The sequence below is a fragment of the Haematobia irritans genome, chromosome 1, assembly GCF_050003625.1.
Source record: "Haematobia irritans isolate KBUSLIRL chromosome 1, ASM5000362v1, whole genome shotgun sequence".
Lineage (NCBI taxonomy): Eukaryota > Metazoa > Arthropoda > Insecta > Diptera > Muscidae > Haematobia > Haematobia irritans.
Genome location: NC_134397.1, coordinates 147,101,112 through 147,245,290, shown reverse-complemented (window position 1 = coordinate 147,245,290; position 144,179 = coordinate 147,101,112). Strand labels below are relative to the sequence as shown.

Here is a 144,179-nt window from a genome sequence, read left to right as displayed (position 1 = left end):
ATTTCTCTAATAATTGTTCCGAATATTGAGCTGAAACTTTATGAACAGTTAACATTTTCTCTATGTAGGAAAAAACACTGCATTACTGGCAAATACTAACAAACGTTCTCTGTCAGCCTAACCTTCTATAAACACGAAGGTTAGGCTGACAGAGAAATGTCCATTAATGTCCGTTTCCTTTAGGTTTGAGAATTCAATTACAATGTGCATTTGTCCACTTATTGTAAAGTTGAATTGAAACTGGGAATGTCCTTAAATTACAAATGATTTTTACGAACAGTTTACATTTTCTCTGGGTACGAAAAACAAACACTGCCTTATCTAAAGGCCGGTATGCACCTCTAGCCGAAATTTCCGCAACCCATAAGAAATGCATTGTTATATATTTGCTAACGAAAATTCCGTGAGGTGTGCAGAACTGTCTTATTGGCACTCAAATGAAATTTCCGCAAGAGGTGCATACTGGACTTACTGCCTTTTCGTGGAATTTTCGTTTGCCTCGAGACGAACGAATCGTCAAAAATCCCATATTGATATCCCGAAAATCAGAGTCTGTACAATCCCAATTGTTTCATTGTTCGATAGTAAAACATATATAATGAGTTCATGACAAATTTAAGGATTTTCTAGCAAATATATCAAAAGTTATTTTAGTTTCAATCTAGACGAACGATTCGTGTCGAGTCGATTTTGTGTTTCATGAACAGGCAGTTAAGCTTTGAGAAATTTGGTTTGTGTGCAAACTATACAGACTCACCATGTATTTTTATGGGTAAAATGCAAAACAATAAAATTCAAAATATTTTCACTATCCAAAGTAGTCCTGGATTTTTTTTACTAAAATGTGGCCCCTAATCAAGCAATATACTCGTATGTACATTCCTTAAAAGATGAAAAATGAAAGAAAACTTCCGTTACCGTTTTTTAAAATTAATCAAATTTAAATATTCCCAACAGATATGAACATAAAGTAATTTTATTTAAATGTTAGATTGTAGAGTTTATTGCAAAATTAATCTCATAATGGTGCAGAATACATTTAAATTTTCATTAAAACAGCCGTAAAGCTTAATGGTGTTTATTTTGAAATTCCCAGTATAAAAGGTTGATGGCTATGATAATAACCGCATATTGGAAAAAATGAAAGCTGTATGAATAAATATTGAAGGTAATGCAGTACAGATTTCTGGTTTTTATGAAATGAACATTTGAAAATAGACTATGGAGTAAATCATGCTGTATTTCAACCATAGACTAGGGCTATATATTTCAAAAGAAAATTTTGCACAATTTTATTTCTGTAGAAAATTTTGTCATAATTTTATTTCTGTAGAAAAATTTGTCATAATTTTATTTCTGTAGAAAATTTTGTCAAAAATTTTATTTCTATAGAAAGTTTTGTCAAAATTTTATATTTCTATAGAAAATTTCGTAAATATTTTATTTCTATAAAAAATTTTTGTCAAAGTTTTATTTCTATCGAAAATTTTGTCAAAATTTTATTTCTGTTGAAAATTTTGTCAAAATATGATTTCTGTAGAAAATTTTGTCAAAAATTGTATATTTCTATAGAAAATTTCGTAAATATTTTATTTCTATAGTAAATTTTTTCAAAGCTTTATTTCTATCGAAAATTTTGTCAAAATTTTATATTTCTATAGAAAATTTCGAAAATATTTTATTGCTATAGAAAATTTTGTCAAAGTTGTATTTCTATCGAAAATTTTTTCAAAATTTTATTTCTGTAGAAAATTTTATCAAAATATGATTTCTGTAGAAAATTTTGTCAAAATTTTATTTTTCTATTGAAAATTTCGTAAATATTTTATTTCTATAGAAAATTTTGTCAAAATTTCATTTCTATCGAAAATTTTGTCAATTTTTTTTTTATCAAAAAATTTGTTAACACTTTATTTCTATAGAAAATTTCCTTAAAATGTTACTTCTATAGAAATTTTTGTCAAAATTTTATTTCTATAAAAAATTTTGACTAAATATTATTTCTATAGAAAATTTTGTCAAAATTGTATATTTCCATGGAAAATTTTGTTAATATTTTATTTCTATTAAAAATTTTGTCAAAATTTTATTTTTATTGAAAATGTTATTTAAATTTTATTTCTATAGAAAATTTTGTCAAAATTTTATTTCTATGGAAAATTTTGTCAAAATTTTATTTCTATAGAAAATTTTGTAAAAATTTTATTTCTATATAAAATGTTATCAAAATTTCATATATCTATACAATGTTTTGTTAAATGTTTCAAACTTGTTTTTTAATAATTCATTAATTTGAAAAATATTTTGTTAAAATTTTACTTCTATGGACAATTCTGTCTAAACATTATTTCTATAGAAAATTTTGTCTAACTTTTATTTCTGTAGACAAATTTGGCAAAATCTTATTTCTATAGAAAGTTTTGTCAAAATTTTCGTCTAGAAAATTTTGTCAATTTTATTTCTATAGAAAATGTTGTCAAAATTTTATTTCTGTAGAAAATTTTGTAAAAAATTTGATTTCTATAGAAAATTTTGTCAATATTTTATATTTCTATAGAAAATTTCGTAAATATTTTATGCCTATAGAAAATTTTGTCGAAATTTTATTTCTATCGAAAATTTTGTCAAAATATGATTTCTGTAGAAAATTTTGCCAAAATTTTATATTTGTATAGAAAAATTGTCAAAATTTTATTTTTATTGAAAATGTTATTAAAATTTTATTTCTATTTTCTATATTGTCAAAATTTTATTTCTATGGAAAATTTTGTCAAAATTTTATTTCTATATAAAATTTTACCAAAATTATCAAAATTTCATATTTCTATACAATGTTTTGTTAAATGTTTCAAACTTGTTTTTTTAATAATTCATTAATTTGAAAAATATTTTGTTAAAATTTTACTTCTATGGACTATTCTGTCTAAACATTATTTCTATAGAAAATTTTGTCAAAATTTTATTTCTATAAGAAATCTTGTCAAAATTGTTTTTTTTTATCAAAAATTTTGTTAACAATTTCTATAGAAATTTTTTTTCTAAATACTATTTCTATAGCAAATTTTGTCAAAATTTCATATTTCCATGGCAAATTTCGTCAATATTTTATTTCTATAGAAAATTTTGTCGAAACGTTAGTTTTATTGAAAATGTTGTTAAAATTTTATTTTGTATAGAAAATTTTGTCAAAATTTTATTTCTATAGAAAAATTTGTCAAAATTTTATTTCTATATAAAATGTTGTCAAAATTGCATACTTCTATAAAATATTTTGTTAAATGTTACAAAGTGTTTTTTTAATAGTCATTAATTGGAAAAATATTTTGATAAAATTTTACTTCTATGGACAATTCTGTCTAAACATTATTTCTATAGAAAATTTTGTCTAACTTTTATTTCTATAGACAAATTTCTTAAAATTTTATTTCTATAGAATGTTTTGTCAAAATTTTATATTTCCGTGAACAATTTCGTTAATAGTTTATTTCTATCGAAATTTTTTTCAAAATATTATTTTTATTGAAAATGTTATTAAAATTTTATTTCTATGGAAAATTTTGTAAAAAAATTTTCTATAGAAAATTTTGTCAAAATTTTATTTCTATGGAAAATTTTGTCAAAATTTTATTTCTATGGAAAATTTTGTCAAAATTTTATTTCTATATAAAATGTTATCAAAATTTCATATTTCTATACAATGTTTTGTTAAATGTTACAAACTTGTTTTTTTAATAATTCAGTAATTTGAAAAATATTTTGTTAAAATTTTACTTCTATGGACAATTCTGTCTAAACATTATTTCTATAGAAAATTGTGTCTAACTTTTATTTCTATAGCAAATTTCTTAAAATTTTATTTATATAGAAAGTTTTGTCAATTTTTTTTTCTAAAAAATTTTGTCAGTTATAGAAAATTTTGTAAAAATTTTATTTCGATAGAAAATGTTGTCAATATTTAATTTCTATAGAAAATTTTGTCTAACTTTTATTTCTATAGACAAATTTCTTAAAATTTTCTTAAAATTTGATTTCTAAAGAAAATTTTGTCAATATTTTATATTTCTATAGAAAATTTCGTAAATATTTTATGCCTATAGAAAATTTTGTCGAAATTTTATTTCTATCGAAAATTTTGTCAAAATATGATTTCTGTAGAAAATGTTGCCAAAATTTTATATTTGTATAGAAAAATTGGTCAATATTTTATTTCTATAGAAAATTTTGTCAAAATTTTATGTCTATAAGAAATCTTGTCAAAATTGTTTTTTTTTATCAAAAATTTTGTTAACACCTTATTTCTATAGATTTTTTTTCTAAATACTATTTCTATACAAAATTTTGTCAAAATTTTATATTTCCATGGCAAATTTCGTCAATATTTTATTTCTATAGAAAGTTTTGTCGAAACGTTAGTTTTATTGAAAATGTTGTTAAAAATTTTATTTGTATAGAAAATTTTGTGAAAATTTTGTTTCTATAGAAACATTTGTCAAAATTTTATTTCTATATAAAATGTTGTCAAAATTGCATACTTCTATAAAATATTTTGTTAAATGTTACAAAGTGTTTTTTTAATAGTCATTAATTGGAAAAATATTTTGATAAAATTTTACTTCTATGGACAATTCTGTCTAAACATTATTTCTATAGAAAATTTTGTCTAACTTTTATTTCTATAGACAAATTTCTTAAAATTTTATTTCTATAGAATGTTTTGTCAAAATTTTATATTTCCGTGAACAATTTCGTTAATAGTTTATTTTTATAGAATTTTTTTCAAAATATTATTTTTATTGAAAATGTTGTTAAAATTTTATTTCTATCGAAAATTTTGTCAAAATTTTATTTCTATGGAAAATTTTGTCAAAATTTTATTTCTATATAAAATGTTATCAAAATTTCATATTTCTATACAATGTTTTGTTAAATGTTACAAAGTTTTTTTTTAATAATTCATTAATTTGAAAAATATTTTGTTAAAATTTTAATTCTATGGACAATTCTGTCTAAACATTATTTCTATAGAAAATTTTGTTTTTATTTCTATAGACAAATATGGCAAAATCTTATTTCTATAGAAAATTTTGTCAATTTTATTTCTATAGAAAATGTTGTCAAAATTTTATTTCTATAGAAAATTTTGTCAAAAATTTGATTTCTATAGAAAATGTTGTCAAAATTTTATTTATTTATTTATTTATGGTTTAAAAGGGCCCAACACAAATAGGTTATATAGACCCGCAACTATATATAAAGTTCTTAAAATAGTTCAGATATCCAGATAATTATATACATTTCAAAATTATTTTGAATTTACTTTCAAATCGATTTATACACATCAATATCCACCAAAAATTGTTTTATATTCTTATAGTTATTTTCATTTGCGAGTACCGAAATATCATTGATTTTATAACGATTCCTTTTGTCTTCATAGTTCAAATATTGATTAAATATATGAAATATTGTTAAAGTTTGCCCACATACACATTGAGGAGGTGGTAATTTCTCAATAATATATCTATGTGTTAATAAACAATGTCCAATTCTTAATCTATTAAATTTGATTAAGTCATTTCTTGGTAAACTGGCTTGTTTGTAACCTTGAGAGATGTGGTTTTGGATTTTAAATAGTTTTGTTTGATTATCATTTGTCCATATATCATTCCACTGGTCAATAATGTATTTCTTGATATATCTTTTGAAATCGTTATGTTGAAAGTGAAAGGTAGGATCCACAGCATCCATTAGTGCCTCTTTTTCTAGCCGATCAGCCAGTTCATTTCCTATCAAATTTACGTGGCTTGGGATCCACATAAAGTTTATTTCATTATGTGTATATTTAGATATGAGATTGCGTAGCTGGTTTATTATATTGTTCCTACTAAAAGGGTTGCTTATGTCTTCCAGTGCACTCCTACTGTCCGACATTATAACTATTTTTCGTCCCGTATACTTGTGACTAATTGACTCTATGCAAGCCCTAATTGCAAGAAGCTCACACGTATAGATGGATGAGAAATTAAATAAGCGCCTTTTGGTAGATAGATTCTCTCCTACAAATGCAAATCCAGACTTTTCATTCATAACTGATCCATCTGTGTAAAAGATCAGGTAGCCCTTGTATTTGTCATTAATTATCTCTCTGAAACGTTGTTGAATTTCAACAGGGAGCATTTCGTTCTTTTTGCAAAAAGCTAGTTCGAAATTCACAGATGGATTCGAAAGTAACCACACGCAGAGAAGAAACATGATTGTCACAATCATATTCGAAGAGCAAAATAATATGATAGGAGCTATTTTTGCGGCGACCATGTAACATTTTAACCTGCAACCATGTTGGCTCAGTGAACATGGTTCTAAGAAAAATATAATTGTCCTCATCTAAAATGTTATTATATTGATAAAAAGAATTTTGTTTGAATGAAAAGACAATGGTCACAATTTAAAATGTTATGGTATTCATTAAAAATGTTTTTCTCCTAGTTAAAAGAACATGGTCACAACCTAAAATGTTTTGATCTTTATGAAAAAAACTTTTTTCATCGTCGAAAAAAGGACGCCACTTGAGAAAAGAAACACACAAAATTAATTTTATTTATTGGTTTTTATTTATTTATAAACTAATTCATTGTTTATTTGTATTTATAATGCCGTTCAAGCAAACATCATATATTTTTACACACTCTATTTTATTTCAATCTCAACAATAAGTAATTATTCCATATTTACATCGTGCTCATCAAATGTACAAACGCAGACATCATATAACTGCAAATAAAAATAAATGATACCATATAGCAAAATGCAGTACAAAAAAACAGGTACATTTTTTCAATTACACTTTCCTTTTTTTTGTGGTCACATAAAACCACGTGCCACTTAAATAAATTAACACAAAACACAAAAAATCCGTATTCTTCGTCCATTCCAAGAAACAATCAATACACGACTGACGCGAAAAATGAAAATCGTGTGTACCTGGTCAATGTTTTTATAAAATTCTTTTCGCTGCAAAAAAGTTAAAAAATTAAATGTTCACGAAAAAAATGTAAATGGTCTTTATGGCCATGTAATGGTTCTAGACATGTCTATACTCAACCTATAAAAATACTTTTTTCCCTGTAAAAAAGTAAAAAAATGGAATGGTCTGGAACATGATTTTCCCGACCATTTAATGGTTTCAAATTCTATTATTTAAATGATAAAACATGTTTGCGGTATTTGAGAACCATTCAAATGCTTATTGCCACCATACATTTTTCTCCGCTCGAAAACTATTTTTACAAAGACAATTACATGCTCTAGATAAGCATTAAATGGATGCGGCAACCATGTCCAAACATGGTTTTTCTGTGCGTGCATGGAGCCGTATCAGATACTTTTGTAATTTCTATTTTAGATTTGTCAATGTAATATTTTTGTAAAATTTTAGAGAATTCATTATGAGCATTCATATACAGGGGTCGATATCTTTTTGGTTTGGATGTCAGTTTTTCGATTTTGTGTTCATTTGCCATCATTTTATTAAATGGGTGGTCTTTCAGAGATAGTATTTTAAGAGTATATAACAGCAATTGTTTTAGTCTCCGTAGATCTAATGGAGGGCAGAACGCCAGTACTTGTAGGCTTACTGCTGGACTAGTTCTAAAAGCTCCTGTGGCTAAACGTATTCCTGTATTCAGTATGGGGTTAAGATCTTTTAAATGATAATCCGAGGCGGATGAATATATTATGGAAGCATAGTCTATAGTTGGCAATACTACGCATGTTAATATCCTAAGAAGTGACTGCTGATCGGATCCAAATTTGGAGCATCTTAGCATTTTTATTATGTTAAGTTTTGCGTTTGCCTTAGCTTTTATATTTCGGATGTGATGTTGGAATGTGAGTTTTTCATCAAAAGTTACGCCTAAAAATTTGTGCCTATCGACAAATGTAATTTCTTCCCCATAAAGGGTTAATCGTATATCGTCTGGAAATCCACTCTTTCTACGCCTGGAAAACTTTATGCCTACGGTCTTTTCCTGGTGGAACTGAAACCCAGTAATGTCACTCCAAGACTCAAGTTTCTTGATGGTATTTTGAATTCTTTTAAATATAGTGGATATCTTTCTACCCGAAGAATAGATGACCAGATCATCGGCATAAAGTAGGGCTTTAACCCCCTTAGTTATATTCATGAAGACTGAATTAATAGCAAGAAGAAAAAGGGTCACACTCAGGACGGATCCTTGTGGCACACCATTTTCTAAGTTGAAATAATTGGAGTAAGTGTTTCCTATTAAACAACAAAATGTTCGATCCTTTAAAAAGTTTGAAATGAATGCCGCCATGTTACCCTTAATTTCTGAGACATTTAGTTTCTCAAATACAAGTTTTCTCCACATTGAGTCGTAAGCTCGTCAAATGTCAAAAAATATAGCTATAACATCTTTTCCATATGAAAAGTTCTCCATTATATCGGAGTGTAGAATGGCCAGATTATCAACAGTACATCTATTTTGCCTAAACCCAGATTGGTTAACATCTAATATATTGTTTTTTCCAGGTACCAAACTAATCTTTTGTTGACCATTCTTTCTAATAGTTTGCAAAGACAGTTTGTGAGAGAAATCGGTCTATAACTATTCTTATCTGTACTATCCTTTCCAGGTTTAAGGATTGGTATAACTAATGATTTTCCCCAATTTCTTGGAAATACCTGATGTGTCCAGATGAGGTTATAAAAATTTAATAAGTATTGCAGTGATGCCTCCTCTAAGTTCTTTATCATCTCATAGCGAATATTATCCGGTCCTGGGGATGACCCTTTACAACTTCGCAAGGCTGATTTTAATTCGATCAGAGAGAATTTCTCATTATATGCCTCTGAATTATTGACCGTGTTAACTTTAAAATCCTTTCTCGCAATGTATCTCCTAAATTTCAACGAGAAATTCCTCGATGAGGAGTTATTCTCAAAGTTACTAGCCATTACATCTGCTATTTGGTTTCTATCCGTTATTAGAATATCCTGATCATATATAGCGTTAATTTGGTTGTAATTCGAAGAACCATTTAATGCCTTAATTTTTCTGAATACATCCGTAGATGATGTTCGAAGATTTATACTTTCAACGAATTGCAACCACGATTCCCTGCGACTTCTTCTTATTTCCTTACGTAGTTCATATTTTATCTGTTTGTACCTTTCTAGGTTCTCCTGTGTTACATTTCTTTTAAATTGTTTCAAAAGCCTCCTTCTCTCCTTTACTAATATCTTTATGGTATTATTCCACCATGGGACTTCCTTCCTACTACGTTCTGGTTTTCTAAGAGGTATAGCTCGTTCTGCTGATTGAATAATGGTGGTAGCAATATAATTTTCCATATCATCTATGTCAGAAAAGGTTTCTAAATGCACTGGGAATAGACATTTAAATTCGTCCCATCTAGCTTTCCTAACATTCCATGTGGGTCTTCTTTGAAATGAAGGGGAAACCCCATTGTATTTGATTAATATCGGATAATGGTCGCTTCCGTGGATATCATTACAGATATTCCATTCAAAATATTGAGATATTTCTGGTGAGATAATGCTTAAATCTATATGGCTAAATGATCCATAAGCGTGGCTAAAATGAGTTGAACAATTTATATTGTCTAGGATAATTAGGTCGTTTTCATTGACAAACTGGCCAATAATTTTTCCCCTGGAGTCTGTTCTTTCTGAACCCCATATTGTGTTATGTCCATTGAAGTCTCCTAGCAATATATAAGGCAAATCAAATTGCCTTGTCAAATTGTTCAGTTCATTTTTGGAAATACTTTCTGACCCGGGAAGATATATAGAGCATAAGATGCAATTTATAGGGAATTTAATCTTAATTGCTACTACCTGTAGTTTTGTATTCAAAAGAATCTCCTCGCCTTCGATACTACTGTTGAGATAAATACATACACCTCCGTGGGCATTTGATGTTGAAATAAAGTTATTCTTGAAACAATTAAAGTTTTTTAGTGATGTGTAATAATTCGCGTTGAATCTAGATTCTTGAATGCATATTGCAATACAATTTGGTATATTATTTAATAGAAGTTTTAATTCATCTATGTGGCTTAACAAGCCATTGCAATTCCATTGTATTATTTGGTATTCGTTACTCATAAGTTGAAGAGCTACATGACGATACGTCACCTACTAAATCAATGTTAATATCATCAAATTCTTTTCCAGAGCTCTTTTTCTTCTTTTTTTCGGCTTTTGCTATTTCACGTTTCTTCCGTTTGGATATACTCTTTGGGATTAGGTTGATTTTCGAACCATCTGTTCGCGTTATCTCACGAATAGAAGAGACAGTTGATAATGTTTCTTTAAGAGATTTTACTGGAGTACTGATTTCATTAGTGGTGAGTTTAGGCTGTTCACCACTTGTTTTGCAATTACAAGAGCAGTTGCATGTTTTTGTTGTTGCTGATGGTGTTGTTGGTTTTAAAGAAGATGCATTGGCGAATGAAACTGGGAGAGGATTCCTTATTGCGTATTGTTTACGTGCTCCATATATGGTAATTTTTTCCGTTATGCGAATAGTTTGGATTTCATATTCCTTCTTGTACAATGGACATTCTTTAGAAAAACTATTGTGGTCGCTTAAGCAGTTTGCACATTTAGGTTTGTTATTACATTTCTCCCTTTTTCCCGATTCGTCAACATTCGTATGTTCATTTTGGTTGCAGTGTGGGCATACCTTAGATGGGGTCGAACATTTGTCTGAGACATGACCGAATTTGAAGCAATTATAGCAACGAAGTGGATTTGGTATATATGGTTTCACTTTAGAATAAAAGTACACGACATAAACTGATTCTGGGGGATCTCTCACGTTGAATGTGACTATGTATAGTCCCGAGTCCACTGTTGTAAGTTGTTTTGTTTCCGGGTCACGTTTCTTAAGTCGTTTTATATCAGTTATGCTTTTATTAAGGGTTACAATTTCTTTTTTGATTTCTTCGTCATCTAGACAACGGAGTTCGTTAGTGTAGAAAATACCTTTGGAAACGTTCAATGATTTGTGCTCTTCGACGTTTACAAAAATGTCTATAGATAGCGACATCATTTTGATTATTTTGTTCGCTTGCTTTCCATTAGTGCATTCAATAAGTAGTTGACCATTTCGGAGTTTTTTACAATTCATAACTTGTCCACCAACAGTATCTATAGCTTTTTTAATGAGGAAAGGTGAGACATTAGTAAATCCCTTGTCGGCATGGATTCCAGCCCTTGCCATTAAAAGAAACACTGGCTGCAGCGAGTCTGGGTTGAGGACTCTTTTGTCCCTGTCGAACAGCAGGCCCCCCATGGTTGGGAGTTAATCGCCTATTCCAGCTCCAGTCGATTTGATTGATCACAAAGTGGTTTATACACGTTACAGAAAAGAAAGATTGTTTTTGTTTTTATTTGTTTGGTAAGTATTTGGGTACGAGTAGCTTGAGAGCTAAAACGATGTGCACGCAGTGAGAGACAAACACTCACTGTGTCAAAATTTTATATTTCTATAGAAAATTTCGTAAATATTTTATGCCTATAGAAAATTTTGTCAAAATTTTATTTCTATCGAAAATTTTGTCAAAATATGATTTCTGTAGAAAATTTTGCCAAAATCTTATATTTGTATAGAAAAATTGGTCAATATTTTATTTCGATAGAAAATTTTGACAAACTTTTATTTCTATAGGAAATTTTGTCAATATTGTGTTTTTTTATCAAAAATTTTGTTAACAATTTCTATAGAAATTTTTTTCTAAATACTATTTCTATACAAAATTTTGTCAAAATTTTATATTTCCATGGCAAATTTCGTCAATATTTTATTTCTATAGAAAGTTTTGTCGAAACGTTAGATTTATTGAAAATGTTGTTAAGATTTTATTTATATAGAAAATTTTTTCAAAATTTTATTTCTATAGAAAAATTTGTCAAAATTTTATTTCTATATAAAATGTTGTCAAAATTGCATACTTCTATAAAATATTTTGTTAAATGTTACAAAGTGTTTTTTTAATAGTCATTAATTGGAAAAATATTTTGATAAAATTTTACTTCTATGGACAATTCTGTCTAAACATTATTTCTATAGAAAATTTTGTCTAACTTTTATTTCTATAGACAAATTTCTTAAAATTTTATTTTTATAGAATGTTTTGTCAAAATTTTATATTTCCGTGAACAATTTCGTTAATAGTTTATTTCTATCGAAATTTTTTTCAAAATATTATTTTTATTGAAAATGTTATTAAAATTTTATTTCTATGGAAAATTTTGTAAAAAAATTTTCTATAGAAAATTTTGTCAAAATTTTATTTCTATGGAAAATTTTGTCAAAATTTTATTTCTATATAAAATGTTATCAAAATTTCATATTTCTATACAATGTTTTGTTAAATGTTACAAACTTGTTTTTTTAATAATTCAGTAATTTGAAAAATATTTTGTTAAAATTTTACTTCTATGGACAATTCTGTCTAAACATTATTTCTATAGAAAATTGTATCTAACTTTTATTTCTATAGCAAATTTCTTAAAATTTTATTTATATAGAAAGTTTTGTCAAATTTTTTTTCTAAAAAATTTTGTCAGTTATATTTCTATAGAAAATTTTGTAAAAATTTTATTTCGATAGAAAATTTTGTCAATATTTAATTTCTATAGAAAATTTTGTCTAACTTTTATTTCTATAGACAAATTTCTTAAAATTTTATTTCTAAAGAAAATTTTGTCAATATTTAATTTCTATAGAAAATTTTGTAAAAATTTTATTTCTATAGAAAATTTTGTGAAAATTTGGTTTCTGTAGAAAAGTTTGTGAAAATTTGGTTTCTGTAGAAAAGTTTGTGAAAATTTGGTTTCTGTAGAAAAGTTTGTTAACATTTTATTTCGTTTGTGATTTTGATTTCACCTTGATGCATTGATTTCAGCGACTTTGTTTAGGCAAAGCCGACTATCAAAAGTCTTTTTTCGGGAGGTTCAAGTGTAGTTCACTTTGGGTTGAGTGAATTACCCGAATTTATTCTTATAATTGGTTGATAGTTTTGCTGCAAGTAGATTATGCTTATGAGGAATGTGGTAATTCCGAAACAGCTGTCCATCGAACCATTTTGCAGTCTATAGGGATTTGCCCAAATAAATTTGACAAGCTACTTTTCCTCTGTTGGTTAAACTACACTTATAGTTTAGTCAATGCATGGTTTTATGCTGAAATCAAAAATAACAATAATCATTGAAGAATAAACCAACAATAACAAAAAAAAACGAATGAAAGTTTTATTTCTATAGAAAAATTAGAATTGTATAGAATATTTTGAATTCTATAGACAATTTTGTCACAATTTCCGATACAATCCAGTATATATATATATATATATATATATATATATATATATATATATATATATATATATATATATATATATATATATATATATATATATATATATATATATATATTTGATATATATATATATATATATATATATATATATATATATATATATATATATATATATATATATATATATATATATATATATATATATATATATATATATATATATGTATGTCAATCGCATTGTTTGGGGACACAAAAAAGTTTTAACTTTTTTTACATACATAGCTTCGTACCATTCCCCCTACCCTATATATCCCGATTTTTTACCCATATGACCACGTAATACTAAGGTATATCCATTTAACTATATATCGTTTTATTTGGGGTCCCTCCTCTACGTACCGTTTACTTCTGGGACATGTCCTCAAACAGAACGGTTTGTATACATAAATTAAAGGTTGCCAGATCTTAACGGAATTTGAACGCGTCGTCCATTCGGCTTTGGCTTCCGTTTGTGTTTTCTTTGTCATAAAAACCAATATTTGGCTGAAATGTGGCAGTGTTTAAACATTTCTAATAACAAATTGTGCATCAACGATACATGAAAATGTGGTTCATTTTTATTTTGTTGGGATATTAATGACTGAAAAAATGTGTCTGACAGATTAAAGTAAAACTTTGAACACGCAACTTACACAATATAAAGAATATATAATTCAGGACAAATAAAGAAATTTTAATTGAAAAAAGCATGTATTGCGTCCAAATTTGAACAATCATTAAATAAGATTGTTTTTTCGAAAATACAATAATTTTCCGTCGGCACCATACTTTGGTGGCCAACCCAAACCTAGTACCAAGACTAAAAAAAGAAACAAAACAGTAAAAAGGAATAAGTCATGCTTTATTCCTAAAGATTCGAGTTTTGCCGCTAAAAGCAAAAATAATTCTGTAAAAACAGAATAACATTATAAGATTTTAGCTAATTTTATTATAGCATGGTGGGGAGTGACCCAAAGAAAGAATTGAAGATGTTTACTTTCATTAAATTAAATTATTAAAGAAAAGTAACACTGAAAACATTGCTATTTTAGCGCGATAATGCCAACTTAACAATACAATACCACCATTCGTCACCATCGCGTCATCATCCATTAAACCTCTGCGCGAAATAATTAAAACCGAAAATATTGTTCAAATTTATTTGCCCTCTTGATCGAAGCTTAACTCACGGCTTTTTATTGTTCAGTTTTTGTTTGTTATTCTGGGCACTAAAAATGTGCACATTTGGTCTTAACTTTTGTAAAAAATGAAGCCACTTTTCGAAACAATGGTAAAATATTTGAATTTTCAACAATCGATATCTCGAAAACTAAGCACTTTTAGCAAAATTTTTACTTAATATTTTCTCGTTAGAAAACACCATTTATTCCCAATATGCATTTGTGGTCTTAAATTTGGAAAAAAGCAGCCATTTTTCGAAAAAGTGGTCAAATATTTAAATTTTTAATAATCGATATCTCGAAAACTAATCATTTTTAGCAAAATTTTTACTGAATATTTTCTTTTTAAAATACACCATTTACTCCCAATATGCATGTTTAGTCTTAAAATTTGTAAAAATGCAACCATTTTCCACAAAATGGTAAAATGTTTGAATTTTCAACGATCGAAATCTCGAAAACTAAGCATTTTGGGCCAATTTTATACTTCACATTTTCACTTTAGAAAACACCATATATACCCAATATGCATGTTCTGACTCAATTTTTGTAAAAAAATGCAGCCATTCTTCGAAAGTGTTAAAATATTTGAATTTTCAACGATCGATATCTCGAAAACTAAGCAGTTTTAGCAAAATTTTTACTTATTATTTTCTCTTTAGAATACACCAGTTATTCCCAATATGCATGTTTTGTCTTAAATTTTGTAAAAAATGCAATCATTTTTCGAAAAAGCGGTAAAATATTAGAATTTTCAACGATCGATATCTCGTAAACTAAGCATTTTGTGCAAAATGCGTACTTAACATTTTCTCTTTAAAATATACCATTTATTCCTAATATGCATGTTTAGTATATTTTTTTTTAAAAATGCAGCTATTTCAGCTATAGAAAATGAAACCACTTTTCGAAACAATGCTAAAATATTTAAATTTTCAACGATCGATATCTCAAAAACTAAGCATTTTTAACAAAATTTTTACTTAATATTATCTGTTTAGAATGCAACAGTTATTCTCTATATGAATATTTCGTCTTAAATTTTGTAACAAATGCAACCATTTTTCGAAAAAGCGGTAAAATATTTGAATTTTCAACAATCGATATTTCGAAAACTAAGCATTTTTAGCACAATTTTTACTTAACATTTTCACTTTAAAAAACACTATATATACCCAATATGCATGTTATGTCTTAAGTTTTGTTTCAAGTTTTGGAAAAAATGTAGCAATTTTTCTTAAGTGCTAAAATATTTAAACTTTCAACAATCGATATCTCGAAAACTAAGCATTTTAGCAAAATTTTTGCTTAATATTTTCTCTTTAGAATGCACCAATTATTCCCAATATGCATGTTTTGTCTTCAATTTTGTCAAAAATGCAACCATTTTTCGAAAAAGTGCTAAAATATTTAAATATTCAGCGATCAATATCTCGAAAACTAAGCATTTTTAGCAAAATTTTTACATAATATTTTCTCTTTAGAATGCACCAGTTATTGTCAATATGCATGTTTCGTCTAAAATTTTGTAAAAAATGCAACCATTTTGCGAAAAAGAGGTAAAATATTTGAATTTTCAACGATCGATATCTCAAAAACTAAGCATTTTTGGCAAAATTTTTACTTAATATTTTTTTTTTAGAATACACCAGTTATTCCAAATATTCATGTTTCGTCTTAAATTCTGTAAAAATTGCAACCATTTTTCGAAAAGGTGGTAAAATGTTTGAATTTTCAACAATCGATATCTCGAGAATTAAGAATTTTTGCAAAATGTTTACTTAATATTTTCTCTTTAGAATGCACCAGTTATTCCCAATATGCATGTGTTGTCTTAAATTTTGTAAAAAATGCAACCATTTTTCGAAAAAGTGGTAAAATATTTGAATTTTCAACGACCGATATCTCGAAAACTAAACATTTTTAGCAAAATTTTTACTTAATATTTTCTCTTTGAATGCACCATATATACCCAATATGCATGTTTAGTCAAAAATTTTGAAAAAATGTAGCCATTTTTCGAAACAACGGTAAAATATTTGAATTCTCAACGATCGATATCTCGAAAACTAAGCAGTTTTAGCAAAATTTTTACTTAATATTTTCTCCTTAGAATTCACCAGTTATTCCCAATATGCATGTTTTGTCTTAAATTTTGTAAAAAATGCAACCATTTTTCGAAAAAGTGGTAAAATATTTGAATTTTCAACGATCGATATCTCGAAGACTAAACATTTTTAGCAAAATTTTTACATAATATTTTCTCTTTAGAATGCACCAGTTATTCCCAATATGCATGTTTCGTCTAAAATTTTGTAAAAAATGCAACCATTTTTCGAAAAATTGGTAAAATATTTGAATTTTCAACGATCGATATCTCGAAAACTAAGCATTCTTAGCAAAATTTTTACTTAATATTTTCTCTTTAGAATGCACCAGTTATACCCAATGTGCATGTTTTTTCTCAAGTTTTGGAAAAAATGCAGCCATTTTTCTGAAGTGCTAAAATATTTAAATTTTCAGCGATCGATATCTCAAAAACTAAGCATTTTTAGCAAAATTTTTACTTAATATTTTCTCTTTAGAATGCACCAGTTATTCCCAATATGCATGTTTTGTCTTAAATTTTGTAAAAAAAAATGCAACCATTTTTAGAAAAAGTGGTAAAATATTTGAATTTTCAACGATCGATATCTCGAAAACTAAGCATTTGTAGCAAAATTTTTACTTAATATTTTCTCTTTAGGATGCACCATATATACCCAATATGCATGTTTAGTCAAAAATTTTATAAAAAATGCAGCCATTTTTCGAAACAACGGTAAAATATTTGAATTTTCAACGATCGATATCTCGAAAACTAAGCATTTTTAGCAAAATTTTTACTTAATATTTTCTCCTTAGAATGCACCAGTTATTCCCAATATGCATGTTTTGTCTTAAATTTTGTAAAAATGCAACCATTTTTCGAAAAAGTGGTAAAATATTTGAATTTTCAACGATCGATATCTCGAAAACTAAGCATTTTGAGCAAAATTTTTACTTAATATTTTCTACTTAGAATTCACCAGTTATTCCCAATATGCATGTTTTGTCTTAAATTTTGTAAAAAATGCAACCGTTTTTCGAAAAGTGGTAAAATATTTGAATTTTCAACGATCGATATTTCGAAAACTAAACATTTTTAGCAAAATTTTTACTTAATATTTTCTCTTTAGAATGCACCATATATACCCAATATGCACGTTTAGTCAAAAATTTTGTAAAAAATGCAGCCATTTTTCGAAACAACGGTAAAATATTTGAATTTTCAACGATCGATATCTCGAAAACTAAACATTTTTAGCAAAATTTTTACTTAATATTTTCTCCTTAAAATTCACCAGTTATTCCCAATATGCATGTTTTGTCTTAAATTTTGTAAAAACTGCAACCATTTTTCGAAAAAGTGGTAAAATATTTGAATTTTCAACGATCGATATCTCGAAAACTAAGCATTCTTAGCAAAATTTTTACTTAATATTTTCTCCTTAGAATTCACCAGTTATTCCCAATATGCACGTTTTGTCTTAAATTTTGTAAAAAATGCAACCATTTTTCGAAAAAGTGGTACAATATTTGAATTTTCAACGATCGATATTTCGAAAACTAAACATTTTTATCAAAATTTTTACTTAATATTTTCTCTTTAGAATGCACCATATATACCCAATATGCATGTTTAGTCTAATATTTTGTAAAAAATGCAGCAATTTTTCGAAACAACGGTAAAATATTTGAATTTTCAACGATCGATATCTCGAAAACTAAGCATTTTTAGCAAAATTTTTACTTAATATTTTCTCTTTAGAATGCACCATATATACCCAGTATGCATGTTTAGTCTAATATTTTGTAAAAAATGCAGCCATTTTTCGAAACCGGTAAAATATTTGAATTTTTAACGATCGATATCTCAAAAACTAAGCATTTTTAGCAAAATTTTTACTTAATATTTTCTCTTTAGAATGCACTAGTTATTCCCAAGATGCATGTTTTGTCTTAAATTTTGTAAAAACTGCAACCATTTTTCGAAAAAGTGGTAAAATATTTGAATTTTCAACGATCGATATCTCGAAAACTAAGCATTCTTAGCAAAATTTTTACTTAATATTTTCTCTTTAGAATGCACCAGTTATACCCAATGTGCATGTTTTTTCTCAAGTTTTGGAAAAAATGCAGCCATTTTTCTTAAGTGCTAAAATATTTAAATTTTCAGCGATCGATATCTCAAAAACTAAGCATTTTTAGCAAAATTTTTACTTAATATTTTCTCTTTAGAATGCACCATTTATTCCCAATATGCATGTTTTGTCTTCAATTTTGAAAAAATGCAACCATTTTTAGAAAAAGTGGTAAAATATTTGAATTTTCAACGATCGATATCTCGAAAACTAAGCATTTGTAGCAAAATTTTTACTTAATATTTTCTCTTTAGGATGCACCATATATACCCAATATGCATGTTAAGTCAAAAATTTTGTAAAAAATGCAGCCATTTTTCGAAACAACGGTAAAATATTTCAATTTTCAACGATCGATATCTCGAAAACTAAGCATTTTTAGCAAAATTTTTACTTAATATTTTCTCTTTAGGATGCACCATATATACCCAATATGCATGTTAAGTCAAAAATTTTATAAAAAATGCAGCCATTTTTCGAAACAACGGTAAAATATTTCAATTTTCAACGATCGATATCTCGAAAACTAAGCATTTTTAGCAAAAATTTTACTTAATATTTTCTCTTTAGAATGCACCAGTTATTCCCAATATGCATGTTTTGTCTTAAATTTTGTAAAAAATGCAGCCATTTTTCGAAAAAGTGGTAAAATATTTGAATTTTCAACGATCGATATCTCGAAAACTAAACATTTTTAGCAAGATTTTTACATAATATTTTCTCTTTAGAATGCACCAGTTATTCCCAATATGCATGTTTTGTCTTAAATTTTGTAAAAAATGCAGCCATTTTTCGAAAAAGTGGTAAAATATTTGAATTTTCAACGATCGATATTTCGAAAACTAAACATTTTTAGCAAAATTTTTACTTAATATTTTCTCTTTAGAATGCACCATATATACCCAATATGCACGTTTAGTCAAAAATTTTGTAAAAAATGCAGCCATTTTTCGAAACAACGGTAAAATATTTGAATTTTCAACGATCGATATCTCGAAAACTAAACATTTTTAGCAAAATTTTTACTTAATATTTTCTCCTTAAAATTCACCAGTTATTCCCAATATGCATGTTTTGTCTTAAATTTTGTAAAAACTGCAACCATTTTTCGAAAAAGTGGTAAAATATTTGAATTTTCAACGATCGATATCTCGAAAACTAAGCATTCTTAGCAAAATTTTTACTTAATATTTTCTCCTTAGAATTCACCAGTTATTCCCAATATGCACGTTTTGTCTTAAATTTTGTAAAAAATGCAACCATTTTTCGAAAAAGTGGTAAAATATTTGAATTTTCAACGATCGATATTTCGAAAACTAAACATTTTTAGCAAAATTTTTACTTAATATTTTCTCTTTAGAATGCACCATATATACCCAATATGCATGTTTAGTCAAAAATTTTGTAAAAAATGCAGCAATTTTTCGAAACAACGGTAAAATATTTGAATTTTCAACGATCGATATCTCGAAAACTAAGCATTTTTAGCAAAATTTTTACTTAATATTTTCTCTTTAGAATGCACCATATATACCCAGTATGCATGTTTAGTCTAATATTTTGTAAAAAATGCAGCCATTTTTCGAAACCGGTAAAATATTTGAATTTTTAACGATCGATATCTCAAAAACTAAGCATTTTTAGCAAAATTTTTACTTAATATTTTCTCTTTAGAATGCACTAGTTATTCCCAAGATGCATGTTTTGTCTTAAATTTTGTAAAAACTGCAACCATTTTTCGAAAAAGTGGTAAAATATTTGAATTTTCAACGATCGATATCTCGAAAACTAAGCATTCTTAGCAAAATTTTTACTTAATATTTTCTCTTTAGAATGCACCAGTTATACCCAATGTGCATGTTTTTTCTCAAGTTTTGGAAAAAATGCAGCCATTTTTCTTAAGTGCTAAAATATTTAAATTTTCAGCGATCGATATCTCAAAAACTAAGCATTTTTAGCAAAATTTTTACTTAATATTTTCTCTTTAGAATGCACCATTTATTCCCAATATGCATGTTTTGTCTTCAATTTTGAAAAAATGCAACCATTTTTAGAAAAAGTGGTAAAATATTTGAATTTTCAACGATCGATATCTCGAAAACTAAGCATTTGTAGCAAAATTTTTACTTAATATTTTCTCTTTAGGATGCACCATATATACCCAATATGCATGTTTAGTCAAAAATTTTGTAAAAAATGCAGCCATTTTTCGAAACAACGGTAAAATATTTCAATTTTCAACGATCGATATCTCGAAAACTAAGCATTTTTAGCAAAATTTTTACTTAATATTTTCTCTTTAGGATGCACCATATATACCCAATATGCATGTTAAGTCAAAAATTTTATAAAAAATGCAGCCATTTTTCGAAACAACGGTAAAATATTTCAATTTTCAACGATCGATATCTCGAAAACTAAGCATTTTTAGCAAAAATTTTACTTAATATTTTCTCTTTAGAATGCACCAGTTATTCCCAATATGCATGTTTTGTCTTAAATTTTGTAAAAAATGCAGCCATTTTTCGAAAAAGTGGTAAAATATTTGAATTTTCAACGATCGATATCTCGAAAACTAAACATTTTTAGCAAGATTTTTACATAATATTTTCTCTTTAGAATGCACCAGTTATTCCCAATATGCATGTTTCGTCTAAAATTTTGTAAAAAATGCAACCATTTTTCGAAAAATTGGTAAAATATTTGAATTTTCAACGATCGATATCTCGAAAACTAAGCATTCTTAGCAAAATTTTTACTTAATATTTTCTCTTTAGAATGCACCATTTATTCCCAATATGCATGTTTTGTCTTCAATTTTGAAAAAATGCAACCATTTTTAGAAAAAGTGGTAAAATATTTGAATTTTCAACGATCGATATCTCGAAAACTAAGCATTTGTAGCAAAATTTTTACTTAATATTTTCTCTTTAGGATGCACCATATATACCCAATATGCATGTTAAGTCAAAAATTTTGTAAAAAATGCAGCCATTTTTCGAAACAACGGTAAAATATTTCAATTTTCAACGATCGATATCTCGAAAACTAAGCATTTTTAGCAAAATTTTTACTTAATATTTTCTCTTTAGGATGCACCATATATACCCAATATGCATGTTAAGTCAAAAATTTTATAAAAAATGCAGCCATTTTTCGAAACAACGGTAAAATATTTCAATTTTCAACGATCGATATCTCGAAAACTAAGCATTTTTAGCAAAAATTTTACTTAATATTTTCTCTTTAGAATGCACCAGTTATTCCCAATATGCATGTTTTGTCTTAAATTTTGTAAAAAATGCAGCCATTTTTCGAAAAAGTGGTAAAATATTTGAATTTTCAACGATCGATATCTCGAAAACTAAACATTTTTAGCAAGATTTTTACATAATATTTTCTCTTTAGAATGCACCAGTTATTCCCAATATGCATGTTTCGTCTAAAATTTTGTAAAAAATGCAACCATTTTTCGAAAAATTGGTAAAATATTTGAATTTTCAACGATCGATATCTCGAAAACTAAGCATTCTTAGCAAAATTTTTACTTAATATTTTCTCTTTAGAATGCACCAGTTATTCCCAATATGCATGTTTTGTCTTAAATTTTGTAAAAAAAAAATGCAACCATTTTTCGAAAAAGTGGTAAAAGATTTGAATTTTCAACGATCGATATCTCGAAAACTAAACATTTTTAGCAAAATTTTTACTTAATATTTGTTCCTTAGAATGCACCAGTTATACCCAATGTGCATGTTTTTTCTCAAGTTTTGGAAAAAATGCAGCCATTTTTCTGAAGTTCTAAAATATTTAAATTTTCAGCGATCGATATCTCAAAAACTAAGCATTTTTAGCAAAATTTTTACTTAATATTTTCTCTTTAGAATGCACCAGTTATTCCCAATATGCATGTTTTGTCTTCAATTTTGTAAAAAATGCAACCATTTTTCGAAAAAGTGGTAAAATATTTGAATTTTCAACGATCGATATCTCGAAAATTAACATTTGTAGCAAAATTTTTACTTAATAATTTCTCTTTAGGATGCACCATATATACCCAATATGCATGTTTAGTCAAAAATTTTGTAAAAAATGCAGCCATTTTTCGAAACAACGGTAAAATATTTGAATTTTCAACGATCGATATCTCGAAAACTAAACATTTTTAGCAAAATTTTTACTTAATATTTTCTCCTTAGAATGCACCTGTTATTCTCAATATGCATGTTTTGTCTTAAATTTTGTAAAAATGCAACCATTTTTCGAAAAAGTGGTAAAATATTTGAATTTTCAACGATCGCTATCTCGAAAACTAAGCATTTGTAGCAAAATTTTTACTTAATATTTTCTCTTTAGAATGCACCATATATACCCAATATGCATGTTTAGTCAAAAATTTTGTAAAAAATGCAGCCATTTTTCGAAACAACGGTAAAATATTTGAATTTTCAATGATCGATATCTCAAAAACTAAGCATTTTTAGCAAAATTTTTACTTCATATTTTCTCTTTAGAATGCACCAGTTATTCCCAATATGCATGTTTTGTCTTAAATTAAAAAAAAAATGCAACCATTTTTCGAAAAAGTGGTAAAAGATTTGAATTTTCAACGATCGATATCTCGAAAACTAAACATTTTTAGCAAAATTTTTACTTAATATTTTTTCCTTAGAATGCACCTGTTATTCCCAGCATGCATGTTTTGTCTTAAATTTTGTAAAAAATGCAACCATTTTTCGAAAAATTGGTAAAATATTTGAATTTTCAACGATCGATATCTCGAAAACTAAGCATTCTTAGCAAAATTTTTACTTAATATTTTCTCTTTAGAATGCACCAGTTATTCCCAATATGCATGTTTTGTCTTAAATTTTGTAAAAAAAAATGCAACCATTTTTCGAAAAAGTGGTAAAAGATTTGAATTTTCAACGATCGATATCTCGAAAACTAAACATTTTTAGCAAAATTTTTACTTAATATTTGTTCCTTAGAATGCACCAGTTATACCCAATGTGCATGTTTTTTCTCAAGTTTTGGAAAAAATGCAGCCATTTTTCGAAAAAGTGGTAAAATATTTGAATTTTCAACGTTCGATATTTCGAAAACTAAGCATTTGTAGCAAAATTTTTACTTAATATTTTCTCTTTAGAATGCACCATGCATACCCAATATGCATGTTTAGTCTAAAATTTTGTAAAATATGCAGTCATTTTTCGAAACCGGTAAAATATATGAATTTTCAACGATCGATATCTCAAAAACTAAGCATTTGTAGCAAAATTTTTACTTAATATTTTCTCTTTAGAATGCACCAGTTTTTCCCAATATGCATGTTTTGTCTTAAATTGTGTAAAAAATGCAACCATTTTTCGAAAAAGTGGTAAAATATTTGAATTTTCAACAATCGATATCTCGAGAATAAAGAACTTTTACCAAAATTTTTACTTAATATTTTCTCTTTAGAATGCACCAGTTATTCCCACTATGCATGTTTCGTCTTACATTTTGTAAAAAATGCAACCATTTTTCGAAAAAGTGGTAAAATATTTGAATTTTCAACGATCGATATCTCGAAAACTAAGCATTTTTAGCAACATTTTTACTTAATATTTTCTCTTTAGAATGCACCATATATACCCAATATACATGTTTTGTCTCAAGTTTTATTTCAAGTTTGGGAAAAAATGCAGCCATTTTTCTTAAGAGCTAAAATATTTAAATTTTCGAAGATCGATGTTTCGAAAACTAAGCATTTTTAGCAAAATTTTTACTTAATATTTTCTCTTTAGAATGCACCAGTTATTCCCAATATGCATGTTTCGTCTTAAATTGTGTAAAAAATGCAACCATTTTTCGAAAAATGGTAAAATATTTGAATTTTCAACGATCGATATTTCGAAAGCTAAACACTTTTAGCAACATTTTTACTTAATATTTTCTCTTTATAATACACCAGTTATTCCCAATATGCATGTTTCGTCTTAAATTTTGTAAAAAATGCAACCATTTTTCGAATAAGTGGCAAAATAGTTGAATTTTCAACGATCGATATCTCGAAAACTAAGCATTTTTAACAAAATTTTTACTTAATATTTTCATTTTAGAATGCACCATATATAGCCCATATGCATTTTTTGTCTCAAGTTTTGGAAAAAGTGCAGCCATTTTTCGAAAAAGTGCTAAAATATTAAAATTTTCAACGATTGATATCTCGAAAAGTAAGCATTTTTAGCAAAATTTTTACTAAATATTTTCTCTTTAGATTGCACCAGTTATTCCCAATATGCATGTTTCGTCTCAAATTTTTTAAAAATGCAACCATTTCTCGAAAAAGTGGTAAAATATTTGAATTTTCAACGATCGATATGTCGAAAACTAAGCATTTTTAGCAAAATTTTTACTTAATATTTTCTATTTAGAATACACCATATGTACCCAATATGCATGTCTTGTCTCAAGTTTTGGAAAAAAAGCAGCCATTTTTCTTAAGTGCTGAAATATTTAAATCTTCGAAGATCGATGTTTCGAAAACTAAACATTTTTAGCAAAATTTTTACTTAATATTTACTCTTTAGAATGCACCAGTTATTCCCAATATGCATGTTACGTTTTAAATTTGAATTTTCAACGATCGATATCTCGAAAACAAAACATTTTGGGCATACTTTTTATTTAACATTTTCTCTTTAGAATACACTTTATATACACAATATGCACGTTGTATCTTAACTTTTATGAAAAATACATTCATTTTTCGAAAAAAAAACAAAAATGATAAAATACTTGAATTCTCAACGATCGATATCTCGTAAACTAAGCTTTTTGTACAAAATTTGTACTTAACAATTTCTCTTTAAAATACTCCGTTTATTCCCAATATGCGTGTTTTGTTTTAAATTTTGTAAAAGACGTGGCCATTTTTCGAAAAATTTGCTTACTTTGGCACAACAAAATGGAGGAAAACAGCCCACATCGCGGTCTGGTGATTATTTTCGGCTAATGGGTCCACTAAATTGAATTAATGAATAGATGTTCAAAACCATCCTCGTAGGTTGGGAAATGTCGTCACGTTGGAGTTTTGGAGAGGATAACGACCCAAAACTCACATCAGAAGCTTGCAAAACGTGGTTTGTGCATTACAATACTAATGGTATGTAGTGGCTTCTTCAATCACCTGATCTTAATCCGATCGAAATCCTTTGGCCAATTGTGTATAAAAAATTGATATAAATAAATTAAAAAATAATGACTATTTTTCATGCGGCTGTAGAGTGCATGGAATAATAATATATTACAGGATGCAATTGCACATTTGACTTTTTATATATTTAGTTTCATAAAATGGTAAATATTAATGAAATCGATTAAATTTTTAGTTTGATATTTTACAAAAACGGAATCTTGTAACACTCCTTTTTTATGACATTATATTGCGATGTTTATGGTAGTTGCAAATGTTTCGATACAGTATAATGTTTGGGTACTGTATAATATGCTGGTACTGTATAATATATAATCAGGTACTGTATAAACAACGGCGTTAGAACTTGAGGAAAAGTGGCAACGCTCGCACGCGGAAAGGATTATTAAAATTGAATTATTGTATTGAATTCAAATGATATTTTGGAAAAGAGTCCATACAACCACAAATACATATCGGAATTGTAAAAGGGTAATAGAATTACAGATTTTGCAAAAATGACCCTGAACTATCACTGTCCCGAAACAATGCGGTGGGTATGTAGATAGTTTGGGGACTGTCCCTGAACAATGCAAATGTCCCCATATGATGCGATACATGAAAAAAATGTCCTCAGACAATGCGATTGACATATATATATATATATATATATATATATATATATATATATATATATATATATATATATATATATATTTGATATATATATATATATATATATATATATATATATATATATATATATATATATATATATATATATATATATATATATATATATATATATATATATATATATATATATATATATATATATATATATATATAGCCCCCTATATAAAGTGATCACCAGATTTGAATTCTGGAGCCTCCTGGCAAATCAGTTAAGTAATTTTTTGTAGCATGCACCAGAAATGTAGAAAATCCGTTATATTTTACATTTTTTCATTAAGCTCAGTACTAAGATCACGTTTTCACCTTAGCGCGGAATAAATACGAAATCATTGTTTTGAGCATTTTAAAGCACATATTTATACAAACCTGGATTTTTCACACGAAAAAATAGGCAGGCATATTATTTCGCATAAATAAGGTAACATTCCTGGGTTTGAGACCCTAACTATATACGGAGATAAATGAAGATATTCGTTTTTCGCAGAAACGAATTTAGTACTAAGCATTAAGGGGGAAAATGCAAACCATGTGGCTGACAATGCGAATAGCGTTTATGGTACTGCGTCTCACCTGCAATTTTGGTTGTAGTCCATTTTTGTCCGCCATTCATACAAGGTGTAAAGGGTTCAGTCCCATATTGGTCAAAAGAACAGAAAATTCAGCGTTGGTTTACCACCTGTCAACACTGTTGGTGACCTAGGCCAGCGTAGTTGTTGGCTTGTGTAGGCAGATTCCTATACAAATTCCTACTAGGATCCCACCGAATACATAAAACATGATTCTACGGCAACACGTGAGATTTTTTTTTAGTTTTACATTTTACCTTTCCTTCTATTATGTGTTCATTGGGAAACCCAAGAAATGCATTCATTATATCGGCAGTCTAGTTCGCGTCTTACAACACCGAATGTAATGTTAAAATTGTTTTGTATATAAAAAGGAAAGTTTGTTTGATTTTTTAATGTGACACAAATGACTCTTCTAAAATAACTTCCGATCAACTTTATATGCCGAAAAAGTTTAATTCTACACTAAAAATAATTGCTAGAATTTTTAATGTTTTTGTAGAAACATTCCTCTCCAACTAAAAGGTACTTAACTTCTCTATAGGAAAAAAATTGTGGAAAAAATGTCTATAGATATAAAAAAAATTGGGAAAATTTCTAAAAAAAATAATATTTGGATAAATTTTCTATATAAAAAATTTTGGGAAAAATTTCTATAGAAATAAAATTTTGGAAAAAATTTTCGTTAAAAATAAAATTTGGACAAAATTTTCTGAAAAAGTTAAATTTTGACAAAATTTTCTATAGTAATAAAATATTGAAAAAAAACTTTCTATAGAAATAAAATATTGAAAAAATTTTCTATAGAAATAAAATGTTGAAAAATTAAAAAAAAATTGGGAAAAATTTCTAAAACAAATTATATTTGGATACATTTTCTATATAAAAAAAAAATTTGGGAAAAATTTCTATAGAAATAAAATTTTGGAAAAATTTTCCTTAGAAATAACATTTGGACAAAATTTTCTGAAAAAATAAAATTTTTACAAAATGTTCTATAGAAATAGAATATTGAAAAAACTTTCTATAGAAATAAAATATTGAAAAACTTTTCTATAGAAATAAAATGTTGACAAATTTTTCTATAGAAATATAATTTTGACAAAATTTTCTATAGAAATAAAATTTTGACAAAATTTACTATAAAAACAAAGTTTTGACATAAGATTTTGACAAAATTTTTTATAGAAATAAAATTTTGACAAAACTTTCTACAAAATTTCCCTTAGAAATAAAATTTTTTATAGAAATAAAATTTTGACAAAAATATAATTTTACAAAAATTTCTATGAAAATAAAATTATGACAACATTTTCTATAGATATAAAATTTTCATTGGTTTTGTTTTGTTATTGTTGGTTTCTTTCTTTAATCACTGTTGTTGTTGTTGTTTTTTTTTCTATTTCAGCTTAAAACCATGCATTGACTAAACTACAAGTGTAGCTTAACCAACAGAGGAAAAGAATCTTTGTGAAATTTATTTGGGCAAAGCCCTATAGACTGCGAAATGGTTGGATGGACGCACGTTTCGGAATTACCACATTCCTCATAAGCATCCTCTACTTGCAGTAAAACTATCAATATGGTTGACTGGTCACAGGAACATACCAGGGGGCTGGCAGATCTGGCAAATTTCAACTTAAACAGTCTGCTGATTTTTTTAGAGCAATCTGGTTGGTTCAACAGGAGAAAAAATTATGTGGGTTCAGCGGTAAAAACAAGAAGTGTCTATATGTAATAGGTATTTTTAGTTAATGTGGTATCACAATGGACTGAATAGTTAAAGCGATCCTAAAATAAATCGGGCAGCCATTTTAACCTAACCTAACCTAACCTTTGTAAAATTTACGACAACAAATCTTTCGGTGTAGCGCTCGCCATTCATAATTACGTTACTATTCGCATCATCTTTAAAAAAGTACGGTCAAAAATGATTGCCAAAAAGATAATAGCTAAAAAATCACCCTTTAGAAATTCGCTATAGCAAAGTTTAACCCTAGCTCTGTAACTATATACACCCAGAGAAGGAATATGATAACCTCAAACATGTTTCACGAGCACAATATTATTTTTGGACGTGAATAGGTTTTTTTTTTCCCCGGAAACGGGATCCGGGGAATTTGCTATTTTTCCGTTCCCGCTTTCCCGGGAAATAAGTGCGGGAATTTCCGGGAATTTTTTTACAATATTTTATATATAATAGAGGGGTTTTTTATGGCAAATGACAGTTAAAATGTAGTTAAAGTGGATTTTGGAAGTGTTATGTGAATGAGGTAATAGGCGATAGTGTTTCGCATTTGGGAATATTGACCGAATATGTGCACGTAGTGACCCCGTTTTATGTTAGGATGGTGAAATCGAAATAAGTTTCTTTCATTTCCGAACAGTTCTTTAATGTTCAAAAAATCCCTCTATACTAATAGTGTGCTTCCGAAAACTATACCCAAGGATACTGTCTTAACCGTTGTAAAAATTTTTTGTATTTCAAAATATTTCGTATGTTATGTTAGTACGATTTATGGCTGATGTAAGAGATCAACAGAATGGATATTGTTAGTTTTCCAGGTAGCGCCTTATAACCATAGCTTTGGGCAATTTCTAATTTATTCAAATGTCTAAATGTATGCCACATCAAAGGGGGTTTTCCTTTGACCGGGATCCGGGGGATTTCGAAAAAAATTCCCGCTTACCCGGGAATGGAAAAAGTCCGGGAAAAAGAAAACTCTAACGATGAACATGGGACATTGTTCTTATGTGCCTTGCGTAAAAACTTCTACTACAGACTGTCACCCACAATCGAATTACTTGGGTTGTGGTAATACTTGCCGATGACAAGGTATTTTAAACCTCCTTAACATCGTCTTCAAAATTGGAAGTTAGTTCATACGGGATATATATTCGGCAAAAAAGGCTTATATTCGGACCTTTATGGATAAATTTTTGCATGGTTGTTAGTGGCCTTATACTCACACAACATAGAAAATTTCAACCGAATCTGGGGACCGGTTTATATGGGGCTATATATAATTATGGACAGATATGCATTAATTTTTGCATGGTTGTTAGAGATCATATACTAATATAACGTACAATGTTTTAACCGAATCGGACGTAATTTGCTCCTCCAAGATCCTCCGGAGATCAAATTTTAAGTAATTTTAGCAAATTTTAACCGGATGGGATGAAATTTGCTCCTCCTAGAGCCTCCGCAAGCCAAATCTGTGGGTCGGTTTATATGGGGGCTATACGTAAACATGGTCCGATATGGTCCATTTGCAACACCATCCGACCTACATAAATAACACCTTCTTGTGCCAAGTTTCAAGTCAATAGATTGTTTCGTTCGGAAGGTAGTGTGATTTCCAAAGACGGACGGACATAGCTAGATCGATTTAGAATTTCACCACAACCCAGTGTATACATATACTTTACAAACGGAATGACAAAGTTAATATACCCCCCATCCTATGGTGGAGGGTATAACAAGTAAAGAAAGTCTAAAGTCGGGTGGGACCGACTATATTATCCACATTTTCGATACCAGATAAAATCCCCCATATACATACAATTAAATCTGACTCGATCTAGACAAAATTAGTTAGACATCTAGAGAATCTATAGACTTTAAATATAAGTCGGCTAATATCCTCGGTGGAATACCATGTTAGTAAAAAATATGGAAAACATTATATCCGAAGCAATTTTTAGACAACTTCGCAAAAGTGTATTTATGATTTATCGGTCGATTGATATGTATTAGAAGTATAGACAAATTGGAGTCCTTTTAACCAATTTTCGAGTTAGCAGTGGCGATTTTACAATGAAAATGTTGGTATTTTGCCCAATTTTGCCGAAAACATATATATATATATATATATATATATATATATATATATATATATATATATATATATATATATATATATATATATATATATATATATATATATATATATATATATATATATATATATATATATATATATATATATATATATATATATATATATATATATATATATATATATATATATATATATATATATATATATATATATATATATATATATATATATATCAGGTTGAAATTGTGCCTTCTGGCCATATTAGTAGATATCGGGCGAAGGTAAAGTTAGGTTAGGTGGCAGCCCGATGTTTAGGCCCATTTAGACTATTCAGTCCATTGTGATACCACATTGGCGAACTTCTCTCTTATCACTGAGTGCTGCCCTATTCCATGTTAAGCTCAATGACAAGGGACATCCTTTTTATAGCCGAGTCCGAACGGCGTTCCACATTGCAGTGGAACCACTTAGAGAAGCTTTGAAACCCTCAGAAATGTCACCAGCATTACTGTGGTGGGATAATCCACCGCTGAAAATTTTTTTGGTGTTCGGTCGAAGCAGGTATCGAACCCACGACCGAGTGTATGCAAGGCGGGCATGCTAAGGATTGCACCACGGTGGCAATGGTTAACCGGGCGAAAGATTTATATAAAACTGAACCGATTTCTTTCAAAATCAATAGGGTTCTATTGTGACCAAAAACACATACTTGTGCCAAATTTTAAGTCGCTTTGACTAAAATTGCGACCCAGACTTTGATTACGAAAATGTGTTCACAGACAGACGGATGGACTAGATGGCTAGATCGACTCAGGTGCACGATTGCCACAGTTAGTAAAATTCTACCCGAAAGGTAGGTTTTTACTGTTTGGTACATTGGTAGAATTCTTGATGTTTTGGTAGATTTTGCAAAATATTCCTCGCCAATTAAAGTTAAAAAAATTTTCTATAGATATAAAATTTAGACAAAATTTTCCTTAGAAATAAAATTCTGACAAGGGTAGCTTAACCTACAGAGAGAAAATGTTGAAAATTTATTTTATTTCTATAGAAACTTTTGTCAAGATTTAATTTTTACAGAAAAATTTATCAAAATTTTATTTCTACAAAAAAATTTGTCAAATTTTTAATTGTTTGTTATAGAAAATTTTGTCAAAATTTTATTTCTATAGAAAATATTTCCAAATTGTATTTCAATAGAAAAATTTTCCAAAATTTTATTTTTATAGAACATTGTTCCAAAATTTTATTTCAATATAAAATTGTGTCAAGGGTAGTTTAATCTACTAAGAGAAAATGTCGGAATTCAATTTCTTAAAAATATTTTTGAGTGTTGTTGACCTATTTTATGTTTATTCTGATTATTAATTTTGTTCGGCTTGAGGTCATAGAAAATTTCTATAGAAAATTTTGTCAAGATTTTATTTCTATAGAAAATATTGTTACAATTTTATTTCCTTTAGAAAACTTTGTCAAAATTTTATTTCTATAGAAAATTTTGTCAAATTTTTATTTCTATAGAAAGTTTTCTAAAGAAAATAAATATTGACAAAATTTTCTATAGAAATTATTTTTTTTTTTAAATACAATATTGGTAAATTTGCTATAAAAATAAAATGTTAACAAAACTTTCACAAAAATAAAATTTTGACAACATTTTCTATAGAAATAAAAATTTGACAAAACTAACAACCACAAAATATTGAACAACTACTGCACCCAGAAAAGGAATATGATCACCTCAAAACTTGTTTTGAGAGCAAAATGTTATTTTTGGGTGGTGACCACGTAACATGGATTTCGCAACCATGTTATTTTCTCGGAAATCATGTATCTGATTTCGGCAAGCAGGTTATATTTGATGAGAAAATAACATTTTAGTGACAAACATGTTACGTGGTCACCATACAAAAATAACATTTTGCTCTTGAAACATGTTTGAGGTGATCATATTCCTTCTCTGCGTAATAAATTTTTTCTATTTGGTAGTTTATGGTACAATTTTCTTAAAAATTTAGTAGATTATTTTTGGCTCGAGTAGCAGCCGTGCACAGGGGCCGGCCCTGAGTAATATTGCCAAAGACACCATAAGTCTATCTCGTCTCTTTCTGGGTGTTGCAAACATATGTACTAACTTATAATACTCTGTTCCACAGTGTGGTGCAGGGTATAATAATACAAATAAAAGAAGTGTAAATTAAAACTCAAAATATTTATCTTAAATGACAACTGTAGCATTTGGGTTGAGCGAATATCTAAAGGCATATCAAAAAAACAGCGGTTACAAAGATAAAAATAACAAAGGAATCAAAATATTTTCATATGTAAATAGTGACAGGTAATGTAGAAAAATTTGGTGCCTGAACTAGGGTTAACTGTATACTGCTGCTCAGTAGTGGAGCAGTGTAGTCCTTGGTGATTTTATGCCAAAGAAGGATTTCCAAAATTACTCTCTGCAAAAGTTTACTCAATATTATAGAATTCCAATAATCGACTCAAAAAATGCAATTATTTGTATGCTTAAATATTTTGTTAAGTAATAGACCATGTTTGTGCAATGTGATCTAGCAGCTAAAGGGATTTTAGCATGTAATTTGTATATTTATACAGAAAACACTTGCACTTTCTATTATTGTAGAATATTAGCACGAATTCATGTTGACTAAGGCATTTCCTCAAACGTGATGAATTACCCAATTGGATAGTTCTAAGGTTTCCAACACACCTTCAATCACAATCGTGACTGTTACGAAATTCTTGTGATGAGACCAATGACCGTTCACATGGCTAACACAATATTGAGAAAAGTGGAAATGCACGTGTTGCACTATTCAAAGCTGTTTAAGATTTCGCTCTTTCTCTTTTAAATTGAGGACACACATCAAAAAATGAACGAGATTATCTAAATGGCCGGCCGATGGAAGGTAAAAACTAAGCCAAAGACTATTGAACACTGAAAACCTCCATGGTGACCGACATTAAACTTTGACTTATTTTCATATTTGTCCATTAACTTTTGCTTCTACAGAACATACCAAGACTGACTGTCTCAATTTATCGCATTTTTTCTACACCTTCTGACAAATTTCCAATGACCGACTTGTTTGCGAATGGCTAATGTAATTAACGCCATATACCACAACGGTTCAACATAATTCAAACAGTTCTTTGCGAACTCTTCAAGAGTAACAGTCGCCGAAATTTTTATGCGAGTCGTGAACATAATACATCAAATAAATATCTAATAAAAAAGGATTCTAATCTACACCATGAAATCAAGGACTAATAAATTTAGTTTGTAATCAGCCTTATTAGGATCTATCTAGGATCCCTGACATCAAGGTGATAATATTATTGGGATTACAACGGATAACAACTGAACAAAAATGTAAATTTTCCATGGCTAATCTAAGAAATGTGATTGTGTAATGAAACCCAACAAGTGAAGTGAATAAAATTGGATTTTTGTTTTTTTTTTCAATTCTGAAACTTAAGAATAAGGACAAAGGGCTTTTGGTGCAAGTGATCAAGGACTAAAAAGTTTGGTGTATGATCCAGGATCTAACCCTAATATAGGTTAATTTGGAGAATTCTGATTATCCAAAGAAACCCATCAAGTTTTAAATATTGAAATTTTAATAAGGATATAGGACATTTGGTGCAAGATAATGAAAGAACTTTTGGCGTGTAATAAAATGTGTGATTTATGAAGGATCTAATACTAACACTGGCTAATTTGGGAAACTTGATTATCTAAGGAAACACCTGCAGTGATGATAAAAATTTTAAATATTAAAGATAAAGGACATTTGTAGCAAGTTAATGAAAATAATATCCGAAATAAGGACGAATATCCTTAAATTGCAGTAACAAAAAAACTATATCCAAATTTATATTTTCAAATATTTTCATTTCTATTTTTTTGTTTTGGATTTTCAATATTAATTGCATATTTTTATTAGGCAAGACTTGTTTTCCTGCAATGTGACTTTAAACAGAAGCCATTATTCCCCTATTATTTATGGGATAGTGGAACAAATATGGTGAAATATTTACCGGAAACCCAGTGCTTGATATAACTCATGGACTCAATCCCAGTTTCGGGCTCATAGGAAAACATTTTTCTGTGGTGGTTTATATTTGCCCAGTAAGTGGGTTCACACACCCCGGCCGACTTGGCTTAAAAAACGTATGACCCTCAAAATTGAGCTAAGCATAGAATCGGACAACAACCGCTCATAAGAGCGAAGTTCACCACCTTTGTTAACCTGAATTGTCTAGGTCTGAGTCTGAAATAACGAGCTAATACCACAATCTAGCATAACTTAACTTTGGGAGCCACCGTGGTGCAATGGTTAGCATGCCCGTCCAGCATACACAAGGTCGTGGGTTCGATTCCTGCTTCGACCGAACACCAAAAAGTTTTTCAGCTGTTTATTATCCCACCTCAGTAATGCTGGTGACATTTCTGAGGGTTTCAAAGCTTCTCTAAGTGGTTTCACTGCAATGTGGAACGCCGTTCGGAGGTTCCTTATCACTGAGCTTAACATGGAATCGGGCAGCACTCAGTGATAAGAGAGAAGTTCACCACTGTGGTATCACAATGCATTGAATAGTCTAAGTGAACCTGATACATCGGGCTGCCAACTAAGCTAACCTAGCATAACTTAACCTAAGGGCATACGACCGAATGTTACGTTGACCTGAATTCTAATATCGTGATCGTATGATTCGATTCGAGCTGAATTCTAATATCGTGATCGTATGAATTGATTTTAATGAGAAATAAAATTGAACAAAATTTTCTATAGAAATTAATTTTTTACAAAATTTCTATAGAAATAAAATTTTGAAAACTTTTCTATTTGGCAAAATTTTCTATAGAAACAATATGTTGACAACATTTGCTAAAAAATAAAATGTTAACAAAATTTTCTATAAAAATAAAGTTTTGGTAGAATTTTTTATACAAATTGATAACATTTTCTATAGACATAAAATGTGGACCAAATTATCTATCAAACTAAAATTTTGACAAAATTTTTATAGAAATAAAATGTTAACAAAATTCTCTGTAGAAATAAAATTTTTACAAAATGTTCTATAAAAATAAAATTTTGACAATATGTTCTATAGAAATACCATTTTGACAAAATTTTATATAGAAATAAAATTTTGACACATTTTCTATAGAAATAAAATGTGGACCAAGTTATCTATCGGAATAAAATTTTGACAAAATTTCCTATTGAAATAAAATTTTAACAAAATTTTCTATAGAAATAAAATTTTAACAAAATTTTCTATAGAAATAAAATTTTAACAAAATTTTCTATAGAAATAAAATTTTAACAAAAATTTCTGTGACAATAAAATTTTGACAAAATGTTCTGTAGAAATACAATTTTGAAAAAATTTTCTATATATTTAAAATTTTACCAAAATGTTCTATAGAAACAAAATTTTGACAAAATTTTATATAGAAATAAAATTATGACAAAATTCTCTATAGGACTAAAATTTTGACAAAATCTTCTATAAAAATAATTTTTTTTATAAAATTTTCTATAGAAATAAAATTTTAACAAAATTTTCTATAGAAATAAAATTTTGCACAATTTTCTATAGAAACAAAATTTTGACACAGTTTTCTATAGAAATAAAATTTTGACAAAATTTTCCATAGAAATAAAATCTTGACAATATTTTCTATAGAAATAAAATTTTGAAAAAATTCTATAGAAATAAAATTTTGACAAAATTTTCTATAGAAATAAAATGTTGACGAAATGTTCTATAGAAATAAAATTTTGTCAAAATTGTATTTCTATACAATTTTGACAAAATTTTCTATAGAAATTAATTGAACAACATTTTCTATAGAAATAAAATTTTGAAAAAATTTTCGATAGAAATAAAATTATGACAAAATTCTCTATAGGACTGAAATTTTGACAAAATTTTCTATAGAAATAACATTTTTATAAAATTTTCTATAAAAATAAAATTTTGACAAAATTTTCTATAGATATAAAAGTTGGAAAAAATTTTCTATAGAAATAAAATTTTGACAAAATTTCTATAGAAAAAAAAAATACAAAATTGTCTATAGAAATAAAATTTTGGCAAAATTTTCTATAGAAATACATTTTTGGCAAACTTTTCTATAGAAATAAAATTTTACCCAATAAATTTTTTTGTTTGGTAGTTTTTTGGTAAAATTTTCTCCAAATTTTGGTAGATTATTTTTAGCCCGTGCGTCATGAATCGATCTAGTCATGCCCGTCTGTCTGTGAACACATTTCTGTACTTAAAATCTACGTCTCAGGTTTAGTCCAATCGAGTTCAAATTTAGCACATATATGTATGTTGCGTCAGAACCCTATAGATTTTGGAAGATCGGTTCAGATTTAGATATACCTTCCATATATATCTTTCGCCCCATATGCACTTTTATGGCACAAAAAATCACAAATTTATCCGAATTCGCTCCAAATTTTGCTGAACGAATACAATTTATAGTATTTTCATGTGTGGTAAATTTCATTGAAATCGGTTCAGATTTAAATATGTCCCCATATACAGTGGGGAACAAAACCGAATTCATGGAGAACTGTAAGGGGTGCAACGACACCAAGCAAATATCACTCCTGTATCTGCAACAGCGAATTGGCCTAAAATATAATTACTACTTGATGAGCGGTGAAAAAGGAATTAAACACCTCTTGCGTACATAAGCGTAGTAAGGCCTCTGGGGGGAGGGCTTAGCCCCTCCAGAAAAAAATTAGCCCCCCCTAGACTGTGAAATCCTATATATGATTTTCCATTATATATTGTTACTGTCGTATAGATAGGGGAGCTATAGCCCCCCTGGTTAAAAATGTATAGATACGGCAATGCTTGTCCTGCGTAAGCGAATTTGAGGGACATATAGCTTTAAATTAAATTTAAAATCCATTTTATTTCGCTTATAACGATCCAAACAAGCTTGAGAAATGTTCATTTTTATGCATTTTTGATCGACTGTTAACAAATGCGGCATCCATCTTGCAGAAAGCTTTTTCATCTGTAGTTCCCCATGCAAAATTAAATGGACTCGATCATTTGAGATGCCCATGATATTAGCAATTTCACACACTTTTATTCGTCGATCATTTAATACCATATCATGCACTTTGGCTACAATTTCTGTTATTGTTGCTGTTTTTGGACGTCCACTACGTGGTTCATCTTCAATGCTTGTACGACCGTTTAAATGCTTGTACGACCGTTTAAATTCAGCAACCCTATTTGTTACTATTGCATATGAAGGAACACTGTCACCTAACACATTCACCATATCATTATGAATTTCTTGTCCCGATAAACCTTTTTTATGTAAATATTTAATGACAGCACGCATTTCAAATTTGTCCATTGTAAAAAAATTGCGGATGCGTCTTTTTTGAACACCTGTTTCTATATGAAGAAGTTGCCAGATCGAAACAAAATTTAACATGTGTTCATAACAGAAAGTTTCCGAACTGCCCTCGTATTTTTGAAACAATCAATTTTGTTTACCAGAAGTAAATAATCGGATGGGTTAAACGGTAAAAAACTAGAAGTGCTTATATGTAATAAGCATTTTTTAAACCAATGTGGTATCACAATGGGCTGTGAAGTCAAAGTGAGCCTTAAAGAAATCGGGTTGCCACTTTAACCTAAAGTAGTGTGATTTCTATGGACGGACATCGCTAGATCAAATCAAAATTTCATCACGACCCAGTATATACTACATGGAATCTGAGAGCAATATTTCCATGTGTTGCCAACGGAATGACAAAGTATACCCCCTATGGTCTTATGGTCGAGGGTATAAGCGTGGTTTGTTTGTAAGACTAAGATTCATAGTTAAATTATAGACCAAACTGAAGATATTTGAAAGTGAAACTAAATACGAAACGTACGTCCCTGTTTTAAAATAGTGTTGCCAAAAAGATAATAGCTAAAAATCACCTTTTACTAGCTAATATAAATTGCCATAAATATGCAATTAATATAAAAATATATATATTGCTGTAGATAATTTATCAATCACTCAAATAAATAGAGTGTCATAATAGAAACCCCAATATAAAGAAATAAAACAAAAAAAGGAAGAAATAGAAATAAAGAAATACATATTAAAAAAATAAAACAAAAAAAAAGGAAAAACAAAATATTATCAAAAAAAATATAAACTGTAAAACAAATATAAATCCATAATGGCTGATGATGCTGAAAAAGGAGATCCACAATATGACATTCAGTTCGCTGAAGAGTATATACTTACCGAAATCGAGAAGTCCTTCATATTGGCAGCAGAACGTGGTGATCTTCAAGGTGTTAAAGCGTAAGTTAAAATAAAACTATAATATACAAATAAAAAACAAGTCCCTTGTTAAACTAATGCTAAAATTAACTTATATTTATTTAAAAAAAAATATTTTGTTTTGGGTTTATTTTTAACATTTTCCCCCATCCCAATAATAAAAATTCCTTTTATGAACTAAACTTGGCCATCGGCTTGAAACTTGGCACAAACAACAAAAAGACAGTAAAGTTAAGGCACAATTTTAGAAAATTTTTAACTAAATTGCACTACAAACGCCGATACAACAAATATACACTATCTCAAACAATTGTCCGTACACCAAACTGTTGAAAATATATTTCATCGTATCTCAGAAACTAGATAATTTGATTTTACTTCATATTTTTATACCCTTCACCACTACTGTGGTACAGGGTATAATAAGTTTGTGCATTTGTATGTAACGCCAAGAAGGAAAAATCTGAGACCCATCGTTTAGTATACCGATCGTCTTAGAATTAAATTCTGAGTCGATTTAGCGATGTCCCTCTGTCTGTATGTCTGTCTGTCCATCTGTTTGTCTGTTCATGTATTTTTGTGCGCAAAGTAAAGGTCGCAGTTTAAGTCCGATCGTCCTCAAATTTGGCATAAGGTCGTTTTTTGGAACAAAGACAATCGCTATTGATTTTGGAAAAAATCGGATCAGATTTAGATATAGCAGCTATATATATATTTATCCCCGATCTGGTCATAATTGGCGTGTTTATCAACCGATGTTCTTCAAAATCAGTACATCCGAATATATATGGATATATATGGGAGCTATATCTAAATCTGAACCGATTTAGCTGATATTTTGCACAGGGAGTAGAATTAGCATTGTAGCTATGCGTGCCAAATTTGGTTGAAATCGGTTCAGATTTAGATATAGCTCCCATATATAGCTTTCGCCCGATTTACACTCATATGACCACAGAGGCCAATCTTTTACTCCGATTTAATTGAAATTTTGCACAGGGAGTAGAATTAGCATTGTAGCTATGCGTGCCAAATTTGGTTGATATCGGTTCAGATTTAGATATAGCTCCCATATATATATGTTTTCTGATTTCGACAAAAATGGACAAAATACCAATATTTTCCTTGTAAAATCGCCACTGCTTAGTCGAAAAGTTGTAAAAATGACTCTAATTTTCCTAAACTTCTAATACATATATATCGAGCGATAAATCATAAATTAACTTTTGTGAAGTTTCCTTAAAATTGCTTCAGATTTAAATGTTTCCCATATTTTTATACCCTTCACCACTACTGTGGTACAGGGTATAATAAGTTTGTGCATTTGTATGTAGCGCCAAGAAGGAAAAGTCCGAAACCCATCGTTTATTATACCGATCGTCTTAGAATTAAATTCTGAGTCGATTTAGCGATGTCCGTCTGTCTGTCTGTCTGTCTGTCTGTCTGTCCGTCTGTCTGTCTGTCTGTTGATGTATTTTTGTGTGCAAAGTACAGCTCGCAGTTTTAGTCCGATTGTCCTAAAATTTTGTATAGGGTCCTGTTTCGGCTCAAAGACGATCCCTATTGATTTTGGAAAAAATCGGTTCAGAGTTAGATATAGCTGCCATATATATTTTTCACCGATCTGGTCATAATTGGCATGTATATCAACCGATCTTCCTCAAATTCCGTACATCCGAATATTTTATGAGTCTCGAAAAACTTGAAAAATATCATCCAAATCGGTTCAGATTTAGATATAGCTTCCATATATAGCTTTCGCCCGATTTACACTCATATGACCACAGAGGCCAATTTTTTGCTTCGATTTAGTTGAAATTTTGCACAGGGAGTAGAATTAGCATTGTAGCTATGTGTGCCAAATTTGGTTGAAATCGGTTAATATTTAGATATAGCTCCCATATATAGCTTTCTCCCGATTTACACTCAAATGACCACAGAGGCCAATTTTTTGCTCCGATTTAGTTGAAATTTTGCACAGGAAGTAGAATTAGCATTGTAGCTATGTGTGCCAAATTTGGTGGAAATCGGTTCAGATTTAGATATAGCTCCCATATATAGCTTTCGCCCGATTTACACTCATTTGCCCACAGAGGCCAATTTTTTGCTTCGATTTAGTTGAAATTTTGCACAGGGAGTAGAATTAGCATTGTAGCTATGTGTGCCAAATTTGGTTGAAATCGGTTCATATTTAGATATAGCTCCCATATATAGCTTTCGCCCGATTTACACTCAAATGACCACAGAAGCCAATCTTTTACTCCGATTTAGTTGAAATTTTGCACAGGGAGTAGAATTAGCATTGTAGCTATGCGTGCCAAATTTGGTTGAAATCGGTTCAGATTTAGATATAGCTCCCATATATATGATTTTCTGATTTCGACAAAATACCAACATTTTCCTTGTAAAATCGCCACTGTTTAGTCGAAAAGTTGTAAAAATTGCTATAATTTTCCTAAACTTCTAATACATATATATCGAGCGATAAATCATAAGTAAACTTTTGAGAAGTTTCCTTAAAATTGCTTCAGATTTCAATGTTTCCCATATTTTTTTTACTAACATTGTGTTCCACCCTAGTCCATTAGCCGACTTAAATTTTGAGTCTATAGATTTTGTAGAAGTCTATCAAATTCCGTCCAGATCGAGTGATATTTAAATGTATGTATTTGGGACAAACCTTTATATATAGCCCCCAACACATTTGACGGATGTGATATGGTATCGAAAATTTAGATCTACAAAGTGGTGCAGGGTATAATATAGTCGGCCCCGCCCGACTTCAGACTTTCCTTACTTGTTTTACTAATCTTGCGTTCCACCCTAGTGCATTAGCCGACTTAAATTTTGGGTCTATCAAATTCTGTCCAGATCGAGTGATGTTTAAATTTATGTATAGTGTATTGTGTATGTATTGTGGTGCGTTATAAAACCTTTTTTCCATAATACCCTCTGTTAATTTGATTCCCAATATTTTTCATCTCCCTGTTTCGAAGCTGTGCCAGGTCCCAAATCAACTTTTCGCCTATACCAGATACCATCATCCGCTACTGGGTACCCGGTCACAGTTTTTCAGAATCAATGTGCTGTCTTTTTCACAATTTGAAAAATTTGACTTTCCAATATTAAGGTTGCGCAAAAGTTTTTCAATTTGTAAAAATTAGATAATAAGAAAATACAAGTGTAACAAAAAATACTGATAAAAATAAAAAGTGAAATTGGAAAAACAAATTTTGTTTTATAGTTTTTTTTTAATTTGTTCATCCTAATGAACTTTCAAGGCACAGCTTTTAAAACAATTCAAAGGTTCCATAATAAAGTACTTCCATCTTATGTCAAGCCCATGTAAAATTCATTGGAGATGATTCAAGTTGGCACTACTACAAATTGGGGATGCTAACCACTTTTTTGGAAGCTCTTTTTTTTTGCTGCATAGGAGTTGTTTTTCAACACTTTATTTAAAAAAAAAATTACTTGAAACATTGTATAATTTCTACTTGAAGTCGAGTCTGAATTTGAAAATTTAAGTTGTCGGTAACATGTTTTTAAAGGACTTTAATTGCGCATGAAGAAAAAAACGAATAAATTAATTTGCTATATAGAATCAAGTACGCAAAACTTAGATTTAAAAGACAATTATGTCTTAGAAGTATCATTACTTCAATTCTCCGCTTCTTTGGTTCGCAATCAATACCGGACATGCTTTTTTTCAGTAGACTGTCTTTCATAAGTTCCTTAGTTTTTTTATTTTTCTTGTTTTATGTACATTCCCTACCCATTCCTCCTACACAGGCCTCTAGGGGTTTTGCGTTCTCTAAGTTCATTTATCTCTGTGTCTTAGCTACTATCACCACGTCACACAGAAAAAAGTCTGTTGTAAAACTGATGCTTAAAAGAACTAATATTTATTACAAAAATTTTATTTTGTTTTAGTTTATTTTTAAAATTTTGTAAGAAATTTTCCCCAGTCCAACGATTTGTTCTTTATTCAAAGTATATCTCAAAAATTTTATGAACTAAATGACAGTAAAATTTCAATTGCATATAAATTAGTTCAATTCTAACTAAAACAGAAGAAGTTTTTCGTACACTTCTCAAAAATAGTAAGAATGAACTACAGCGTTGTTAAAATGGGAATGAACTGGCGCTTAAGATTTTTTCTTCATTTTTAGTTCATATTTTTATTTTCGAGAAAGCATTTCACGATTGAGCCTTTTGTGATTGGCATTAGAGAGAGATAAAAGGTGCGACGTAAAAAGCAAATTCGTTGAACAAACAAACACTTGCTTTAAACCGGTAAAAAACATGGTCGCATGGGTTCGGACTCGGCTATAAGAAGGAGGTTCCTTGTCAATGAGGTTAACATAGAATCGGCAGCTCTCATTTATAAGAGAGAAATTCACCACCTGTGGTACCACATTCGACTCATGAGACTAAGGCTATGGTCACACTGGGAAAATATTTGACAGAATTCGAAAAAGAATCCGTCGCCACAGCCAAACCAGCAAACATTTTGAGCTCATATTGGATATGTAGTATCATGGTACGGGTATTTTCCAAAACCGGTATCCAGGTATTTGGAAAACGGTTCTGGAAAAATGTTTGACAGTCATTTTGGTCAAATATTTGCCTAGTGTGACCATAGCCTAAGTGTATCTAACATAACGGGCTGTCACTATACCTTACCCAGCAATTGCTCAAACGAAAATTAACAATTTAAGTTAGGTTAGATTAAAACGACCATTCTGGTCCCTGTCCCATGTCGGTTGGCATACACATAAGCCAGTATTCGGCTTGTTGTCAAGGTTCCCACTCTTGCCAAAAAAAATCTACCAACGAAGAAAATTTAAAAAATCCCACTTTAAAAAATCTTATTTTGAAGTTTTGGTTTTTTTGTGGTTAATATGAATAAACTATTTTTCTTCGAATATTTTTTGGGTGTAAAATATCCCTTGAATTATAAATGTGTCAAATTTTTTGGTGTTTTAATGATTTAAGATGGCACGAATAAGGGAAAATTTCTAAGATGAAGTTTATAGAAAATTGTGTCAAAATTTTATTTCTTTAGAAAATTTTTTTGTGTAGAATTTTTTTTTCAAATTTCTATAGAATTTTTTTTATTTCTATAGATAATTTTCTCAAAATTTTATTTCCATTAAAAACTTTGCAAATTTTATTTCTGTAAAAATTTTGTCAAAATTTTATTTCTATAAAATATTTTATTAAATTTTATTTTTATAGAAAATTTTGTCAAAATTAAATTTCTAAAGAAAATTTTGTCAAAATTTTATTTCTATAGAAAATTCTGTTAAATTTTTACTTCTATAGACAATTTTGTCACAATTTTATTCCTATAGAAAATTTTGTCACAATTTTATTTCTATAGAAAATTTGTCAACATTTTATTTCTATAGAAAATTTTTCCAAAATTGTATTTCTATAGAAAATTTTGTCAAAATTGTAGTTCTTTAGAATTTGTTGTCAAAATTTTATTTCTATAGACAATTTTGTCACAATTTTATTTCTATAGAAATTTTTTGTTTTTAATTTTATTTCTATAGAAAATTTTGACACAATTTCTTCCAAATTTTGTCACAATTTTATTTCTATAGATTTTTTTTTAATTTTATTTCTATAGAAAATTTTGTCAAAATTTTGTTTCTATAGAAAATTTTGTCAAAATTTTATTTCTTTAGAAAATTCTGTCAAAATTTTATTTCTATAGAAAATATTGATAAAATTTTATTACTATAGAAAATTTTGTCAAAATTTTATTTCTATAGAAAAATTTGCAAATTTTATTTCTGTAAATATTTTGTCAAAATTTTATGATTGAAGTACAAACCAACAATAACAAAACAAAAAAAAAAATAATAATTCTATAGAAAATTTTGTCAAAATTTTATTTCTATAGAACATTTTATGAAATTATGTTTCTATAGAACATTTTATGAAATTATGCTTCTATAGAACATTTTATGAAATTATGCTTCTATAGAAAATTTTGTCAAAATTTTATTTCCTTAGAAAATTTGTCAACATTTTTTTATTCTAAACAAGTAAGGAAAGTCAAAAGTCGGGCGGGGCCGACTATATTATACCCTGCACCACTTTGTAGATATAAATTTTCGATACCATATCACATCCGTCAAATGTATTGGGGGATATATATAAAAGTTTGTCCCTAATACATAAATTTAAATATCACTCGATCTGGATAGAATTTGATAGACCCAAAATTTAAGTCGGCAAATGCACTAGGGTTGAACGCAATGTTAGAAAAAAATATGGGAAACATTTAAATCTGAAGCAATTTTAAGGAAACTTCGCAAAAGTTAATTTATAATTTATCGCTCGATATATATATATATATATATATATATATATATATATATATATATATATATATATATATATATATATATATATATATATATATATATATATATATATATATATATATATATATATATATATATATATGTATTAGCAGTTTAGGAAAATTAGAGACATTTTTACAACTTTTCGACTAAGCAGTGGCGATTTTACAAGGAAAATATTGGTATTTTGACTATTTTTGTCGAAATCAGAAAACATATATATGGGAGATATATCTAAATCTGAATCGATTTCAACCAAATTTGGCACGCATAGCCAGAATGCTAATTCTACTCCCTGTGCAAAATTTCAACTAAATCGGAGTTAAAAATTGGCCTCTGTTGTCATATGAGTATAAATCGGACAAAAGATATATATGTGAGCTATATCTAAATCTGGACCGATTTAACTGATATTTTGCAAGTTTTTCGAGACTCATAAAATATTCGGATGTACTGATTTTGAAGAACATCGGTTGATAAACACGCCAATTATGACCAGATCGGGGATAAATATATATAGCTGCTATATCTAAATCTGAACCGATTTTTTCCAAAATCAATAGCGATTGTCTTTGTTCCAGAAAACGACCTTATGCCAAATTTGAGGACGATCGGACTTAAACTGCGACCTGTACTTTGCGCACAAAAATACATGAAGAGGCAGACAGACAGACAGACGGACGGACAGACAGACGGACATCGCTAAATCGACTCAGAATTTAATTCTAAGACGATCGGTATACTAAACGATGGGTCTCAGACTTTTCCTTCTTGGCGTTGCATACAAATGCACAAACTTATTATACCCTTTACCACAGTAGTGGTGAAGGGTATAAAAATGTTGTCAAATGTTTATTTCTATAGAAAATTTTGTCAAAATTTGATTTCTATAGACAAATTTATCGAAATTGTATCTCTATAGACAATTTCTCAAAATTTTATTTCTATAGAAAATTTTGTCAAAATTTTATTTCTATAGTAAATTTGTCAACATTTTATTTCTATAGAAAATTTTTTCAAAATATTATTTCTATAGAAAATTTTTTCAAATATTATTTCTATAGAAAATTTTGTCAAAATTTTAGTTCTTTAGAATTTGTTGTCAAAATTTTATTTCTATAGACAATTTTGTCACAATTTTATTTCTATAGAAATTTTTTGTTTTTAATTTTATTTCTATAGAAAATTTTGACACAATTTCTTCCAAATTTTGTCACAATTTTATTTCTATAGATTTTTTTTTAATTTTATTTCTATAGAAAATTTTGTCAAAATTTTGTTTCTATAGAAAATTTTGTCAAAATTTTATTTCTTTAGAAAATTCTGTCAAAATTTTATTTCTATAGAAAATATTGATAAAATTTTATTACTATAGAAAATTTTGTCAAAATTTTATTTCTATAGAAAAATTTGCAAATTTTATTTCTGTAAATATTTTGTCAAAATTTTATGATTGAAGTACAAACCAACAATAACAAAACAAAAAAAAAATAATTATTCTATAGAAAATTTTGTCAAAAATTTTATTTCTATAGAACATTTTATGAAATTATGTTTCTATAGAACATTTTATGAAATTATGCTTCTATAGAACATTTTATGAAATTATGCTTCTATAGAAAATTTTGTCAAAATTTTATTTCCTTAGAAAATTTGTCAACATTTTTTTATTCTAAACAAGTAAGGAAAGTCAAAAGTCGGGCGGGGCCGACTATATTATACCCTGCACCACTTTGTAGATATAAATTTTCGACACCATATCACATCCGTCAAATGTATTGGGGGATATATATAAAAGTTTGTCCCTAATACATAAATTTAAATATCACTCGATCTGGATAGAATTTGATAGACCCAAAATTTAAGTCGGCAAATGCACTAGGGTTGAACGCAATGTTAGAAAAAAATATGGGAAACATTTAAATCTGAAGCAATTTTAAGGAAACTTCGCAAAAGTTAATTTATAATTTATCGCTCGATATATATATATATATATATCTATATATATATATATATATATATATATATATATATATATATATATATATATATATATATATATATATATATATATATATATATATATATATATATATATATATATATATATATATATATATATATATATATATATATATATATATATGTATTAGCAGTTTAGGAAAATTAGAGACATTTTTACAACTTTTCGACTAAGCAGTGGCGATTTTACAAGGAAAATATTGGTATTTTGACTATTTTTGTCGAAATCAGAAAACATATATATGGGAGATATATCTAAATCTGAATCGATTTCAACCAAATTTGGCACGCATAGCTACAATGCTAATTCTACTCCCTGTGCAAAATTTCAACTAAATCGGAGCAAAAAATTGGCCTCTGGGGTCACATGAGTGTAAATCGGGCGAAAGCTATATATGGAAGCTATATCTAAATCTGAACCGATTTCAATAAAATTTGGCACGCATAGCCAGAATGCTAATTCTACTCCCTGTGCAAAATTTCAACTAAATCGGAGTTAAAAATTGGCCTCTGTTGTCATATGAGTATAAATCGGACAAAAGATATATATGTGAGCTATATCTAAATCTGGACCGATTTAACTGATATTTTGCAAGTTTTTCGAGACTCATAAAATATTCGGATGTACTGATTTTGAAGAACATCGGTTGATAAACACGCCAATTATGACCAGATCGGGGATAAATATATATAGCTGCTATATCTAAATCTGAACCGATTTTTTCCAAAATCAATAGCGATTGTCTTTGTTCCAGAAAACGACCTTATGCCAAATTTGAGGACGATCGGACTTAAACTGCGACCTGTACTTTGCGCACAAAAATACATGAAGAGGCAGACAGACAGACAGACGGACGGACAGACAGACGGACATCGCTAAATCGACTCAGAATTTAATTCTAAGACGATCGGTATACTAAACGATGGGTCTCAGACTTTTCCTTCTTGGCGTTACATACAAATGCACAAACTTATTATACCCTTTACCACAGTAGTGGTGAAGGGTATAAAAATGTTGTCAAATGTTTATTTCTATAGAAAATTTTGTCAAAATTTGATTTCTATAGATAAATTTATCGAAATTGTATCTCTATAGACAATTTCTCAAAATTTTATTTCTATAGAAAATTTTGTCAAAATTTTATTTCTATAGTAAATTTGTCAACATTTTATTTCTATAGAAAATTTTTTCAAAATATTATTTCTATAGAAAATTTTTTCAAATATTATTTCTATAGAAAATTTTGTCAAAATTTTAGTTCTTTAGAATTTGTTGTCAAAATTTTATTTCTATAGAAAATTCTATCAAAATTTTATTTCTATGAAAAATTTTGTCAAGATTTTTTTCTATAGAAAATTTTGTCAAAATTCGATTTCTATAGACAAATTTCTCAAAATTGTATCTCTATAGACAATTTCTCAAAATTTTATTTCTATAGAAAATTTTGTCAAAATTTTATTTCTATATAAAATTTTTCAACATTTTATTTCTATAGAAAATTTTGTCAAAATTTTAGTTCTTTAGAATTTGTTTTCAAAGTTTTATTTCTATAGAAAATTCTGTCAAAATATTATTTCTATAGAAAATTTTGTCAAAATTTTATTTCTAGAAAAGTTTGTCAAAATTTTATTTCTATAGAAAATTTTGTTTCTATTGAAATTTTTCTCAAAATTTTATTTCTATAGAAAATTTTGTCAACATTTTATTTGTATAGAACATTTTCTTAAAATGTTATTACAGTTCTACTTCTAGATTTAGCAATTTCCCCATAGTTTTGATTTTCTTTGATTAATCCTATACATTTTTTATTTTTTCATACGCTTCATATGCTAATATAAAATCTTTAACATACCTAAAACTAACTTTCATTAACCTTCTATTGTATTGCAGAATAATCAGTGAGAACAAAGATCAACCAGATAAATTCAACATAAATTGTGTCGATCCCATGAATCGTTCGGCACTTATATCGGCCATTGAAAATGAAAATTACGATTTAATTCTAGTGCTATTGGAGGAAGGCATTCAGGTGGGCGATGCTCTTTTGCATGCCATTTCGGAAGAATATGTGGAGGCAGTTGAGGAACTACTACAATGGGAGGAACAAAATCACAAGGAGGGTACACCATATGTGAGTATTGTGATGCATGTATGGATGCACCATCAACCATCAAATGCCTGATGAATGGCGTTGTACATAAATGAATGAATGAATGAATGGTTCCATTCACATATCTTTGTATTTTTCTGCTTTGTTTTTTTGTAGAGTTGGGAAGCTGTAGACCGTGCCAAATCAACATTCACAGCGGATATCACCCCCCTTATATTGGCAGCCCATCGAAATAATTATGAAATTTTGAAAATTTTGCTGGATCGTGGTGCCACATTACCAATGCCCCATGATGTCAAGTAAGTGCATTGGGCCATACTTGGTCACTGATACTTACGTTTTTAGTCCTAGTCCTAGTCTTTAGCTTTTCATTTGTATAAATGACACGTTTCGAGGGGGATATTTTTAGTAATGTCGAATACACATGTACGTGTATGCTTGTGTGTGTGTGTGTAATCATGGATATTTCGCTACATTCAAAGGTAATTTTAACAGAAGGTATTTTTGAGATGAATTATAAATCGAATATGTGTGAAATAGGATACAACTTTCAGTTTCACCTAAGGAGGATAATGATTTTTATACCCACACACAATGCACATACAGGATGGGTGTTATGTAATGCAACAAATTAATGAGCTATATTTTTAAATTTTATGCTTTTTTCTGTTTTTTTTTTTCAAGAGCAAGAAATATCCCAAATAACATCAAACGAACGGCAGACAAAGTCATCACAAAGTCATCACATACTCCACGAAAGTGCCTCTGCGATATATTGGCCTATTTTGGTCTCAGGACGGCGCTAAGTCGAGAAATCTCAAAAGTGGAGTACTACACGCAAAAAAATAATTCTTTCCTCCCAAACGAAATTTTAGACAAACAAAGTTCGTTTCTCATTTGCTTTTCGCTGTAAGGAAGTGTATTTGGAAGAAAAGTATATACTTTTTGTGATAAACGTTTATTCTTTTCCAGGATGTAAAAACAATTTCATAAAGACAAACTAAAAAAAAATACATTGTTTTCTTGCTAATTGCATTTTCCCTCACATCTTTCTCACATCCACGAGGTTTTTTAGTTCTTAATACCAACAATGTAGAAGAAATTATACGATTTTATAAATTTTTAAAATTTTTTTACCTTACGCCTGGACGGAGAATCGAACCGCGGACCATGCACATTGTAAGCCAACACACTAACCACTGAGCTATGTACCTGTTATGGTCATCAATAGATAAATATCCATATAAGTTATATTTATATAGCATAGCTTGCGGCGCCCACGAACCGAATAAACAAAGTTTATTTAACAGAAACAAACATTTAGTTTGGCACCGTGGAGCAGTGGTTGCTACGTCCGACTTGCATGCCAAGGGTCGTGGGTTCGATCCCTGCTTCGACCAAAGTTTTTTTTTTGTTTTTTTTTTTTTTACATATATTCCTGATTCCTGAAGATTCCGAAAAAATGTTCCACATTACATTGTAGTATATTAAATTTTGAACTGTAAAATGTGTCTTGTTAAAGACCTAAAGTCAGAAAAGAACAATGTTTGATATAAACGAAATGGACTGTGCTGTTGTTTCAAAAATAACTTTTTTTATTGAAAAAATAAAAATTTTGTAATAAACGAATTTTTTTGGTGATAAAAGTTTAACATTTTCGAAGCAATTCAAAAAACTCTAACAAAAGAAAAACGTTTTCGGTACACGTTTTCCAAACGTTTTTTTCTTTGCGTGTATTTATTTAAATTTTCGCACCCTTCATTTTTTTATGCACGCTCCACGAAAGTAGCCTTACAGTATTTTTTCCCATTACTATACCCTCCACCATAGGATGGGGGTATATTAAGTTTGTCATTCCGTTTGTAACACATCGAAATATTGTTCTAAAACCCCATAAAGTATATATAGACTAGGTCGTGGTGAAATTCTGAGTCGATCTAAACATGTCCGTCCGTCCGTCTGTTGAAATCACGCTAACTTCCGAACGAAACTAGTTATCGACTTGAAACTTGGCATAAGTAGTTGTTATTGATGTAGGCCAGATTGTATTGCCAATGGGCCTTATTGAAGCACTTTTACGTATTGCCCCCATATAAACCGATCTCCAAATTTGGCTTGCGGAGCCTCTTAGAGAAGCAAATTTCATCCGATCCGGTTTAAATTTGGTGCGTGGTGTTAGTATATGGCCGCTAACAACCATACCAAAATTGGTCCATATCGGTCTATAGTTGTACATAGCCAATCCCCAATCACACAAAAATTGTGTGATATATATTATATTTTGTTTCTATAGAAAATTTTGTCAAAGTTTTATAAAATTCTATAGAAAATTTTGTCAAACTGAATTACAAACCTATTTAATCGGCTGTTTTTTTTTTTAATAATATACCTTTATATAACTTTTTTGTCTAATATATTCCACGTATGGACTAATTTACAATTTAGAAGACGGCGTTAAGAAGTGTTACCGCAACCCAAGTAGTTCGATGGTGGATGACAGTTTTTCGTAGAAGTTTCTACGCAATCCATGGTGGAGGGTACATAAGATTCGGCCTGGCCGAACTTACGGCCGTATATACTCGTTATACCCTCCACCATAGGATGGGGGTATATTAACTTTGTCATTCCGTTTGTAACACATCGAAATATTGCTCTAAGACCCCATAAAGTATATATTCTGGGTCGTGGTGAAACATGTCCGTCCGTCCGTCCGTCTGTTGAAATCACGCTAACTTCCGAACGAAACAATCTATCGATCTGAAACTTGGCACAAGTAGCAATCCCCCTCCTTCGCTCCACCCGACCACATATCGTAAATTCACGTACACTATATTCATTTCACAAACTACCCAACTTCACTATTCCCCATCTCCAACCAGACATCCAACCCAATATCAAAAATGATATAGCGTATATTGTGTGGACGTCCCAGAAAATCTCAAGCAAATTATTAGCCAAATTTTTAAACAGCAGGGCAAGAGGAGGCCCCTTTTGCCTTCCGAATATCACAAAATCAAATAGCCATAATAATAATATAACCTACCCCACATCCCCTGTAAATTACAAGTAAATTGGAAAAGTTTAATTGTTTCACGGTATGTACATATAACTTTCATAATCTTCCCCAAAAATTCCCTGTAAAATATCAGTAAAACACCAAATTTTACTTCTTTCACTGTACTTTAAAAAAAAGTCGGGTAAAGAGGAGGCCCCTCCTCGACCAAATATCAAAAAATAAAGTAGCTGTTCTTTGCCTAGACGCCCTCTTCAACCTTCCCTGAAAATTTCAAGTAAATTGGATAATTTTGTTCCAATTTTCAAAAAGTCGGACAATGGGAGGTCCCCTTTCCCGTCCAAATATTAAAAAAAAATCAGGTACCCCATAATAAATCCATAACCCCACAGCGTCTTCTCTGTTCGTCTCAAGTAAATCTGAGAATTTTTGTTTTTTTACTCTACACTGAAAAAAACATTGTCATGTTTCATGTCCTTAAAATACGAATGCCAATTTTGCTTAGCGTAGAAGACGATTTTTCTAATACAAAGTTTTGTTCTTTTCCAAAAGTCGACAAAATTTTCAATGAAGTCGTGTTGTCAATATAATTAAGTGATTTGGCCGAATAATGGGTATCATAACATGAAAGAAAAATTTTTTGGGCTGAGGTCAGCTTGACTTAAATAATTCAGAAAAATTCTTTAAACTTAATGAAATTGTCTTTAAATTTGTGGTCTTTTTGCATCTTGACTAGAAAGCATAAAATCGTTCAAAAATAGGACATGTTTTTCAACACTTTCTTTTAAAGACGTTTTTTACTCGAAACATAGCATAATCCTACTGGAAGTCGTGTATGAATTTGGAAAATAAAGTTGTCATTAACTTGTTTTTAAAGGACTTTGATAGCATATGAAGAAACAAGTATATACGGCCGAAGCTTATGTACCCTCCACCATGGATTGCGTAGAAACTTCTACTGAAGCCGATGGCAAGGTACACGCAAAGAAAAAAAAACGTTTGGAAAACGTGTACCGAAAACGTTTTTCTTTTGTTAGAGTTTTTTGAATTGCTTCGAAAATTTTAAACTTTTATCACCAAAAAAATTCGTTTGTTACAAAATTTTTATTTTTTCAATAAAAAAAGTTATTTTTGAAACAACAACACAGTCCATTTCGTTTATGTCAAACACTGTTCTTTTCCGACTTTAGGTCTTTAATAAGACAGAGTTTACAGTTCAAAATTTAATATACTACAATGTAATGTTGAACATTTTTTCGGAATCTTCCGAACATATCTGGAATATATGAAAAAATAAAAAACAAAAAAAAAACTTTGGTCGAAGCGGGGATCGAACCCACGACCCTTGGCATGCAAGTCGGACGTAGCAACCACTGCTCCACGGTGCCAAACTAAATGTTTGTTTCTGTCAAATAAACTTTGTTTATTCGGTTCGTGGGCGCCGCAAGCTATGCTATATAAATATAACTTATATGGATATTTATCTATTGATGACCATAACAGGTACATAGCTCAGTGGTTAGTGTGTTGGCTTACAAAGTGCATGGTCCGCGGTTCGATTCTCCGTAAAAAAATTTTAAAAATTTATAAACTCGTACAATTTCTTCTACATTGTTGGTATTACAGAAAAAGGTGCTAAGAACTAAAAAACTTCGTGGAAGTGAGAAAGATGTGAGGGAAAATGCAATTAGCCAGAAAAAAATTTTTTTGAGTTAGTCTTTATGAAATTGTTTTTACATCCTGGAAAAGAATAAACGTTTATCACAAAAAGTATATACTTTTCTTCCAAATGTACTTCCTTTCAATGAAAAGCAAATGAGAAACGAACTTTGTTTGTCTAAAATTTCGTTTGGGAGGAAAGAATTATTTTTTTGCGTGTATCTTAAAACTTCCTAACACCCTAACACCACATAGTCCATACGTGGTATATATTAAACTAAAAAAGGCCGATTAAATACGTATATAATTAAGTTTAAAGTTTCTATAGAAATAAAATTTTGACGACATTTTCTTGAGAAGTAAAATTTTGACAAAATTTTATATAGAAATAAAATTTGGAAAAAATTTCTATAGAAATAAAATTTTGACAAACTTTTCTATAGAACTAAAATGTTGACAAAATTTTCTATAGAAATAAAATTTTGACAAAATTTTCTATAGAAATAACATTTTGACAATATTTTCTATAAAAATCAAATTTTGGTAGATTATTTTTGGCTCGAGTGGCAACCATGATTATGAACCGATATGGACCAATTTTTGTGTGATTGGGGATCGGCTATATATAACTATAGACCAATATGGACCAATTTTGGCATGGATATTAGCGGCCTTATACTAACACCACGTTGCAAATTTCAACCGGATAGGATGACTTTTGCTCCTTCAAGAGGGTCCGGAGATCAAATCTGGGGAACGGTTTATATGGGGGCTATATATAATTATGGACCCCTATGGACCAATTCTTGCGTGTTTGTTAGAGACCACATTCTAACACCATGTTAAAAATTGCAACCGGATCGGATGAATTTTGCTCCTCCAAGAGGCTCCGGAGGACAAATCTGGGGATCGATTTATATGGAGACTATATATAATTATGGACCGCTATGGACCAATTCTTGCGTGTTTGTTAGAAACCACATTCTAACACCATGTTCCAAATTTCAACCGGATCGGATGAATTTTGCTCCTCCAAGAGGCTCCGGAGGACAAATCGGGGAATCGATTTATATGGGGGCTATATATAATTATGGACCGATATGGACCAATTCTTGCATGGTTGTTAGAGACCATATACTAGCACCACGTACCAAATTTCAACCGGATCGGATGAATTTTGCTCCTCTAGGAGGCTCCGGAGGTCAAATCTGGGGATCGGCTTATATGGGGGCTATATATAATTATGGGTCGATGTGGACCAATTTTTGCATGGTCATTAGTGAACATATTCCAACACCATGTACCAAATTTCAGCCGGATCGGATGAAATTTGCTTCTCTTAGAGGCTCCGCAAGCCAATCGGGGGATTGGTTTTTATGGGGACTATATATAATTATGGACCGATGTGGACCAATTTTTGCATGGTTATGAGAGACCATATACCAACAACATGTACCAAATTTCAGCCTGATCGGATGAAATTTGCTTCTTTTAGAGCAATCGCAAGCCAAATTTGGGGGTCCGTTTATATGGGGGCTATACGTAAAAGTGGACCGAAATTTTGCATGGTTGTTAGAGACCATATACTAACACGATGTACCAAATTTCAACCGGATCGGATGAAATTTGCTTCTCTTAGAGCAATAGCAAACCAAATTTGGGGGTCCGTTTGTATGGGGGCTATACGTAAAAGTGGACCGATATGGCCCTAGTTTCGTTCGGAAACAAGGGCCATTGTTTCGTTCGGAAGTTAGCGTGATTTCAACAGACGGACGGACGGACGGACGGACATGCTTAGATCGACTCAGAATTTCACCACGACCCAAAATATATATACTTTATGGTTGCGGAGGAAAAAGCGAAAAATTAAAAATTGCTTCCTATAATCAAGTACACAAAATCCAAATTTAAAAGAGAATTGTATCTTAAAAGTATCCTTACTTCAATTTTCCGCTTTTTGGCTCGGATTCAATACAAAAATTGTTAAAGTAAAGACAAAATCTTTGGAACCGGGCATGCTTTTTTTTCAGTGTACTTTAAACAAAAATCGTATAAAGTAGTGGTCCACCTCCGCAACCAAATATGGAAAAATAAAGTAGCTTGTCTTTGTCTAGACATCACCCCTAACCTTCCTTGGAAATTTCACCCAAAAAATAAAGTAGCTGTTCTTTGCCTAGACGCCCCCTTCAACCTTCCCTGAAAATTTCCAAGCAAATCGGATAATTTTTTCCAATTTTCAAAAAGTTGGGCAAGGGGGAGGTCCCCCTTCCCGTCCAAATGTTAAAAAATCAGGTACCGCATAATAAATTCATAACCTCACGGCGTGTTCTGTACTGTACTGTACTGTCTTTGTCTAGACATTACGCCTAACCTTCCTTGGAAATTTCACCCAAATCGGAGAACTTTGGCCCAATTTTGGAAAAGTCGGACAAGTGGGTATTCCCCTTTCCCAGCAGATATCAAAAAATGAGATACCCTATTTTCACCTCGTGATTACCCTCTACGTTCTCCGAACATTTTTCATATGAAAAAATAAAATTATTTTATAACAAAAGCAACTGCGATGAATTCAAATTATAAATTTTTGTAATGTGCACTGTATGTATTTTTTCTTGAATTTTCTTTGCTATAAACCTCGAGACCTTTCCAACGAATGCAAAATCGTGGATTCGTGCGTTCTGCAGTTATTGCGTCTGGAAGGAAAATCTGACTTATTTTTATACAGTAAATTTTACTTGAAACAAAGCATAATTTCGATCTGAATGTGACCTTAGGTTAGGTTAGGTTAGGTGGCAGCCCGATGTATCAGGCTCACTTAGACTATTCAGTCCATTGTGATACCACATTGCTGAACTTCTCTCTTATCACTGAGTGCTGCCCGATTCCATGTTAAGCTCAATGACAAGGGACCACCTTTTTATAGCCGAGTCCGAACGGCGTTCCACATTGCAGTGAAACCACTTAGAGAAGCTTTCAAACCCTCAGAAATGTAGCCAGCATTACTGAGGTGAGATAATCCACCGCTGAAAAACTTTTTGGTGTTCGGTCGAAGTAGGAATCGAACCCACGACTTTGTGTATGCACGGCGGGCATGATAACCATTGCACCACGGTGGCTCCTCTCTTTAAGGATTTTGGTATTGATTCCGAGCCAAAGACGCAGATTCTTTAAACTAAAGACATTTTTTACGACCTATCTGTCTTTAGATCTTGGATCTATAAAATTAAAATTAGGATGCAGATCTCATTTCTCGAACTTTAATTTTCTTTTTGCAGAATATTAATAAAACTATTCACGTACAAACAAATGCCGGTTTAAAATCCAAATTATAACGGATACTTCAAAGTAAAAGATGTTTTCTTAAGTCAAAAAAAAAAAAAATAACTTTAAACCAATCATGAAATATCCTCAAAATAAGCGCTTTTATCGTAAATCTAAAGATTCAATATTTCAGTTAATTTAAGGACAATTTCATTAAATCAAAAATGTGTTTCTTTACTTTAAGGAAAATTGACATTAGTTTAAAATATACGACTTTAACAGAAAATCCAAAATTTGTGTCCTAAATTTAATATAATTTTTATACCCACCACCATCAGGGTTGGCCTGTCACAAACTGTGACTTTTGCGACATACATTTGCGATGGTATAATACGTATGTCGCAAAAGTCGTAAACCTACTGTAGAAAACCTAATTTTGAATAGAAGAAATCCTGAACATTTTTTAATTTAGCATGACAGCATTCGCTTTGAGTTTCTGCAGAAATTTGTGAAAGTTTTTCCACCGTCAAGCCTATTTTCTTACGTGGTATCGAAATTCCCGTGGTGAGTGTGCAAAATACCTTGGGGTTATATTGGACAGGAGACTGAACTTAAAGCTAAAAAAGGACGAGAAAATCCACGGTTACCCTGTACTCGTGCAAAAGGCAATAGGGAAAATGTGGGGACTAAAACCTTCTCTTCGCACATACCATCGTCTTGGATATCATCGAATTTACTGCCTAGCTGACGCGACTGAAGTATTTTGAGTTTGCGACTTTTGTTACTTTTCCTACATTTACGACACGTATGTGACGTTTACGACGTTTACAACTTTGCGACAGTCGCAAACCTAAAAAAGTTTGATACAGACCATCTCTGACCACCATAGAATGGTGACGGGGTTATAATAAGTTTGTCATTCCGTTTGTAACACATCGAAATATCGATTTCCGACTAAATAAAGTATATATATTCTTGATCAGGGAGAAATTCTAAGACGATATAGCCATGTCCGTCTGTCTGTTGTAATCACGCTACAGTCTTCAATAATAAAGTAATCGTGCTGAAATTTCGCAAAAACTCGTCTTTTGTCTGCAGGCAGGTCAAGTTCGAAGATGGGCTATATCGGTCCAAGTTTTGATATAGTCCCCATATAAACCGACCTCCCGATTTGGGGTCTTGGGCTTATAAAAACCTTAGTTTCTATCCAATTTGCCTGAAATTGGAAATCTAGAGGTATTTTATGACCACAAAGAGGTGTGCCAAAAATGGTGAGTATCGGTCCATGTTTTGGTATAGCCCCCATATAGACCGATCTTTAGTTTTTATCCAATTTGCCTGAAATTGGAAATCTAGAGGTATTTTATGACCACAAAGAGGTGTGCCAAAAATGGTGAGTACCGGTCCAGGTTTTGGTATATCCCCCATATAGACCGATCTACCGATATGGGGTCTTGGACTTATAGAATCCGTAGTTTTTATCCAATTTGCCTGAAATTGGAAATCTAGAGGTATTTTAGAACAATAAAGAGGTGTGCTAAAAATGTTGAGTATCGGACCATGTTTTTATATAGCCCCCATATAGACCGATCTCCAGATTTTATTCTTGGGCTTATAGAAACCGTAGTTTTTATCCAACTTGCCTCAAATTGGAAATCTAGAGGTATTTTAGGACCATAAAAAGGTATGCCCAAAAATGGTGAGTATAGGTCCATGTTTTGATATAGCCATCAGATAGACCGATCTCCCGATATTACTTTTTGGGCTTCTAGAAACCGTAATTGTAGTCCACTTTGACTGAAATCGAAAGTCTGTAGGTTTTTAGGAATATAAATAGGTGTCCAAGAAATGATTTTATTTTTTAGGCTTCTAGAATCTGTAGTTTTTATCTAATTTGCCTGAAATAAGAAATCTAGAGGTATTTTAGGACCTTAAATATGAGAGCCGAAAATGGCGTGTATTGGTCCATGTTTTAGTTTATCTCCCAAATAGACCGAACTTCTTGGGCTTTTGGAAACCATAGTTTTTATCAAATTTTAAATCTAGAAGTATTTTAGGAACATAAAGAGGTGTGCCGAAAATGGTGAGTATCGGTCCATGTGCACTGATAAGGAAAATTGCTTGAAACTGAATTATAGTTGCCAGATTTTACTTTTGGTAATCATTTAAATAATGGGGGTAAAAATCTACAGATGTTAGATTTTAAATCAAGGCGTTATTTCGTCGTTTTCTTGTACACTTTCACACGATGTTTATGATTCCTTTAAAACTCAAACAAATATGGTTCTTATAAATCCAGAATCTGATCTAGTCTTCATAGGTAAAATCTTTGAATTTATCTTCGGGAAGTGTACTGGTTGAACTGATTTGCTTGTCACCAAATCCCCCTGAAATTTTCACATGAAACTATAACATTTGATTCATGGTGGTGGGTATTTAAGATTCGGCCCGGCCGAACTTACTACTTTATATAATTGTTTTTGATACAATGATTATAAAATTTCTTTTAATTAAAATTTCATTATTTTAAAGAAATTAGTCCTTAATATTGTGTACATTTCGCATCCTAAAATTTAGGTTTCGTAATCTTTAGTACCACGTAAATATTTTTTTAGAATATGATTGCCTCAAATATGTTTCAAGAGCAAAATGTTATTTGCACCACGTGCACACCTCTACTTTTCAGTGTATCTAAGCTTTTAAGTCTCACCTCTGCTGTTTTCTTTATGTGCGAATGGAGTTTTCGACATTTAATTGTGCAAAATTCAAATTTTCGCTTCTAACGGCGAAACAAGGCATTTTCAAATATTTTTACATAAGAACTAAATAGGCAAATAAATGAAAGCTAGAAATAAAAATTTCGTGGACCTAAAACATATTGTGGTTGAATTAAAATTCTTCTTTTTTGCCTACATAAGAGAAATATTGGCATATGTTGTTATGTGGTTTTACACCCTATTTCTTTGGAAGTAGAGAAGAGAAGACTCATCCTCATCAAGCATAACACAATTTTTGGTATGGTGAGGGTAATGCCACATCACTGCTAAAAAAAGGAAACTAAATCATGGGTACCATAATTTCAAAGCAATACGAATGCATTTACATGACCACAAAATGTAATGGTCATATAAGACAAGCTATAATTAAATTTATTAACCGAAAACAGCATAAAAAATAAACACTCTAGCATATCAAAGCCGTGCATAAGAAATATAAAAAAAGATTTTGGGGAGTGGGCATTAAGATAAACTAATTGAAAAACAAAACAAAAAACAATAAGACTCGTTCCATTACTTGGGGTGGGAATATGATGGTATGCCACCTATGGCGAATAGCAATGGTCTCTCAGAATGCATTTTTTTATTGTGTTTTTAGAGAGGAATATGCTCATATGATTCAAGAGCAAAATATTATTTTAACAACGACATGTTTGTCGCAACCCTGTTATTTTCCCCAAATGGTGTATTTTTTTGTGAGAAAACCACCAAACATATTTTTCTCTTGAAACATATTTTGGCTGATCATATTCCTTCACTAAGTGTATCTAGTAAAAAAATCATTTTTTATCATATTCTTATGAAGAGCCACCCTAAGGTAACATATAAAAAAATATAATTTAATTTCTTCTATTTATTTCCAGATGTGGTTGTGATGAATGCGTCACTTCACAAGAAAGTGATTCTTTGCGTCACTCTCAGGCTCGTATTAATGCCTATCGTGCCCTCTCCGCCAGTTCCCTTATTGCTCTTAGTTCACGTGACCCGGTTTTGACAGCATTCGAATTGGCATGGGAATTGAAACGTCTACAAACTATGGAATCAGAATTTCGAGCAGAATATTCGGTAATTATTAGAGGAAAACATTGGTAATGGTGCTTAGAGGCTTCGATGTTGGAATTTCTTTGAATCATATGTCCAATGAGGAAGATAGCTAAGACTCAACTTCGAACAGATAATATATAAAAATTTTATTTTTATAGAATTTTTTTTCAAAATGTTACTTCCATCGAAAACTTTTTCAAAATTATATTTCTATAGAAAGTTTTGTTAACGTTAAAGTTTTGTCAACATTATGCCAATACAAAATTTTGTCAAAATTTTATTTCTATAGAAAATTTGTGAATTAATTCTCCATTAGAGAGGAATAATTTGCAAAATTTACAAAAACATCAAAGACTCAACCTATCTACCAAACAGTAAAAAAAAACAAGTAAGGAAAGTCTAAAGTCGAGCGGGGTCGACTATATTATACCCTGCACCACTTTGTAGATCTAAATTTTCGATACCATATTACATCCGTCAAATGTGTTGGGGTCTATATATAAAGGTTTGTCCCAAATACATACATATTTAAATATCACTCGATATGGACAGAATTTGATAGACTTCCACAAAATCTATAGACTCAAAATTTAAGTCGGCTAATGCACTAGGGTGGAACACAATGTTAGTAAAAAAATATGGGAAACGTTTAAATCTGAAGCAATTTTAAGGAAACTTCGCAAAAGTTTATTTATGATTTATCGCTCGATATATATGTATTAGAAGTTTAGGAAAGTTATAGTCATTTTTACAACTTTTCGACTAAGCAGTGGCGATTTTAAAAGGGAAATGTTCGAATTTTTAGCATTTTTGTCGAAATCAGAAAAACATATATATGGGAGCTATACCTAAATCTGAACCGATTTCAACCAAATTTAGCACGCATAGCAACAAAGCTAATTCTACTCCCTGTGCAAAATTTCAACTAAATCGCAGTAAAAAATTGGCCTCTGTGGTCATATGAGTGTAAATCGGGCGAAAGCTATATATGGAAGCTATATCTAAATCTGAACCGATTTCAATCAAATTTGGCACACTTGACTACACTACTAGTTGTACTCCTAGTGCAAAATTTCAATCAAATTGGGCCAAACCTCTGGCTTCTAAGAGCATATTAGTCCATATCGGGCGAAAGATATATATGGGAGCTATATCTAAATCTGAACCGATTTCAACCAAATTTGGCACACATGACTACACTACTAATTGTACTCCATGCCCAAAATTTCAACCAAATTGGGCCACAACTCTGGCTTCTGGGGTCCATATAGGACAAAAGATATATATGGGAGCTATATCTAAATCTGAACCGATTTCAATCAAATTTTGCACACTCGACTATACTACCAATTGTACTCCTCGTGCAAAATTTCAAGCAAATCGGGATAAAGCTCTGGCTTCTGGATCCATATAAGTGCATATCGGGCGAAAGATATATATTGGGGCTATATCTAAATCTGAACCGATTTCTTCCAAAATCAATAGGGTTCTATTCTGACCAAAATTAGGAACATGTGCCAAATTTGAAGTCGATTGGACTTAAACTGCGACCTAGACTTTGATCACAAAAATGTGTTCACAGACAGACAGACGGACGGACGGACGGACGGACAGACAGACAAAATTTTCTATAGAAATGAAATTTTGACAAAATTTTCTATAGAAATAAAATTTTGACAAACTTATCTATAGAAATAAAATTTTCACAAAATGTTCTACAGAAATAAAATTTTGTCAAAATATTCTATAGAAATAAAATTTTGACAAAATTTACTATAGGAATAAAATTTTGGAAAAATTTTCTAAGAAATAAAATTTTGACAAAATTTTCTATAGAAATTAAATTTTGACTAAATTTCCTATAGAACTAAAATTTTGCCAAAATTTTCTATAGAAACAAAAATTAAAAAAAAATCCATAGAAATAAAATGTTCACAAAATTTTCTATATAAATAAAATTTTGACAAAATTTTCTATATAAATAAAATTTTAACAAAATTTTCTATAGAAATGAAATATTGACAAAATTTTCTATAGAAAAAAAATTTTACAAATTTTCTGTAGAAATAAAATTTTGACAAAAATTTTTTATAGAAATAAAATTTTGACAAAATTTTCTATAGAAATAAAATTTTGACAAAATTTTCTATAGAAATAAAATTTTGACAAAATTTTCTATAGACATGAAATTTTGGCAAAATTTCCTATAGAAATGAAATTTTGGCAAAATTTCCTATAGAAATGAAAGTTTGACAACATTTTCTATGGAAATGAAATTATGGCAAAATTTCCTATAGAAATGATATTTTGCAAAACTTTGCTGTAGAATTAAAATTTTAACAAAATCTTCTATAGAACTGGAATTTTGGAACAATTTCCTATAGAACTGGAATTTTGGCAAAATTTCCTATAGAAGTGAAATTTTGGAAAAATTTGCTATAGGAATAAAATTTTCCAAAATTTTGTATAGAAACAAAAATTTGAAAAAAAATCCATAGAAATAAAATGTTCACAAAATTTTCTATATAAATAAAATTTTGACAAAATTTTCTATAGAAATAAAATTTTGACCAAATATCCTAAAGAAATACCATTTTGGCAAAATTTCTGTAGAAATAAAATTTTGACAATTTTTTTTAGAAATAAAATTTGGAAGAAATTTTATATAGAAATAAACATTTGACAAAATTTTCTATAGAAATAAAATTTTGACAAAATTTCCTATAGAAATAAAATTTTGACTAAATTTCCTATAGAAATAAAATTTTTACAAAATTTCCTATAGAAATAAAATTTTGGCAAAATTTTCTATAGAAAAAAAATTTGAAAAAAAAATTTCTATAGAAATAAAATGTTCACAAAAATTTCTATAGTAGTAAAATTTTGACAAAATTTATTATAGAAATAAAATTTTGGCAAAATTTTCTATAGAAACAAAAATTTGAAAAAAAAAATTCCATAGAAAGAAAATGTTCACAAAAATTTCTATATAAATAAAATTTTGCTAAAATTTTAACAAAATTTTCTATAGAAATAAAATATTGACAAAATTTTCTATAGAAATAAAATTTTGACACAATTTTCTATAGATATAAAATTATGATAAAATTTTCTATAGAAATAAAATTTTGACAAAATTTTCTATAGAAATAAAATTTTGACAAAATTTTCTATAGAAATGAAATTTTGACAAAATTTTCTATAGAAATAAAATTTGGACAAACTTTCCTATAGAAATAAAATTTTCACAAAATTTTCTATAGAAATAAAATTTTGTCAAAATATTCTACAGAAATAAAATTTCTACAGAAATAAAAGTTTCACAAAATTTTCTATAGAAATGAAAGTTTGACAAAATTTCCTATGGAAATGAAATTTTTAAAAAATTTGATGTAGAACTCAAATTTTAACAAAATTTTCTATAGAAATGAAATTTTGGCAAAATTTACTATTGAAATGTAATTTTGGAAAAATTTGCTGTAGAAATAAAATTTTAACAAAATTTTCTTTAGAAATAAAATTTAAACAAAATTTTCTATAGAAATAAAATTTTGATAAAATTTTCCATAGAAATGAAATTTTAACAAAATTTTCTATAGAAATAAAATTTTGACAAAATTTTCTATAGAAAAGAAATTTTCACAAAATTTTCTATGGAAATGAAATTTTGACAACATTTTCTATAGAAATAACATTTTGACAAAAAATTCTATAGAAATAAAAGTTTCAGAAAATTTTCTATAGAAATAACATGTTGACAAAATTTTCTGTAGAAATTAAATGTTGAAAAATTTTTCTACAGGAAAAAAATTTTGATCAAATTTTCAATAGAAATAAAATTTTGACAACATTTTCTATAGAAATAAAATTTTCACAACATTTACTGTAGAAATAAAATTTTGATAAAATTTTCCATAGAAATAAAATTTTGACAACATTTTCTATAGAAATAAAATTTTGACATTTTCTATAGAAATGAAATTTTGGAAAATTTTGCTGTATAAATAAAATTTTAACAAAATTTTCTATAGCAATGAAATTTTGACTACATTCCATAGAAATGAAATTTAAACAAAATTTTCTATAGAAATAAAATTTTGACAAAATTTTCTATAGAAAAGCAATTTTCACAAAATTTTCTATAGAAGTGAAATTTTGACAACATTTTCTATAGAAATAACATTTTGACAAAAATTTCTATAGAAATAAAAGTTTCACAAAATTTTCTATAGAAATAACATTTTGAAAAAATTTTCTGTAGAAATTAAATGTTGAAAAATTTTTCTACAGAAATAAAATTTTGACATTTTCTATAGAAATAAAATTTTGACAACATTTACTATAGAAAGTAAAATTTTCATAAAATTTTCCATAGAAATAAAGTTTTGACAACATTTTCTATAGAAATCAAATTTTGAAAAAATTTTCTATAGAAATTAAATTTTATATTTCATGTTAGCCTGATAATGAAACAGGCAATTGACGTCCAAATGCATTATATCTAATTATACAATTATTTTTCGAGCTTTATGGACAGATATAGATTAAGGAACATGGTTAATAGAGCCATTGAAAAGAAAACGCCAGATACCAATCTATACACGCCTGGACTGTACATGTTTCGGTTCGGGCGAATGAACCTTTCCACAGCCTTTAGTATAGATCTGGCTGGGGGAGATAACTCAATTTTGGGCCCTTTATGCTAACTCCTTATGGAGAAAACATTTGGGAAATTTCCTCTTACAAATTGAATCATCTTTTCTCCCACTGTACATCATCTTTTCATATAACTTACAAGTCCCTTAATCTTATTTTTATTTCGTTTTGTTACATAGTAATGCAACAACACGAAATTTATTTTTAGAAAGCTCATTTTTTAGAATTCACCTAAGTGGTGAACAGTCGAACAATGCTTATTGTTTCTACAGTCAACTACAACATATGACAATTAACAGAAACTGGTTTCCAGGATACAACAACAATTCTAACGCGTACATTAGTCGTGTTTTTCCTAGTTTTACGACGGGCTCATCGTTGCTTGATGTACAGTGGTAGAAAGATGATGATGATGATATAGATTGGTATCTGGCGTTTTCTTTACAATAGCTCTATTAACCATGTTCCTTAATCTATATCTGTCCATAAAGCTCGAAAAATAATTGTATAATTAGAAATTAAATTTTGACAAAAGTTTCTGTAGAAATAAAATTTTGACAAAATTTTCTATAGAAAAAAAATGTTGACAAAATTTCCTATAGAAATGAAAGTTTAAAAAACTTTCCTATAGAAATGAAATTTTGGAAAAATTTGCTTTAGAACTAAAATTTTACCAAAATTGTCTATAGAAATAAAATTTTTACAAAATGTTCTATAGAAATAAAATTTTGACAACATTTTCTATAGAAATAAAATTTTCACAAAATTTTCTATAAAAATAAAATTTTGACAAAATTTTCTATAGAAATAAAATGTTGACAAAATTTTTTATAGAAATAAAATTTTGAAAGATTTTTTGATTTGGTGGTATTTTTTATAAACTTTTCGCCAAATTTTGGTAGATTATTTATGGCTCGAGTTTTTTCCATCCCATTCAATTTTCTAGGAAATGCGAAGCGGTGTTCAAGAATTTGTAACATCATTATTGGATCATGTTAGAACATCGACAGAATTGGAAGTTATGCTAAATTTCAATCATGAACCATCAAACGAAATTTGGACACCAGGAAAAAGGCAAACATTAGAGAGACTAAAATTGGCAATTCGTTTCAAACAGAAAACTGTAAGTTAAATTTCATTTAAAATTTGTAATGTTTAAATAATGTGTCGTATTTCTTAATTTCTTACAGTTTGTGTCCCATCCTAATGTGCAACAATTATTAGCTGCCATTTGGTATGAGGGTTTACCTGGTTTTCGCCGTAAAACACAATCTCAACAAATCATTGAAGTTATGAAACTTGGCTGCATGTTTCCCATTAACAGCATGAATTATTTAATGTGTCCCGATTCTGATGCTGGAAAATTCATGAAGAAACCTTTTGTAAAATTCATATCGCATTCTTGTTCATATATGGTGTTCTTAAGTAAGTTAATCATAGAAAAAACTTTGTTGCATTACATATGAACTACTCTGTACAACCAGAGAAGGAATATGATCACCTCAAACATACTTTAAGAGCAAAATGTTACTTTTGGGTGGTGACCATGTAACATGGTTTTCGCAACCATGTTATTTTCTCGAAAATCATGTATCTGATTTCGGCAAGCAGGTTATATTTGACGAGAAAATAACATTTTAGTGACAAACATGTTACATGGTCACCATACAAAAATAACATTTTACTCTTGAAACATGTTTGAGGTGATCATATTCCTTCTCTGCGTGTATATACCATATATACAATTTGATTTTTAAAATTATTTGATCTTCTTTTAGTGCTTTTGGGTGCCGCTTCTTTACGTATCGTCCAAATTACATTTGAACTATTGGCTTTCCCCTGGATGTTGGAAATGTTAGAGGATTGGAGAAAACATGAAAGAGGATCACTACCAGGACCTATCGAATTGGGTGTAATTATGTACATTGGAAGTAAGTGGCCTTGACTGAAACACCAAGTAGTTTTGGAAAAATCAAAACTCCAATTTTCTTGTCCCAGGTTTAATATTTGGTGAATTAAAATCTCTATACTCAGATGGTATCTTTGAGTATATAGCGGATCTTTGGAATATAGTTGATTTTATTTCGAATATGTTTTATGTTACCTGGATTCTTTGTAGAGCCACAGCCTGGATAGTAGTTCATGTGAGTATGAAAATGAAGGAATATCTCACATCAATAACTAAAAGGCATCCCTCTCGGTGATTATAGCGTGATCTTTGGTATCGTAATATAGATCCATATTTTCCAAGAGAACATTGGCATCCTTTCGATCCCATGCTGTTGTCAGAGGGTGCTTTTGCAGCGGGTATGGTATTTTCGTATCTGAAACTCGTACACATATTCTCCATAAATCCTCATTTGGGACCGCTGCAAGTATCACTGGGCCGTATGATTATCGATATCATTAAATTCTTCTTCATCTACACCTTGGTCTTATTTGCCTTTGGTTGTGGTCTCAATCAATTGCTATGGTACTATGCTGAATTGGAACAACGTAAATGCTATCACTTACATCCCGATGTGGCCGATTTTGATGATCAGGAAAAGGCTTGTACGATATGGAGAAGATTTTCAAAGTAAGCGCAATTCATGATATCCAAAGTTGTTATTATTTAATTTTATTTCATTTCGATTTTCTAAAGCCTTTTTGAAACCTCACAATCACTGTTTTGGGCTTCCTTCGGTTTGGTCGATTTAGTCTCTTTCGATTTGGCTGGCATTAAAAGTTTCACTCGTTTCTGGGCTCTTCTAATGTTCGGTTCTTATTCGGTAATCAATATTATCGTATTACTCAACATGCTTATTGCCATGATGTCCAATTCCTATCAAATTATTTCGGAACGTGCTGATGTTGAATGGAAATTTGCCCGTTCCCAATTATGGATAAGCTATTTCGAGGATGGCGGCACTGTACCTCCACCATTCAATATGATGCCATCTGTGAAATTGCTGAAGAAGGCTTTTGGAAAAGTTTCACGCAAACGAACGAAAAGCTTTTTGGTAAGTTCCAAAATTTATATTGTCAAATTCTGTGAAGTCATTTATTGCATATCAACGCCTTAATTCCGAGAGAAGAGAGTACGGTCAGTCGAAGATTTAATTTTCTGAGATATCTTGAATAAGAAACTATATCACAATGGCATGAAGCTTAAAGCATCGAAGCCTTAATTCCAAGAAGAGAAAATTCCATAATGTATGGTGGAGTATGTTCAGTCAAAAATGTAGTCTATTATTATGGGTCGGTTTAGACTTCTAAGCGGGATTCAATAAGATCGATTGTCTTTCAAAATGATTTCCATTATGTTTAGGTTAGGTTAGGTAGCAGCCCGATGTATCAAGCTCATATAGACTATTCAGACCATTGTGATACCACATTGGTGAACTTCTCTCTTATCACTGAGTGCTACCCGATTCCATGTTAAGCTCAATGCCAAGGGACCTCCTTTTTATAGCCGAGTCCGAACAGCGTTCCACATTGCAGTGAAACCACTTAGGGAATCTTTGAAACCCTCAGAAATGTCACCAGCATTACTGAGGTGGGATAATCCACCGCTGAAAAACTTTTTGATGTTCGGTCGAGGCAGGAATCGAACCCACGACCTTGTGTATGCAAGGCGGGCATGCTAACCACTGCACCACGGTGATTGTTTCATCGTGTAAACCAGAGTATGTTCAGTCGAAAATTTAGTTAGCTTTTTTGGCCGATTTAGGCTTCCTAGATATCCTATATGAGAAGTTATATCTCAATAGAATGAAACTTGCAACACCGAAGCCTTCATTCCAAGAAGAGAGAATTTCATTATGTATGGTAGTGTATGTTCAGTCAAAATTTTATTCTACTATTATGGGTCGATTTAACCTTCTGAGCGAGGTTCAATAAGATTGACTATGTCCCACAAAGTGATTTCCATCATGTAAGATAGAGTACGTTAAGTCGTTAAGATTTAATTTGCTTTTATTGACCGATTTCGGCACCTGAGATATCCCAAATGAGAAGTTATATCAAAATGAAATGAAGCCGAAGATTTAGTTTTCTTTTATCAATCGATGTAGGCTTCTGAGATATCCTAAATGAGAAGTTATATAACAATGGCATGAAGTCTAAAGCATCGATGTCTTAATTCCAAGAAGAAAAAGTTCCATAATGTATATTGGAGTATGTTCAGTCAAACATGTATGGTTCGTTATCACAATGAACTGAATAGTCAATGTGACCCTGAAATAATTCGGGCTGCCATTTTCACCTATTACGGATTTAGACTTCTGAGCACGGTTCAATAAGATTGATTATTATGGGTTGATTTAACTTTCTGAGCAAAGTTCAATTAGACTGATTATGTCCAACAAATTCATTTTCATCGTGAAGGACGGTGTACGTTCCGTCGGAAATTTAGTTTGGTTTTATTGACAGATTTAAGCTTCAGATATATCATAAAAGCGAGTTGTATTACAATGGAATTAAGTTTGCAGCATCGACTTCTTAATTCCACAGAGTATATTCAGTCAAAGTTGTAGTTTACTATTATCGGTCGAGTAAGACTTCTTAGCACTGTCACCGTTGTGTGGCAAAATTTACACTTTTTTCAAGCGGTGATACTTTTGTGGCAATAAATGTGATACTTTTTAAACTTTTTTGCCCCCTTTCATCATACTCGTACTATGCTACTTTCTAATTAGATTCATTTCTACTATAAGATTTTTTAGGCATTTTGATCATAAATACCCTTAAGATTACGGATATGATTGTTGCCTTGTGAAGAATTTCCCTTTCTGATGCCATAACGTTCTCAGTGGACAAGTGTTTCACCCAAAAGTATGAAACGAAAATTTTCCATTACAGATAAAGCAGGTTAATCTTCCTAATATTAAATTGTGATTTATTGTTACTTTTTCTTTGTGAAAAAGCGTGTCACTTTTTTAAAATTAGGTGCCACATGTTATAGCAAATATCAATTTTTGGGCCATTTTTCAGAGATTCTCATGAAATAAGATTAATTATGTAAGGCTTGCAAAGTGATTTCTACTTGCTACCATCATTAATGGTATTATTGACGACCTTGGGCCGCGGGTTCGAACCCAGTTTCGGCCAAACACAAAAAAGTTTTTCAGCGGTAAATTATCTCACCTCACAGTAGTCACAGTAGCTGGTGACATTTCTCTAAGTGGTTTCAATGCAATGTGGAACGCCGTTCGGACTCGGCAATAAAAAAGAGGACCCTTGCCATTGAGCTTAACATAGAATCAGTCAGCACTCAGTGATAAGAGAGAAGTTCACCACTGTGGTATCATATACTGGATCGATCATCCAATTTTACTGTCTTGAGAATTTAGAAGTAAATTTTGGTTCATAAATACATGCTGATTGAACTCACATGTTTATATCTCCAGCATTTAAAAACCAATTTATATAAGATAAACATTTGATGAACCTTTAAGCACATAAATTGATACCCATAATTAATTCTAATGACGGATTGTATCGGATGATATTTTGATCACCCCGTTTAGAAATTTTATAATTTTTCCATTAATATAAATATTTACGGATTTTCTATACCCTTCGCCACACTGTGGAATATGGTATTATAAGTTAGTGCATATCTTTGCAACACCCAGAAGGAGATGAGATGGACATAAAGTGTCTGTGGCCATATTGCTCATGGTGGTCTCCTGAGTCGATATAACCATATCCGTCCGTCCGTCTGTGAACACATTTTTGTGATGTTTGTTTTTTACTCCGATTTACTTGAAATTTTGCACAGGAAGTAGAATTAACTTTCTAACTGTCCGTACCAAATTTTGTTGAAATCGGTTCAGATTGAGATATAGCTTCCATATATAGCTTTCACCCGATTTACACTCATATGACCACAGAGGTCAATTTTTAACTCCGATTTAGTTGAAATTTTGCACAGGGAGTAGAAGTAACATTGTAACTATGCGTGCCAAATTTGGTTGAAATCGGTTCAGATTTAGATATAGCTCACATATATATGTTTTTCTGATTTCGACAAAAATTGTCAAAATACCAACATTTTCCTTCTAAGATCGCCCCTGCTTAGTCGAAAGCTTGTTCAAATGAATCCAAATTTCCAATATTTCTAATACATATCAACCGACCGATAAATCATAAATACACATTTTGGAAGTTGCCTAAAAATTGCTTCACATTTACATGTTTCTCATATTTTTATACCCACCACCATAGAATGGTGACGGAGGTATAATACGTTTGTCATTCCGTTTGTAACACATCGAAATATCGATTTCCGACTATATAAAGTATATATTCGTGATCAAGGAGAAATTCTAAGACGATATAACGATGTCCGTCTGTCTGTCTGTTGTAATCACGCTACAGCCTTCAATAATGGCGCTATCGTCCTGAAGTTTGGCACAGATTTGTCTTTTGTTTGCAGGCAAGTCAAGTTCGAAGATGGGCTATATCGGTCCAAGTTTTGATATAGTCCCCATATAAACCGACCTCCCGATTTGGGGTCTTGGGCTTATAAAAACTGTATTTTGTATCCAATTTGCCTGAAATGGGAAATCTAGAGGTATTTTAGGACCATCAAAAAGTGTACCGAGAATGGTGGCTATCGGTCCATGTTTTGGTATAGCCCCCATATAGACCGATCTCCCGAATTTACTTATTGGGCTTCTAGAATCCGTAGTTTTAATCCAATTTACCTGAAATTTGAAGTCTAGAGGTACTCTGTCGAAAATGGTGAGTACCGGTCCATGTTTTAATATAGCCCCCATATAGACCAATCTCCCTATTTCACTTTTTGGGCTTCTAGAATCCGTAGTTCTATATAATCTAGAGGTATTCTAGAATCATAAAGGGGTGTGCCGAATATATTGAGTATCGGTGCAGTTTTTGATATAGCCCCCTTATAAACCGGCCCTCCGATTTGGGGTCTAGATTCTAGAACTACACTTAAATGTGCTGAATACTGTGTGTATCTTTCCATGTTTTGGTATAGGCCCCCATTACAGCGAACTCCCGATTTAACCCCTAGGGTTTCTAGAAATTGTAGTTTTTATCCTATTTGCCACAAATTGAAAATATACTGGCATTTTAGACCCATAACAAAGTGTATATGGTTTAGTTTTATCGGTCCATTTGGTAAGGCCTTCATATAGACCGATTTCAGGTATAGAAGGGGTATAGAAGGCGCACTGATCATGAAAATTGCTTGAGACTGAATGCAAAATTTCCAGATTTTACTCCTCGTAATAATTTAAATAATGGATGATAAACAACTACAGATTTTAGATATCAAATCAAGGCGATATTTAATAATTTTCTTGCACACTTACAAGGGATGTTTACGATTCCTCTAAAACTCAAACAAAAAATGGTTCTTATAAATTCAGAATCTGATCAAGTCTTCATAGGTAAAATCTTTACATTTCTCTGTGGGAAGCGTACTGGTTGAACTGATCTGCTTGGGAAAATATCTGCCATCAAACCTCCCTGAAATTTTCAATGGAAACTATTATATTTGATTCATGGTGGTGGGTATTTAAGCCCGGCCCGGCCGAACTTATTACAGTATATACTTGTTATACCCTCCACCATAGGATGGGGGTATATTAACTTTGTCATTCCGTTTGTAACACATCGAAATATTGCTCTAAGACCCCATAAAGTATATATATTCTGGGTCATAGTGAAATTCTGAGTCGATCTGAGCATGTCCGTCCGTCCGTCTGTTGAAATCACGCTAACTTCCGAACGAAACAAGCTATCGACTTGAAACTTGGCACAAGTAGTTGTTATTGATGTAGGTCGGATGGTATTGCAAATGGGCCATATCGGTCCACTTTTACGTATAGCCCCCATATAAACGAACCCCCAACTTTGGCTTGCCGATCCTCTAAGAGAAGCACATTTCATCCGATCCGGCTGAAATTTTGTACAATGTGTAAGTATATGGCCTCTAACAACCATGCAAAAATTGGCCCACATCGGTCCATAATTATATATAGCCTCCATATAAACTGATCCCCCCGATTTGGCTTGCGGAGCCTCTAAGAGAAGCAAATTTCATCCGATCCGGCAGAGATTTGGTACATGGTGTTAGTATATGGTCTCTAATGACCATGCAAAAATTGGTCCACATCGGTCCATAATTATATATAGCCCTAATATAACCTTCGGAGCCTCTTGGAAGACCAAAATTCATCTGATTCAGTTGAAATTTTGTACGTGGTGTTAATATATGGCCTCAAACAATATAAACCGATCCCCAGATTTGACCCCCAGTGCCTTCCGGAGAAGTAAAATTCATCCGATCTGGTTGAAATTTGGTACGTGGTGGTATTATATGATATTTAACAATCATGCCAAAAGTGGTCCATATCAGTCCATAATCATTTATAGCCCCATATAAACCGATCCCGAGATTTGATTTTGGAGCCATTTGGAGGAGCAAATTTCATCTGGGTCAGTTGAAATTTGGTACATTGTGCTAGTATATGGCACAGTTAACAACCATGCCTAACTAGGTCCATATCGGTCTATAGTTATATATAGCCCTCAGATAAATCGATCCCCAATCACACAAAAATTGGTCCATATCAAGTTCATAATTGTATATAGCCCACATATAAGCGACCCCCATATTTCAATTCTGGCTCTCTACGTACCGTGTAAAAGTTCATATCGATTCGTAATTATTTGTAGACCTACCTATACATACCTTTTTTGTCTAATATATACCACGTATGGACTAACTAACAATTTAGAAAATGATATTAAGAAGTTTTAAGATACCACAACCCAATTAATTCGATTGTGGATGACAGTCTTTCGTAGAAGTTTCTACGCAATCCATAGTGGAGGGTACATAAGTTTCGGCCTGTTCGAACTTACGGCCGTATATACCCTGCGCCACACTGTGGAACAGGGTATTATAAGTTAGTGCATATGTTTACAACACCCAGAAGGAGACGAGGTAGACACATGGTATCTTTGTCAAAAATACTCAGGTTGGGCTCCTGATTATTTTAAACAAACAACACACAATCGTAGACGTCAATGGATAAAGATACTACCTAGTATAGTCAATGATGTATATGTACATACAATACTCGTAACACAAAGAAACAGTCCATATATTTGTCTCATGCCAAAAAATGCACAGTGCCGCAAGTAGAATATTTTAATTTGATCAAAAAGTTAATTTTTTAATTCATTACGATTTAAACTTCAGCCAGATTTTAATTGGAAATATTTTGGTGATTTTTTTCTGTTCTTACGCAGAAGAATATCACTGTAAATTGTGGATGACAGTCTTTCGTAGAAGTTTCTACGCAATCCATGGTGGAGGGTACATAAGTTTCTGCCTGTTCGAACTTACGGCCGTATATACTTGTTGTACCCTGCGCCACACTGTGGAACAGGGTATTATAAGTTAGTGCATGTTTACAACACCCAGAAGGAGACGAGGTAGACACATGGTATCTTTGTCAAAAATATGGTGGGCTCCTGAGTCGATATAGCCATATATATATATATATATATATTTATATATATATATATATATATATATATATATATATATATATATATATATATATATATATATATATATATATATATATATATATATATATATATATATATATATATATATATATATATATATATATATATATATATATATATATATATATATATATATATATATATATATATATATATATATATATATATATATATATATATATATATATATATGGCTATATCGACTCAGGAGCCCACCATATTTTTTACAAAGATACCATGTGTCTACCTCGTCTCCTTCTGGGTGTTGTAAACATGCACTAACTTATATATATATATATTTATATCTCGCCCGATATGGACTTATATGGCCCCAGAAGCCAGAGTTTTACCCTAATTTGCTTAGAATTTTGCACAAGAAGAACAATTAGTACTATAGTCAAGTGTGCCACATTTTATTGAAATCGGTTCAGATTTAGATATAGCTCCCATATATATCTTTTACCCCAATTTGGTTGAAATTTTGCACTAAGAGTACAATTAGTAGTGTAGTCAAGTGTGCCAAATTTTAATGAAATCGGTTCAGATTTAGATATAGCTCCGATATACATCGATCGCCCGATTTACACTCATATGACCACAGTGGCCAATCTTTTATTCCGATTTAATTTAAATTTTGTACAGGAAGTAGAATTAGCATTGTAGCTATGCGTGCCAAATTGGGTTGAAATCGGTTCCGATTTAGATATATCTCCCATATATAGCTTTCACCCGATTTACACTCATATGACCACAGAGGCCAATTTTTAACTCCGATTTCAAGCAATTTTTATCCAAATTGCTTGAAATTGGAATGCTAGAGGTATTTTAGAACAATAAAGAGGTTTGCCGAAAATTGTGAGTATCGGTCCATGTTTTGGTATAGCCCCCATATAGACCGATCTCCAGTTCTTACTTCTTGGGCTTTTAGAAAACATAGGTTTTATCAAATTTGCATGAAATTTTAAATCTAGAAGTATTTTAGGAACATAAAGAGGTGTGCCGAAAATGGTGAGTATAGGTCCATGTGCTCAGATAATGAAAATTGCTTGAAACTGAATTATAGTTTCCAGATTTTACTTGTGGTAATCATTTAAATAATGGGGGTAAAAATCTACAGATGTTAGATTTTAAATCAAGGCGTTATGTTATTTCATTTTCAGTTCATTTTCTTGCACACTTGCACACGATATTTATGATTCCTCTAAAACTCAAACAAATATGTTTCTTATAAATCCAGAATCTGATCTCGTCTTCATAGGCAAAATCTTTGAATTTATCTTCGGGAAGTGTACTGGTTGAACTGATCTGCTTGTCACCAAATCTCCCTGAAATTTTCACAGGAAACTATAATATTTGATTCATGGTGGTGGGTATTTAAGATTCGGCCCGGCCGAACTTACTGCTTTATATACTTGTTTTTACTAACATTGTGGTCCACCCTAGTGCATTAGCCGACTTAAATTTTGAGTCTATAGATTTTGTAGAAGTCTATGAAAATCTGTCCAGATCGAGTGATGTATGTATTTGGGACAAACTTTTATATGTAGCCCCCAACACATTTGACGGATGTGATATGGTATCGAAAATTTATATCTACAAAGTGATGCAGGGTATAATATAGTCGGCCCCGCCCGACTTTAGACTTTCCTTACTTGTTTTTCTAATAAAAACTTGGGGGTTTTTGTCAAGAATTTTAATTTAAATTGGGAATTTTGGAAAGCAAGGTTCAAAATCTGGGGACAAGAGCCTGGAAAATACTGGCAATACTGACAAAGGTAATACATCGAATCGCAAAAGGATATTGGTCGAAATCATATAATTTCTATGTTAACCTATTGTCAAAAAATTTAACTGACTACTAGTTTCTAACGAAATAACCTTGCAAACTAAGGTAAACAGCCTTACCCAATGTCCATTGGAATATGATTATTCGTGATATTCTTTACATGAAGAAATTTAAGAGATTATCCATAATAAATGATGGACATTCATTGTAATAGTGTCACATCGTCACTGTTGAGAGATCATACTGTTTGGAATGAAATATTTTAAACAAACACCACACAATCGTAGACGTCAATGGATAAAGATACTTCCTAGTACAGTCAATAATGTATATTTACATACAATACTCGTAACACAAAGAAACAGTCCATATATATTTGTCTCATGCCAAAAAAATGCACAGTGCCGCAAGTAGAATATTTTAATTTGATCAAAAAGTTATTTTTTTAATTCATTACGATTTAAACTTCAGCCATATTTTAATTGGAATTATTTTGGTGAATTTTTTCTGTACATACACAGAAGAATACAACTGTAAATTAAAATCTTAATTAAATTTGTAAAACTTTAAATAAACATTAATTGTTTTCATTCACTTTTTAGCCAAAATAAAAGACAATCAACAAATTAATTGAATCAATTGCATTTTTAATTGGAACAATAAATTTACTTAAACAGTAGCAGCGATTGATATTATCATTTATGTCATTGAACAAAATTGCTATTGAGTAATCATTGAATACTTAATTGGATCAAAAAATGTCATAATTGAAACCAAAAAATACTTTTCCGGTGTGGAAGAGCCAACGAGATTATCTCCTAGACTTACCTCTAATATAAACTCCAATACAAACTCACACTTAGAAAAATTCTTTACAGAAAAAAGATCAGCAAAATATTTCCGATTAAAAAGTTGACTGAAGCTGAAATCTTTTTCTATTAAAAAACTAATTGAAACAATTAACTTTTCAATCAAACTAGAAACATTAAGTCAATGATTGGAAATTTTTAAATTTTTGATTAAATAATTAATTGATACAATTAAGAACTAAGACAATTAAAAAAATTGTTTTTTTTTCATTTTTAATTAAAAAATTAATCAGAACAATTAATTTTTCCATCGGACGGACGGACATGATTGAAAAATAATTTTCAACTGATTGAAAATAGTTAGTTAAGTACAATTAGTTAATTAAAAATTTAATTGACTCTTGCCAGCAACATCAATTAAATATTTAATTGAATCAATTAAATAATTAAGTGCTCAACATCAATTAAATTTTTAATTCAGCAATTAAAAAATTAATCGAAATGTTCTAATGAAATTAAATTTTTAATCAAGTATTTTCAATGCCCTATTAAAACTGAGATTGATACTATCGCGATTGAAGACATTTCAATTAAAAACAAGTAAGGAAAGTCTAAAGTCGGGCGGGGCCGACTATATTATACCCTGCACCACTTTGTAGATCTAAATTTTCGATACCATATCACATCCGTCAAATGTTTTGGGGCTATATATAAGGGTTTGTCCCAAATACATACATTTAAATATCACTTGATTTGGACAGAATTTGATAGACTTTGACAAAATCTATAGACTCAAAATTTAAGTTGGCTAATGCACTAGGGTGGAACACAATTTTAGTAAAAAAAATATGGGAAACATTTAAATCTGAAGCAATTTTAAGGAAACTTCGCAACACCTTATTTATGATTTATCGCTCGATATATATGTATTAGAAGTTTAGGAAAATTAGAGTCATTTTTACAGGTTTTCGATTAAGCAGTGGCGATTTTACTAGGAAAATGTTGGTATTTTGACCATTTTTTTTTTTTTTGAAATCAGAAAAACATATATATGGGAGCCATACCTAAATCTGAATTTGGCACGCGTAGCTACAATGCTAATTCTACTCCCTGTGCAAAATTTCAACTAAATCGGAGATAAAAATTGGCCTCTGTGGTCATATGAGTGTACATCGGGCGAAAACTATATATGGGAGATATATCTAAATCTGAACCGATTTCAACCAAATTTGGCACACGTAGCTACAATGCTAATTCTACTCCCTGTGCAAAAGTTCAATTAAATCGTAGCAAAAAATTGGTCTCTGTGGTCATATGAGTGTACATCGGGCGAAAGCTATATATGGGAGATATATCTAAATCTGAACCGATTTCAACCAAATTTGGCACGCATAGCTACAATGCTAATTCTACTCCCTGTGCAAAACTTCAATTAAATCGTAGCAAAAAATTGGTCTCTGTGGTCATATGAGTGTACATCGGGCGAAAGCTATATATGGGAGCTATATCTAAATCTCAACCGATTTCAACCAAATTTGACACGCATAGCTACAATGCTAATTCTACTCCCTGTGCAAAATTTCAACTAAATCGGAGTTAAAAATTGGCCTCTGTGGTCATATGAGTGTAAATCGGGCAAAAGCTATATATGGGAGATATATCTAAATCTGAACCGATTTCAATCAAATTTGGCACGCATAGTAACAATGCTAATTCTACTCCCTGTGCAAAATTTCAACTAAATCGGAGCAGAAAATTGGCCTCTGTGGTCATTTGAGTGTAAATCGGGCGAAATCTTTATATGGGAGCTATATCTAAACCTGAACCGATTTCAACCAAATTTGACACGCATAGCTACAATGCTAATTCTACTTCCTGTGCAAAATTTCAACTAAATCGAAGCAAAAAATTGGCCTCTGCGGGCAAATTAGTGTAAATCGGGCGAAAGCTATATATGGGAGCTATATCTAAATCTGAACCGATTTGGCTGATATTTTGCAAGTTTTTCGAGACTCATAAAACATTCGGATGTACGGAATTTGAGGAAGATCGGTTGATATACACGCCAATTATGACCAGATCGGTGAAAAATATATATGGCAGCTATATCCTAAATCTGAACCGATTTTTTCCAAAATCAATAGAGATCGTCTTTGAGCCGAAACAGGACCCTATACCAAATTTTAGGACAATCGGACTAAAACTGCGAGCTGTACTTTGCACACAAAAATACACCAACAGACAGACGGACAGACAGACTGACGGACATCGCTAAATCGACTCAGAATTTAATTCTAAGACGATCGGTATACTAAACGATGGGTCTCAGACTTTTCCTTCTTGGCGTTACATACAAATGCACAAACTTATTATACCCTGTACCACAGTAGTGGTGAAGGGTATAATAAATAGAATCAAGAAATATTCTTTGTGGGTTCTATATGTAATTATGGACCGATATCGACCACTTTTTGCACCATTTCAAACCGTATGGGATGGAATTTATTTTATTGGAAATAGGCAAATCTGGGGGTGAGCTTATATGGGAGCTATAGCTAAAAGTGATCTGATATGGCCCATTTGCAATATCATCAGTCCTACATCAATAGCAATTATTTCTGCTTAGTTTCAAGCGAATAGCTTGTTTCGTTCGGAATTTCACCACACGTAAGGATGGACACTGCTCGATTTCATGCAATCTGAGATCAATATGCGTTGATGCGTTACAAACGGAATGGCGAAGTATACCCTCCAACCTAACATATGGTAATACTATCATTTTCGTAGCTAAAAAATTAATAGGATCATAGAATTTCGTGATTGAATCCGAAAAAAAAAGATTTTTCTGTGTAAATTGCCCGTATTATCACACCTGAATACTCCCACTAACATACCAATATACTTTTTCCACTCTCTGATCATTCTCGAAACACTGTCTAACCATACTCACCCACAATAGACGAATTTTATAAATGACACACAAATTTATCTCTATTTAATGTTCAATCTCATTGTTACTTCCCCCATTTCGCAAATGCAACAATTCTCGATGAATTCAGCGTAAATCAATGGAGAAGGCATTGGCTTTGCATGAAAAAGTAATGAAGCTATTGATACGACGCTATGTTACTGCAGAGCAAAGGCGCCGTGACGATTTCGGCATCACCGAGGATGACATCATTGAAGTACGTCAGGACATTAGTTCGTTGCGTTTCGAGCTATTGGATATTTTCCAAAACAACAACTTTGATGTTCCGGATATTGAAAAGAAAACAGCAGGTATGTAATGTAGGCTACATCACAAAACTATCCCTTGACATAAAAATGGTGGTAATGGTCGAACTATGCCACGGTGACCAATTGTAAAGATATGATAAATATTTACTCTCTGTTACAGCGGCCGGTACCAAAAAAGGTAAGATCATGGAACGACGAATTCTCAAGGACTTCCAAATAGGTTTCGTTGAGAACATTAAAGAAGAAATGGAAGAAGGTGGAACAGATATATTTGCATCATTGGCTAAAGCCATGAACAAAAGGAAGTCACAGAAGGGGTAAGTGTTTTATAACATGGGTTGTTTTCTTTTATCCTCATTTCTGAGTTATACTATGTCCACACGAGGAACGAATCCATATAGATTTTCGCAGATTTTCGATAGGGAACTGTCAGCTGGCTTGTAGTGGATTTCAAAAAAACCTCTTTCAAACGCCTTATACCGCCATGTACAACCACAGTTTCGCTGTTTTGCAACCCTTCGTTAACTTTCATTGTAGATGTACATATTTTTTGCTCTCATCTTAAGTTAAATGAAATGAAACCAACAGCTCCTTTAATTATACCCTCCACCATAGGATGGGGGTATATTAACTTTGTCATTCCGTTTGTAACACAATGAAATATTGCTCTAAGACCCCATAAAGTATATATATTCTAGGTCGTGGTGAAATTCTGAGTCGATCTGAGCATGTCCGTCCGTCCGTAGTTGTTATTGATGTAGGTCGGATGGTATTGCAAATGGGCCATATCGATCCACTTTTACGTATAGCCCCATATAAACGGACCCCCAAATTTGGCTTGCAGACCCTCTAAGAGAAGCAAATTTCATCCGATCCGGCTGAAATTTGGTACATGGTGTTAGTATATGGTCTCTAACAACCATGCAAAAATTGGTCCGCATCGGTCCATAATTATATATAGCCCCCATATAAACCGATCCCCAGATTTGAACTCCGGAGCCCCTTCGAAGAGCAAAACTCATCCGATTCGGTTGAAATTTGGTACATGATGTTAGTATATGGTATCCATAATAAATAATTTAAATAATTGTATATAGCCCCAATATAAGCGACCCCCATATTTCAATTCTGGCTCCCTACGTAGCGTGCAAAAGTCCATGTCGATTCGTAATTATTTGTAGACTTACCTACACATACCTTTTTTGTCTAATATATACCACGTATGGACTAACTCACAACTTAGAAAACGATTTAAGATACCACAACCCAAGTAATTCGATTGTGGATGACAGTCTTTCGTAGAAGTTTCTACGCAATCCATGGTGGAGGTTACATAAGATTCGGCCTAGCCGAACTTACGGACGTTTATACTTGCTAAAATTTTATTTCTATAGAAAATTTTTTCAAAATTTTATTTCTATAGAAGATTTTGTCAAAATTCTATTTCCATAGAAGATTTAGTCAAAATTCTATTTCTATGGAAAATTTTGTCAAAAGTTTATTTCTATAGAAAATTTTGTCAAAATTTTATTTCTATAGAAAATTTTGTCAAAATTTTATTTCTATAGAAAATTTTGTCAAAATTTTATTTCTATAGAAAATTTTGTCAAAATTATATTTCTATAGAAAATTTTGTCAAAATTTTATTTCTATAGAAAATTTTGTCAAAATTTTATTTCTATAGAAAATTTTGTCAAAATCTTATTTCTATAGAAAATTTTGTCAAAATTATATTTCTATAGAAAATTTTGTCAAAATTTTATTTCTATAGAATATTTTGTCAAAATTATATTTCTAAAGAAAATTTTGTCAAAATTCTAATTCTATTAAAATTTTTGTCAACATTTTATTTCTATTAAAAATTTTGTCAAAATTCTATTTCCATAGAAGATTTTGTCAAAATTCTATTTCTATACATAATTTTGTCAAAAGTTTATTTCTATGGAAAATTTTGTCAAATGTTTATTTATATAGAAATTTTCTTCAAAATTTTATTTCTAAAAAAATTTTGTCAACATTTTATTTTTAAAAAAATCTTTATCAAAATTTTATTTCTATAGAAGATTTTGTCAAAATTCTATTTCCATAGAAGATTTTGTCAAAATTTTATTTCTACAGAATATTTTGTCAAAAGTTTATTTCTATGGAAAATTTTATCAAATGTTTATTTCTATAGGAAATTTATTCAAAATTTTATTTCTAAAAAAATTTTTTGTCAACATTTTATTTCTATAGAATATTTTGTCAAAATTATATTTCTATAGAAAATTTTGTCTAAATTCTAATTCTTTTAAATATTTTGTCAACATTTTATTTATATTAAAAATTTTGTCAACATTTTATTTGTATTAAAAATTTTGTCAAAATTTTATTTATACAGAATAATTTGTCAAAAGTTTATTTCTATGGAAAATTTTGTCAAATGCTTATTTCTATAGAAAATTTTTTCAAAATTTTATTTCTAAAAAAAATTGTCAAAATTTTATTTCTATAGAAGATTTTGTCAAAATTCTATTTCTATGGAAAATTTTGTCAAAAGTTTATTTCTATAGAAAATTTTGTCAAATGCTTATTTCTATAGAAAATTTTTTCAAAATTTTATTTCTAAAAAAAAATTGTCAAAATTTTATTTCTATAGAAAATTTTGTCAAAATTTTATTTCTATAGAAAATTTCTTCAAAATTTTATTTCTATAGAAGATTTTGCCAAAATTCTATTTCTATAGAAGATTTTGCAAAAATTCTATTTCCATAGAAGATTTTGTCAAAATTTTATTTCTATCGAAAATTGTGTCAAAATTTTATTTCTATCGAAAATTTTGTCAAAATTTTATTTCTATAGAAAATGTTGTCAAAATTTTATATCTATAGAACATTTTGTCAAAATTTTATTTTTATAAAAAAGTTTGCCAAAATTTTATTTCGATAAAAAATTTTGTCCAAATTTTATTTCTATAGGAAATTTTGCCAAAATTTCATTTCTATAGAAGATTTTTCAAAATTTTATTTCTTTAGAATATTTTGTCAAAATTTCATTTCTTGAGAAAATTTTGTCAACATTTTATTTCTATAGAAAATTTTGTCAAAATTTCATTTCTTTAGAAAATTTTGTCAACATTTTATTTCTATAGAAAATTTTGTCAAAATTCTATTTCTATAGAAAATTTTGTCAAAATTCTATTTATATTAAAAATTTTGTCAACATTTTATTTCTATAAAAAAAAAATTGTCAAAATTTTATTTCTATAGAATATTTTTTCAAAATTTTATTTCTATATACATTTCTTTAAAAATTTTATTTCTATAGAAAATTTTGCCAAAAATTTATTTCTATAGAAAATTTTGCCAAAATTTTATTTCTATATAAATTTCTTTCAAAATTTTATTTCTATAGAAAATTTTGCCAAAATTTTATTTCTATAGAAGATTTTGTCAAAATTCTATTTCTATGGAAAATTTTGTCAAAAGTTTATTTCCATAGAAAATTTGGTCAAAGTTTTATTTCTATAGAAAATTTTGTCAAAATTTTATTTCTATAGAAAAAAGACGTAGCTCCTAATTTATGGCAAATTTTGAACTTGAATTTAGTTGGGCGCATTTCTACCCAGGTAGTTCAAATTACGATTTTATGATTTTACTTAATCTTAGAGAATTTCTTTAAATTTGGTAGAAATTTCGTGCGCCATAGTAAAAAAAAAATTAACTTACTGACGGTAAAACTGTCTTAAGGGCCAAATCGTGGTCAAATTTTGTCAAAGTTTATTTCCATAGAAAATGTTGTCAAAGTTTTATTTCTATAGAAAATTTTGTCAAAATTTTATTTCTATAGAAAAAAGACGTAGCTCCTAATTTATGGCAAATTTTGAACTTGAATGTAGTTGGGCGCATTTCTACCCAGTTAGTTCAAATTACGATTTTATGATTTTACTTAACCTTAGAAAATTTCTTTAAAATTGGTAGAAATTTTGTGCGCCATAGTAAAAAAAAATGAACTTACTGACGGTTAAACTGTCTTAAGGGCCAAATCATTGTCATTTTTACTACCATTTAAGAAAAAATATCATTAAGTTTTATAAAATTTAACAGACTGGTATGAAAAAATGTTGTAATACGTGTAAGTAAAAATTTCGTTACTGGCACGAAAAATTACCAAATCCTTGTAATTTCAAACTATATCGGAGTACACCACTTTGAGTAAAATTTTTATCTAATTTTAAAGAGTCATGTGAACTGCAAAAGATTTAAAAATAATAATCATTACGAGATTTTCATAAAATATTTGAAATCTGAACTAACTGGTTAGAAATGCGCTTAACTAAATTGAAGTTCAAAATTTGCCATAAATTACGAGCTACTTTTTTTTCAGTGTAGAATCAAAAAGGCCCCGAGATTATTTCTATTACATAAGGATTGGGAAATGTATTATATCCTCAAACTATGATGAATCATTGGGAATTTCTTTAAATTTTTTACTTTCAGTGAAAAGGATTGGAATGCTATTGCTCGCAAAAATACAGTCAGTGCTAATCCTATTGGCTCAAAACGCTCCTCACTGCAGCGACATTCACAACGTAGTCTACGACGCAAAATCATAGAAAATGCTAATGAAGGCCTGAAAATGAATCAAAATCGTCTAATTGGTATGTATTATTTAGACAAAAGCAATATTTCTTATTTCTTGAATCACCATAATATTTAATTTAACCAATTAATTATACCCTTCACCACACTGTGGAACAGGGTATTGTTTTAGTCGGAATTTCGTCAAACACCAAAATAATAATAATAACTAACTGATAATTAATTATTCATTTTTTTCACAAAACACAAATTAAATTGTAATGACATAAATTGCAAACAAAAATATTGTGGTAATTGGTACTCTTATATAAATAATTGATTTAAAAAAATTAATTAATTAATGATCAATGAATTTTTAATTGACTGCTAAAAATTAATTCAAATTTTAATGCATAGAAACAACAGTGGCAATTGGGCCACTACATTTATGTGAACCATGCAGAGAATGAAGCCGCCGGTGGCGCCGTCGATTTTAAGCAATTGTTAAATTTTTTTGCCAAATTAATGTACCTTCCACCTACTATCAATTAGTATAAAGTTGCTATAATAGTTTTACAAAAATTTTGCTCAGAAAATTTAAATGAAATGGAAATTTGATTGCAAGATTTCTTGTACAACTAATCTTATTACAATTCGGAAAACTTCAAATTGATTTTTGTATGGATAATTGAGCGCCGGCGAATGGCCAATTTTATATCGGCTTAGCCGTCAAGCCGCCGGAGACAAAAATTTAGTGCCAGCCGCCGACAAATATTGATCGGCTTCATTCTCTGGAACAATGAACTTTTTAATTGGCTATTTCATAAAAGTTTCATTAAACATTTAATGAAACTTTTATGTTTAAAAGTTTCATTAAACTGTGACCATTGGTCCACTTAATTTACTAGTTGATTTGTTTTATTCATTTTTGCAAATTTCATAAAATTTAGTTAAAGTTGTAATTGCAGAAAAAATTCGTGTTTGTCCACTCATATAATTAATATTCAATTAATTAGTGCGATTTTTTGATTCAAGTAACTACTTTATATTTTCATAAAATAAAGAATTAATTAATTAACGGTGATAATTAATCCACTACAATAGTTAAATTATTTAAGTAGATTTTACATTTTTTTTAAAGAAAACAACAAATTTAAAATTTTTTACTTTATTTAAATTTTTAATTGAAAATTATTTGATGATATTTCTTCCCCAAAAGTGTCATTGATAATTTTTGAAATTCCAAATTTCATTTCTCTCTAGAATACAATCCAAATCTGGGCGATGTGACAAGAGCAACACGTGTGGCTTACGTCAAATTCATGAAAAAGAAGATGGAAGCAGACGAAACCGTTCCCGAACCAGAGGCAACTACTACTGCAACCACTACAGATGAAAAGAGGAAAACTATGAAACGTGTCCAGGTAATTGAATGAGTGTTTCATGTTTACTTCATAAAACAGGGGGAAAGAGCTAAAGTCACGTAAAGACATCGGGTGGTTCAAGAAAAGTTTTAAACTAATCAGATTTGCCGCCGAATAGCGAGCTATTGGGTATTATTGAGACCTTAATTATAACCGGAGTTGTCAGCTCATAAATTCGGTCACTATTTTCGAATACTTTGTTGTGGCATTTGGCCCTGAAAAAATACGACAAATATATAAGTATACACAGAAAAATATTTCCAATTAAAATGTTGATTGAAGTTGAAAATTTTCTGAATTAATAAATTAATTGATACAATTAACTTTTTAATCAAGATAGAAACATTAAGCTAATTATGTCAATGATTAAACATTTCAAAATTGTTAATTAAAAAAATAATTGATACAATTAACTTTTGAATCAAACTCGGAAGACTAAGTCACTTGAAAAAAGTGATTGATATTTTTTTTTAATTTTTAACTAAAAATTTATATCAAACTATCCATTTTTAATCCAACTAAAAACACAAAGTCAGTTAAGAAACTAATTGAAAATAATTACGTTTTAATGGAAAAAATTATTTGAGTTTTGCATTCAACATCAATTAAGTTCTTAATTGAATCAATAAAAAAAATAATTGAAAATTTCTAATAAATTATTTAATCAAGTATTTTTTAATTTCCAATTAAAACTGTGATTGATACTATCATTTTCGTGATTGAAGACATTTCAATTAAAAAATTAATTGGATCAATTAATTTCGTGATTGAAGCAGAACAAAATTTGTTTGTGTGTAGCATACAAGAATTAAAAAATAATGGTGTTAAAAATAAACAACTATCATTATGATTTTTTTAGGGAGCCACCGTGGTGCAATGGTTAGCATGCCCGTCTTGCATACACAAGGTCGTGGGTTCGATTCCTACTACGACCGAACACCAAAAAGTTTTTCAGCGGTGGATTATCCCACCTCAGTAATGCTTCTTCTTAGCTTCTCTAAGTGGTTTCACTGGAGTGTGGAACGCCGTTCGGACTCGGCTATAAAAAGGAGGTCCCTTGTCATTGAGCTTAACATGAAATCGGGCAGCACTCAGTGATAAGAGAGAAGTTCACCACTGTGGTATCACAATGGACTAAATAGTCTAAGTGAGCCTGATACATCGGGCTGCCACATAACCTCACCTAACCTATCATTATGATTTCAAGCAGTTTCATGTGTACCACCTGAAAGTATGCAACTATCTCTACACACAAAAAAATTTCGCGAACAATTTTCCAATTAACATTTTAATTGAGTTTTAAAAAATATTCAATTAAAAAATTAATTGATTCAAAAACTTTTTAATTGACCTTCAATTAATTTTTTAATTGATACTATCATTTCTGTGATTGAAGACATTTCAATTAAAAATTAATTGGATCAATTAATTTCGTGATTGAATCAGAAAAAAAATTTTTTGTGTGTATGAATACATGCTATAGTGGGTAAAATGAGTAATTCTCTTGAATGTCAATACGTTCGTAACACATCAAAATATCGATTTTTGGTTCTATAAATTACATATATTTATTCTTGATCAGGGAGAAATTCTAAGACATCTGTCTGTCTATTGTAATGACGTCCTGTCCTGAAATTTTGTACAGATTCGGTTTTTGTCTGCAAGCAGGTCAAGTTTGTATATATTGGTCCAGGTTTCGATATAGCTTCCCGGACTGACCACCGATTTGTGTTCTGGAACATCTAGACACCACAATTTTTATCCAATTTCCTCAGATTAGAAATCCAGAGAAATGTTAAGTCCCTAAAGAGTCGTTTCGAATATAGTGTGTATCGGTCCATGTTTTGGTATAGATCGAACACGCGACTTGATTTCTTGGGCCTTTAGAAACCACAATTATTATCAAAATTTCCTGAAATTCACAATCCAGTGATATTTTAGGTTCATAAATAGATGCACCAAACATGGTGAGTATCGATCCATGTTTTGGTATAGCCTCGATTTGATTCCTTAGGCTTCTATAAATCCCAATATGTATCCAATTTGCTTGAAAGTGGAAATCTAGAGATCTTATGGTCCACAAACAGGTGTACCGAATATCGTGTATATAGGTCTATGGTTTGATATAGTCCTCATATAACTCGATCTTCCGATTTGACTTCATAGGCTTCCAAAAATAACAATTTTATTCGATTTGCTTGAAAGTGTAGAGGTAGTTTAGATCCACTAAAAGGTATGCCGAATATGGTGTGTTTAGAAATCGAACATTTTTATACGATTTGGCTGAAATTGGAAACTTAGTATCTTTCTTTCATGTTCCATGTCCACCGTTCAAAAATAACATTTTGCTCTTGAAACGTGTTTGAGGTGATCATATCCTTCTATGCGTGTACTGAGTCGATTTAGCCACTGGCTCTACGTCGGTCCGTCAGTTATGCCATCTAGAATTTGTATCCGATTTTCATGGCTTTTTTTAGAGAAATTCTTTCCCACGCTGGTCTGATTGTCAACATTTTTATTTTATATTTATTTATTGGTATTATTAATTAATATAATTAATTAAAAATCTTCATTTATTATCATGTATTTCTTTATAGACGAGGAAGCCTGAAAATGAGAAACCAGAAGCAGATGCCAAAAAAGATGATGCAAAACCACCCGCAGCTGGAGACAAACCCAAACCAGGTGCACCACCTGCTGCTGGAGATTCTAAGCCTGCTGGACCAGCCCCACCAACTAAACCTGATGGTGCAGCTGCTAAACCAGCAGTTGCTAAGCCCGGTGAAGCTGCAAAACCACCAGCAGCCGGTGCAAAGAAAGAAGATGCCACCAAACCTCCTGCACCCGCTGGTCCAGCTACGAAAGCAGCTGCACCTGCTGCCCCTGGAAAGCCTGATGCCAACGCAAAGCCACCCACCGATGCTGCTAAACCACCTGCCGGTGCTGCTAAACCTCCAGCTGGGGGTGCAGCTAAACCAACGGATGGTGCCGAAGAAAAGAAGGCTGGCGATAAGAAACCCGATGAAAAGAAACCGGACGAGAAAAAAGCCGACGATAAGAAGCCAGATGACAAAAAGCCAGACGACAAGAAACCCGATGATAAGAAACCCGACGATAAAAAAGCCGATGACAAGAAACCTGACGATAAGAAACCCGACGAAAAGAAACCCGACGATAAGAAACCCGACGACAAGAAACCCAAAACCAATATTAAAGTGGGCCAAAGTAGTGCTGCAGCCGGTGGTGATCGTGGTAAATCGACTGTTACTGGCCGTATGATTTCGGGTTGGCTGTAAGAAGGCTGGGCATGTGTACTGTTTCAATTAAGCCTAAGACATAAGACAAATAACTAATAACTATTTTTAAAAATACACATGTAATATTGAATAAAATTCTAATTATATATAATTTATTAATATGTGGTGTGATTTTTCTGTGAAATTTTTGGAGAAACGCAGTAATACCATAGGCTTATGTCAGAAGTGGAATTTTTACAAGTTCATCCCTTGCTTGATGTATCTCAATACGAGAAGTATACTCACAATGAAGGCATGTCACCTGTAAAGTCTTTAATCGGCCTTTTGACTAAATAAATTAAAATTCGTTTCCTAGAATTAAGTTCGCAAAACTCAAAATTAAAAAAAGGATTGTGTCTTAACCCTTAAATGCACACTGTATCTTTTAAGATACAACCATAAAAAAACTACTTACGTCTTAAAATATCGACCGAATTCTATGAAATTAAGTTTATTGTATTAAATACATCATAGTGCTATTTCTAAAAATATGTTTTTCAGGGAAAATTTGTTGTACTTCTGAGTACTCTGCGGTCAAAAATAAAAATAAAATTTTGACCAAAAATTCAAAATTGGAAGTTAAATAGTTTTTACCAGAGATGAAAGTAATGTTTATAAAAATTTGTAGTATAAACATATCTCTATTCTGTACTAAAATCAAATTGTTTATTTGTAAATTAAAAAAAAAAAAACATTAGGTCGAAAACCTTTGTAGTTAGTACCAAACCTTCTCCCATTATTTATATTCATAATTTATTATGGTTATAAATAATAAATATAAATTTATTTTGTTCTTTTTTTTTGTTTTGAACAAAACGTGGTATGCAGATGTTCTTTATTTACCTTTTTGCATATTATATTTTTTTTTGTCGGAAGAATCGGAGACCTTTTGCATTTAAGGGTTAAAGGTATCCTTACTCCAATTCTCCGCTTCTTTGGCTCGGAATCAATACCAAATTCATTAGCATAAAGACAAAATCTTTGGAACTGGGCATGTTTTTCTTTTGATTTAAAAAAGTCGAGTTTCCGAATTTTGATAAAGCCGAAAGGTCGAATAGTCGATTTCTGAAAAGGACATGGGCTTTCAGAAATTGCATTTTTTTGGCTACTTGACTGGAGGTATATTACTCGTAGATTCACAAAAAGGTGTGCCAAATGTGGTGTATACACGCAAAAAAAAAACACGTTTGGAAAACGTGTACCGTTTGTTACAAAATTTTTATTTTTCAATAATTTTTTTTTAACCAACAACACAGTCCATTTCGTTTATATCAAGCACTGTTCTGTTCTGACTTTAAGTCATTAATAAGACACATTTTACACTTTCATAGTATAAATTTAATATAGTATAATGTTGAACACCTTTTCGGAATCTTTCGAACATATCTGGAATATATATAAAACAAAAAAAAAACTTTTTGGTGTTCGGTCGAAGCAAGGCTCGAACCCAGGACCCATGGTATGCAAGGCGGACGTAGAAACCACTGCTTCGTGGTGCCCAACTAACTGTATGTTCCTGTTAAATAAAGTTTGTTTAATCGGCTCGTGGGCGCCGCAAGCTATGCTATATAAATGTAACTTATATGGATAATTGTCTATTGGTGACAATAACAGCTACGTAGCCCAGTGGATAGTGTGTTGGATTACAAATTGCATGGTCCGCGGTTCGATTCTCCGTCCAGGCGAAAAGTACAATTAAAAAAAATATATAAAATAGAATAATTTCTTCTACATTGTTTGTATTACAGAAAAAGCTGCTAAGAACTAAAAAACCTCGTGGATGTGAGAAAGATATGAGGGCAAATGCAATTAGCCAGAAAAGATTGTTTTTTTGAGTTAGTCTTTATGAAATTGTTTTTACATCCTGGAAAAGAATAAATGTTAATCACAAAAAGCATATATTTTTCTTCCAAATAAAGCAAATAGCAAATGAGAAACGAACTTTGTTTGTCTAAAACTTTGTTTGGGAGGAAAGAATTATTTTTTTGCGTGTATATGCCACATAGACATATTTCCCTATTTGCTTTATCGCAGTTTAAGACTGATTGTCCTTAAATTTAGCATTGGGTTTTACTTCGACTCAAAGACAATCGCTATTGATTTTGGTACACAGAGAATACAGATTGGTTGTGACAATCGAATTTATTTCCAACCTCATTTTGGCAGTTGTAGTAACTACCAGTTGGCAGTTGTGTCACCCGACTGATTCTGTCGACACAACTAATACCAAATATGGTGTGTTGCCCAACCTAATTAAAAATATATTTAAAATCAATTACTTCACAGTTAAATATTATATTTTATTTTATTTACATATAGGTATAGTGGTGAAAATAAATCTAAATACGCTAAATGTATGTAATTAGTAGATAACAATTTTTGTCTAGAATCTCTACTTATTGCATCAAAATGTATCCACACCCGGATTCTTAGAGCAAACATTCTTGTTGACGGTGAACATGTAGCATGGTTGATATTTTCTCGGACATTATGTACCTGACTTTGACAGCATCAAAAATATATTGTCCTTTTTTATGGATATCAATAATTGAATATTCGTGGTGTGAGAAAATTGAAATCGTGCAGATTTAGTAAGATTTTCCACATCCAACTGCGTATCCGAAATGTAACTTCTTAAAATCCAGGACTATATCGATGGTTAACCAGAGTTGATTTCTTTGCCCAAGGTGGCGTCCAGAGTACATAGTGCTGCAAATAAAATTAGAAAGTTAGGGGGTATAGGTATCACTGCTAGAGTTTATAAAACTAATTCCAAAACTTACACACAAATATATCATATCTTCGAAGATTGGTGTATATGCATAAATCCACATCAAAAATGGCCCACAGCTATTACCAGATACAAAATGGCAGGTTCAATGAAATGTTAAAACCCACAGCTAATATGTCTTTCTTATCCTATATACAATATATATGCGTTTCTTTTTTAAACCAATTTGAAGCCTATTTGATATGCCTTCCTTTGATAGTAAATAATTTGTTGAAATAAAAATGACATTTGAGAATTCATCAACCGGCATTCGGCTGAGAATAACCAAATATCAAATATCAGAACTACTAAATGACAGATACGAAATTTATTTAAGGTAGATCACATCTATCGAATTCAAAATAAATTTTTTCAAAGGAGAGGCAATTAGTTGCTACAACCATTTGTTTGCAATTACAAAAGAAAATGTATTGAAATTATAATCAAATGATATTAAAGACAGACAAACGCTTGTGATTGAAGGAAATAGATCAGCACAACTGATATTTAATTCTGAGTGTACAATTTTCGTTAGTACAACTGATTTCCAAACAATTTGTTTTCTGTGTGTAAAGATCGGTTCAAATTTAGAATTAGATTTGGCAAGCCAAATCTATCAAACGATATCGTGCGTGAGTAAGATTTTTTCGTCGTGAGTGTGCGCGAGCGTGAGTAAAATATTACTCACGTGCACACCTCTACTCGTAAGTTCGGCCGGGCCGAATCTTAAATACCCACCACCATGAATCAAATATTATAGTTTCCTTTGAAATTTCAGGGGGTTTGATGACAGATATTCTCCGAAGCAAAGAAGTTCAACTAGTACACTTCCCGAAGATAAATTTAAAGATTTTCAGATTCGGGATTCATAAGAACCATTTTTATTCATTTTATTTTATTTTATTTTATTTTATTTTATTAGAGGCATCATTAACATGTCTTGCAAGTGTGCGAGAAAATGATGAAATAACGCCTTGATTTGAAATCTAAAACCTGTTATTTAAATAAGTACAAGAAGTACAATCTGGAAATTTTATATTCAGTTTCAAGCAATTTTCATGATCAGTGCGCCTTCTATAACCTCAAGAAGTGAGGCCTTACCAAATGGACCGATAAAAACTACGGTTTCTAGAAACCCAAGGAGTTAAATCCGGCCTTATGGGGGCTATACTAAAACATGGACCAATACTCAGCGTTTTCGGCACACCTCATTATGGTCCTAAAATACTTCTAGATTTCAAATTTCGTGCAAATTGGATAAAAACTACGGTTTCTATAAGCCCAAGAAATAAAATCGGGAGATCGGTCTATATGGGGGATAAAGGTTAGGTTAGGTGGCAGCCCGATGTATCAGGCTCACTTAGACTATTCAGTCCATTGTGATACCACATTGGTGAACTTCTCTCTTATCACTGAGTGCTGCCCGATTCCATGTTAAGCTCAATAGTGCGAACGGCGTTCCACATTGCAGTGAAACGACTTATAGAAACTTCGAAACCCTCAGAAATGTCACCAGCATTCTCTCTGAAGTGGGATAATCCACCGCTGAAAAACTTTTTGGAGTTCGGTTGAAGCAGGAATCGAACCCACGACTTGTGTATGCAAGGCGGGCATGCTAACCATTGCACCACGGTGGCACAGGTGGGGGATATAGAAAAATATGGACCACTACACATCCTTTTCGGCACACGTATTTGTGGTCCTACAATACCTATAGGACTTTCTTCTTTCGTGGTTAAAAGTTATTTTGAAAGAAATCAACTTCGTCGGATTTCTTTAAAATTTGTATTTGCTGACCAATCTTCAAACTTCTGGTTATTCAGCTGGTTGTTTTGTACGTAATTGGATACTGTGGGTCCTTGAACCCACATCCAATACTGGCAACATTTTTGTTCTTCTAATGCGAAATAATACATTAAACTGTTTTTTTTTTCACAGTCTTCTCCCTCTAAATTACTCACCTAGTGCCAAAATGTCCGATGTCCTAATTTGAATAAAAATTGCACCGTATATAGCTGGAATAAGGTAAAAAAAATTTAAATTGTTGTCTTTCCTCTTTTGAAAATTTTCCGAAAAATGTAATTTTTTTATACCCTCCACCATAGGATGGGGGTATATTAACTTTGCCATTCCGTTTGTAACACATCGAAATATTGCTCTAAGACCCCATAAAGTATATATATTCTGGGTCGTGGTGAAATTCTGAGTCGATCTGAGCATGTCCGTCCGTCCGTCCGTCTGTTGAAATCACGCTAACTTCCGAACGAAACAAGCTATCGACTTGAAACTTGGCACAAGTAGTTGTTATTGATGTAGGTCGAATGGTATTGTAAATGGGCCATATCGGTTCACTTTTACGTATAGCCCCCATACAAACGGACCCCCAAATTTGGCGATTGCTCTAAGAGAAGCAAGTCCGAAGCATCATCCGATCTGGCTGAAATTTTGGACATGGTGTTAGTATATCCATAATTATATATAGCCCCCATATAAACCGATCCCCCGATTTGGCTTGCGGAGACTCTAAGAGAAGCAAATTTCATCCGATCCGGCTGAAATTTGGTACATGGTGTAAGTATATGATCTCTAAAGACCATGCAAAAATTGGTCCACATCGGTCCATAATTATATATAGCCCCCATATAAACCGATCACCAGATTTGACCTCCGGAGCCTCTTGGAAGACCAAAATTCATCTGATTCAGTTGAAATTTGGTACGTGGTGTTATTATGGCCTCAAACACCCATGCAAAAATTGGTCGAAATCGGTCAATAATTATATATAGGCCCCATATAAACCGATCCCCAGATTTGACCTCCGGAGCCACTTTGAACAGCATAATTCATCCGATTCGGTTGAAATTTGGTACGTGATGTTAGTATCTTGTATCCAACAACCATGCAGGAATTGGTTCATATCAGTCCATAATTATATATAGCCCCCATATAAACCGATCCCCAGGTTTGACCCCTGGTAACTTTTGGAGAAGCAAAATTCATCCGATCTGGTTGAAATTTGGTACGTGTGGTAGTATATTTCATTTAACAACCATGCAGGAATTGGTCCATATCAGTCCATAATCATACATAGGCCCCATATAAACCGATCCCGAGATTTGGTTTTGGAGCCTCTTGGAGGAACAAATTTCATCCGAGTCAGTTGAAATTTGGTACATTGTGCTAGTATATGGCCTTTAACAACCATGCCTAACTAGGTCCATATCGGTCTATAGTTATATATAGCCCTCAGATAAATCGATCCCCAATCACACAAAAATTGGTCCATATCAAATTCATAATTGTATATAGCCCCCATATAAGCGACCCCCATATTTCAATTCTGGCTCTCTACGGACCGTGCAAAAGTTCATGTCGATTCGTAATTATTTGTAGACTTACCTATACATAACTTTTTTGTCTAATATATACCACGTATGTACACTGAAAAAAATATTGTCGTGAGGTCAAAGATTTCATGTCTTTAAAATACGAATACAAATTTTGCTTAGCATAGAAGACGCATTTCTCTAATATAACGTTATTTTCCTTGTCCAAAAGTCGATAAACTTTTCAATGAAGTCGTATTGTCCTTATAATTAAGTGATTTGACTTAAAAATGGGTATCTTAACATGAAAGAAAAAATTTATAGGCTAAGGTCAATTTGACTTTAATAATTCAGAAAAATTAATGAAATTGTCTTTAAATTTGTTGTCTTTTTGCATTTTGACTACAAAGCAAAAAATCGTTCAAATATAGGACATGTTTTTCAAAACTTTATTTTAAAAAAGTTTTTTACTTCAAACATAGCATAATTTCTACTGGAAGTCGAGTCCAAATTTGGAAAAGAAAGTTGCCGTTAACTCGTTTTTAAAGGACTTTGATAGCATATGAAGCAAAAAAGCTGAGAAAGCGAAAAATTAAAATTTGCTTCCTAGAATCAAGTACACAAAACCTAAATTTAAAAGAGAATTGTGTCTTAAAAAGTATCCTTACTTGTATTCTCCGCTTCTTTGGCTCGGAATCAATACCAAATTTTTTAAAGTAAAGACAAAATCTTTGGAACCGAGTATGCTTTTTTTCAGTGTACTAATTCACAATTTAGAAAACGATGTTAAGAAGTTTTAAGATACCACAACCCAAGTAATTCGATTGTGGATGACAGTCTCTCGTAGAAGTTTCTACGCAATCCATGGTGGAGGGTACATAAGATTCGGCCTGGCCGAACTTACGGCCGTATACACTTTTTTTTACTTTGAAGTATCCGTCATAATTTGGATTTTTAAACTGGCATTTGTTTGTATGTTACGTGAGCACCTATATTAATAAACCGTGAAAAGGGAATGAAAATTTGATAAATGAGATCTGTATCCTAATTTTAATTTTATTGGTCCTAGATTTAAAGCCATATAGGTCGCTAAAAATTTTCTTTATCTTAAAGAAGCCGCATCTTTGGCTCGGAATCAATACCAAAATCCTTAAGGGACGGTCAAAATCTTTGAATCCAAGTAAACTTTTTTTGAGTGTAGGCTAAAACTTGTTTTTAGGATTTTGTAAATTTGGTTAATAGATTTTTTTATTTGTTTTACATTAAGCAAATATTTTTTACATTTAGGTATCTGTTATAACGTGACCGTTTTAACAGACTTTTATTTATACATGAATTTTACAAAATTTGAAAGTAGTCATTTCATTAACTTGAATTAATACCACAATCATAAATTGAAGGTCAAAATCTTTGGATTGAGATAATCTTGGTTTTGAGTGTATACTGTGTATACTGCTTTCAAACTCTCCACTACTTCACATCAACTATTTGGACTTTTAATTTTAGAATTATGTTCAATGATTTTCTATGGAAACGGCATAAAACAAATTCCTAGTTCTACAGAAAATCTTTATTCCACTGCACTTTTCATTAGCATCGCATGAAGATGCAAAAAAACGGTCATTCATTTTTTTTTCTATGTGGTTAACGTGTGGTCCTCCTAGCCCATATGGTAACTGTTTCGTCTTTGAATATTAAATACTAAAATATCTCTTTGAGTTACACAAATAACCATAGAATTCTTTCAGGCGTAACAACAAATGAAATTGTTTAATCAACATGTTGCAATGTGAACAAGAAATGTTGCATCAACATTTCAAACACCTGTTGACAGTTTAATGGTTAGCTGAAAATATATTACGGTATGAAACACAAGCGTGCTATCATTTTGGTTAAATTATAAAGTCCCTAATTAATTCATAACGAATTTTGTTAGAACAACATACTCAAAAGAGGGATATTATTTTTATTATAAACAATGACTTTTCATCCAAAACAAAAAAAAAGCAAAACAAAAATTGGAAGAAAATCTAAATATTTCAAACTGAAACATTCTTAGAAAAATAATGAATGGCTATAATTGCACATAATAACCTTTGTTTAATGATTCTGGTTATATGGCATGTTTGGCGTGTATTGTATTGAAGGACCCAAAGTAAGGAAATCCCAATGTTACATGGTTAAGTCAAAGGTAGCATCTCATTATCCCAAATATGTAGATGGCTTTGTCGCATATTTTGGCCAACATGTTAGGTTATTATTTTATGAATATACTGGGAAGAGTTACCATTTCTATCTATAGAATTTGGGATTGGCTTTGGGATAGACCATAATATAGGCATTTTCATACACTGAAAAAAATACTGCTGTGAGTACAAAGACTTCTTAAGTAGCTGGATTTTGTCTGTCCATTTTCTTGAACCAGAAAATTATTGATTACACTATAATCTGTGTTTACATCAAAACAATATGAATAGCAAAATATGAGACATCGCTCGTCGGATCAATATGTAACGCAGATACTCAAAAATAAAATATTGCATGTAAACCAAATTAGGGAAGACCAGGGAAGATTGGCCGCCATTTGGAGAAGAGATTTGGGCAAAGTCTGAATATATCTCCCTTAAACCTACTCAAGAAATGAGAGTGTCAATATTAATCGCATTGGTGCAATAGGCGGTTTTTGTGCGCCTTCAGTTATTGCATCAGTAGATTTAAGATTTTTACCAATTACAAACGCAGTTCGTATGCACAATTCTCTTCTCCAAACGACGGACTATCTACCCTAATGGTCCAGATTTAGGATATTTGTAATATTTTTTTAGCAATTTCTCATGGTTTGCAAGTCCAAGGTTTTTTCTTCAGTACATAGGAGTCAATCTTGTGATGTCCGTCCGTCTATTGAAATCACGCTAATTGCGAACAACCCAAAACTGTCGGTTTGAAATTGGCTACAAGTAGCTTTTATTGATGTAGGTCGAATGGTATTGCAAATGGACCATATCGGATCACATTTAGGTATAGCTCCCATATAAATAGACCCCAAGAGAAAAAATTCGTTTGTTACAAAATGTTTATTTTTTTTATAAAAATGTTATTTTTGAACCAACAACACAGTCCATTTCGTTTATATCAAACACCGTTCTTTTCTAACTTTAGGTTTTTAATAAGACACGTTTTACAATTCATAGTAAAAATTTAATATAGTAGAATGTAATGTTGAAATTTTTTTGGGAATCTTCCGACCATATCTGGAATATATGTAAAAAAAAGAGAAAAAACTTTGGTCGAAGCAGGGATCGAACCCACGACCCTTGGCATGTAAGTCGGACGTACCAACCACTGATCCACGGTGCCCAACTAAATGTATTTTTCTGTTAAAGAAACTTTGTTTAATCGGCTCGTGGGCGCCGCAAGCTATGCTATATAAATATAACTTATATGGGTAATTTTTTGGGAATCTTCCGACCATATCTGGAATATATGTAAAAAAAAAACTTTGGTCGAAGCAGGGATCGAACCCACGACCCTTGGCATGTAAGTCGGACGTAGCAACCACTGATCCACGGTGGCCAACTAAATGTATTTTTCTGTTAAATAAACTTTGTTTAATCGGCTCGTGGGCGCCGCAAGCTATGCTATATAAATATAACTTATGTGGGTAATTTTTTGGGAATCTTCCGACCATATCTGGAATATATGTAAAAAAAAACTTTGATCGAAGCAGGGATCGAACCCACGACCCTTGCCATGTAAGTCGGACGTAGCAACCACTGATCCACGGTGCCCAACTAAATGTATTTTTCTGTTAAATAAACTTTGTTTAATCGGCTCGTGGGCGCCGCAAGCTATGCTATATAAATGTAATTTATATGGGTAATTTTTTGGGAATCTTCCGACCATATCTGGAATATATGTAAAAAAAAGAAAAAAACTTTGGTCGAAGCAGGGATTGAACCCACGACCCTTGCCATGTAGGTCGTACGTAGCAACCACTGATCCACGGTGCCCAACTAAATGTATTTTTCTGTTAAATAAACTTTGTTTAATCGGCTCGTGGGCGCCGCAAGCTATGCTATATAAATATAACTTATATGGGTAATTGTCTATTGATGACAATAACGGCTACATAGCTCAGTGGAAGGTGCTAAGAACTAAAAAACTTCGTGGAAGTGAGAAAGATGTGAGGGAAATGCAATTAGCCAGAAAAAAATTTTTTGAGTTAGTCTTTATGAAATTGTTTTTACATCCTGGAAAAGAATAAACGTTTATCACAAAAAGTATATACTTTTCTTCCAAATACACTTCCTTTCAACGAAAAGCAAATGAGAAACGAACTTGTTGACAATGCATCAATGAACATAATTCAATTTTTGGCTATGAAGCTTCGTCGTGGACCAGTGTTTATTTATGATATGGTGAATTCAACCGAGGTCGTAGTACACTCTAAGATAAATTTCGTGAAGGTCCTCCAAAATCTGTTGTTGTTCCGGAAACCAAAAATTTGTTCGCGTTAGGTTAGGTTAGGTGGCAGCACGATGTATCAGGCTCACTTAGACTATTCAGTCCATTGTGATACCACATTGGTGAACTTCTCTCTTATCACTGAGTGCTGCCCGATTCCATATTAAGCTCAATGACAAGGGACCTCCTTTTTATAGCCGAGTCTGAACGGCGTTCCAAATTGCAGCGAAACCACTTAAAGAAGCTTTGAAACCAGCATTAAAAAAAATATACAATTAATGGAGAGAAATGCTCCCAAAATACAATCGCTGCACTTCGAAATGATGTATCGTGGATTTACTTCTATTTGTCCAAAAATAAACAACAGTCGTCGGTTCAACACCTGAAGAAGCGGTTGATGCCTTCAGAATGCATGTTTTGGAGATACCTCAATAAAAGTGAGCTTAACATGGAATCGGGCAGCACTCAGTGATAAGAGAGAAGTTCACCAATGTGGTATCACAATGGACTGAATAGTTTAAGTGAGCCTGATACATCGCGCTGCCACCTAACTTAACCTAACCTAACAATCTGTCATCAAAACCCGCGACAAAGAGTTTTGGAAGGAAACTATTATACCTGATTAATGGTGGTGGATATTTAAGATTCGGTCCGACCGAACATATTTCCGTATAAACGTATTATACCCTGCGCCACTCTGTGGAACAGGGTATTAAAAGTTAATGCATATGTTTTCAACACCTAGAAGGAGACGAGATAGACGAGATATGGTGTCTTTGGCAATATTGCTCAGGGTGGTCGATATAGACGTGTCTTTCGGTGAACACATTTTTGTAATTAACGTCTAGGTCGCAATTTTAGTCAAATCGCTCGATAAGGACTTATATGGCCCCAGTAGCCAGAGTTTCATTCTGATTTGCTTGAATTTTCCAGAAGGAGTACAATTAGTAGTATAGTCAAGTGTGCTGAATTTTATTAAAATCGGTTACACTAATATGACTAATACATATCTATCGACCGATAAATCATAAATACACTTTTGAAAAGTTGCCTAAAAATTGCTTCAGATTTAAATGTTTCGCCTATTTATACCCTGCGCCACACTGTGGAACAGGGTATTATAAGTTAGTGCATATGTGTGCAACACCCAGAAGGAGACGAGATACAATCATGATGTCTTTGGCAATAATGCTCAGGGTCGGACCCTGAGTCGATCTAGCCATGTCCGTCTGTCCGTCCGTCCGTTTGTCCGTGAACAAATTTTTGTGATCCAAGTCCAGGTGGCAGTTTTGGTCCGATCAACTTCAAATGTGGAACAAGTTTCTGTTTTGGGTCTGAATAAAACCCTATTGATTTTGGAAGAAATCGGTTAAGATTTCGGCACTTATATGGCCCCAGAAACCAGAGTTTTACCTTAATTTGGTTGAAATTTTGCACAAGGAAAACAATTAGTATTGTAGTCAAGTATGCCAAATTTTATTGAAATCGGTTCAGATTTAGATATAGCTCCCATATATATCTTTCGCCCGATTTACACTAATATGACCATATATATCTTTCGCCCGATTTACACTAATATGACCACAGAGGCCAAAGTTGTACTCTGATTTATGTGAAATCTTGCACAGTGGGTAGAATTAACATAGTAACTGTGCAAATTTGGTTGAAATCGGTTCAGATTTAGATATAGCTTTAATATATATGTTTTCCGATTTGGGAACAAATGGCCAAAAAAAAATACATTTTCCTTGAAAAATCGCCACTGCTAAGTCGAAAACATGTAAAAATGACTCCATTTTTCCTATACTTAAATTTTAAGTCTATAGATTTTGTAGAAGTCTAACAAATTTTGTCCAGATCGGGTCAGATATATGGGAACATAAACCTTTATATACTGCACCCAACACATCTGACGGATTTGATATGGCATCGAAAATGTGGATCTACAAATTGGTACAGGGTATAATATAGTCGGCCCCGTCCGACTTTAGACTTTACTTACTTGGTTTTTTCTACGTTAGTTAAATAAACTAAACAAGAGAAAAAATGTGTATACGCTGAAAAAGAAGTATGCCCGGTTCCAAAAAATTTGCCTTTACAGCAATGATTTTGGTATTGATTTCGAGCCAAGGTTAGGTTAGGTTTGGTATATTGGCAGCCCGATGTTTCAGGCTCACTTAGACTATTAAGTCCATTGTGATACCACAGTGGTGAACTTCTCCCTTCACCCCATTACGAGCCAAAGAAGCGGAGAGTTGTAGTAAGGATACCTTTAAGACACAATTATTTTTTAGATTTGAGTTTTGCGTACTTGATTCTAGGAAACAAATTCAATCGTTTTCTTTTTTGGTTTTTTTCTTCATGTACTATCAATTTGCTTTAAAAACGTGCACTCAAAAAAAAAGTGAACTCTCTATTTCACTAAAGCCAATTTAACTTTATTTTAGTTCATGGAATTATTATGTTTGGAGAAAGTTTCTTTTACTCTAATATTTTTTTGTGTACGTTAGTTAAATTAACTAAAACCGAGGAAAAAAATATACTCAAATGAAGCACAAAGATAAACTAAATTCGTGTCTTCCACAAAATAGTTCAGAATTTCTTTAAATTTGTAAATTTTACCAAAAATGCGTCCATCATGAACTTCGTATGTCACTAAAGACATTCTTGCAGTTTTGAACTCCAAGTTTTTCCTTCAAACTACAAAATTTTCTTTAACAAGTGAAAAAACTTAGTTATGTCTAATAAATTTTTTTGAATTTGTGGAAAAATATTTACTTATTTTTATGACATTGGCGTGATGACAATGTTTGTAATACTGTTTAGTTAAAATTTTCTACAAATATTCAAAATTTTCTAAAATTAACGGAAAGTTTTCTTCCTGGTGGGTTCACTGTTTTTTCAGTGTGTTAAAGAAAATTTTAATTTCCAAATTCAGACCCGACTTCTAGTCAAAATTATGCTATGTTTCAAGTATAAAACTTCTTTGAAATAAAGTGTTGAAAAACATCTCTTATTTTTAAACGGTTTTTTGCTTTCTAATTCACTAAAGCCATTTTAACTTTATTTTAGTTCAAGGAATTATTATGTTTGAAGAAAGTTTCCGTCACTCTAATACATTTTTGCGTACGTTAGTGAAATGAACTAAAAAACAGGAAAAAATTATACACAAATTTAGTATAAAGATTTACTAAATTCGTACTTCTCACAAAATAGTTCATTATTTCTTTAAATTTGTAAATTTTACTACAAATCCGTCCATCATAAACTTCGTATGTCACTAAAGACATTCTTGTAATTTTGAACTCCAATTTTTTCCTTCAAACTACAAAATTTTCTTTAAAATATACAACAAATTAATTATGTCTAATAAATTTTATTGAGTTTGTCGAAAAATATTTAATTATTTTTGTGATATTGGCGTGATGCCATCGTTTGTAATAGTGTTTATTTAAAATTTTCTACAAATTTTCAAAATTTTCTAAAATTAATCGAAAGTTTTCTTCCTAGTAGGTTCACTGTTTTTCAGTCAATATACACAAAAATGGACAACAATTCATTAATTTTGAAGTTGACCTTAGTTAAACAAAATTTTCTTTAATATACAGATACGCAGTTTTACGTCGAATCACTTACCTATAAGGACAAAATGACTTCATCGAAAACTTTAAACGACTTTTGGACAAAGAAAAAACTTTATGCCAGAGAAATGCGTCCTCTATGCTAAGCAAAATTCGCATTCGTATTTAAGGACATGGAATCGTTGGCCTCACGACAATATTTCTTTCCATGTACACAAATATTTACTACATTTATATTTTTTCCAAACTAGTTGAGAATTTTCCAATATTTTTAAATTTTATCAAAGATGTGACCATCAGGATTTTTGAATGACGCTTAAGACATTTTTGCAAAAATACAATTTTTGTCATATCGGTATACAGTTTACATAAAAGTCTCTCTAAAATAACATAAATTTTCCTTTCTGGTGGGTTCTCTCTTTTTATGGGTAACTGTTTGTTTTATCATGCTTCAAAATACTTTTTCTTTGTAGCGTTTCTTTTGGTTCTTCGAAAGTGGAAAACTCCACATTTGATATACGAACCTGGTGGCAACACTACTTTTTCTAAAACTTCAGCATGTTTAACAAACACAAACCCTCAGTTAAATATGCAAAAAACAAAAGTAATACATCTACACAACAAGGATCTCCGATTGTCATATTTTCTTCGGCAGAAGCCAACAATAAATAACCCTCCGCAAAGATTGCGAACAACAAAAACAAAAGAACAAAATAATACATCACCACCCCCATACAAGAGAACGAGGCATCATCGTCACCATCGGCAAAAACAACAAATACAATTGCCTTTCCAATTGGTAGTTTCTATTACACATTGTTGTTGTTGTTGTTGCTCATGTGGTGTTGGTGTTGCTATTGAATTCTACACATCCCTATTAACAGAGATACTAAAACAGGTGTCTGTGCGTGTGAGTGAGTTTGAGTGTGCATGTGTGTGCTTCGATGATGGTTCTTCATCGACTAACATGTTGAGCAGAAAAATGATGACCATGGACAATGATAGCTGCTAGTATGATGACGATAATACTGTTGCTGTGTGTTGCCTGCCGCCTCTGTTTCTTTTGTGTTGTGTGTCACTGCTGCTTAGGGCCATAGGGCCCCATTGTCTTTATTTTCATATAAAAGGACATTTTCGGAACAATATTCAAGCATAATTTGTTTGAACGTACAACACGAACGACATAAAAGGTCCAGCACAAGCAACAGAACACGATTATTAAAAAAAAAAACAGAATAACAGTAGACAAAATCTCATAGTGTTGATTGATCCTTGTGGTGTGCTATTGTGTTTGTATAAAAGTGTGTGTGTGTATGTGTACGAGTGAGCTTAAAGGATAACAAGGATATTAGTTGTTAAATCATTCAGTCGCTTTGTTTTGTTTGATACCTTGCTCATTCTAATTGAGACATAAACTAAATCCTTCTTAGTGAAAAAGTCATTATTAAAGAATTTTAAGTAAAATTTAAGTTAAAAGATTCGTGTTTTGTTTGGCTTTAACACAAAACTTTTTTAAGATGATGATGAAATCGTTGCAGTGTACCGATATAATTCTATATTCGGTTTTATTCATTACCATTGCTGCACATTCCAATGCAGGTAAGTTGTGATCTTGTCAGTGTTAAAGCTGAGAATTGTTTGAACATTTTAAAAAGGTGTTCATTATTCCAAGAGATCGTGTATTATATATAGAAATTTCAAATTTTTCCACTACCCAGCAAAAGAAGAAAAATGTAAATATTCTTTTTGGATTCGGAAGTGGTGCAAAAATTTACTCAGAAGTAATCAATTTTACACTCAAAAAAGTTAACCCTCTGATTCACTAAAGCCAATTTAACTTTCTTTTAGTTCATGAAATTATTATGTTTGGGGAAAGTTTCCTTTGCTCTAATATTTTTTTGCGTACGTTAGTTAAATGAACTAAAAAACATGAAAAAATGTACACAAATGAAGCATAAACATTTACTAAATTCGTACTTCTCACAAATTAATGCATTATTTCTTTAAATTTGTAAATTAGACTACAAATGCGCCCATCTTGAACTTTGTATGGCACTAAAAATATTCTTGCAATTTTGAACACCAATTTTTTCTTCAAACTACAAAAATTTCTTTAACAGTGAAAAAATGATCGAAAAACATTGAAAAAAATTTTATGGTGTTAGTATGTGGTCTCTATCAACCAGGCAAACATTGGTCTAAATCGGTTCATAATTTTATATAGCCCCCATATAAACCGATTCCCAGATTTGACCATCGGAGCCTCTTTAAGGAGCAAATTTCATCCTAACGGTTTTTATACCCACCACCATAGAATGGTGACGGGAGTATAATAAGTTTGTCGTTCCGTTTGTAACACATCGAAATATCGAGTTCCGACTATATAAAGTATATATTCTTGATCAGGGAGAAATTCTAAAACGATATAGCCATGTCCGTCTGTCTGTCTGCCTGTTGTAATCACGCTACTTAAATTTCGCACAGACTCGTCTTTTGTCTGCAGGCAGGTCAAGCTCGAAGATGGGCTATATCGGTCCAAGTTTTGATATAGTCCTCATATAAACCGACCTCCCGATTTGGGGTCTTGGGCTTATAAAAACTTTAGTTTCTATCCAATTTGCCTGAAATTGGAAATCTAGAGGTATTTTATGACCACAAAAAGGCGTGCCAAAAATGGTGAGTATCGGTTCGTGTTTTGGTATAGCCCCCATATAGACCGATCTTCCGATTATATTTCTAGGGCTTTTAGAATCGATAGTTTCTATCCAATTCGCCTGAAAATGGAAATCTAGAGGTATTTTAGCACCATAAAGAGGTGTGCCAAAAATGGTGACTATCGGCTTATGTTTAGGTATAGCCCCCATATAGACCGATTTCCCGATTTTACTTCTTGGGCTTCTAGAATCCGTAGTTATTATCCAATTTGGTTGAAATTTGAAATCTAGAGGTATTTTAGGACCATAAAGAGGTGTGCTAAAAATGATGAGTATCGGTCCAGGTTTTGGTATATCCCCCATATAGACCGATCTTCAGATTTTATTTTATTATAGACCGATCTCCCGATATTACTTTTTGGGCTTCTAGAAAATTTGCCTGAAATTGGAAATCTAGAGGTATTTTAGAACAATAAAGAGGCGTGTCGAAAATGGTGAGTATCGGTCCATGTTTTGTTATAGCCCCCATATAGACCGATCTCCAGTTTTTACTTCTTGGGCATCTAAAATCTGTAGTTTTTATCCAATTTGCCTGAAATTAGAAATCAAGAGGTATTTTGAAACCCTAAAGAGGTGTGCTGAAAATGATGAGTATCGGACCCTGTTTTTATATAGCCCCATATAGACCGATCTCCAGATTTTATTCTTGGGCTTATAGAAACCGTAGTTTTTATACAACTTGCCTCAAATTGGAAATCTAGAGATATTTTAGGACCATAAAAAGGTATGCCGAAAATGGTGAGTATAGATCCATGTTTTGATATAGCCATCAGATAGACCGATGTCCCGATATTACTTTTTGGGCATCTAGAAATCGTGATTGTTGTCCACTTTGCCTGAAATCGAAAATCTGGAGGTTTTTAGGAGTATAAATAAGTGTGCAAGAAATGATTTTATTTTTTAGGCTTCTAGAATCCGTAGTTTTTACCTAATTTGTCTGAAATTATAGTTTCCAGATTTTACTTCTGGTAATCATTTAAATAATGGGGGTAAAAATCTACAGATGTTAGATTTTAAATCAAGGCGTTATTTCATCGTTTTCTTGCACACTTGCACACGATGTTTATGATTCCTCTAAAACTCAAACAAATATGGTTCTTATAAATCCAGAATCTGATCTAATCTTCATAGGTAAAATCTTGGAATTTATCTTCGGAAAGTGTACTGGTTGAACTGATCTGCTTGTCATCAAATCCCCCTGACATTTTCATAGGAAACTATAATATTTAATTCATGGTGGTGGGTATTTAAGATTCGGTCCGGCCGAACTTACTGCTTTATATACTTGTTTTTATTTATTTACGAACTGATAGACTTTTTGTATCTTGACTACAAAAAAGGACTCTTACGAGTATAGCACATGAAGAAAAAACAAGTATATACGGCCGTAAGTTCGACAATGCCGAATGTTATGTACCCTCCACCATGGTTTGCGTAAAAACTTCTACTAAAGACGATCATCCACATTTGAATTATGTTACTTGGGTTGCGGCCGATGGCAAGGCATCTTAAAACTTCTTAACATCATCTTCTAAAATGTAAGTTAGTCCATGCGGGATATATACACTGAAAAAAAGCATGCCCGGTTCCAAAGATTTTATCTTTACTTTAAAAATTTTGGTATTGATTCCGAGCCAAAGAAGCGGAGTATACAAGTAAGGATACTTTTAAGACACAATTCTCTTTTAAATTTGGATTTTGTGTACTTGCTTCTGGGAAGCAAATTTTCATTTTTCGCTTTTTCAGCTTTTTTTCTTCATATGCTATCGAAGTCCTTTAAAAACGAGTTAACGACAACTTTATTTTCCAAATTAAGACTCGACTTCCAGTAAAAATTATGCTATGTTTCCAGTAAAAAAGGTCTTTAAAATAAAGTGTTGAAAAACATGTCCTATATTTGATCGATTTTTTGCTTTGTAGTCAAGATAGAAAAGGATGGACAAAAGACAATTTCATTAAATTTAAAGATTTTTTTTTTTTTTGAATTATTAAAGTCAAGTTGGCCTGAGCCCAAACATTTTTTCTTTCATGTTATGATAGCCATTTTTTAATTGAAATCGCTTAATTAATAGGACAATATGACTTCATTGAAAAGTTTATCGACTTTTGGACAAGGAAATAAACTTTATATTAGAGAAATGCGTCTTCTATGCTAAGCAAATTTGCATTCGTATTTTAAAGACAAGAAATCTTTGACCTCACGACAATATTTTTTTCAGTGTAGTAGACAAAAGAAAGGTCGATTAAATACGTATATATTCAGTTGTTGACCGGTATATATAGCGAGGAAATAATTACGAACCGATATGAACTATTGTGCGGTAATTATAGAGCCAGAATTGAAATATCGGTGTCGCTTTATATGGGGGCTATATACAATTATGAACCCAAGACTACCAAAAATGGCAATTGGTGGAAACTTGATGTTTTGGAAGATTTTGCAAAATATTCCTCTACAACTATGAAATGATTCATAAATTTTCTATCGAAATAAGATTTTTCTACAAAAATAAAATTCTGACAAAATTTTCTATAGAAATAAATTTTTTACAAAACTTTCTATAGAAATTATATTTTGACAAAATTTTCCATAGAAATATAAAATTTTAACAAAATTTTCTATGGCAATACAACTTTGGTAGATTATTTTTGGCTCGAGTGGCAATCGTGATTTTTCTATTATTGGAGATCGGTTTATTTGGGGGCTATATATAATATAGATCGATACGGACCAATTTTGGCATGGTTGTTATCGGCCATATACTAGCGAAATGTACCAAATTTCAACCGGATCGGAAGAATTTTGCTCCTTCAAGAGGCTCCGGAGGTCAAATATGGGGATCGGTTTATATAAAGGTTATATATAATTATGGACCGATGTGAACCAATTCTGGCATGGTTATTAGAGTCCATATACTAACACCACGTACCAAATTTCAACCGGATCGGATGAATTTTGCTCCTCCAAGAGGGTCCGGATTTCAAATCTGGGGATCGGTTTATATGGGGGCTATATATAATTATGAACCGATATGGACCAATATTTGCATGGTTATTAGAGACCATGTACTAACACCACGTACTAAGTTTCAACGGGATCGGATGAAATTTGCTTGTGTTTGAGGCTCCGCAAACCAAATATGGGGATCGGTTTATATGGGGACTATATATAATTATGAACGCATGTAGACCAATTTTTGCATGGTTGTTAGAGACCATATACCAAATTTCAGCCGGATCGGATGAAACACCATGTACCAAATTTCAGCCGGATCGGATGAAATTTGCTTCTCTTTGAGGCTCCGCAAGCCAAATCTGGGGGTCCGTTTATATGGGGGCTATACGTAAAAGTGGACCGATATGGCCCATTTGCAATACCATCCGACCTACATCAATGACAACTACTTGTGCCAAGTTTCAAGTCCATAGCTTGTTTCGTTTGCAAATTAGCGTGATTCAACAGACGGACGGACGGGCATGCTTAGATCGACTCAGAATTTCACCAGGACCCTGAATATATATACTTTATGGGGTCTTAGAGCAATATTTCGATATGTTACAAACAGATTTACAAAGTTAATATACCCCCCCCCATTCTATGGTGGTGGGTATAAAAACAGAAATAACGAATAAATTCAAATTGGTTTCCTAGTATTAAATACGCAAATCTCAAATCCTCGGAGTTGATCTAGCCACGTCCGTCTGTCCGTTTGTTTGTGAACACATTTTTGTAATTAAAGTCTACGTCGCAGTTTTAATCCGATCAATTCAAATTTTGTACAAGTATCTATTTTGAATCAGAATAGAACCTTATACATTTTGGTAGCAATCGGTTCATATTTAGATATAGCTACACTAAAAATAATAGTTACGTGATATTAAAGATTACGCAACCTAAATTTTAGGATGCGAAATTTACAAATTATTAAGGACAAATTTCTTTAAAATAATGAAATTTTAATTAAAATAAAGTTTATAAACTTTGCTTCAAAAATTTTTTTCTTATTAAATTTAGGACACACATATCGTAAATTTGCATCCCTCCGTCAAAGTCACGTGTCTTTGAGCTAAAGCAAATTTTCCTTAAAGTAAAGAAACACATTTTTGATTTAAAGAAATTGTCTTTAAATTAACTGAAATATTGAAACTTTAGATTTAAGATAAAAACGCTTCAAATATAGGCTAAGACTTATTATGAGGATTGAGAGTCTTTGGTTTAAAGTTTTGTTTTTTGGAATTAAGAAAATATTACAATTTCGTTTTTTAAACTGGCATTTGTTTGTACGTAAGTACCTTTATTAACAAACCGCGAAAAGAGAATGAAAATTTCATAAATGAGGTTTGTCCTATTTTTAAATTTATTGGTCCTAGATTTAAAGCCAGATAGGTTGTTAAAAAATTTCAACATCTTTGACTCGGAATCAATACCAATCTTTATGTGTAGGTCAAAATCTTTGAATTCAAGTAAAATTTTTTTGAGTGTATCAAACGATTATAAATGTATGTATCTTTCTACCGATTTAGATTTATATGACCAAGGAGGCCAAAGTTTCACTCCAATTTTGAAATTTTGCACAGAGAGTATAATTCAGATGTGTGTCGAATTAGATCAATACACGCTCAGATTTAGACAAAGCGTCCATATATGTGTCATCATATATGAACATTTGGAAAATTTTACGCACAGAAAAATAATTCTTTCCTCCCAAACGAAATTTTAGTCAAACAAAAATCGTTTCTCATTTTATTTTCGCTGTAAGGAAATTTATTTGGAAGAAAAGTATATACTTTTTGAGATAAACGTTTATTCTTTTCCAAGATGTAAAAACAATTTCATAAAGACTAACTCAAAAAAAAAACAATTTTTTCTAGCTAATTGCAATTTTCCTCACATCTTTCTCACTTTCACGAGGTTGTTTTTTAGTTCTTAGCACCTTTTTCTGTAATACAATGTAAAAAAAATTATTCGATTTTATGAATTTTTTAAATTTTACCTTTCGCCTGAACGGAAAATCGAACCGCGGACCATACACTTCGTAAGCCAACACACTATCCACTGGGCTGTTATTGTCATCAACAGTCAAACAGTTATACGTATTTAAATAGCATTGTTTTCGGCGCCCACGAGCCGATTAAACAAACTTTATTTAACAGAAACATACATTTAGTTGGGCACCGTCGTTCCCTGCTTCAACCGAACACCAAAAAGTTTTTTTGTTTTGTACATATATTCCAGATAAGTTCGGAAGATTCCGAAAAGATGTTCAACATTATATACTACTATATTACATTTTTATTATGAAACTGTAAAATGTGTCTCATTAAAGAATTAAAATCAGAAAAGAGCAGTGCTTGATATAAACGAAATGGACTGTGTTGTTGGTGCAAACATTTTTTTCTCATTGAAAAAATAAAAATTTTGTAACAAACGAATTTTTTTGGTGATGAAAGTTTAAAATTTTGAAAGAAATTAAAAATTTTCCAAACGTTTTTTCGTGTATGCAATGTCTCTAGATTTAAAAATTTTCCATATTTCCATTATGTTCCGCCCCAGCCAATTTAGCCGATTTAAATTTTATGTCCCATAGATTTTGTAGGACTCTAACAAATTTTGTCCGATTTAAATATATGTCTGATTTAAATATATGTCTTATGGAATGATAAACTTTTATATTAAAAACCCAACAACTTTGAAGGATTTGAGATGGTAACGAAAATGTAGATCTACGAAGTAGTGCAGAGAATATTATAGTCGACCCCTCCCGACTTTAGATTTTCCTTACTTGTTTTTATTACAGTTGAGAATATACAGGTCTATTTTACTCTTAGTTTCCCGACAACAATACTGTCTTATGTAAACACACAATTCATAGGTATTTTGGAATGAAACAAACATTTGCATAGTTCGCAATAATTGACTGGAATGACACGTAACGTAAACTAAAGAAGATTAGCATACAGAAGACTAGTGTATGCAACGTTTTGTTCACATTATGAGGGAAGCATTTGGTGAGTTACTTACTTTACTTCAGGAATCTGGACAACTTCATTGATTGCATCAGAAAACAAAGCAACGAACCCATTCCTAATGAAATATAGAGCTGATATTCTAAAGCCCGCTATAATAGAAAGGTGTGAAAAGATGGCAAGACCCCAATATGTGATGTGTTTGCAACAAAAGAAAATATTATAAAAATCAATTATATTGGAAATACGGTGGAAAGGTAAGCTCACAGTAAATGCTGCATTACCATGAATTTGCAAGGAAACGCTAATGACAAGAATGTTAAGGAAAGGACGTCACTCGCATTACGGATCTTGGCAATGTTAGTACAACTAACTGAGTTATGTTGCTAATGTTTATCAGTTTGTGGTCTTTTTTTAGCCCCGTTCCTAGTTATATGATGCTTAAAGAGAATTCTTCAAAAGGGAAATTCTGTTACATATTCATACTGCTACATAGGGAGAATAAACAAGGCTTAAAACTGCTAAAAAAGTAATGTAATGAATTTTTTCCTCTATAAAAGTTTTAAAAAGGCCATACCTACTCGTAGCGGAAAAATGGCAAATTTGCAATGCCGAATTGAAAATTAATTTGATTTCCGTATATACCCGGCAGCTAGGATTGCAGAAAAGACCGACAACGCGGGTTAAATCAATATTGATTCTGAGTCCATTAGTGTATACAAAGTGGGTGAATTGCATCCAAATTCAAGGTGCTATAATCTCTAAAGAGTGAATGGCATCTACAATTCCTGACGCTCTAAACGGAATTGTCCGTGTCTGGAAAGGTGGGAGGTGTGTATCCGCACTCCCAGTATCCCCACCACGTCACTGTTCACATCTATGGTCTCACAATTGACTGAATAGTCTAAATGAGCCTGAAGTATCGGGCTGCCACTATACCCAAACTAACATACTCTTATGAGAGGATTAGCTCATGGAAGAGTTTTACCGACCATTTAAAAAAAGAATATACGGCCGTAAGTTCAGCCAGGCCGAATCTTATGTACCCTCCACCATGGATTGCGTTGAAACTTCTACCAGAATTGTAATATGGGGGTCGCTTATGTGGGGGCTATATACAATTATGAAATTGATATGGACCAATTTTTGTGTGATTGGGCATCGATTTATCTGAGGGCTATATATAACTATAGACCGATATGGACCTAGTTAGGCATGGTTGTTAACGGCCATATACTGGCACAATATACCAAATTTCAACTGACTCTTCTTCCAAGGTTCCGGATGTCAAATCTGGGAATCGGTTTATATGGGTGCTATATATAATTATGGACCGATTTCGACCAATTTTTCCATGGGTGTTTGAGGCCATATATTAACACCACGTACCAAATATCAACTGAATCAGATGCATTTTGGCTCCGGAGGTCCAATCTGGTTATCGGTTTATATGGGGGCTATATATAATTATGTACCGATATGGGCCAATTTTTGCATGGTTATTGGAGACCATATACCAACACCACGTACTAAGTTTCAACCGGATCGGATGAAATTTGCTTCTCTTTGAGGCACCGCAAACCAAATCGGGGGATCGGTTTATATGGGGGCTATATATAATTATTGACCGATGTGGACCAATTTTTGCATAGTTATTAGAGACCATATACTAACACCATGTACCAAATTTCAGCCGGATGGGACGAAATTTTCTTCTCTTAGAGGCTCCGCAAACCAAATCGAGGGATCGGTTTATATGGGGCTATATATAATTATTGACCGATGTGGACCAATTTTTGCATAGTTGTTAGAGACCATATACCAACACCATGTGCCAAATTTCAGCCGGATCGGATGAATTTTGCTCCTCCAAGAGGCTCCGGAGGTCAAATTTGGAGAACGTTTTATATGGGGGCTATATATAATTATGGACCGATATGGACCAATTCTGCCACGGTTGTTAAAGATCATATACTAACACCATGTTCCAAATTACAACCGGATTGACAAGCCCATGTTAAATTCATCGCTTCTGCGCCAATTTTGCACCACTTCCGGATCCAAAAAGCACATTTTCACTACTTTTTTGGCTAGGCTTTTTTTGCTGGGAAACTACCGCAGAGCCACTGTATATGCACAAACAAAATTAATTTTAAAACCAACTCCATGTGGAATATAGGTTTGATTGAGTCGACCAACTGTTGACAGCTGCAACGGCAAAGTTTAGTGTTTGCTATGTAATGCATCAAAGTGAAGCGCTATTTTTTCTCATCTTGCCTTTTTTATTGTTCAAAATGCAAAAAATTTCGGAAGTATCATAAAATTTTAGTATCAGCTTAGATTTGTTCGAATTGGCTACATTTGACATAAATGGGCCTTTAAACGGCGGACAAAGCCATCACACACCACAATAAAGAATTTAATTTACTGACGGTCACACTGTATTAAGGGCCAAATCATAGTCATTTTTGCCACAATTTAAGAACAACAGAACTGCAAAAAAGTTCAAAATAATAATTATTACGAGATTTTCATAAAAAATAGAAGTGCTTTTAACTAAATTGAAGTTCAAAATTTGTCATAACTTACGAGGTACATTTTTTCTGTGAATTTAAAAAAAAAATATTTAATTGTTTTTAAAAAAAAAAAAATTACTTAAGTTGCGGTAACGCATTACCGCGTTACCGCAACTTAAGTAATCTTAAAACCTCCTAACACCATCTTCTAAATTGTATGTAAGTCCATACGTAGTATATATTAAATCAAAAAAGATCGATCCAATACGTATATAATTCAGTTTGACAAAGTAGACATAAAAATTTAACAAAATTTTCTATAGAAATAATTCACAAAATTTTCTATAGAAATAAAAATTTTGACAGAATTTTCTATAGAAAGAAAATTTTGACAAAAATTTCTACAGAAATAAAATTTTAACAAAATTTTCTATAGAAATAAAATTTTGACAAAATTTTCTATAGAAATAAAATTTTGACAATGATGAAAATTTTATTATGAACCGAATAAAGTTTTAACAAAATTTCCTCTAGAAATAAAATTTAGACAAAATTTTCTATAGAAATAAAATTTTGACAAAATTTTCTATAGAAATAAAATTTTGACAAAATTTTCTATAGAAATAAAATTTTGGTAGATTATTTTTGGCTCTAGTGGCAACCATGATTATGAACCGATATGGACCAATTTTTGTGTGATTGGACCAATTTTGGTATGGTTGTTAGCGACCATATACAAACACCACGTTCCTAATTTGAACCGGATCGGATGAATTTTGCTCCTCCAAGAGGCTCCGGAGGTCAAATTTGGAGAACGTTTTATATGGGGGCTATATATAATTATGGACCGATATGGACCAATTCTGCCACGGTTGTTAAAGATCATATACTAACACCATGTTCCAAATTACAACCGGATTGGATGAAATTTGCTTCTCTTGGAGACTTCGCAAGCCAAATCTGGGGATCGGTTTATATGGGCGCTATATATAATTATGGACCGATGTAAACCAATTTTTGCACGGTTGTTAGAGATCATATACCAATACCATGTACCAAATTTCAGGCGGATCGGATGAAATTTGCTTCTCTTTTAGGCTCCGCAACCCAAATCTGGGGATCGGTATATATGGGGGCTATATATAATTATGGACCGATGTGGACCAATTTTTGCATGGTTGTTAGAGACCATATACCAACACCATATACCAAATTTCAGCCGGATCGGATGAAATATGCTTCTGTTAGAGGCTCCACAATCCAAATCTGAGGGTCCCTTTATATGGGGGCTATACGTAAAAGTGGACCGATATGGCCCATTTTCAATACCATCCGACCTACATCGATAACAACTACTTGTGCCAAGTTTCATGTCGATAGCTTGTTTCGTTCGGAAGTTAGCGTGATTTCAACAGACGGACGGACGGACGGACGGACATGCTCAGATCGACTCAGAATTTCACCACGACCCAGAATATATATACTTTATGGGGTCTTAGAGCAATATTTCGATGTGTTACAAACGGAATGACAAAGTTAATATACCCCCATCCTATGATGGAGGGTATAATAATTGGATCAATTAACTCGGTGATAGGAGATAAAAAAATTGTTCTGTGTAATTTTGTCATTTGAGTCAATGTCAAAAAAACATAAGAGCTAACCTTTAGATTCCTCAACACCATTGTATAAGCAAGATTGGTATAAAATTTCTATCTGATTGATCGATAATTAGTAAACTAAATCCATACTTCCCCCTTATCTCTTCTCTACACACTATCTAATTTCACCCTTCAAATCTTACACATTCCGATGTGCCACAAATGCCATTTTTCTTCAATGACCAAATTATGCAAATTTAAATGTAAATAAATTAGCATTGAGTTAACATTTGAACATTTACACCCTATTGGTGTAAGCATGTCCAAACATATGCTGCCACATGGAAGGTCATCACTTTACACCAATCCAAGCGACGATGAACAGGTGATGATGTTATTTGAATGGGGAGGGTCCATTGCTAAAGCTTCTCAATGTACGCAAGAGATCAAACCCCAGAGGCAATTGATTGCTAGGGCTTAATTGTCCATCAAAGCAAAATCAAGACAACATCAAGAGTTGGGGTGAAGATTAATAGGAGATGACACAGTGTAACCTTACAACAGGAATGAAGGAATGAAGATGTTATCCTTAGATGATGACCCCCAAATTTGTGAACAATGATACTTATAGGCAATATCCCTTGGGATAAGTAAAGTTCAAGTAGTTTTATTATTTCTAAGCCGTGTGGCAGTGGGATACTGCCACATATTACAAGCAACAGTTTCTCAAATGTTTCAAGAATTTTCAAGCTTGCTAAGAAATTTAAACGAATATTTAGATACTAGAGAGATCAGTTTTAAAAAGTATTTTCGACATTTCGCCTTTTTGACTTTTTGAAAATTTTACCTTTATTTCGCCTTTTGGAAAAATTTCAAAACTTAGAAAAGTCTACTTCACAACCTTACCATTTTGGTTTTATAATTTGGGATACAACAAAGATCTGAAGTAGTTCCCTAGGCTTTCACTGGTAGTGCATAAGGGAGTCAATTGGTTTCCTCCAATGACAAGTCCATGTTAAATTCTCCCGATTTTTTTCCTTGAAAATAATCGAAAGTGGAACTAAAATTTGCATCCCAATTTTCCTTGTTCCTCTCCACAGAACCGCTTAGTTAGTTAATCATATAGCTATTGAGTTTAGCCATATGATTACACAAGGGAACAAAATTGATTAACTCTGTCATTCCGTTTGTAACACATCGAAATATTGGTCTAAGACCCCATAAAGTATATATATTTTGGTCGTGGTGAAATTCTGAGTCGTGCTAGCGATGTCCGTCTGTGGAAATCACGCTAACTTCCGAACGAAACAAGCTATCGACTTGAAACTTGGCACAAGTAGTTGTTATTGATGTAGGTCGGATGGTATTGCAAATGGACCATATCGGACCAATTTTACGTATTTTTATTTTTTTAGGAATTTTTAAAGAACAAAAAAATGTTTTTTTTCAAAATTTTAATCTTTTTTTTCAAAACTTCAACGATATTTCTAACATAAAACTACTTAAAAAATTGAAAAAAAAAATGTAAGCACGCTTAACCCTGGAAAGTCATCCTTATTTTTTGTTAACTAACGTCATCCTTCGTCATTTTGACTACGGCTTATTTCAAGACGTTATAACTTGAATCATGAGCAAAGATGAGAACCAAAATTGTGTTTATTTCCTTATTCAATTTGTTTGTATTTAGTATCAAGCAAAAATTTATAAAATTGTTGAATTAGTATAACTTAAATTTATCATTTCCCAATCGAATCAAATGCATTTTAGATCGAAAATGAAATTTCGCGTCGTCACTTTGACGAAGGATGACTGTCCAGGATTAAAGGGAATATTGTTTGGGAGTTTTGGATTTTGTTTTAAATTTAACATAATATGGTGAACTGTTTTCAAATTATGTAATATGTAGCGGAAGTGCCTTAATTTTGAACATAACGGTATATCTCGAAAATTCGAGCTGATAGAAAAACCAAGTACAGATTTGTATTCCGCGTCCCAAACAACCTTAAAAACAATATTCAGTTCTAAATACACAGAACCATTGTACCTTTGTGTTATTATTAGGGCTTTTCCCGGGAACGGGATCCTGGGAATTACCGGGAAATTGCTATTTTTTCGCTCCCGCTTTCCCGGGAATGCAGTGCGGGAATTCCCAGAAATTTTCATTACAATATTTATACCCTTCACCACTACTGTGGTACAGGGTATAATAAGTTTGTGCATTTGTATGTAACGCCAAGAAGGAGTAATCATAGACCAACCTTTTAGTATACGGATCGGCTTAGAATTAAATTCTGAGTCGATTTAGCGATGTCCGTCTGTCTGTCTGTCTGTCCGTCTGTCTGTCTTTTGATGTATTATTGTGTGCAAAGTACAGCTCGAAGTTTTAGTCCGATTGTCCTAAAATTTGGTATAGGGTCCTGTTTCGGCTCAAAGATCCCTATTGATTTTGGAAAAAATCGGTTCAGATTTAGATATAGCTGCCATATATATTTTTCACCGATCTGGTCATAATTGGCGTGTATATCAACCGATCTTCCTCAAATTCCATACATCCGAATATTTTATGAGTCTCGAAAAACTTGCAAAATAGCAGCCAAATCGGTTCAGATTTAGATATAGCTCCCATATATAGCTTTCGCCCGATTTTCACTCATTTGCCCACAGAGGCCAATTTTTAACTCCGATTGAGTTGAAATTTTGCACAGAGAGTAGAATTAGCATTGTAACTATGCGTGCCAAATTTGGTTGAAATCGGTTCAGATTTGGATATATCTCCCATATATAGCTTTCGCCCGATTTACACTCATATGACCACAGAGGCCAATTTTTAACTCCCATTTAGTTGAAATTTTGCACAGGGAGTAGAATTAGCATTGTTACTATGCGTGCCAAATTACCGCGTTACCGCAACTTAAGTAATCTTAAAACCTCCTAACACCATCTTCTAAATTGTATGTAAGTCCATACGTAGTATATATTAAATCAAAAAAGATCGATCCAATACGTATATAATTCAGTTTGACAAAGTAGACATAAAAATTTAACAAAATTTTCTATAGAAATAATTCACAAAATTTTCTATAGAAATAAAAATTTTGACAGAATTTTCTATAGAAAGAAAATTTTGACAAAAATTTCTACAGAAATAAAATTTTAACAAAATTTTCTATAGAAATAAAATTTTGACAAAATTTTCTATAGAAATAAAATTTTGACAATGATGAAAATTTTATTATGAACCGAATAAAGTTTTAACAAAATTTCCTCTAGAAATAAAATTTAGACAAAATTTTCTATAGAAATAAAATTTTGACAAAATTTTCTATAGAAATAAAATTTTGACAAAATTTTCTATAGAAATAAAATTTTGGTAGATTATTTTTGGCTCTAGTGGCAACCATGATTATGAACCGATATGGACCAATTTTTGTGTGATTGGACCAATTTTGGTATGGTTGTTAGCGACCATATACAAACACCACGTTCCTAATTTGAACCGGATCGGATGAATTTTGCTCCTCCAAGAGGCTCCGGAGGTCAAATTTGGAGAACGTTTTATATGGGGGCTATATATAATTATGGACCGATATGGACCAATTCTGCCACGGTTGTTAAAGATCATATACTAACACCATGTTCCAAATTACAACCGGATTGGATGAAATTTGCTTCTCTTGGAGACTTCGCAAGCCAAATCTGGGGATCGGTTTATATGGGCGCTATATATAATTATGGACCGATGTAAACCAATTTTTGCACGGTTGTTAGAGATCATATACCAATACCATGTACCAAATTTCAGGCGGATCGGATGAAATTTGCTTCTCTTTTAGGCTCCGCAACCCAAATCTGGGGATCGGTATATATGGGGGCTATATATAATTATGGACCGATGTGGACCAATTTTTGCATGGTTGTTAGAGACCATATACCAACACCATATACCAAATTTCAGCCGGATCGGATGAAATATGCTTCTGTTAGAGGCTCCACAATCCAAATCTGAGGGTCCCTTTATATGGGGGCTATACGTAAAAGTGGACCGATATGGCCCATTTTCAATACCATCCGACCTACATCGATAACAACTACTTGTGCCAAGTTTCATGTCGATAGCTTGTTTCGTTCGGAAGTTAGCGTGATTTCAACAGACGGACGGACGGACGGACGGACATGCTCAGATCGACTCAGAATTTCACCACGACCCAGAATATATATACTTTATGGGGTCTTAGAGCAATATTTCGATGTGTTACAAACGGAATGACAAAGTTAATATACCCCCATCCTATGATGGAGGGTATAATAATTGGATCAATTAACTCGGTGATAGGAGATAAAAAAATTGTTCTGTGTAATTTTGTCATTTGAGTCAATGTCAAAAAAACATAAGAGCTAACCTTTAGATTCCTCAACACCATTGTATAAGCAAGATTGGTATAAAATTTCTATCTGATTGATCGATAATTAGTAAACTAAATCCATACTTCCCCCTTATCTCTTCTCTACACACTATCTAATTTCACCCTTCAAATCTTACACATTCCGATGTGCCACAAATGCCATTTTTCTTCAATGACCAAATTATGCAAATTTAAATGTAAATAAATTAGCATTGAGTTAACATTTGAACATTTACACCCTATTGGTGTAAGCATGTCCAAACATATGCTGCCACATGGAAGGTCATCACTTTACACCAATCCAAGCGACGATGAACAGGTGATGATGTTATTTGAATGGGGAGGGTCCATTGCTAAAGCTTCTCAATGTACGCAAGAGATCAAACCCCAGAGGCAATTGATTGCTAGGGCTTAATTGTCCATCAAAGCAAAATCAAGACAACATCAAGAGTTGGGGTGAAGATTAATAGGAGATGACACAGTGTAACCTTACAACAGGAATGAAGGAATGAAGATGTTATCCTTAGATGATGACCCCCAAATTTGTGAACAATGATACTTATAGGCAATATCCCTTGGGATAAGTAAAGTTCAAGTAGTTTTATTATTTCTAAGCCGTGTGGCAGTGGGATACTGCCACATATTACAAGCAACAGTTTCTCAAATGTTTCAAGAATTTTCAAGCTTGCTAAGAAATTTAAACGAATATTTAGATACTAGAGAGATCAGTTTTAAAAAGTATTTTCGACATTTCGCCTTTTTGACTTTTTGAAAATTTTACCTTTATTTCGCCTTTTGGAAAAATTTCAAAACTTAGAAAAGTCTACTTCACAACCTTACCATTTTGGTTTTATAATTTGGGATACAACAAAGATCTGAAGTAGTTCCCTAGGCTTTCACTGGTAGTGCATAAGGGAGTCAATTGGTTTCCTCCAATGACAAGTCCATGTTAAATTCTCCCGATTTTTTTCCTTGAAAATAATCGAAAGTGGAACTAAAATTTGCATCCCAATTTTCCTTGTTCCTCTCCACAGAACCGCTTAGTTAGTTAATCATATAGCTATTGAGTTTAGCCATATGATTACACAAGGGAACAAAATTGATTAACTCTGTCATTCCGTTTGTAACACATCGAAATATTGGTCTAAGACCCCATAAAGTATATATATTTTGGTCGTGGTGAAATTCTGAGTCGTGCTAGCGATGTCCGTCTGTGGAAATCACGCTAACTTCCGAACGAAACAAGCTATCGACTTGAAACTTGGCACAAGTAGTTGTTATTGATGTAGGTCGGATGGTATTGCAAATGGACCATATCGGACCAATTTTACGTATTTTTATTTTTTTAGGAATTTTTAAAGAACAAAAAAATGTTTTTTTTCAAAATTTTAATCTTTTTTTTCAAAACTTCAACGATATTTCTAACATAAAACTACTTAAAAAATTGAAAAAAAAAAATGTAAGCACGCTTAACCCTGGAAAGTCATCCTTATTTTTTGTTAACTAACGTCATCCTTCGTCATTTTGACTACGGCTTATTTCAAGACGTTATAACTTGAATCATGAGCAAAGATGAGAACCAAAATTGTGTTTATTTCCTTATTCAATTTGTTTGTATTTAGTATCAAGCAAAAATTTATAAAATTGTTGAATTAGTATAACTTAAATTTATCATTTCCCAATCGAATCAAATGCATTTTAGATCGAAAATGAAATTTCGCGTCGTCACTTTGACGAAGGATGACTGTCCAGGATTAAAGGGAATATTGTTTGGGAGTTTTGGATTTTGTTTTAAATTTAACATAATATGGTGAACTGTTTTCAAATTATGTAATATGTAGCGGAAGTGCCTTAATTTTGAACATAACGGTATATCTCGAAAATTCGAGCTGATAGAAAAACCAAGTACAGATTTGTATTCCGCGTCCCAAACAACCTTAAAAACAATATTCAGTTCTAAATACACAGAACCATTGTACCTTTGTGTTATTATTAGGGCTTTTCCCGGGAACGGGATCCTGGGAATTACCGGGAAATTGCTATTTTTTCGCTCCCGCTTTCCCGGGAATGCAGTGCGGGAATTCCCAGAAATTTTCATTACAATATTTATACCCTTCACCACTACTGTGGTACAGGGTATAATAAGTTTGTGCATTTGTATGTAACGCCAAGAAGGAGTAATCATAGACCAACCTTTTAGTATACGGATCGGCTTAGAATTAAATTCTGAGTCGATTTAGCGATGTCCGTCTGTCTGTCTGTCTGTCCGTCTGTCTGTCTTTTGATGTATTATTGTGTGCAAAGTACAGCTCGAAGTTTTAGTCCGATTGTCCTAAAATTTGGTATAGGGTCCTGTTTCGGCTCAAAGATCCCTATTGATTTTGGAAAAAATCGGTTCAGATTTAGATATAGCTGCCATATATATTTTTCACCGATCTGGTCATAATTGGCGTGTATATCAACCGATCTTCCTCAAATTCCATACATCCGAATATTTTATGAGTCTCGAAAAACTTGCAAAATAGCAGCCAAATCGGTTCAGATTTAGATATAGCTCCCATATATAGCTTTCGCCCGATTTTCACTCATTTGCCCACAGAGGCCAATTTTTAACTCCGATTGAGTTGAAATTTTGCACAGAGAGTAGAATTAGCATTGTAACTATGCGTGCCAAATTTGGTTGAAATCGGTTCAGATTTGGATATATCTCCCATATATAGCTTTCGCCCGATTTACACTCATATGACCACAGAGGCCAATTTTTAACTCCCATTTAGTTGAAATTTTGCACAGGGAGTAGAATTAGCATTGTTACTATGCGTGCCAAATTTGGGTGAAATCGGTTCAGATTTGGATATATCTCCCATATATAGCTTTCGCCCGATTTACACTCATATGACCACAGAGGCCAACTTTTTGCTCCGATTTAGTTGAAATTTTTCACAGGGAGTAGAATTAGCATTGTAGCTATGCGTGGTCTTTAACAATCATGCAAAAAATGCTCCATAATTATATATAGTTCTAATATAAATCTATCCCTAGATTTGGTTTGCTGAGCCTCTTTAAGGAGCAAATGTCATCTGATGAGGTTGAAAAGTGGTAAGCTGTATTCGTCTATCGGCCCATAATATCACATAGCCCTAATATAAAACGATCCACAGATTTGGCTTGCGAAGCAAATGCCATCTGATCGGGTTAAAATTTGGTATGTGGTGAAGTCTATGATATCTAACAACCTCTAACAACTGTAAAAATTGGTCAATAACGGTTCATTATTATATATAGTTCTCATATAAATCGATCTCCAGATTTGGATGGCGGAGCTTCTTGGAGGAGCATATTTCATCCGCTACCGTTGAAATTTGGCAAGCGATGCTAGTAATGCCCTCTAATAACCATGCAAAATTTGGTTCATATCGGTTCACAATTATATATAGCGCCCACATAAACAAGATTTGATTTCCGGAGCAAGAATTTTGCTCCTCCAATTCGGTTGAAAGTTGGTATGTGGTGTAGTCTATGGTCTCTAACAACCATGCCAAAGTTGCTCCATATCGGTTCATAATTATATATAGCACCCAATATAAACCGACCCCCAAATTTGACTTCCAAAGCCTCATGGAGGAAGAAATTTCATCCGATCCGGTTGAAATTTGGCCGGGCGAAAATTGGTTCATAATTATTTATAGACGCCCTATATAAACCGATCAAGAACTGAATTGGCTTACATAGACTTCATATGGACTAACTTAGAATTTGGAAGAAAACTACTTAAGAATTTTAATTTTTTAGATACCTTGACAATGGCAATTGTTTCCACTACGCAAGTAATTATTTATAGACGCCCTATATAAACCGATCAAGAACTGACTTGGAACTACTTGGGTAGTGGAAACAATTGCCATTGTCAAAGTATCTAAAAAATTAAAATTCTTACGTAGTTTTCTTCCAAATTCTAAGTTAGTCCATATGAAGTCTATGTAATATGGACTAACTTAGAATTTGGAAGAAAACTACTTAAGAATTTTAATTTTTTAGATACCTTGACAATGGCAATTGTTTCCACTACCCAAGTATTTCAATTGTGGATCACAGTCTTTAGTAGAACTTTCTACGCAATCCATGGTGGAGGGTACATATGCTTTTCCTGACCGAATTTAGGTTATATACTTCCTCAGACTTTTTTCTTTGCATGTAGAATCAATTTTTAGCAGCTTAGAGACTATGGTGGAGGGTACATAAAATACCTAAGAAATTTCGCGTATGGAGATGTCTTAATTTACGCACATATGTGGATCCGTTATCACTAATTACTTAAAATCCGCATCAAATAATTATATCTTTAAATCAAAATAAATTCCAGATTGAACAATCACTTTTCACAGAAATTTAAAATGATTTCATGGTCGAGTTCGTTAAAATACTTCAAAGAGATTGCATATAACAGCAATAACCTTTAAACAGAATCCTGTACTTTTTTATCACTTAGAAGTGTAAATCTTCTTATGAATTCATACAAATTTAACGTCAATCTTATAACATATTAAAATGAAACCATTGAGGAACAATTACCACAAGTTTGTGTACTTAAAAGCTGTCAAATCTGGGTGGTATTACACAGTTGTCAGTATGACTCTTAAAAACCATACAAAACCAAACTAATTTACATATTTGATAAGTTTTTAAAATGTTTTTTTTTTCTCAAGCGAATTACTAATGTCATTGTCTATTATTGTGCCATTTATTTTTGTTTTCTCTAACAGAATTGGAACAAACCAAAAATCGACGTGCGGGTGGTGCTTCAGGTCTTTATGCTTTTCCCCGTGTTGGTCGCAGCGATCCAAGTTTAACAAATAACGATTTACACAACTCGGAGGCTGATGACGATGCTGCTGCAGTAGCAGCAGTAACAGCATTTGATGTCCTGTATCCTGGATCGTTTGAAGAATATGAAGGTTAGTAGTAGATATATTTTCATTTTAATTGAATCTCATTTGTGATTTAAGGCGAGAATGGTTAATTCCCTTTTTCCTACACTCAACAAAAAATTTAATTCATCGAATTAAAAGACTATTTCAATAATATTGAATATTTATTTCCAATTGTCAAGGACTATTGACCACAGTTCTATAGAATTTTCTTTTATGCAAATATACCACTTTTAATTCGATTTTCCTAATTCTAAAGACAAAACGGCTTCATTGAAAAGTTTATCGATTTGTGGTCATGGTAAAAAATTTTGCATCAAAGAATTCGTCTTCTTTCTAAGCAAAACACGCATTCGTATTTCGGGTACAAGAAAACTTTGTACTCATGACAATATTTTTTTTTTTTCAGTGCAACTCAAATATAGCGTCATTATCATGCTATTTTCTCCCATACACTGTTCTGAGAAAACTACGACAAAAGTTGGCATTAAAATTTATATTATAATAAATTTGCCATTCCGTTTCTAACACAACGATATATATGCATTTCTGAATATATACATTTTAGGTCCACAGGGAGATATACCAAATGTTTTGATATATCGTCCATATAGACCGATCTCCTTTATACACCGACGGCATGGAAGTCCCAATTTTTTTGTAAGTTGTGGACTTTTAACAATCATGCACAAATTTGTTCACATCGCTCCATTATTATATATAGCCTCCATATAAAACGATCCCTCCTGGGAATGCAAATTCCATCCGATCTGTTTGAAATTTGGTACGCGATGTTATTATATGCCCTCTAAGGAAAATTGCAAAAATTGGTTCATATCGTTCCATAATTATATATATCCCCCACATAGGCCGATCCCCAGATTTGTCTTCCATATCCTCTGGAAGGGGTAAATATCATCCGATGTGGTTGACATTTGGTACATGATGTTAATATTCGGATGTCAGTATCCGCTCAAAATGCCCAACCATTTTACTTCCGTAGCCCCGTGAAAGAACAAATTTTATCCAAATCACCCTCACTTTCGAATGAAACAATCTATCGACTTGGAACTTGGCACAAGTAGATATTATTGATGTAATTCAGATGGTAAACCGACACCCAGATTTGGCTTACGGAGCCTCTTGGTGGGGTTAATTTCATCCGCTACACTGAAAAAAATATTGACCTAATATCGAAGATTATACAACTTAAATTCTAGGACTCGCGATTTACACAGTGTTAAGGACAAAATTCTTTAAAAACAAGTATATACAGCAGTAAGTTCGGCCGGGCCGAATCTTAAACACCCACCACCATGAATCAAATATTAGGGTTTCCTTCGAAATTTCAGAGGGTTTGAGGACAGATCAAGCAGAGCAGTTCAACCAGTACACTTCACGAAGATAAATTTAAAGATTTTACCTATGAAGACTATATCAGATTCTGGATTTATAAGAACCATTTTTGTTTGAGTTTTAGAGGAATCATTAACATCTCTTGTAAGTGTGCAAGAAAATTATAAAATAACGTCTTGATTTGAAATCTTAAATCTGTAGATTTTCAGCCGAGATACACGTTTTTGTGAGCCTTAAATACCAGAATATTTACAATTTCAGGCAAATCGGATAAAAACTACGTTTTCTAGAAACCTAAGGTGTTAAATCGGGAAATCGTTCTTATGGGGACTATACTAAAATACGGACCTATACTCACCATTTTTGGCACATCTCTTTATGGTCCTAAAATACATCTAGATTTCCAATTTCAGGCAAATTGGATAAAAAGTTCGGTTTCTGTAAGCCCAAGAAGTAAAATCGGGAGATCGGTCTATATGGGGGCTATACCAAAACCTGGACCGATACTCACCATTTTTGGCACACCTCTTTATGGCCCGAAAATACCTCTAGATTTCCAATTTCAGGCAAATTGGATAAAAACTACGGTTTCTATAAGCCCACGAAGAAAAATCGGGAGATCGGTCTATATGGGGGCTATACCAAAACAAGGACCGATACGCACCATTTTTGGCACACCTCTTTATGGTTATAAAATACCTCTAGATTTAAAATTTCAGGCAAATTGGATAAAAACTACGATTTCTATAAGCCCAAGACCTCAAATCGGGAGGTCGGTTTATATGGGGACTATATCAAAACCGATATAGCCCATCTTCGAACTTGACCTGTCTGCAGACAAAAGACGAGTTTGTGCAAAATTTCAGAACGATTGCTTCATTATTGAAGACTGTAGCGTGATTACAACAGACAGACAGCCAGACAGACAGACAGACGGACAGACGGACATGGTCATATCGTCTTAGAATTTCTCCCTGTTCAAGAATATATATACTTTATATAGTCGGAAATCGATATTTCGATGTGTTACAAACGGAATGACAAACTTATTATACCCCCGTCACCATTCTATGGTGGTGGGTATAAAAATGGCATTTTAATTAAAAGAAAGTTTATAATCTTTGGTTCAAAATTTTTTTTCATTAAATTTAGGGCGCAAATTTTGAAATTTTGCGCCCGTCTGTTAAAGTTGTATATCTTTGAAATGAGGTGCGTATCGGTCCTTGTTTTGGTATAGCCCCCATATAGACCGATCTCCCGATTTTATTTGCCTGAAATTGGAAATCTAGAGGTATTTTAGGACCATAAAGAGGTGTGCCAAAAATGGTGAGTATCGGTCCAGGTTTTGGTATAGCCCCCATATAGACCGGTCTCCCGATTTTACTTCTTGGGCTTACAGAAACCGAGGTTTTTATCCAATTTGCCTGAAATTGGAAATCTAGAGGTATTTTAGAAATATAAAGAGGTGTGCCGCAAATGGTGAGTGTCGGTCCATGTTTTGGTATAGCCCCCATATAGACCGATATCCCGATTTTACTTCTTGGGCTTATAGAAACCGTAGTTTTTATCCAATTTGCCTGAAATTGTAAATAAAAAAAAATTAATTTAAAGAAGTAGTCTTTAAATCAACTTACATATTGAATTTTTAAATTTAAGATAAAAACGCTTAAACTATAGGCTAAGACTTATTTTAAGGATTTACATCTTCGGTTGGATTTGAAACTGGAACATGTACAAACATGAATACCTTTATTAATATATCGAAAAAAGAGAATAAAAATTCGATGAATGAGATCTGTATCCAATTATAATTTTATTGATCCTAGATTTAAAGCCAGGGAGTCCCGTAAAAATGTCTATATTTTAAGAAGCCACATCTTAAGGATCCTAGCCAAAATCCTTAAGGGAGGGTCAAAATATTTGGATCTAAGTAAACTTTTTGTTGAGTGCACTGTTGACATTTAGCACGCAATGTTCATTTATGCCCTCTAATAACCATGTAAAACTTGGTCCATAATTATATATATAGCCCCAATATAAACCGATCCCCAGATTTGACTTTGGAAGCTTCCTGGAGGTTCAAACTTTTGGCCTCTAACAAACGTGCAAAAATTGATACCAAAAGTTGGAAAATCCGATACGGTTGAAATTCGGATGTCAGCATGGGCTCAAAATTCTATTAGTCCCAATATAAACCGACCCCCAAAATTTTACTTTCATCCAGTCACATTGAATTTGGCCTTCGAGTTACGATGCGAAAATTGGTTAATATCGGTTCATAATTATAAACTCCTCTATATAAACTGATCAAGAATTAAAGTACCTTTTATCGACAAAAATATTCCATAGGGACTAAATTGCAATTTAGTAGACAATTTTAAGAAGTCTTAAGCTAGTTTGCCATCAGCAACTTGTACCCCAACAATAATCGATTTTGGGTTAGAGTCTTTAGTGGAACTTCGTGTGCAATCCATGATGGAGATTGCATAAGATTTGGCCTGGTCGAACTTTCGGTCGTATTTACTTGCTAAATTTCACTTTTACTGTTGCTGCTTATTTAATTAAAATTTTACTTTAATTCTCGTCTCTTTTCTCTTTTAGATTATCCCAAAACACAAGCCAAACGTAAAGCAAACCTTTATCCAATGCCCCGAGTAGGCCGCGTAGATCCCAACTTACGCAAATTAGCCATACTTAGAGCCTTACAACAGAGTATCAATAGGAAATATGAACCTAGTGCTACAAGTGGCGTCTGGTTTGGACCACGTTTGGGAAAACGTAGTGTAGAAAATCAGAAAATCGATCATTCCAATGGACAAAAAGAGGAATATTAAATTGGAAGCGGATTTCCCAAAGCCCACTTTTGGTAAACACAAACGATGACGATCCTGGCTAATGTATTAAATGAAAATGAGGAAATACCTAAATACATACTTACACATAAATACATACTTACACATACCCATTAAAATGTAACCAAAAATACACAAACACATACAAACAAAAACAGAAAAAAATGTATGTGAAATATAAAAAAACGAAGACTATTTGCTGATGCGTCTTAATCAAAATACACAAACATACAAGATAAATACATATACATATACACTATTTTATATACACAAATATCCCATATATGTATATCAAAATTTACTTATTAATGCAACAAAGAAAATTATTAAAAAAACAAATTGAAGACGTGCACAAACCCCCCCTCCATTACAAAGAGATCAATTTTTGAATTTTCCAATTCTAAGTTTGTTATTTAGAAAATGGTTAGCCTTATTACCCCCGCAAAGCAGAATTGTATGAAACAAAAACAAAAATAAAAAATAAACGAGAGGAAAATTTTATTGTATATTAAATATGAATAATAAAAATAACAAAATCTAGTCTAACATACTTCTACTTTAGATATTTAAGTCCTTAGAGTTGATGTTTTGTCCTTTTAAAAATCACGTGGGCTGGTGTGGGCTCTCATTCGATATCAAATTAAGCCGTTGAGTTCTTTAGATATTCTGATATCTAATGATAGTCCTTGCATTTTACATCAAAAACAAAAACAAACAAAAAACTATTAAATCATTGGAACAGAAGTCGAGATATATCTACACATAGATACCAAAACTTCTAATTCTAGATTTTTTCACAAAACCATCGATTCTCATTAACTTAAATTAGCGAATTGTCTAAAACTCAAAAGAAAATAAACAAAAATACTTTAAATCTTGTAAATAGAAAGCATTAAGTGTATGGGATTTTATATAGATGTATTCAACTATTTAAATATATATACACTATAGGTCAAAATATAATTGTATATTTTATGACTTATTGGCTAAAATAAAAGAAAAAAGAAAATGTCTCACATTAGCAAAACAAATAAAAAAATATCCAATAAATCGCAAGAAAATAAATGAAATGTGTTTGATTGAATAGCATCCCCTTACACCCATAGAAATACTCATGAACGGCGTTCACATGTCATAACCAGGGCTGTGGAGTCGGAGTCGGAGTCTTGGAGTCGGAGTCTTGGAGTCGGAGTCTGAAGATTTTGCTGGAGTCGGAGTCGTAAAAATTTTGCTCGACTCCGACTCCGGCTAAACCAAATTTTTTAAAACACTTCACATATTTGTAACTAAGCAAGTTTTTACGCAAATTAGTTTCCATTGCGTTATTCATTCGATCAATGTACAGCATGATGGTAAATGAAAATCAACTTCCAATTACGGCTATCTTTTTATGTTTCCTAGAATGTTTGACTAGCAGATGGGCTGGATCGATCCATTTTAATGCCCATATCAATTTATTTGAAATGTTTCGAACAATCGATATTATTTTTATTTTATTTTAAGGCAATATACATATGTGGAATATTGGCAGAAAATTTTTTCAAAGTAGTTTTTATAGAAAATTTTGTCAAAATGTTATTTCTATAAAAAGTTTTGTCAAAATTTTATTTCTATAGCAAATTTTGTCAAAATTTTAATTCTATAAAAATTTTATTCAAAATTTTATTACTATAGAAATATTTTTATACCCTGCTCCACACTGTGGAACAGGGTATTATAAGTTAGTGCATATGTTTGCAACACCCAGAAGGAGACGAGATAGATACATGGTGTCTTTGGCAAAAATGCTCAGGGTGGGCTCTTGAGTCGATATAGCGATGTCCGTCTGTCCGTCTGTCCGTCTGTCCGTCTGTCCGTCTGTCCGTCTGTCCGTGAACACATTTTTGTAATAAAAGTCTAGGTCGCAGTTTTAGTCCAATCGACTTCAAATTTGGTACAAGTATGTGTTTTGGCTCAGAATAGATCCCTATTGATTTTGGAAGAAATCGGTTCAGATTTAGATATAGCTCCCATATATATATTTCGACCGATATGGACTTATATGGCCCCAGAAGCCAGAGTTTTACCCTTATTTGCTTAAAATTTTGCACAAGAAGAACAATTAGCACTATAGTCAAGTGTGCCAAATTTTATTGAAATCGGTTCAGATTTAGATATAGCTCCCATATATATCTTTCGCCCGATATGGACTAATACGGTCCCAGAAGCCAGGGTTTTACCCCACTTTGGTTGAAATTTTGCACAGGTAGTAGAATTAGCATTATAGCTATGCGTGCCAAATTTGGTTGAAATCGGTTCAGATTTAGATATAGCTCCCATATATAGCTTTCGCCCGATTTACACTCATATGATCACAGAGGCCAATTTTTTGCTCCGATTTAGTTGAAATTTTGCACAGGGAGTAGAATTAGCAATGTAGCTATGCGTGCCAAAATTGGTTGACATCGGTTCAGATTTAGATATAGCTTCCATATATATGTTTTTCTGATTTCGACAAAAATGGTCAAAATACCAACATTTTCCTTGTTAAATCGCCACTGCTTAGTCGAAAAGTTGTAAAAATGACTCTAATTTTCCTAAACTTCTAATACATATATATCATAAATCATAAATAAACTATTGCGAAGTTTCCTTAAAATTTTAGACTTTCCTTACTTGTTAAATGTATGTATTTGGGACAAACCTTTATATATAGCCCCCAACACATTTGACGGATGTGATATGGTATCGAAAATTTAGATCTATAAAGTGGTGCAGGGTATAATATAGTCGGCCCCGCCCGACTTTAGACTTTCCTTACTTGTTTTCTATAGAAAATTTAGTCAAAATTTTATTTCTATAGAAAATTTAGTCAAAATTTTATTTCTATAGAAAATTGAGTCAAAATTCAGTTTCTATAGAATATTTTGCAAAATTTTATTTGTTACACACAAAATTTTTTTTTTAAATTTTATTTCTATTGATAATTTTATTTCTATAAAAATTTAAGTCAAATTTTATTCAAAATTGTATTTCTATATATTTGGTCAAAATTTGATTTCTATAGAAAATGTTGCCAAAATTTTATTTCTATAGAAAATTTAGTCAAAATTTTGTTACTGTAGAAAATTTTCCAAAATTTTATTTCTATATAAAATTTTGCAAAATTTTATTTACTAGACAAAAATTTTTCCATAATTGTATTCAGTGAGCATACAATTTTGGAAAAATTGCTGCTAAGTCGAAAGCTTGTAGAAATGACTCAAATTTTCAAATTTTTCAATGAATGAATCATAAATGCATTTTTGCGAAATTGTCTATACAATTATAAATATTTCCCAAATATTGCCCGAGTTTTGTAGAAGTCTGATTTGAGATTTTATCAAAATATAGATCTAAATACAAAGTTGTGCAGAGTATATTATAATCGGCCCGCCCGACTTTAGACTTTCCTTGCATTTTTATTTTTCGTTAAAATTGTGTTACGTCCCATAACGTTAGATTTAAATTTTAAGTACATAGATTTTGTAGAAGTATATACAATTTTGTCTTCAGATTCAAATTCATGCATATGGAAATATAAACCTTTATATAGCTCGCAACAAATTTAAAGGATTTGAAATAGTATCAATAATTTTGGTCCACAAATACATATACTGTTGGTATATTCTCATATTATGATGGGTATTTATATCATTATTTTATTTTTTAAACATTGCCATAAATTTGAAATATAGAATTCAATTGGCATCTAATGTGAAATTAAGATCTTTTTTGGCACACATAAATAAACACGATACTTTATATCGTCCACTTACGGTACCCCCACAATAGAACTACAAATTAGTGGTATTAAAATGAGATTTAGTTATATTACCCGGAGTCGACTCCGGAGTCGGAGTCGGAGTCGAGCTGATGAAAAATGCTGGAGTCGGAGTCGGAGTCGAGCAAAATTGGCTCGTCTCCACAGCCCTGGTCATAACGATTTGTTCATGAAAGTGAATCAACACATATAAGGTGTCAAACTGGGATCAGCCCAGCAGAAACTCCTATTACTGCGCAGAATTCAGTAAGCACTTCGTCATCGGTGTACACATAATATTGGAGTAAAACAGTTCGTATTGATCTCACTTCTTAACGTTAACGATGTCCACAATGGCTGTAGAGGTTATTCTACTCATAAAAAAAAAAACAAGTATATACGGCCATAAGTTCGGCCAAGCCGAATCTTATGTACCCTCCACCATGGATTGCGTAGAAACTTCTACACTGTTAGAAAAATATGTTTTTCATATGTTCCGATATAAACAAAATGTGTTTCGGGCACAATTTTTAAACACAATATATTTAAGTGCAAACATGTAATGTTCCTAAACTAACACTAAATGTTTGGGACACATATGTTAATATGTTAGAATATATTATGTTTGGGGCATGAATGTTTTATAAAAATAATGTGTGTGAATGTAAACATATAAATTTACAAATTTCGAGTAAAGATATATATGTTGTGATATTTTATTTATTTTATTCAGAGAGCGACAGGGAGAGAGAGTATAGAGAAAGAAATAGAGATGGAAACCGGGAGGGTTGACGAAAGATATCAACATAACACAGTGAGAGAATGAAAAGAGAGCAATTTCTGTGAAACCGCATGTATGTTGTTTCGGAAAACTGTTTTGTGATAAGGCCACAAATTTGATACGCTTAAGTCTAAATATTATTTAATTTAAATATTAGAATGAGTATTCGGAGTAAAGAGAATAGACATTCGGAACGAAGAGAATAGACATTTAAAAAAAACAGCATGTGTTTTCGCCTCGAGAGCAGCATTTTATGTATGTGTGGACATGTGTTTTGTTTATCATTTTGGCATTATGTGCAAAATTTTTTTCTTGGTTCGTTAAAAGAAATCGGAACGTATGCTAACCACTGCTCCACGTGGCCAACAAATGTATGTTATGTTTGCATGGGCTCGTGGGCGCTGCAAGCTATGCTATATAAATGTAACTTATAACGATAATTGTCTATTGGTGACTATAACAGCTACGTAGCCCAGTGGTAGTGTGTTGGCTTACAAATTGCATGGTTCCCGATTCGATTCTCCGTCCAGGCGAAAGGTAAAATTTAAAAAAATTATAAAATTGAATAATTTCTTCAACATTATTTGTATTACAGAAAAAGGTACCGAGAACTAAAAATTTCGTGGAAGTGAAAATTATGGGAGGGAATGAGCACAATCTTCCTGGGGAGAAAATTCTTCCAAGCATATAATATTTTTGGGCTCAAAATGCTTCCAAACATATAATATGTTCACATAAAACAAATATAATAATGTTTTGGCAATATCCAATAATATATGTGCTTCCTGCAAAATATGTTTAGAATATATGTTAGAGAAGCGATTTTTGTTGAGGGTGTACTAAAGACTGTCATCCACAATCGAATTACTTGGGTTGCCGATGGCAAGTTATGTAATTTGTAAGTTAGTCCATACGTGGTATATATTAAACTAAAAAAGGTCGATTAAATACGTATATAACTCAGCTTGACAAAATTTTCTATAGAAATAAAATTTTGACAACATTTTCTATAGAAATAAAATTTTGACAACATTTTCTATGGAAATAAAATTTTGACAACATTTTCCATAGAAAAAAAATGTTGACAAAATTTTCTATAGAAAAAAAAGTTTGACAAAATTTTCTATAGAAATAAAATTTTGACAAAATTTTCTATAGAAATACAATTTTGACAAAATTTTCTATAAAAATAAAATTTTGACAAAATTTTCTATAAAAATAAAATTTTGACAAAATTTTCTATAAAAATAAAATTTTGACAAAATTTTCTATAAAAATAAAATTTTGACAAAATTTTCTATAGAAATAAAATTTTGACAAAATTTTCTATAGAAATAAAATTTTGACAAAATTTTCTATAGAAATAAAATTTTGACAAGATTTTCTATAGAAATAAAATTTTGACAAAATTTTCTATAGAAATAAAATTTTGACAAAATTTTCTGTAGAAATAAAATTTTGACAAAATTTTCTATAAAAATAAAATTTTGACAAAATTTTCTATAGAAATAAAATTTTGACAAAATTTTCTATAGAAATAAAATTTTGACAAAATTTTCTATAGAAATGAAATTTTGGTAGATTATTTTTGGCTCGAGTGGAAACCATGATTATGAACCGATATGGACCAATTTTTGTGTAATTGGGGATCGCTATATAGAACTGTAGACCGATATGGACCAATTTTGATGTGGTTGTTAGCAGCCATATACTTACACCACGTGCTAAGTTTCAACCGGATCGGATGAATTTTGCTCCTCCAAGAGGCTTCGAAGTTCAAATCTGTGGAACGGTGTATATGGGGGTTATATATAATTATGGACCGATATAGACCAATTTTTGCATGATTGTTAGAGAACATATACTAACACTACGTACCAAATTTCAAGCCAAATCTGGGGGCCGGTTTAAATGGGGGCTATACGTAAAAGTGGTCCAATATAGCCCATTTGCAATGGCCTACATCAATAACAACTAACAGGTTGGCTGATAAGCCCCCGGCCTGACACATAAATGGCGTCGCTAGTATTAAATGCATATTATTTTTATATAGTACCAACCTTCAAATGATTCGTGTCAAAATTTGACGTCTGTAAGCCAATTAGTTTGTGAGATAGAGCGTCTTTTGTGAAGCAACTTTTGTTATTGTGAAAGAAATGGAATAAAAGAAATTTCGTGTTTTGATAAAATACTGTTTTCTGAAGGGAAAAAATACGGTGGAAGCAAAAACTTGGCTTGATAATGAGTTTTCGGACTCAGCCCCAGCGAAATAAACAATAATTAAGTGGTATGCAAAATTCACGAGTGGTGAAATGAGCACGGAGGACGGTGAACGCAGTGGACGCCCGAAAGAGGTGGTTACCGACGGAAATATCAAAAAATCCACAAAATGATTTTGAATGACTGTAAAATGAAGTTGATCGAGATAGCAGAGGCCTTAAAGATATCAAAGGAACGTATTGGTCATATCATTCATCAATATTTGGATATGCGGAAGCTCTGTGCAAAATGGGTGCCGCGCGAGCTCACATTTGACCAAAAACAACAACGTTTTAATGATTCTGAGCGGTGTTTGCAGCTGTTAACTCGTAATACACCCGAGTTTTTCAGTCGATATATGGCAAAGGATGAAACATGGCTCCATTAATACACTCCTGAGTCCAATCGACAGTAGGCTGAGTGGACAGCGACCGGTGAACCGTCTTCGAAGCATGGAAAGACTCAAAAGTCCGCTGGCAAAGTAATGGCCTCTGTTTTTTGGGATGCACATGGAATATTTTTATCGATTATCTTGAGAAGGGAAAAACCATCAACAGTGACTATTATATGGCGTTATTGGAGAGTTTGAAGGTCGAAATCGCGGAAAAACGGCCCCATATGAAGAAGAAAAAAGTGTTGTTCCGCCAAGACAACGCACCGTGCCACAAGTCATTGAGAACGATGGCAAATATTCATGAATTGGGCTTCGAATTGCTTCCCCACCCACCATATTCTCCAGATTTGGCCCCCAGCGACTTTTTCTTGTTCTCAGACCTCAAAAGGATGCTCGCAGGGAAAAAAATTGGCTGCAATGAAGAGGTGATCGCCGAAACTGAGGCCTATTTTGAGGCAAAACCGAAGGAGTACTACCAAAATGGTAACGTTATAATCGTTGTATCGCTCTTGAAAAAATGTGTGTGTTCTTTGTTAGACCGGGGACTTATCAGCCAACCTGTTATAATGGTTACGCATTTTTAATCGGGCACACACAATTTAACTGAATTCGATCCCATACAACGAATGGACAAAAATAGAAGTAGGCATCGTAGCAAAGCGAAACATTGAAAGGCTTTATTGATGGTTAAAACTAACACAAATTCGAAGTTCCGATCAGACCACTCCTTCACGTACCTCCCATACAAAGGGATCAAAAATATATTATTGCTTAAAAGGGTGAGATAACACAAATAGCAAAATGTCCGTCGTTTGTGAACGATTATACAAAAGTCCTTGTATGGTTTGAGCCGAGTTATGGACCAAGTAGTGAGCCATATTTTGAGACCGGGGACCCTATTGACAGGCTTCTAAATTTGGTCCCCTCGGCTAAGGGAAAAGTTTATCAATTTTTATTTTTTTTTAAGAATTTTGACTACGCAGAACAAAGTAAACTGTTTTATAGCAAAAATGAACTACCTCATACGAAAATTGAACTACGAGGGCAGTTCGGAAACTTCTTAGCCTAGCACAAAAAGCGCGGTATAAACAGAAAAAAGTTAAGTGTTTTGGAATCTTCCATCTCTGTTATGAACACATGTTAAATTTTGTTCCGATCTGGCAACTCCTTCATATAGAAACAGGTGTTCAAAAAAGACGCATCAGCAATTTTTTTACAATGGACAAATTAGAATTGCGTGCTGTCATTAAATATTTACATAAAAAAGGTTTATCGGGACAAGAAATTCACAATGATTTGGTGAATGAAAGTGCTCCTTCATTCGGCTATGGGAAAAGTTTATCAATTTTTATTTTTTTTTTAACAATTTTGACTACGCAGAAAAAAGTAAACTGTTTTATAGCAAGAATGAACTACCTCATACGAAAATTGACCTACGAGGGCAGTTCGGAATCTTCTTAGCCTAGCACAAAATGCGAGATATAAACAGACAAAAGTTAAGTGTTTTGGAAACTTCCATCTCTGTTATGAACACATGTTAAATTTTGTTTCGATCTGGCAACTCCTTCATATAGAAAGAGGTGTTCAGAAAAGACGCATCCGTTCAAAAAAGATGCTCCTTCATATGCAATAGTAAAAAAAATTGGGTTTCTGAATTTAAACGTGGTCGTAGAAGCATTGAAGATGAACCACGTAGTGGACGTCCAAAAACAACAACAACAACATAAATTGTAGCCAAAGTGCATAATATGGTATTAAATGATCGACGAATAAAAGTGCGTGAAATTGCTAATATCATGGGCATCTCAAATGATCGAGTCCATTTAATTTTGCATGAAGAACTACAGATGAAAAAGCTTTCTGCAAGATTGGTGCCGCATTTGTTAACAGTCGATCAAAATCGTAGGCACTTGTCGTGAAAACCATGTATTTTGTCTTATAAAAATAATTTTCGAGCGGAGAAAAATATATGTTGCCAATAAGCATTTAAATGGTTCTCAAATGTCGCAAACATGTTCTATTATTTAAATGATAGCATTTAAGACCATTACATGGTGGGGAAAATCATGTGCCTGACCATTCATTTTTTTACTTTTTTCCAGAGAAAGAAGTATTTTTATAGGTTACGTATATACATGTCTAGAACCATTACATGGACATAAAGACCATGTACATTGTTTTCGTGACCATTTAATTTTTTAATTTTTTTTTTTTTTTTTGCAGCGAAAAAAATTTTATAAAAACATTGAGCAGGTACACATGATTTTCATTTTGCGCGTCAGTCGTGTGTTGATTGTTTCTTGGAATGGACGGAGAATACGGAATTACTGTGTTTTGTGTTAATTTATTTATTCAGAAGTGGCATGTGGTTTTATGTGAAGGCAAGTGTAATTGAAAAAAAATGTACCTGTTTTTTTGTTCTGCATTTTGATATATGACATCTTTTATTTTTATTTGCAGTTACATTATATCTGCGATTTTTCATTTGCCCGACGCAAATATGGAATGATTACTAATTATTGAAATAGAGCCAAAAATGGAGTGTACATTGTAAATACAAATAAACAATGAATTAGTTTATAAATAAATAAAAAATAAATAAAAATTTTTTGTTTTCTTTTCTGAAGTGACGTCCTTTTTTCGACGACGAAAAAAGTTTTTTCATAAAGATCAAAATATTTTAGGTTGTCACCATGTTCTTTTAACTGAGAGAAAAACATTTTTGACGCATATCATAACATTTCAGATCGTGACCATTGTCTTTTAATGGAAACATAATTCTTTTTATCAATATAATAACATTTTAGAGAGGACAATTTTATTTTTCTTAGAACCATGTTCACTGAGCCAACATGGTTGCAGGTGAAAATGTTACATGGTTGCCGCAAAAATAGCTCCTATCATATTATTTTGCTCTTCGAATATGATTGTGACAATCATGTTTCTTCTCTGCGTGATTGTGCGTCGCTATGGTCTTCTGTTTGTCCATAACATTTGCGTTTTTTGTCGCCGTTGAATTAGCCTGTGACAAGTTTTGTGATAAATTTAAAACAAAATTGTAGACTTTAGTGATCGAAAAATTAAAACATTAAAAATTGGAAACTTAAGACCTCAAACTGGAAACTAGAAATTGAAAACTATTAAAATCAATAATGCTCAACAAGTCAAAAAAGATTGAATAACTACAAATAAATTAGCCATTCAACAAAGGATTTTAGAGATGCTCGACTCCAAACAATTTAAAACATGTCAAAAAAATGATTTGAAACCCTAAGCCTTTGGAGTTTCGAGAAAAAGTTTGGCAAATGATAAGAAAAACTATAAAGTTTAAAAAATCTATATTGTTGATTCCAGCTTCCAATTGTGCCCTTTTGGCGAACTCATGTTCTATATCATGGGAGTCAATGTACCGAATTCCCATGTTATGATCACAGATCTATTGATAAACAACTAAGTAAAGTCTAAAGTCAGGCGGAGCCGGCTATATTATACCCTTCACCACTATGTAGACAAACATTTGTGTTACCATCTCAACTACTTCAAATTTGCTGGGAGCTATACAAATTCTCTGTGGAAACTATCCACACTGTTAGAAAAATATATTTTTCATATGTTCCGATATAAACAAAATGTGTTTCGGGCACAATTTTAAAACACAATATATTTAAGTGCAAACAAGGAATGTTCCTAAACTAACACTAAATGTTTGGGACATCTATGTTAATATGTTAGAATATATTATGTTTGGGGCATGAATGTTTAACAAAAAATCATATGTGTGAATGCAAACATATATAAATTTACAAATTTCGACTAAACATACATATGTTGTGATATTTTATTCAAAGCGACAGAGAGAGTATAGAGAAAGAAATAGAGATGGAAACCGGGAGAGTTGACGGGAGAGTCCACGTGGCAAACAAATGTATGTTTCTGTTAAATAATGTTATGTTTGCATGGGCTCGTGGGCGCTGCAAACTATGCTCTATAAGTGTAACTTATAACAATAATTATCTACTGGTGATTATAACAGCTACGTAATCCAGTGGGTAGTTTGTTGGCTTACAAAGTGTATAGTCCTCGGTTCGATTCTCCGTGCAGGCGAAAGGTAAAATTTAAAAAAATTATAAAAGTGAATAATTTCTTCAACATTATTTGTATTACAGAAAAAGGTGCCAAGAACTAAAATATTTCGAGGAAGTGAAAATTACGAGAATGTTAGGCAATGAGCAATCGTCTTTGGGAAAAATTCTTCCAAGCATGTAATATTTTTGGGCTCAAAATGCTTCCAAACATATGATATGTTCACATAAAACAAACATATTAATGTTTCGGCAGTATCCAATAATATATGTGCTTCCTGCAAAATATGTTTGGAACATATGTTAAAGAAGCGATTTTTTTGAGGGTGCAGTCAATTGGACGAAATCCCATTGAAAATGGGTTTAAAATATGAAACAGTCTACCATATTTCCCCAACTCTGGTGTACGTATATATGGGAACTATACATAATAATTTTGACTAACTTTGACATGTATAGTTATAATACTAATTCTGCGATCTCTGCAAAATTTCACGCAAATGGGAGAATAACTTGGGCCCCCGTGGTCATATGAATGTAAATCGGGCGAAAGATATATATGGGAGCTATATCTAAATCTGAACCGATTTCAATCATATTTACCAAGCATTGGTAGAATATCAATTCCACTCTCTGTGCAAAATTTCACGAAAATCGGTAGTAAACTTTGGCCTCTGTTGCCATATGGGTCCAAATCGGACGAAAGATATATTTGGGGGCTATATCTAAAGGCGTTTTCGATTCGCAAAAAATATATTGCCTTGTTGTTACACTACATTTTCCCTAATTGACATTTCGCCCAAATGATAGCGTAATTCTAAAGTTATTGTTAATTTATAATATTGTGAGGTATAAAGGATCCAAAATCTATGACAGTTTCCTTGATATGTTGCAATCAATTTCGAGAATGTTGCACCTTTTTTCCCAATCGAAATCGCCATAAATCTGAACCGATTTGGCTGATATTTTGCAAGTTTTTCGAGACTCAAAGAATATTCGGTTAATAAACACACCAATTATGATCAGATCGGGGATAAATATATATGGCAGCTATATCTAAATCTGAACCGATTTTTTCCAAAATCAATAGCGATTGTTTTTGTTAAAAAAAAAAAAAACCTATGCCAAATTTGATCGGACTTAAACTGCGACCTGTACTTTGCGCACAAAAATACATGAACAGACAGACGGACAGACAGACGTCGTTAAATCGACTCAGAATTCAATTCTGTGACGATCGGTGTACTAAACGATGGGTCTCAGACTTTTCCTTTTTGGCGTTACATACAAATGCACAAACTTATTATACCCTGTACCACAGTAGTGGTGAAGGGTATAAAAATTGATAAACGTTTTGATTTC

The 144,179-nt window shown here is 31.6% G+C and overlaps 2 protein-coding genes across 8 annotated transcripts; both read left to right on the top strand.

The window, feature by feature from the left end:
- Positions 1 to 34,263: 34,263 nt before the first annotated feature.
- On the top strand, positions 34,264 to 91,158 carry trp (transient receptor potential). Of its 7 annotated transcripts, none has more exons than XM_075291878.1 (16): positions 34,264 to 34,442; positions 39,203 to 39,471; positions 49,744 to 49,984; positions 50,120 to 50,262; positions 61,537 to 61,738; positions 67,320 to 67,496; positions 67,564 to 67,798; positions 68,152 to 68,304; positions 68,372 to 68,517; positions 68,584 to 68,951; positions 69,018 to 69,375; positions 81,586 to 81,805; positions 81,924 to 82,080; positions 86,242 to 86,402; positions 87,586 to 87,746; positions 90,344 to 91,158. In XM_075291878.1, exons 2-16 carry the CDS (start codon positions 39,344 to 39,346, stop codon positions 91,040 to 91,042), a joined length of 3,549 nt encoding a protein of 1,182 aa, XP_075147993.1. In that variant the 5' UTR covers positions 34,264 to 34,442; positions 39,203 to 39,343; the 3' UTR covers positions 91,043 to 91,158. The 7 variants fall into 7 exon arrangements, with proteins under 7 accessions (XP_075147993.1, XP_075147992.1, XP_075147987.1 ...); XM_075291877.1 differs by having other exon boundaries at positions 39,190 to 39,471; XM_075291872.1 differs by having other exon boundaries at positions 39,162 to 39,471.
- A 15,204-nt stretch (positions 91,159 to 106,362) lies between these two features.
- Positions 106,363 to 132,585, top strand: Capa (cardio acceleratory peptide capability). The gene is made up of 3 exons (XM_075314264.1): positions 106,363 to 106,782; positions 127,148 to 127,339; positions 131,270 to 132,585. Exons 1-3 carry the CDS (start codon positions 106,701 to 106,703, stop codon positions 131,500 to 131,502), a joined length of 507 nt encoding a protein of 168 aa, XP_075170379.1. The 5' UTR covers positions 106,363 to 106,700; the 3' UTR covers positions 131,503 to 132,585.
- Positions 132,586 to 144,179: the final 11,594 nt, after the last annotated feature.

Coding starts and splice junctions, on each gene's coding strand:
- trp (XM_075291878.1), top strand. CDS start 39,344: ATGGCTGATGATGCTGAAAAAGGAGATCCACAATATGACATTCAGTTC. Junction 69,376..81,585: donor AACGAACGAAAAGCTTTTTG/GTAAGTTCCAAA, acceptor CGATGAATTCAG/CGTAAATCAATGGAGAAGGC. Junction 86,403..87,585: donor GAATCAAAATCGTCTAATTG/GTATGTATTATT, acceptor ATTTCTCTCTAG/AATACAATCCAAATCTGGGC.
- Capa (XM_075314264.1), top strand. CDS start 106,701: ATGATGATGAAATCGTTGCAGTGTACCGATATAATTCTATATTCGGTT. Junction 106,783..127,147: donor TGCTGCACATTCCAATGCAG/GTAAGTTGTGAT, acceptor TTTCTCTAACAG/AATTGGAACAAACCAAAAAT. Junction 127,340..131,269: donor ATCGTTTGAAGAATATGAAG/GTTAGTAGTAGA, acceptor TTTCTCTTTTAG/ATTATCCCAAAACACAAGCC.